Genomic DNA, 144,179 nt, shown 5'->3' with positions numbered 1-144,179 from the left:
ATTGCCCTGAGATCCTAGCTAATGTGAAAGCCAAGGAAAGCTAAGCCAAGCAAGAGAAACCAAGCCAAGCTAAGCAAAGAGAGGAAAAGAAAAAGAAAAGGCATTCTCGCATGCCATGCTGGAGACCCGGGTTGGATTCCTGGTCCATGCACTTCCCTTCCCAAAAAACAAATGAACAAGCAAAACAAACAAAAATTTCAAAAATGGTGCTGCAATAACGGGATACTCGCATGGAAAAATAATGAAATGTGACCCCTCCATACAGCACACAAAAAAAAAAAAGAAAGAAAGAAAAGGCAAAAGAATTATACAAATTACAAAGAAAGGAAAATAGTATTTGTTGACATGATTGTTTACATAGTTAATGCAAAGTAATCTACAAATTATTTAAATTAATAAGATTTATTGAGATGATTGAATAAAAAAATCGATATACAAAGGTTCAATTGTATTTCTGTATACCAATAATAGAAAAGTAGAATGTGAAAACATTTTAAATATATCATTTATGATAGCATTAAAAAATCAAATACCTTGAAATAGATATAGCGAAAGATGTGCAGGATCTTTACATTGAAAACTGCAGAACATTCTTGAGGCAAATTAAATTAAATTAAAGAAGAGCAACATAAAATGAGGGAGGTATCATCTCTATAAACTGGAAAACCCAATATTTTGCTGTCATTTTCTCAAATTGATCGACAGGTTGAATCCAAATCTAAGTAAAAATCCCACCATGTTTATTAGTGTGGAAATTGTCAAACTGGTTCTAAAATGTACATGGAAAGGAGATTTGAGAAGACAGTCAAGGCAATCTAGTATTAGATCAAAGTTAAAGGACTTCTGTTCCCAGAACTCCTCCTTCAGCTTTCCACGTGCTGGTAAGAGCTTTTTTGTTGGCATGGCTCTCGCAGATAGCACACACCTGTATTTTAAGTACCTTTCAGAAAGTTGTCTTTCATAGGAGAGTGTACTATAGCGTTTATGTTTTTTGTTCCAACTGATAATTTTTTTCATACTTCGATCATCTTGTTCTTTGGGTTTGTTTCCTACTTCCTTGTTTCTTCCCTCCTTTGAAAAAATTTTTTCAGGGGTTGGAGAGTATGTTTTATAATTTCTAGTCTTTTGAGGTTACATATCCTGACTTTTAATTCTGCAAATAGTTATATGGATGATTTTTAATATAGGTTTCTGAGCTAGAAACTTGCCTGGTTTCCCAATTCAAGGTTTAATTTTTGGATTTGCACTTCCTGCTCCGGCTCCTTCCTGCCCCACCCCCACCCCATGCACACCCGCACAGGTGCACGCACACGCACAGACCCATTTATTTGAAGCAAGTACTTTACAAATTTATTTTTCTTCTTTTAATTCTATCTCCTCCAACCCACTTTTCCGTTTTTTATGTAAGCTGGCACTTGATGTCCACCCATTTAATTTCACTGTTATTTTTACATTCTAAATCTTCTCTTTTGAAAATAATTTTGATATTTATATTTTTACGGTTTGGTGCTCACTGCCAGGCCTTTTTATAACTTTCTCATTCTCAGGCTCTGACTTTCGTTTTGTGTCGTAGCCAGTAGGAGCACATCTTCCTGTAACTCATTTCTATTGTCTCAGTCCAGAAAAAGTGAAGTATTTGCCATACATTTGCAAAGTATATTATTATACATGCATTCTTTTGACCACTTTCACTAGCTAAAAATTAAAATGGAATAAACTAAAAATGATATATTAAGTATATGAAAACATTTGAGAAAAGTTATAAAAATAAAAAAAGATTGGGGGGAAGTCATCATGCTTCCGGACATAAAAAATGACTTTACGAGAATAGCAATCAGTATCTAATAAATTAATAAACAAAAGAGGGTACCAAAACAAACCCATGTAGATGTGGTATCAGGTATACAAAAAGAGATGGTATTTCTAATACTTGAAAAAGAAGTGTTGGCTTTTCTTTAAGGAAAAATAGATACATACTTCTTACCATCCACAAGAAATTCCAGATGTATTATTCATCAAAATATTTTATAAATGTATAGACGTTTAGAGGTATAGGAGAGTATTTACTAGTTAGTATTTTTCTTTTTGACTTTAAATTTGAAGTGGGATTTAAAAAGACCTTTCATACCTGTAAGACATAAAACTAAACATTTTTCCTTAGGAAATGATACTATGAAAATGTTTTTAAAAAGGCAAAAACAAGCAGAAGAGAATTGCAATATGTCTGACAATATAAGTAAGGTGCTTAATATATAAAGATCTATGTCAAGTCAATGAGAACAAGGGATATGTATTTCCAGTAGAAAAAACAGATGTTGATGTCCATTATTTGTAAAGGTGGGGGATGTGGGGGGGGTTGACAATATCTATCAAATACTGGTATTGTTCTACCATAAGAATCTGTCCTACAGAAACACAAGTTACTAGTAGCCAAAGGGATACATGGCTGTATATCACAACATTGCTTCTTATGGTGAACTTGGAAAGAGACAAAAATATACATATGTTGAAAATAGATTAAATACAATACTATCGTCCAAACGAAGGAATACTGGGATAGCCTTTTTAAAAAGAATGAGATAGCTCTATAGGAACTGATATCACCAGTGTTGTAGTAACACACCAGAGATGGATTGGCTTTCAATAAAAAGGGATTTATTTACTTAATGTATAGTTCTTCAGAGGAAAGGCAGCTAACTTTCAACTGAGGTTCTTTCTTACATGGGAAGGCACAGGGTGATCTCTGCTGGCCTTCTCTCCAGGCCTCTAGTTTCCAACATCTTTCCCCAGAGGTGATTCCTTTCTGCATCTCCAAAGGCCTGGGCTGAGCTGCGAGTGCTGAGATGAGGTCTGCTGAGCTGCTTGGGCTGTGCTGCCTTGAGCTCTGTCATTTAAGCACCAGCCAATTAAATCAAACATCATTCATTGCAGCAGACACACCTCCTTGCCAACTGCAGATGTAATCAGCAACAGATGAAGTTCACATGCCATTGGCTCATGTCCACAGCAATAGAACTAGGCACCTTCACCTTCACCTGGCCAGAAGCACTATGCAGAAGATACAGTGTCATAGTTTCCCAGCTGCTAAGACAAGCACCACAGAGTTGGTTGGTTGAACAGGCTCAGGGGTTCAGAAGCCCAAAGGCTTGCTTCCCCCAGGGGTCAGTGGTGTTCTTGTGAGCCGGCCGTCTTTGGGGCTCCTTGGCTTTCCAGGCACATGCTGATGTCCTGTCCTTCCTCCTCCACGTTCCAGCTGACTTCCACCCTCCTGTTTCTCCACGTGGTAGTCTCCGCACGACGCTTCCAGGAGCAGGGTCAAGCCACGACCTCATTCAGTTGAACACGCCTTAACTAACAACAACATCTCAAAAAGTCCTATTTACGATGGTTTCACACCCATGGGAATGGATTAAGTTTAAGACCATTTTTTGTTTTAGTTTGTTTTTAGAATGTTTTAGTTTGCTAAAGCTGATAGAAATGCAATATACCAGAAATGGTTTGTCTCTTACAAAGGAGATTTATTAACTTGCAGTTTACAGTTGTGAGGTCATGAAAATGTCCAAATCAAGGTATCAATAGGTGAGGCTTTCTCCCCGAAGTCCAGCGACCAGTGATCTGGGACACATCTGTCATGTGGACAGGCACATGGCGGCATCTGCTGGGCCTTCTCTCCCACGTTTCACTGCTTTCGGCTTCTGGCTGCTTCTCTCTCGGCTATCCTGTGTGCGTCTCTGAATTTCATCTCTTACAAAGAACTCCGGTGAGTGGATCCAGACCTGGGCCAGGTCTCGGCTGAAATAACCTAATCAAGAGGTTCCCCAAGTAACAGGGCTACACCCCCAGGAATGGATTAGCTTTAAGAACATGATCTTTTCTAGGGTACATACAGCTTCAGTCCACCACAGGGTAGGTCAATCAACCTACCAAGCAAAGTAATCTACTTCGTATGATACCGCTTGGCAAGCAGACAGGAAAGAAGAAAGGAAGGAGGGAGGGAGGGAGGGAAGGAAGGAAGGAAGGAAGGAAGGAAGGAAGGAAGGAAGGAAGGAAGGAAGGAAGGAAAGAAAGAAGGAAGGAAGATAGAAAGAAAGAAAGAAAATGAGACAGAGGGAGGGTGAAGTTTAATATGATATGATATGACCTGACACGATATGATACAATACAATATAATATAATTCTATATAAAATATTGGAATATTAATTTCCTATTGCTTCCGTAATGAATTATCACAAACCTAGTGGCTTAAAACATGGCAAATTTATTGCCTGCAGTCTTGGAGGTGAAAGATCCAAAGTCAAGGTATCTGCAGGGCTGATTCCCTCGAGAGGCTCGAGGGGAGAGTCCATTCCCTTGCCTTTTCCAGCTTCTAGGGGCTGCCTGTGTTCCTGGGCTGTGGCCCCTTCCCCGGCTTCAGAGCACATCTCTCCTTCTCTGCCCCATCTTCATGCAGCCCCCCACCTCCTTCTCACAAGGACCCTTGTGATGTCCATCAAGCCCCCCACGGATAATCCGGGGTAACCCCCAATCCCAAGGCCTGAATTAATCACCACTGCAAAATTCAATTTGCCGGGTAAGGTGATAGTCGCAGGTGCAGGGCCTTTGGATGTGGTCGTATTTGGGGGGGGGGGCATCATTTGGGTGACCAGAGAGAACAAACCAGGGGTTGCCTCTGAGGGGTGGGGGATTTGGAGTTAGGGAGGTGATTGAAGCCCTCAGGATCTCCCTGTCTCGTTCTGTCTCTCTGACTCTGTCTCTGTGGGCACATATCACCGTTCTAATTAAAAAAAATACAAAACTCAAAAATACAAAAGGAATTCAAAAAGATAATAAAGTAGCCTAGAGATAGAAGTCTCCCTCAATTTTCTGAACTTCAATCTGACTGCTCTGTGTGTTTGGCCTCTGAGAGGTAGGAGAGTTGGAGTAGCCGCTGGTATTCATCTGAGTTCGTGTGCGTGTGTGTGGGTGTGTACATGGATAAGTGCATGTGAGAGCATGTGAGTGTGAGGGGAAGGGGGAAGGAAATAGTTCTGTTTAAGGTGCATCTTGTTGTTTTTAAATCCCGAGATAAATATAAAAAGCGATGGCATAACTTAAGTGTGTGTTCTTGGAGACACAGTGTCTGATCTTCCATAACTGCAAGATGGAATCATCCCCATTTTGCAGGTTCAGGGGCTTAAATAACCTCCCCCAGGCTTCACATTCTGGCAGTCTCGACCTGAAGCTGGTCTTCCTGCCTCCGGGTCCGCCGCTTGCTTTCCAGGCACCTCTGAGCTCCATCCCTTTGCCCCTTTGCCCCAGGTGCCTTTCTCCGGGCAGCTAGCCGGCCGGGGCCGGGGTGGTGCACAGGTGAAGCTGTTCACCAAGATGGGTATGTACGCTTCAATTCATCAGAGATGAATTACGCTTTCATTTCTTCCCTGAATCTCAGTCATTAGGCTGGGTGGTCTGCTTTGAAATATGTTCACCTATTGTAGCAATTCCATGAAATTTGGTGTTCAGAACGTGTCTTGCTGAAATGATCAGTAAAGTCTGCGATGCAGTTTTTGCTGGTTAAAACTCCTCCTGGTGGAACAACCCATGGCTCTGTCCATGGTGTTAAAACACCTCCTGGATATTTGGGAGTTCTTTTCAGAAATGGCCGAGTCGGAGCAGCATCAGGCAACATTCAATGTTGAACATTGGACTGGGCAACTTTGGGACCCACAGAGAAGAAAAGGAATGGACACTGACCCAGAAGAAATCTAGCCATTTGCTGGTCATACAATGTGGGTTGACCCAGATCTTCTCTCTGGATGCTCCAGGGCCAGGACGGGGCAGCTTAGGTGGACATGGGCAGAAAGGAAGGTTCACGTGGGCTCCTGCCCTCTATACAAATACTTAAAAATCTACAAGTGCTTCTGATATACTGAAAGCCATGGGATCTTAGGTCTCAGCTTTTCTCCTCTAAACCGATACAAGCTTGGATACACCATGACTGACGGAAAGAAACAGAAGTGTACAATATAACAATTTGACTTCATGCCTGTTTGAATCTGTTATGTGGCTGAGAAACCTATATTCTTTTAATCCAATCTTGCGGGGGGCAGACCAATTGTGGGTGGGACATTTGATTAGAGTGTTTCCATGGAGATATGACCCCCCCAATTCAAGTTGTAGCTTAATCTTGCACTAGCGCCCTTTATGAGAAAGAGCCCAGAGATGTCTGTAGACAAAGAATGAAACATCCTGGGAGAAATAAGCAAGGACCCACAGGAGCTTAGAGAGAAAATGCCCAGTGACATTGTGTAGAGAGACGTTGAAAACAGAACCTAGAGAGAAAGAGCCAGCAGATGCCGTCCTGTGCCTTCCCATGTGATAGAGGCACTCTGGATGCCATTAACCTTTCTTCAGAGTCAAGGTATCTTCCTCTGGATGCCTTAGTTTTGGACATTTCATGGCCTCAGAACAGTAAATTTGTTACATGATAAATTCCCTTTGTAAAAGTCAACCCATTTCTGGTATATTTCATTTTGGCAGCCTTAGCAAACTGAAGCAGCATGTGTTATAAAAGAGAAGAAAAATGGAATTCAATCCCAAATATACAACCTTTGTGTCTTTATATCAGGGTAAGAATTTGCAGAAAAGAGTGCGAAATTATAGTTCAAGCTAGTAATTTTTGTATTTCTGTGTTTCTATATTTTTGTGTCTGATTTTCTATTTGTATCTGTCCATTTGTTTGATGTATATTTTCCTACCTCCAGATGGTAATATCAAATTAGCAAATAAAAGTTCCCAAGAGAGTTCTATTTAAATGGCTTAAAGAAAAATAAGGGCTTATGTTTATAAAGTTTTACTCCTGGAGTCCCAGAAATTGTGGAAGCCGAACTTCTGGTATTCTTTGAAATCCTCCTACCTTCTCTCTGTCTGTGTCCTGACTTGACCTAACCCCCCTTCTATTTCCCCAGTTCTGGAGACTCAGTGGTTCTTGGCAATAATTCAGTCTTATCATTCAGATTTATAAGCCTAATTACTCAGACTTTTGCCTGTTAGTTTCCAGAACTGCTGGTGAAAAACACGCAAAAATCTATATAGACAAAACTGTTTAAAAAGAAAACTAACAGAAAAAATTCCTTTCGAGCTAAATAAGCCACAGTAAATCCTCTAGGCACCAGAGTTCAGGACACTTATACTTGTGATTACTATAAACAACCTGAACATTATAAAAGAAACTCCCTAAAACTGCCCCCAAAATAGCAGCACAAGCCCATCCCACCCCCATTCTCTTTGTCCTCCAGGAAAGCAAAGTACTTTTCAAAATACTGCATTCTGAGCATCTTGCAAATTCATTTAGGGATAAGCCTCTCTCCAAGCTTTAAATGAATTTAAAATATATGTATATCTAATTACAAAGGATGTAACAGAACTGAAGATAAAAAAATACCCTCATAGATTTCAAAATTCATATATATTAAACCACATACTTTTTTTTGTAGTACAATGTAATATCTACATGTGCCATTAATCCTTGTTAAAGGATTGTATATTACTCTTTCAAAAATATATCGACTGAAGTATTGTAAGTATTTAACATTATTACGACAAATGTGATTTTCATGGTAATTGTATGTTGTAAGATATTTGCTTGAAGACAGTTTCCAAAATTATTTTGGTAACTTTGTGAAAGATATGCAGTATATCTTTTTATTTAAAGAGTAGTTGTGTCCTAAAATAAAATGGGTGGTTGTTACAGAATGAGAAAGAAGAAAATGTAGGACAGATATAGAAAGTCTCAGAAAATTCACAGAAAAGGAAATTATGGTAAAAGTTGGGAAAGGTTTGATGGGTCTACCTATACATATTTTAAAGTTTTAGTATCAAATAATACATTCATGCAAAACTAAAATTTAGTTTTCTCTATTAAAGTAACAAAATTTTCTTGGATTATTGGTCTGTTTTAGTAGGAGGTTATACAGAGTTTTTTCCCCTGAATAATCAGTGTAAAAAACAGAAGGTCTGTGTTTTATCAAAATAACTTCCTGTGTTTTATGTTAACTTTATCATGTCCTGGTTCTTTAAGAAAATCAAGCCTTCTCACTTTTAAAAGAACCAAGTCTTTTCTTGAATTTATTTAAATAAAGAACTAATATTGTTTCACAATGTTCTGGTTTGAATCTGTTGTGTACCCCAGAAAAGCCAAATTCTTAAATCTTCATTCAATATTGCTGGGTGGGATCTTTTAGATTGTTTCCATGGAGATGTGATCCACCAATTGTGGGTAGTAAGTTTTGATTAGATGGTTTCCATGGAGATATGTCTCCAGCCATTCAAGGTGGGTTTGCTGACTGGAGCCCTTTAAGAGGGAACTGTTTTTGAAAAAGCTTAGAACCAACAGAGCCTACACAGCCAGAGACCTCTGATGCAAGTGGAAAACACAACTGGGGAAGCCTTATGAAATGAGGAAAGAAAGGTAACAGATGTCACCATGTGCCCTCCCAGCTGAGAGAGAAATCCTGAACTTCATCAGCCCTTTCTTTGGAGTTAAGGTCTTTCCCTAGATGTCTTAATCTGGACACTTTTTGAAGACTTACAACTGTAAACTTGGAACTTATCAAATTCCCCTGTTCCATTTCTGGTATAGTGCACTCCAGCAGCTTTCAAATGAATGGATGCAATAATCCATTTTCCTATTTAACATAATGTTCAAACCTGACAACTTTTGATATATTTCTTTCTCAAGTTCAAACCCTAAAGAATAGCTTTTTTTTTTGGGGGGGGGGGAGTGCCAGGAATCGAACCCAGGTCTCCCATATGAAAGGCAGGCATTCTAAAGAATAGCTTTTTATTTCAAACTGTGCCCAGAATTTGTTCTTTCACCTTGTGAAAAGTGAGGTGCTAAAAATAATTGTTTATTCAATATAATAAGAATTACATGGGAGGTGTTTAGAAAGTGTTAAAAAAATTAAAACAGGTTCTCTAACCTTCTGTTGGTTAAATTTACATGAATAGAATGTTCATATGAATATTTAAAGATTGTATGAAATTCCTAGAAGCCTAACAATGTTCTCACTGCCCATGTTATATCCTGATACTGATCTGCATGATATTAAACAACAGTATAGATCATTACTCATGGTTTTAGTTATTTTAAAGATGTTATATGTCACAGAAACAACTAAATTTCCTTATCAGTTACATTATTTTACCCTGATGCTACTCTAAAAGTGAATGCAAGTGATGATACAGGTCATACAGGTCATAGCTTCATCTTCAACAAAAAGGAACGTTAAAGAAGGAGTGAGGCAAGTCTTCTAAAAATTGTAATAGATAAATTGTAAAGGTGAAGCAGAATAAAGCTTCTGCTGTGGTCCGTAATTGATAACCTCAATATAAGTTAATTGTCAATGTTTTTATTTCTAAAAATAACTTCATTTAGAAAATGCTTATAAGGGAATTAGGACCCTAATTCTACCCTTGCAGCAGTCACGTTTGTTTGTGTGTAACCTATAGTTCCTGCAAACTTTAGGTGTCTGTGTGACATCTGAGATTAGGAGTTAAAATTCTCCAGCTCTGAAGGTGCTGAAAAAGTCGCATTAATTCTAAAAAGGCAACTCCATACAGCAACTGTTGAAGAAAGTAAAGAAGGAATCAGGCTTCAATTAAGAATATAAATAAGACTGATCCTATTAAAACTAAAAGAATCAGAATACAAGGTAAAGAATAATATTATCGGTATTTTAAGACTTTAATTTCTATGTAAGACCAAGGAGAAGAGACTTATTTTATTCAAAATCTAAATTTTCTAGGGCACACTGTCTGATATAACCTGATTATTCAGCTATTTGAACAACCAAACTACCTTTATTTAATATAGAACATGAAATTAGAAATGAGATCTTAGTATTCTGTACAGGTTGACGTAATACCTTGATGCATTTCAAAATGTTTTGTGCATGAAATGAAAAAGTATTTGTGAAGTTCCTTGAGGGACTAGGGAAGAAAAGCACAGAACTGTAAACTTCCTCACATAGGGAATTCCTGCTATCCTCTCAGGCTTACTGAAACTGTAATAAAAGATTTTTAAAAAACTTTACAAGGTCTAAATTTAAGACCCACTTCTGTTAGAAAGCAAATTATCCTCATTTAAACTTATTATAACAGGGAAACCTATGAAAATAAACTCTAAAATATATGAGTCTTGCCTCATCAAAGGGAAAAAGCTAATGAGCAAGCCTTCCATCTTGAACCTTGCCCTTGTGAACGTTATTTCTGTAATGACAAAATTAAACCTAATTATAACTAATGCCTGAGAGCATAAACCACCTGGGAAACTGCCTTACTACTCAGCGTGGTCTGTATGTTAGCCAAACGCTGTAAATAAACTCACTTCTTTCCCTCCTACATGGGACATGACTCCCAGGGATAAGCCTCCCTGACTGTGGGAACAGCAGTTCTCTCAGAAAGAGATCGTAATCAAAAGGGGCAATGGTAAAACAGATAAAATAGCATCTCTATGGCTCAGAGATTTCAAATAGAATCAGCAGTTTATTCTAGAGGTCAGTTTAATGCAGGTCTCAGCCAGATGCCACATAGTGCCATGGTATGCAAAGCCCTGAGCAAAAGTGCTCCTGAGAGCCCTGGGGATATCCAGACACTATCCACAAGTCATATGACTGCAAGGAATCAATACCCCTCAGTGGACTCTATCTGGAAAAATATGCATAGTCATATTCACCTTTAAATCCCCTAATCATAATCTTTTTACTCAATTTACTTAATAAGTTTGTTTCTCAGACACTTTAAGCCTCCAGATCATTCCTGTGCTAGTTGAACCCTGAAACCAAGGGTCCATGCCTCCAAGAACAACTACCTGGAATCAAGAAACTCCAATTTACAAGCAAAGCAGTTTCATTCCTCTACCCTGTTATAGCACTGCCCTTTCAGAATGAAGAAGTTAGAGCTGTGATCACCCAGATATACCTCAAGATTGAGGAAAGACCATATGAACCCCAAACTAAACATATCCTCTACTTATTTTTGGCCAAGTTCTTAAAATTCCTATAATCACTACATCACATTGCAAAGGGGATGTGGGAATAGGGAATGTTATAGTGGAAAGTGACAGCATTCTCTAATGCTCTGGCTAATTATCTATCTATCTATCTATCTATCTATCTATCTATCTATCTATCTATCTATCTATACGTATACTTATGTGAATGGGTTTGAGCAAATGAGTTACACTGAAGCTTAAACTTTATTACTTTCAAAGTAAATATGCCTCAGACCTTGCATTGGACATAAATGAATTCAATCATGTCTTAGTCAAAAAAAATTAAACAGACTAAAATGATAAAACTAAATAAAAAATCAACAACGAAAAGCATATCGTGCCATAATTTGTTTTCCTTAGTTGGCTGCACCAGTGCTACTCACCCGCATGCTATATTGCAATGTCACTTTGACATTGCTTTTGTTGATAAATGGGTCTATGTCTTACCTTCTTGCACCTGGGTGGACTTGTGACACACATTGGTGAACAGAATGCAGCAGAAGTGACCCTGCTAGGCCAGTTCAGAAAGCCAGGTGTTTCTACTTGACAAAGTCAGAAAGGCAGTACTATTTCCACCTTATGGGCTGAGACACTTATCATTGAAGCTTGTATTTTATAACTGTATAATCATTACCCTGTAACTGTACATAATGAGGTGAATTGTGACTGGCCCAGCATGCATCTGCTAGTCTTGTTTTGCAACCCTGAACGCTGATACTCCTACGCATAACCCCGCTCGATGTTTATTAATGAAGTAACCTGAGTCAACATAGAACTGACCAAGTCGGTTCTCATCAGAGTCTGCCTGTGTCTGACCTGCCCAACAGCCGAGACTTTAAACTTCAAGTGAGCTAAGCATGTGATAAATCTGCACAAACTCAGTGATTAGACTAACTCCAATGTCTTCATCTAAACCCGCCTGCCTTTGTTTGAGCACTATAAAACAATGAATGTCTTTCTACTTTGGGGGGACAGATTTCAGGCACTCTCCTCCTGTTTTTACGAGGCTAGCCTGTGCTAAATAAATGTTTTCTTTTCTCAAGATCCCAGTGTCATTTAATTGACTCTTGTGCTCATGGGGCAAGGACTCACTTTTAGAGGCAACAATTTGGTGACCCAGTTGGGACCAGAGTCCTAGAGACCCCTGCCTGAGGTTTCCTCAGCCCCACGAGACAGTGGGCACTGGCTGCCGATCCTCTACGGCCACCTAGACCTTTTTTTGTCTAGAGGTGGGTGGAGGCTGGGTGATTGGGACTTGTTCTCATGCTTGTTGGCATTGTCAACCTCTTTGGCACTTCCTTTTGAGCAGGGAAACAGTTTTGGGAACAGATTCTTGAGTGAGTAATTTTTCTATGTGCCTACTCTTTTGCCAAAGTGTGTTAAGCTTGCTTTAGGTTGTGGGTCAGAGGCCCACTTCGGTTATTGGCCACTGGCTGAGTAAGATGTGAGTGATTGCAGGCACAACTTAGCCTTGGGGCTCTAGGCTGTGGGGGCGGGAGAGGAGTCGAGGAAGACTTCTCCCAGGAGTGGCATTGGCGCTATTATGGGCAGCCCTCAGCAATTTTGTAAAGCTCAAACCACAAAACCTGAGAGGTTATTTGCTAAAGTTCAAAATATTGTTGGAAAGTGCCATGTCTCAGGAGAGGCGGATATGTTCCTTAAGTCTTTTCCTGTAGGTTAGGCTATATAAAGAGTTCTAGCTACAGATCACCAATTCCCAATCCCAGATACCATCCTCCTCCCCCTTCCCAAGTTTCAGATTAGTGTCATCATGAGTTATTTCCAGGGGTGTCACGCAAACCTCTTTAAACTTTAATGAGTTTACATTTACAATCAGTTATTATGTGTTATTATAAAGCAGTTTAAAGTTGAGTAGGTTGGGGGAAAATGATAAAAAAATCAGACATAAATTATGGCATTGAGCATCTCCAAAAATGCTGAAAATCACCATTATAGATGTAAAGCAGATTAGATGTCATGTAAATGATCCCGGTACCTTTGGAAAATCAATCAAGATATATTTGGAGCAGATAACTGATTAAACCAACAGGGAAATCTTTAGGTATGCATTTGCTGTTTGGTCCTCTATATTTGAAAGAAAATTAATTACCTCATGGTCATTGGATGGTCATTTACTGAGTGACTTCTTTGTTGAGCAGGCAGTGGGCATCCTGACCCACATTACCCACATGTACCTCTTGGGGGCAAGGGCCAAAAGCCAATAAGATATGATTAAAAATCCCACCCATACCTGGATGAGCTCATCGGGCATGCGGCAGGGAAAAACCGGGAGGAGACTCAGATGGGGAGGCTGGTGTTGTCACCATTCATGAGTATTTCCTTGTGATGAGCCCTAGAATCAATCAAGTGACACCAGGAATTTGAGAAGAGAAGTTATCAAGGCTAGCCTTGTGAAGACAGGAGGACAGTGCCTCATCTGGCCCCAGGACAAAAACCCCTAGATTGACCCCACTCCCAGGACTTGGTTGTAAATGCCGCTCCTGCTGGAGGAAACGTGCTTCCACACCCTTCCCCAGGCCTCCACTTGCCCACGGTATGAGAAACACTTACTATAAACCAACACTTAATTAAACCTTAGTGATTCTCCTGGTGACATGGCTGTGTTACCAAGTTCCAAATTTTTCTTACAAGTTAAGGACATTTACTTGTCAAGGTGGAGTGAATAAATGATGAGTAAAAGTGAGTTATGTTTGGGATGGAGCAGAGGGAAAGTGGGATCACATGAAACTGACCAGGCTAACTAGAGAATATTTCCAAACTGCAGTGTGATCAATGGTGAAGAAAGCTTTGGTTGGGCAAGATAAGAATATATATGTAGAAATAATGGGTTACAAAAGAAGTCCAAGAAGACAAAGTTGGCTTTGTGTGCAAAAAGGAGGGCCTTGCCTTCCTTGGGTAAGAGACATTCCTTCAACAATAACTGCTCTCCCCGATTCTTTTTGTTTCTCTCTTAAATTTTCAGTGTGGTAGCATATATACGAAAGAAAATTTTAACCATGTTCACGAGTACAAGTCAGTTATATTAAATACCTTTACAAAATTGTGCTACCATCACCACCATCTATTACCAAAATAGAAACTTTGTTTTGTTAAACAATAACACATCATCCCTTCCCCTAACTTCTATAATCTACTTTCTGTCTCTCTCTATCTGCTTACTCTGATATTTCATATCAGTGGAATCAAACAATATTTTGTGTCTGGTTTATTCTAATCAATGTGATCCCTTCAAGGTCCATCCATGTTGTAGGACACATAGAACTTCATTCCTTTTTATAGCTGAATAATATTCCATCATATGGATAGACTGCATTTTGTTTATCTATTCATCTGTTGATGGGTACTTGAGCTGTATCTTCCTTTGACCATTGTGAACAACGCGACTGTGAACTTTGGTGTACAAATATCTGTTCGAGTCCATGCTTTCCAGTCTTTTGAGTAGGTACCTACTAGCGGTTTTTTTTTTTTTTTTGAGTCTTGTCGTAATACGTTTAATTTTTTGAAAAACCTCAAAATCTTTTCCGTAGTTGCTGCACCATTTTACATTCTCACCAACAAGGTACAAGGGTTCCTATTTATCTGCATCCTTGCCAACACGTTACTTTTCATTTTTTTGAAGTACCAGTCATGCTAGTGGATGTGAAGTGGTATCACATTGTGGTTTTTATTTGCATTTCTCTAATGGCTAATGACATTGAGCATCTTTTCATGTCTTACTGGCCACAGAAGTGTCTATTCAAATTCTTTGCTCATTTTAAAAGTAGGTTGTTTGTCTTTTTGTGGTTGAGCTATAGTAGTTCTTTTTATATTCTGATACTAAACCCTTGTCAGATTTCCAAACATTTTCTCCCATTCTCCAAAGATAATTTTTTCAACTTTTTAAATAATCTCTGCTGATATACAAAAGTTTAAAATTTGATGAAGTTCAATTTATCTAGTTTTTCTTTTGTTGCTTGTGCTCCTGATGTCATCTAAGGACCCACAGCCTAAACACAAGGTTCTGTGTTTTCTTTTAAGAGTTTTATGGCTTTAGATCTTATATTTAGGAAGTTGATCCATTCTGAGCTAATTTTTGCAGCTGATGAGAGATAGGGGTTCAAATTCATTCTTGCATGTGGATCTTAACTTGTTCCAGCATCATTAGTTGTAGAGACTGTTCTTTCTCCGTTGACTGGACTTTGTACCCTGATTGAAAATCAATTGGTCGCATCTGTTTGGGTTTATTTTTGCACTTGGCAATTCTATGACATTGGTCTATAGGTCTAACCTATGCCAGAACCACACTATTTTGATCATCCTATTTGTTTCCTGGTTGCTAAAAGGAATGCCATACAATGGCATTTAGGTCAGGAAAATACATCTCCGGTCACTCTCTTGAAGCAATCACAAAACCCAGCTGGACTCCAAGTCAGAATGGAGTACAGCAATTTCCCCATTCCCCAACATTTCAGAGTGCCTTTCCCTCCTCGGTCAAATGAGACGAGTGTAAGGGTGCGGAGGGCCAGCTGGATGAGTGTTGGGGTTTAGACCCCCAACATGAGCTTGTCTCTGTGCGAGGTCAACACAAACTCCAAGGTTGGTGGTCAGGAGCTGTCCACAGCCCAAACCAGAACCCTTGTAACATTAGCCTTATGGCCACAAAGATGGCAGTCAAGGAGGGAAGACAGCATGCTAACACTGCTGGAATAAAAATAACAATTTATTGACAATGTCCAGTATGAAATGCTCAGCTCTCCTGTGCACGTTACCTTGGGAAACGTAGACTTCTCCAGCCCCACCCCTCAGGTCACTGAGCTGTTAGAGGGAGAACACAAATGAAGCAACCATCAAACAACCTGCTTGAATTAACCTGGTGCCAATACAAGTGTCATTTTAAAGGGTGGGCTAACGAGAGCTCAGGTTCATTGAAGAAATCTGCCTTAGTGTGTCAGCACTGCCGTGACAGTGACCGCACACCAACAGCAGGATTTATTGTCTCACAGTGTCAGAGAATGCAAGTCTGAAATCAAGGTCATGCCTTCTCCTGGCATCCAGAGCTTTCTGGTGCTGGCTTGCTGTGGTCCTTGGGGCTCCTTGGCCTGCGCCCCTGCCTCGCAGCACATGGCCACCTCTCTCTCTTTGTGTCTCCTCTTCTGGTTTCTGCTGACTTCTGGCCTTTTTCCTGTGGCCTTTCTGACTGTATCCAAATTCCTTCTGCCTAAAAAGGACTCCATTAATAGAATTAAGGGCCACGCTGACCCAGCTGGGTCACACCTAAACAGGATTTTGGGAGATCCTACACACAGATGAATCCACACCTTAACTGGCAGTATATCTTCAGAGGTCCTATTCGCAAGATGGGTTCACACCCACAGGAACACAAATTAAGATTAAAAACATGTCTTTTGTGGGGTGCATGATTCAATCTACCTCGAAGTCTCAATAAATGTAGAAGTAAACTCTGCCCCGGGCTAAGGGCCACCCTTACCTGCTGCTTGTTTTGCCTCAGGCAGGTGGGTGCTATTATCACATCCTAGTTCATTGATGCTCAAATACTGTCTCCTTGAATCTTCTCAATAACTCTGCAGAGCGTGCATTATTATTCCCCTGTGCAGATGAGGAGACCAAGACATAGAGCAGACACGAGACAACTCTGGGGTAAGAGGAGATGTAGGGGAGGGAAGGGGAGGGGTAAGTTCTAACTGTTTCCTTGCAGAGAAGATGCTGTAACAAGTGGACACCCCTCTCCAGGGTCTCTGATGGTTGCAATGTCCTCACCCAGGGCCAGGCATGTAGCCCAAGGTCAGCCCCAGGACAGAGGTGGCCAGTGGCCTCTAAAGTTGGTGCTACACTCACTACTGAGAGGCAGAGGCAACTGTGCTTTAGGGCCCCAATCCTTAAATGGAAACTCTCTCCCAGTTATTTACTAGTTCTGTCAAGCTGAGCCTGCTGATGGGTAAACACACACGCATGAACTCTTTCTCACACACACACAACAGCTCAGGGCCCAAATAAGTCCAGTGCTTCTGCTGACTGCTCCTCTTCCTTCAACATTTTGAAACAAATTAGCTGCAATGTTTCACCGGGTTAAAAATGTCCCCTACCTACCTATCACCTTTCCTTGAAATTATTGTTCCCTGGAGCCAACAGATTAAATTCAGCAAGGATTATAAATACTTAAAGAAATTAAGAACCAAATTATTTTTAAAAGCAAACTATTTTTTTGAGAGCAATTTACTGAGAGAAATCCCTGCTAGATTTTTTTGGGGAGCCCTGCATATTAGGTTATCTTATAATAAAATATGTTTAGAGTATTTCTTATATTAATTTAAAATTAAAAAAAAATTTTTATTAGAGAAGTTGTGGGTTTACAAAACAATCACGAATAAAATACAGGATTCCATACAGTGCCCTATTACTAACACCCTGCATTGGTGTGGAATGTTTGTTTAAAATGACGGAAGCACATTCTTATAATTGTCCTATTAACTCTAGAGTATTTTGAAAACAAAGAGCAAATTTTAGAAACAAAGAGCAAATTTGGAGTTTCTCTTTAAAAGTAAGGGTGAAATATTTCATAGCAAGTGAATGCCTCAGACATATCATCAGATCCCAAAGGTGGTATCTAATAATCTCAGAGAAGCGATAGAGATTCTCAGATTACCAGTGAGTCACCTTGTTCATCGTTAATTACAGGCTTTCTCCACATAGGTTGGGGTCCTGGTAGATTGAATTCATACCCAATTTAGATAAGTTCTTAATCCATATTCCTGTGGGTGTGAGCCCATTGTAAACAGGACCTTCTGAAAACATTATCTTTAGTCAAGGTTTGGACAAGTAAAGCAGGTTGGACCTTAATCTAATTACTGGGTGCTTTATAAAGAGGAGAAACCGGAAGTGAGGGTCAGGGAAGGTGCCAAGGAGAAGCCAGAAGTCAGCAGGACCTGGAAGAGAAAGGAGAGGACGTTACCACGTGACTTGACGCAGCGAGGTGAGCCAGCAACCCCAAACTCCACTGACCCTAGAAGGAATCAAAGCTGCAGCCTCCAATAGTGTGAGACAATCAGTTCCCGTTGGTTAAGCCTTCCCGTTGAGTGGTATGTGTCATGACAACCTGGGAAACTAAGACAAAGGGTTAAAAGCACATGTTCCGTGGGTCAGATCCAGAGACTGCCTCTTTTCATCAACAAAGTTTCACTGGAACCCAGCCGCAGTCATTCGTTTAAGAATTCCCGTGGGCTACTTATGCACCACCATGGAGTCCTGAGTTCTGTGACAGAGAACACATGTGCTGACCTGCCCTCTCGAAATATTTACTATCTGGCCAACACCTGCCACAAATGATGGGCCACACAGTTTTTTCACTTTTCGCTCATTCTCATCTTCCTCTTTCATTGTGATGACTTTTTTTTTTTAAGTCAAGAATACATTTTATTTAATGCAATATATCCAAAATAATATTTTAACATGTAATCATAACCATAATATATAAAATAAAAATAATAATATAAAACAATAAAAATTTATTAATGAGGTAATTTTTTTTAAACTAAGTTTTGGCCATCCAACATGTGTTTTATTTTATTTATTTATTTTTCTTTTTTTTATTAATTTTTTAATTTTTTAAAAATATAACACCAAACACAAACATTCTTAACTTATGATCATTCCCTTCTACATATATAATCAGTAATTCACAATATCATCACATAGTTGCATATTTATCATCATTATCATTTCTTAGAACATTTGCATCAATTCAGAAAAAGAAATAAAAAGACAATAGAAGAAAAATCATACATACCACGCCCCTAACCCCTTCCCTTTCATTGATCACTAGCATTTCAATCTAAATTTATTTTAACATTTGTTCCCCCTATTATTTATTTTTATTCCATATGTTTTACTCCTCTGTTGATAAGGTTGATAAAAGGACCATCAGACACAAGGTTTTCATTATGATGACTCTTAAACGCCCTTTTATTATCTTTTTAAAATCCACTTAGAAAATTTACTTCTGTTGTGAATTTCTGTGCCTAAGAGGGTCTTCCATTTTATGTAACATTTTAATTTTTAGCTATGCAACTAAAACACAAAGTTCTCATTTATTTAAATTATATTACTGAGTTTTGACCAGGAATGAACATTCTTCTTAAGACTTAGGATCTGGTCTTAAGAAGAACGGTTTCTATGGTGGTTTCTATGGGTGAAATGCAGAGGCATGACATTCGGGGAGGGGCTGCGGGTGTACTTCAGATACAGCCTTTACACAGCAAGTTACACAGCGCAGGACTGGAGCAAAGGGCCAAAGCCGAGAATCCCCCTTCTTTCCGGTGACTTCATCCTGCTATTTTGTCAGTGATGCTTTCATATTCCTTGGGTCCATAACCTTAGCTGTAAGAATCCACATTTCGTTCCAATGGAACTTAAACCTTTTCTCGTTATGCATAAAACCACATATTGCACAAACATTTGTATTTTTTTCTGAATCGGTCCTGCTGCAGCAAGGCAGAAGGAGACCTTTTTCATTGCTTTAAACAAATGTAAGTCACAGACTCAGTCTCCTCAAAAAATTAAAACCAAAACCCAAAACTTCATTCATCGTTTGGTTCTTCGGCCTGACAGTGTTCGTGTTTATTGACTGCTGAACAACGAAACCCCATCTGAATTAAAAATACATGCATAAATAAGCCATTGCTTTCAGAAAGCTTGCAGTAAAGAGTCGGAGATCCACTTAGCAGATGGAGAAAGGCAGAAAACAGGCCAGAGCCAGAGACGGGGTCCAACGCTGCAGACTCTGCAGCCACCTCCAGCGTTTGTTCCCCGTCGACCCAGATGCTCTAGGTGGGTTCCGTGCACGAGGCGAAGGCACCAGATGTCTCATCAACGAACTCTACCGTGACTTGTCACCCCCGAGTTTACAACATCCTGTCCCCAACCTCATTCTGTCCTCATAAGACGCCACCACGGCGGCTGGGGCCGGCCAGGCACTGGGCAGAGGCGGCGGGTCTCTGGCCTCCCACGGCCTTCTCTCTAGCCTTTCTGGCCCCTTGTCTTTGCACTTTTCTAATTCCTTAGCCCCACTGCTCAACCCCCGGCAGGCATCTGGGGCTGCTGTGCTACTGTGACAGATTTCAGCCAGCGCTGGACTTTCGTCCAATCCCGGCTGGCATTTAATTTTGGATTTCTCGTGTAATGAGCTAGAGAGGCTAATTCTCCTGCAGTGGACAGTAGCCAGCCTTTGACCACACACACACTCACAAACACACTCACACATGTATTATTGACGTATATATTTATGAAGTGCCTTAGATATGTGAGACATCTCTTATCATGGATACAGTAAGGGGAAACTGTTTCCTGGTGATAATAAAGGATATTCTACAGTAACCCCTACTTATCAGAATGTTTAGTCTCAGATATCTGAGCCTTAGGGTGAAGAAATCCACAAATTTATCCTTTTATCACCTTTATTTTTCTGACTGGGATGCTGGGAAGTTTGGGCACATGTCAGATGTCTAACACTTGATTTAGGGTTGTATTTTAAATATATTTTTTTGTGTGGCAACTTATATGCAATCTAAAGCTTCCCATTTTAACCAGTTTCACTTGACTCTGGTATGTTTCATTTTGCTTTTATAACTTGTATAATTTATGAATGTCCACAAATGAGATTATGCCTGGAGACACGCATATTTTTGGCCTGTGTGACATTTCTAAAATGTTTTGAAAATTTTGAGTTAGTTGCTCACACAACAATTCTGAGAGGGCCAGATTGAGCCACTTACTACTCAATCCCAGCTGCTTGCCACCAACCCACCCTCCAATCCTGGCCTAAAATGTCCCTGACCATCCAGCAGCTAATTTATCAGCCACTGTCCATAAATCACTGTTTATTTGCACTTCTGGTTATTTCTCAATCTAGGCAAAGTAGACAAACAAATGTACTGCTTGGTATTCTGCCCTGTCAGAAGATTTCTCTCTAGCACAGTGCTTCTGGAACTTTCCTGATTGGGTTGAAAAGCTGCAGGAGTCCACTTCCAGTTGGCTCCTGTATATTGTGCAGAACCACCTGTAAAGCAGGTGAGAGTATTTTAACTCCCAAGTTAACCAGGCATGAAGGCCTCCCCATAAGGCCATAGATCAAACAGGCTTTGTGGAAGGGACAGGCATCTGAGCTTCTGTTCTAGTTTGCTAGCTGCCGGAATGCAATACACCAGAAACGGAATGGCTTTTAAAAAGGGGGAATTTAATAAGTTGCTAGTTTATACTTCTAAGGCCGAGAAAATGTCCCAATTAAAACAAGTCTATAGAAATGTCCAATCAAAGGCATCCAGGGAAAGATACCTTGGTTCAAGAAGGCCGATGAAGTTCAGGGTTTCTCTCTCAAGTGAGAAGGCGCATGGCGAACACAGTCAGGGCTTCTCTCTTGGCTGGAAGGGCACATGGTGAACACGGCGTCGTCTGCCAGCTTACTCTCCTGGCTTCTGGTTTCATGAAGCTCCTCGGGAGGCATTCTCCTTCTTCATCTCCAAAGGTCAGTGGCTGGTGGACTCTCTGCTTCCTAATGTTGCTCTCTCTGAATCTCTCATTCTCCAAAATATTTCCTGTTTTACAGGACTCCAATAAACCAATCAAGACCCATCTAAATGGGTGGAGACATGTCGTCCCCTAATCCAGTTTAACAACCATTGTTGACTAAATCACATCATCCAGGGAGATGATCCGATCACAGTTTCAAACATACATATTGAACAGAGACCATTCTACCCTTATGAAATGGGATTTTCACCAAAACATGACTTTTCTAGGGGGCATACTTCCTTTCAACACAGCACAGCTACCTACTATGCAATTTAGCTGTGCCTTCTGGGCCAGCTGGAGGCCAATTGCATGGACACAGTCCCACTTAACAGGGAATTGCTGCTGCACATGCCTAAATATATTGCTTGGTAGCCAGATTTCATCTTGTGCATATGGCAAGTTCAGACCTCATGGTCACCAAAAAACCATGGTCAGGAGGTCAGTATCTCCTCATGGTCTAGTAACAACCAGGATCTTTTTTTCAAAAGAAGAATAGTTCTCTTGAGAACAGTTTTTTTCTCCAAAATCCAATGGATCTGCCTGTGATTCTTTTCTTGGCACCAGAGATGCCATCCACGGCATATTCATTTGATCTGCTGTGTCGTAAGGGCTAAGGGGTAGGGCAGCTTGGCTTGCAATCTGCACCTGCTACAGAACCTTCTCTTGCTCTGAATTCTACTTGAAACTGGTTGTCTTTCAGGTGACTCAATGTGTTGGTTTGAAAGGATTATGTATTTCAGAAAAGCCATGTTTTCATTTTGATTCAATCTTGTTGGGGCAACTATTTCTTTTAATCCTGATTCAATAATGTAGGCTGGAAAATTTTTATTAGATTAAATCCATGGAGATTTGGTTTCCCCATTTGCAGGTGGGGAAACATTTTGGACAGAGTTAGAAATGACAGAGCCGACAGAAATGACAGAAGGCTCAGAGCTGACAGAGAGCAGATGTAGATGCTTGGAGAACAGTTGCTTCAGAGCTTCGGATGTTTGGAGATGCTTGGAGCCCAGCAGACATCACCATGAGATGTTAAACAAGCCAGAACATAGAGAGTCAAGGGAAGCCAAGAGATGAAAACCAGCCCTGGAGAAGTAAAATGAGGAATCCCACAGGAACAGAGGCTGAAAGCAACAGAGCCCAGGAGCAAAGGACCAGCAGATGCCAGCCAAGTGACTGCCCAGCTGACAGAGGTGTTCCAGACCCATTGACCTTTCTTGAGTGAAAGAAACCTTTTACTGGTTTCTTTCACTTCCTCAGAACTGTTAACTTGTAACTTACTTAATTTCTCTCTTGAAAAGCCATTCCAATTCTGGCATATCACATTCCTACAGTTTGCAAACTAGCACACTCAGTAAATAGGTTGGAGAAGCACACTCAAATGTAATACATGTTGCCTCAAAAATCCAGAGTCCAGAGTTCCCCAAGTATTTAACACCATGCAGAAACTCTTCTTTATCCATGAAGGGAATGCCTGTTGTGCTCCAGATGCCCAGAAACTCTATCCATTGGCGTGGGAATTTTCTTAGATTTTACTAAGACATCTAAGGTACTTGCTATTTCCTGCTCTTTGAGTTCAAATAGCATAACTCCATCAAAGTAGGGGGAGGACCAGTGTAATATTCTGTAGAATGTCAAAATAATCAATGTCTCCACAGACCACACTTATGGCAGAGAGAAGGAAAGGTAACATGACTCTAAGGCAAGACTGTGGAGGTGTATGTTGGCTGTGACAAGTCAGCAAACATCGGACATTTTTAAATTGGAAAATAAAAGCATTTACTAGATCAGTGGCTGCATATCAGATGCCACGGGTGTGTTAATATTTTCCAATAAAGAACAATGGAAGTCCACATGGGTCATTAGTCGAAAGTAGTGATTGAATTTTACTGGGCAGGTAGGGTGATGTTTCCTGCTTGGCCACTGGGGAGCGCTGATGAGATTCTGCATTTCCTCTCTGGGACTGATTCTTGCAGCCCAGACCTGTCTCTATGGAGGTTCTTCCCAATTTATTATTATCCATAGCCACACCCATATGAATAGATGTTGGGCTATGTGTTCTCCTTGGGAGAGTTTAGCTTTGGAAGTTTCTCTTCTGATTTTGGAAAGATTGATTCAGGCTCATAGTAATTTTTACAATGCAATTGCCTCAAAAATTTAGTGACTTCTGATCTATTTGCTTCCAGTCAATTTCATGTCCCAGTAACCATGCCCAAACATCTTTCCTGGATATTGTTCTCTAGTCTCCTTGGATTTCCTGTCTACTCACCATTGCCCTCTCTCAACAAGACAGTAGCCTCTTTGAGGCTTTTGGGCTCAAGTAGAAACTTTAACACTGACTAACGTCTCTAACCTGAGTCACTCTCTTTAGCTCAGAAAGTTCACTAGGCTATTGTCAGCTCATATGGTTTTTATTCCCATATTTTATTGTTTGGGAACTAAAAAGCTACCTTTTTCAACTCTATAAGGCCTTGAATGTTTGGATTCTCTATCTCCTTTCATTTTATGCTTAAAACAGCCAATTTTTTTTTTCTGAGCTCATCTTTTTCTCATGATATCTTTTCAAATACAGCCAATTCCAATTAAAACACACCTCTAACATTCCACTCTCTGTGACTCCCTCTACAAATAGTCTTGGTGTCTACCTTCTAAGTCTCTTCAGGGGATGGTTTTTTCCAAATGACTTGTCACTATGTAACATAGATGCCTGTCACCCAACTGCTATGTTTCCTCGTCATATTTGCTTAACTATTAAGAAAATTGCCATACTTATTTTTCTTATAGTAGCAACCCACCTCAAGATAATTTGATAGTATTAAATAAATCATGCTAGCTGTTGTAGTAAACATTCCCCAAATGGTCAGTGGCTCAAGAAGATAAAGGTTCATTTCTCACCCACCCACTGTCCAAAGAGCTGGTTCTAGTTAGGTCACTCTCCTCCAAGCAGAGACTCAATGATCCAGCCTCAATGGAAGGCTGCCATTCCCAAGATGTGACTCTAAATTTGCCAGTGAAGAAGAGAAGAAAGGATCAGATGGTGGAAGTTTTCTTAAAAGGTAGCCTGGAAGCATCCTATAAAGGTTTGCCCACATGCCTTTGGTCAGATTGAATTTCATGGCTCCACTCAAACGCCGGGGGACTGATGAATGTCATTCTCCTGACCACCCAGGAAGAAAACTGAATGACTAGCAAAAATTAAATTTACTTCTGCCACAAAGACCCATCTGAAGTGTCTCTTGATGTGTTTGACAGCCCACTGCAGAATCAGACAATTTCCACTTGCATGTGTCTTGTGCATAACCAATATCATAGCACCTATGACATATTGACAGTTATGTTATTGTCTGTTACTCGTAAGGCAAAGAGTGGCTCAAAGTTAAGAGTGGTCCTGTGTTCATCTCCACAGCAGCAGGGCCCAGCACTCTGCCAGGCACCAGCAGGTGCTGAGTCATTAACTGCTTGCCAAGCACATGTTGAGATGGGAGTGAGACCAAGGCATCATCATAAAACATATTTTCTTAAAAAAAAAAAAAAAGCATCAGTGTGCTCTTTTTCATTGATCCAAGTAGAAAAACTGTTTTCCCCACTCATGCTCAACAACCACTTGCTAGTTTAGCACAGATTATTCTCAATATGATGAAAAATTCTTAATAAGGGGCTATTTTTCAAATATTTCTTTGAATACTACCCCTTGTCCTGAATAAAATGGTCATTTTTAATGGAAAAAAAGACCCATAAACTGGAAGTTCTCATCAACTCAAGTTGCCATTCAGTTTGGGGAGGGTGATATTGGAGGAAACCTTTCCCTGAAAATTTAGGGTTGTGCCACAAGGCCTCTGTATTCAAGGAACCCAAGATAGAAACCATTCCTGTTCAGCAGAACCATTTCTAATTAACTGATGGAAATATCTAGAAATGTGGAACAGCAGCCCATTTGTTTAGTATGAATCTAAGAAACAAAGGGCTCCTGACACAGCTGCAATGAGGGATTCTGAACATCCTCTGAGACATCTTCTGGTTCCTAGGTATGGTGGGTATGAGTGCAGAGAAGGAGGCTTCTCAGAGTCTTGCTCTGTCCTCTAGGGAAGACTGCTGGGCTGCTACAAGGACAGGGAGATGGCCACCAGGGACCTACGGGTGGGAGTACCGGCAGAATAAATGACTGCCCCCATATCCAGGAGGTCACATAGGATGCACATGCTGTAGGTTTTTATTTATCTCAGCAGTTCTCTAGCACAAGAAAGTGTCTTGTTCTAAAAAATTAGAACATTGTGACAATGTTCTGACATGAAGGTAGACATGAAGTAGCTATAATTTGTTCCAAAGTGCTACCTGCCTTGTTGGGGACCAGCCTCAACTCAGACAGTCTTTCGTTCCCCCCCTCATAGGGTCCAGTTTGGGGAGGGGATTAAATTGTGCTAAGGGGTGGACATGTGGAATGAAATTGGACTCCAAAGGAATTAGTGTCCTGTTGGAGTTTAAGCACCTGCCTTTTAGGTGCTCAGAAGCAACTTGTCTTAGTTTTTCAGAGCTGCTATAACAAATACCACACAATACATTGGCTTAAACCTCAGAGATTTGCTGTCTCCATGTTTTGAAGGCAAGATGTCCAGAATTAAAATAGTGATGAAACTCTTTCTTCCAGAGTTTACAGCACTCTTGCGAAGGCCATCCTCCATCACATGGCCACTCTCTCACCATGTGTCTACTCCTGATTTCTGACTTCTTTTGACTTCTGGCTTCTACTGGCTGCACCCAAGCTTCCTTTGCTTATAAGGATCCCAGTCATAGGATTAAGGCTCACCCTGATTCAGTTTTGCCTCATCTAAATAGAACCTTTGAAGAGCCTATTCATAAATGAGTCCACACCTTAACTAATAATAACATCTTCAAAGTCCTATTTACAAATGGGTTCATACCCATGGGACAAGGGTTAAGATTTAAAATGTCTTTGCTGGGAGCAGGACTCAATCCCCAGTGTAGCATATCAAGGTAAATGACCCTTTTCTCTGGCCACCTTTAACAGGAGTGGAGTGGAGTATAATCTCATGAAAATCAAAGCATCAGCACTGTGTGTAGATGCAACAAGCTCATGGCTGAGAATTGCAGAACACACTCTTGCTTCCTGCAGTTTTACACCCACAGGGCTGACTCTGAGGATGCAGATGAACACAGAGTCTGTCAAATGTGCAAAATGACCTGTGTTTCCACCTGATTGTTTTCCATGGGCCTCATGAAGGCATCTCTTATTCAAAGCCAAGAAAATCGGCTTATCATTACCTAAGAAACATGTTTCCAGACTGATTGGACCACTTGCCCTTAACACATCTTTCAAAAGTGATGAGGCATGATGCTAATGCTAAGTATCATTTCCTGTTTTAGATGCTTTGAAATTAGACAGCACCATCAGCACTAAGACAATAGGGAATAATTGACACCTTCGCAGGAGTGGGGAGCGGAGTTTTCTCAGTCAGGTGGAGCCTTTGGGACCTGAGTTCTGCTGCTTTGCGACAGAGGAAGCAACCAGCCCAGCCTGTTGAATACACTGCAAAGAGCTAGACACTAATTTAATTTGAGATGTTTCTTCAATCCTGCCTCCCACTTGTGAGTTCTAGACAGACCAGCTAGACAGAGAGAGACACCATTATTTCATTGAGATAACCAGCTTGTTTTGTCTTCTATCATGTCAAAGACATCGAATTTCATGTCTGCACTTGCTCCAAAAAATTCTCCACAAGCTGATATTTATTAAGATGTCAACATATATCTACCAGGGAGCACCAGGTCAGCCTCAGAGAGTGATGCAATGTGCGGTGGCTCTTTCCTCACTTTGAGGAATTTATGATGAAGTTGGGGAAGCAGGGTTGATCCATGGACAACAGTCAGGCTAGCCAGCAATAGTCAACATCTACAAGAAAACTACACAACAGCCAGGATTTTCATCACGCAGCTTGACAGTGACAACTAGAGCTGCTTCAATCTCTAGTTTGACATTGATGATGGGAACTGTCTGCTCTGAAGTGCATCCCGTTGGCAGCTCTGCATAAGCAGACCCTGATGGCTGTGCCCAGCTTCCCAACCAGGTCAGCTGGGAGGACAGATGGTCCCTGGAGTCCCTCTTGATTCAAAACCTTAAGGATGAGAAAATAGTGACCCTGTACTTCTCTCAAGTTTCTATTAATTTAGTGTTTTCAGGAATCCAGTCTAGACTCTTCCTTCCTAAATTCACCCAAACTTGTGAAGTTCAATGACAAGCTCTGTGGCTGCTCGTCCCAGTGCAGGCCAAGGCAGGATGGACATCACTTCAGGAAGTGAGATGGGAGTGTGTCCTGTTAGGTTGCCTGGAAGTTACCTTTGGCTCTGTGACCCTTCATGTCTTACAGTCTCCATTCAGTTGGGTGTAAAAGCTTTTCCAAATATTTCCCTCTAAATATGGAGTTTTAGCAACCTCTGTCATCTCTCCTAACTAGGCTTTTGTGTAGATTGAAGTGCCTGTTTTTCCAGTGTAATCTATAAAGCAATCCTCTTTCCAGAATCTTCTTAAAGGTAATGTAAAGCTCAGGGGTATGGGGCAAAGGGCTAAATGTGGGCAGGTTTGTTCTTCTGCCGGGAAGGCTGCCAAGACAAAGCCCTCGAGAGGTGGAGAATATCACCTCCCTGCCCACCTGCAGCAGAAATGGTGGCTCATAGGGGACTTCATAAGAGTGAGACAGCCACAAGCACTCAGCTTTATGCTCAAGACCTTCCTTCAACTGCTCCTTCTCCGGGCCAGCAAGACCAGCCTTCCTCCTTCCCACTTGGGATAACCTTGCCTTGGGATACCTTTGCCTTCCATTCCTGGCTGACAAGAGAGATTCGCCATCCTTCTAGAGTTCAGGTGAATGGTGATGAGCTCTTTCCATTCTGCCACTGGGGAAGACACCCGTCCACTCACCAACAGATGGGGGGCTCTCTCGACAGCACGCAGAGTGCTGAGTAATTTTTATACTGCGCTGTTAGGTAAATATTCATTTTAGGTAAAACCTGATGGCTTTAGGAGAATTAGGACTTAAAGAAGTAATATGATATTTCATTTGTATTGTGTTCAACAGAGATGAGGATTTGATAAACGAAAGGTGAATGTTCTGAAACATTACCCTTGAATTCTGCTGGTCAGCAGTGTTATAAATATCACTTTCTAACCCTGTTTTCTTCAGGGAAAATGTCATTTAAAAGAGAAAACCTGGAAAGTGATCCACTTTCAACAGTTTCTGAACTGGCTCACGGTTGACTGGTGGTGTTGATCAGGTTCCATCTGGCTGTAGGGAAAGTCCCAGGAGTTCAAGACAACTGTCTGGCTGACTTAACAATGTATTTTCCGACAAGTCGGGTTTGAAATGACCTAAAGGAGGTAGGATGGTGAAGGCAGAGCAGTACCCCACGGGACTGGGACAGACCATCCCACAAACAAAAGACAGTCTTGGGATAAAAGCTGTCCAGTTCTTTGAGAGGTAAAACTCACATCCTAACATGGGGATATTTGTCTTGGCTGCTTTGAAAAGCTGTCTATTCCCAGATAATTGTGGTTTTTAAGAAAATCGTGTGCTTTATAATTGTGTCTGTAATCTCCAGCTGCATAACAATGATTCGACAAACTGAGAGACACAACGCAACTTGCCTTTGTAACCTTGCAGTCCTGTGGGTCAGGCCTCTAAGCTGGGCTGAGCTGGGTCCTGCATTTGGGTTCTCGCTGGGCTGCAGTCAAGGTGTTGGTCTCACGGGGGCTGGACTGCGGAAGGGCCCAACTTCTCAATCTTGGGGTGGTGGCAGCATCTGCTTCTTGGTGGGTGCCCCAGTTCCTGCTGGCTGTCGGCTGGGGGCCACCCTTGGCTCTTTGCCATGTGGACCCCACACTGGGCAGTGCGCCATGGGACAGCTGGTTGTATCAAGGCCAGCAGGGGTGTGTCTCCTCCAAGGACAGTGCTTCAGTCCCACGGGCCATAATAACATACACCCATTGCCTTTGCTCCAAGAAGGGGGTCACCCGAGGCTGTGAGCACCACAAGCCATGGGTCCTGGGGCCACTGCATTCTCAGCCCCCCACAATGGTACATGAGATAAAGTCATCCAGACTTCACTTATTTATCTTTACTTTATGTTTTTTAATAATCGTAAATTCAATCATTGGGATGCATGGCACTATACAACCCCTTTCAATCATATTCACCTTCAATATGGCAATGCTACTTATAACTCCACTAATTAGTTACCATCACTTCTATCTGTAACCTTGCGTTTAAGTTCAACCTCTCCCCCGTCTGCAGTTTCTGTGTACCACTAGGTCTGCTATATTCTTCAGTGTAACCTCTGAGATTACCCTTACCACAGTCATAATAATGAAATCATACAGTATCTGTACTCTTTTGACTGACATATTTCACTCAGCATTATGTCACAAGGTTCATCCATGTTGTCATATGTCTTGGGATATCATTTTGTCTGACTGCTGCATAATATTCCATTGTTTACATATACCACATTTTGTTTATCCACTTGTCTGTTGATGGGCATTTGGATTCTTTCCATCCCTTGGCAATTTTAATAGTGCTGCTATGAACATTGGTTTATTTATTTGTAGAAGGATGTCATTTTGGAGCATGTGGAAAGGAGGTGACTTAGCTGGCCCAGGCTGTCATAGCAAAGCACCACAGATTGGTAGCCTTAAAAAACAGGAATTTACTGCTTCGCAGATTTGGAGACCAGAAACTCGAAATCAAGGTGTGGTCAGGACCCGGGAAATCCGTGGTGTGCTGGAGGTGGGCAGTAAGACGTACCTCTGTCTCTGCCTCTGCCTCTGTCACAGGGTTGTCTCTTTCCCCATCTCTCTTATCCTACTTGGCCCTAATATCCTCCCCTTATAGGGACACCATCCGATTAGATTAGGGCCCACCATAATTTGGTTTGGCCTCATCTTAACTAATGGCATCTTCCAGGGTCCTTTGTCCAAATGAGTCACACCCACAGGGCTAAGTGTTGGGATTTGAACACGTCTTTGAGGGGACATGATTCAATCCAAAACAGGAGTTGTAGGCACTTATGGACTTAGAAAGGAATCGATGAACTAAGGCGGTAGAGCCACAGAGTATCCTTCTCATAAATGACTGATTTCTGCAGCATCTGAGTGCAGAGTTAAATGCTCCACACTCATGCCCCCAAATAATGCAAATAATATATATTTTAAATATGTAGGTCCGTCCTGTGTCAGTCAACGTCTGAGCACTTTCTAAATGTTATTCCAATTAAAGCCCTTAATTGCCAGGTGTACTTATTATCCTTATTTTGCAAATGAGGAAACTTAGGCACAGAGCATTTAGGTGACTTCTGCAAGATTGCACAGACAAAAGGCTTTCTCTAAGTAATGGCTCACTTGTATCCCTGCAGCTGAGAATCCTGGGGACATCACAGAAGGACCTGCAGGGATGGGGAAGGAGCAGCCTGGCTTCCCATGCAGGGAGGGAGGCTGCTGAGCTACATGGAAGAAGGGGGAAGGTGTCCAGAGGGGCGGCGGAGTAAAGCTGGGGTGGCACCAGAGGCTCGGGTGACCAAATGACTCATGGGAAGGCAGAGAGTCTTGTAGGGGGCGCTGGCCAGGGGGTAGCAGAGGCGTGCGGAGCCAGAGTACTGCAGGACGAGTGGGTAGGTGGTGGGGAGCTGGTCTTGGTGGCTCTACAGGCGAGAAACCTGGCTGAAGGAGCAAAGAGGTGTGTCCTTGCAGAGCGAGCAGTCAGAAAGCCCCCCAACTCCTCCAGACACGAAGCAGGTTCTTACAAATTCATCTTTTTACTTGAATTCCTTCTGATGGTCTTCTTTTTCTCCCCAGTTGTCCTAAAATATGCTTGGATTTCTATCAACTCAATGGCTTTTAGAATCTACACTTTGTAAAGACTTGATGTAAGATTCCTCCAGGGGGAGTGTCACTTGCAATGCAGTCCAATCAGGGAGAGGTGTGGTAGTTTAAGCTGTTGTATACCCCAGAAAAAGCCATGTTCTTTTAAATCCATTCCTGTGGGTGTAGGCCTATTGTGGTGAGAGCTTTGATGAGGCTATTTCAATTGAGATGTGACCCTTACATCATTCAAGGTAGACTTCACCATCTTACTGGGGTCCTTTATAAGAGGATTAGAGACAAAGAAGCTAAGAGAAGGAAAAGCTCGTGGAAAACAGCTGTCATGGAACCAGCAGACATCGCCATGCGCCTTTCTATTTGACAGAGGAGCCCAAGCTCACCAGTAACTGGTCTTCAGAGAAGGCATCATCCTGTTGATGCCTTAATTGAGACATTTTCATGGCCTTAGAACTGTAAATTTGTAAGCTAATAAATTGCCATTGTTAAGAACCAGTCCATTTCTGGTATATTGCATTTTGTCAGCTTTATCAAACCAAAACAAGAAACTTTAGAACTGAGTCCAAGGGGGTTGAAGGGGGTTCTGGGTCAACAAAGGGAGGAACCATGGGGGCCTCATGGGGAATAACTTGTCTTAAAGGAAATAAGACAACTGCAACTGTGAACAAGATCACAATTTTGGGAAAAATGGTCTGATTTAGACCCCTTTGTGCTAAGCCAGCCCCACCTCCACACTCTGCCCAACATTATAGGTGAACCTCAAGAGTGAACCATGAGGCCCAGGTCATAAAGAAGTCAGAAGGAAGCCCCACGTGGGCAAGAGGGATGTACAAGATGACTCTGCCCCTTCCAACCGTGGGGCATGGTGGGAGGAAGGGAGGGGGACGGGCGATTTGGGTCCCAATCAGTCTCCCCAGACTCTGCCCCAAGAGGGGAGGAGGGCCAGGCAAGCCCAGTAGAGCACCGTGGGAGGAGGCTTTTGTGCCAGCCGATTTCCACCTGCAAGGGGAACCCCATGGGCTCCCCTGCACCCACCCCAGGCGGCCACATCATAGTAATATCATCACCCAGTGTGATGGCTAACTTTTTGGATCAACTTGGCAGAAAATATTCTGCCTCCAGATGCAACCTCAAATCCTCATTGAGTTTCCAGCCTGCTGTGTGCCCTATCGAGTTCAGACCTGCCAGCTCCACAACCAGGTGAGCTGATTCCTTAAAATAAATCTCTTTCTATTGGGAGGGTTCTCTGGGGGAACGCTGACTAATGCACGCCCAGCTGGGAGAGGCAAGGGCAGAGCTCAGCATGAGGATGCAGGAGGTTCATTTCCTCGCACACACATGGGTGCAGCTCAGAAGGAGACACGTTATGGGCAAGGAGACCTGGGCACTACCACGACCTCAGGGCATGGATGGGACTGCAGGCTGCAGGCCGGGCACATACAATCCCTGAGGATCTGGGGTCCCCAGGCAAGGAAAGACAGTGGAGGGCAGAGCAAGCCAGGAACCACAGCCCTGGCCAGCTGGAGAGAGGCCAGACCATGAGGCCACTCCTCCCCGCCCGGCAGAGACCTCGCCCCCTCGGTCAGCAGGGCAGTTCTGTGTCTAGCAGCCTCACGCCCTGCCCTGGTTCAGGAAGGCGGTGCTGGACAGCACCCAGGAGCCAGCACTGATTTCCTAAGCCCCAGTCACCTGCTAAGGGGTCCCTGTGCCCAGCGGGGAGAAACAACTACTCTGGGCTCTCACCAGGGGGCACAGGACCAGCACCAGGGGCCGGGAATAAGCTTCAGCTTCCAGAGTCATGCTTTTGTGGCGTTCCTCACAGAAATCTCAGCGCTGGTGCAGCTAACCAGGGTGGAGTCAGTCCTTCGAGACTAAGTATCAGAGCAGTGAGGCAGAGGGGCGTGGGGGACGCACAGGGCCAGGTGGGCTTCGGTTTCCGAACGTTGTCTCTGCCCAAGAGTTTCCCCCCAAGGGGATGCTCCCACAGGCCACCCCATGCACCCCGTAATTCACTTCCAAGTAGACAGGACGTGAAAATACACAGGTCAGTTGCTTTTTGGGGATATAGATTTGAAGGCGCTTTAAGCCAGAGACAATAATAGCAAAAATGCTTTCTGAGGCTTCCTTCCCGAAGACAAGCAGCTCCCTCCAGGACACTTGTTTCAGGACTCTTAATCCGACCCTCCAGCTGTGCTTCCCCTACAAGACTTTCCCTGAGCATGGAGCGCACGTCTGCCTTGGTTTTCTCCTCTTAGTGAGAAATGAGGTGTGAGTCCAGTTCCATCTGACAAGCGTGTGTGGAGCACTGCTGCCTCCCAGGGTGCCCCCGAGGTCTTCGGGTGGGCTGTGGTGACAGCCTGGCCTGCTGGCTGCACTCCAATGACCACGGTCTCGGGCCGTGCTGGGCAGGAGTAATGTGGTCCACAGAGGTATTTTCATGTCTCTGGTAGCCACCGACAGCTTCCCTAGCTATCACCCCCACTTCCAACTTACCATCCACCAGAGAAAACCAAGGACGTGCTCCTGACCGATCACGTGGGATGCCCCGCTTCTAGGTGACCCCCTCCAGATGCCCCAGGTCAACAGCCTCCAAGCAGGACACCCCTGAAGTCTCCCCTTTTTTCACTGTTAAGCTTTCTCACTCACCTGTCTGCCTTTGAGTCTCGGCCAAACACAAGTGACAATGGCTGGCTCCTTTGCTGGCCATGGCAAGCTCTGAATAAACAGCCTGTGTTTGTTAAAAAAAGAAGCTGGGTGGGCAATGTGGCACAGTGGCAGAGTTCTCACCTGCCATGCCAGAGACCTGGGTTCTAGTCCCGGTGCCTGCCCATGCAAAAAAAAAAAAGCAAGAGGAAAGAGGTTAATTTAAAAAGTAATCTATTTTATTTAACCCAATATTTCCAAAATAATTTCATTTTTGTGTATGATCAATGTACAATATTATTGAGATATTTTGCATTTATTAAATTGTACTAACTCTTTGAAATCTGGTGTGTATTTTTATTTTCCACTCACAGAATATCTGTCTCAAGCTAGCCATATTTCAAATGCTCGATAGCCACAGGTGGCGAGTGGTTAGCATACTGGACAGCTGGTATTTTGGGGTGAAGACCATCCAATGGCTGCTCTAACAAGTAACTACAAATTTAAAACCCTGCAAACTTATTCTCTTCCAGCTCTGGAGGTGAGGAGTTGAACATGGGTTGGCAGACCTGGTTCCTTCTTGAGGAAAGGGCAGGATCCAATTCCTAGCTTTTTCTAGGTATTAAATGTAGTCTGCATTCCTTGGCTGGTGACCGTCTAAGCCTAACTGCCACTTCAGTTATCACTTCTTATGGTAGTCTGAGGTTGTATGCACCCCAGAAAAGCCATGTTCTTTTAAACCATTCTTGTGAGCATAGACCTATTGTGGGTGGGAACTTTCGATTAGGTTATTCCGTTGAGATGTGGCCCACCTCATTCAAGGTTGGTCTTAATCCTCTTACTGGAGTCCTTTATAAAAGCACAAACAGATAAAAGAGAGAAAATACCCAGAGAAGTGGAGAGAAAAAACCACAGACAGAGAAGCCAGAAGTTGAAGCAATGAAACCCGGGAGAGAAGGACCAGTAGAGAAGGGCCAGTCACCATGTGCCTTGTTTGGAGAAGCCCAAGCTCACTGGTAGCTGGTCTTTAGACAAGGTATCATTCTGTTGATGCCTTAATTTGGACATTTCCACGGCCTTAGAACTGTAAATTTGTAAGCTAATAAATCCCCTCCTGTTAAAAACCAATCCATTTCTGGTATATTGCATTTCATCAGCTTTACCTCCTTCCCTCTTACAAAGGGAGCTTTGTAATTAACTTGGGTCCACCCTGATGCTCCAGTATAAGCTCCACATCTCAAGGTCCTTAACTTCATCACATCTGCAAAGCCCCATTTGCCATGCCACATAACAGTCACAGGTTCCAGGCCTAGGGTGTGGGCATCTTTGGGGAGCCATTGTCTTGCTGACCCCGTGCACACATTTTCTAGAACCCAGGCACATGTGTGTTCGAGAGAGGAAGCCAGGAGGCCATGAATGAAGGATTGTGCAGTGGGGAACGTGTCACCAACCTGGAAGCCTGGGACCCAGTGGAGAGTGACGTCTGGGCTGGCCCCAGTGTTGGAACAGTTCACTGGGGATTCTGGCCTCGTCAAGTGGACTCATAAGACTAGCCATCAGAAACCCGCCATCACAAACCCCAAATCACAGGGGATGGGACAACCAACCATGTGCTATCGGCATCTGGGCAACAGGAGGGATTTGGCAGTATCTGGGCATTTGTTGGACCAAGGAACAGAAGAGCTCAAGCTGCGAGCTGAATCTGGGAGCACTGACCCACAGGAGCTCCCTCCCAGGACAGGGTCCCAGGTGGAGGAGAAGCTGCCACGAGGGAAATATAATATACAAATATAACCAGGGAGGGACAGCAGGGCCTGTCCCACTCCAGACCTGAAGTTAACCATTTTCCCCAAACACCCTGGATCTGTTCCTGGAAAATGGGTTTTCAAGACCACAAATTAATATAGTACTAGGGTTGCTTGTTACTGCTGGGTTGGTTACTTTTTTTCTAGGTCTTTCAGTAGAGAATACATAGACACATATTTATATATAAACTATTTTATACTTCTTGTGTACTGTTCACATATTATATATCTTACACTCTTTATGGGTACTATGTAAGATTTTTACACACACACACACACACACACACACACACACACACACACACACGCATACATCCTCGAGGGTTGATTGATACTTCCAGTTCAGGACTGCATGTTCTTGGTTTAGCCTCTTCTCTAGTACATCTGTGTTTCTCCCACTCCAACCCCCCTGATTCTCAAGGACCCTGGGGGTGACGGCCATAGGCGATCTCATAGTTACTCAATTGTTTCCCTCATTACTCACAGCAGTTTCATAAGAACCAACCCTAACAACGCACCTCAGTTATGACTGCAGGAAACAGGTGAAGTTTTTCTGCCCATGCCAGTTCTGTTCTCCATTCACCTCCTCACCCCACCTCATTTTTTCTGGTCATTCAGTTTCTGCACTGTCAGCTCATGAAGTCATGAGGCACTGCAAGCTCTCACTTGTAACCTCGTTTAGTCCTGCCCACGCCATCCCTTCAGTTGACAGCTTTCCAGTCGTTCTGGTTGCCCAAGCTTGCTCTCTAGCAGATTAACATGCGAGCTCCAGCGAGCAATGTTCCCCCATTCTCTGCATGTTGATAATAGCTTTCCTGTGTCCTTCAAAAATTGGTATAATGCTCCAAGAAAAAAAAATACAGAAAAATGAAAGGACCAAAACTAATGATTAAGTTTGACATATTTCAATAAGGGATGGTCAGTTACAACTTCCCTGGGAGGTGTGATGGCACATCTGGAGGCCCATATCTGCCCCTCGAATTCCCCAGGGACGTGGCAGCGTCACATGCTGGACCCACACAGGGGTGTGGTCTGTGGCCCACAGATGTGAGAGGCTTTGCCAACAGGCAAAGGGTTTTCTGCTGTGGCGAACAACTCTCATTAAAGTTCCAAACAAAATAAAGAACTCCCCTTTATGTGCACAATGACACGTACCCAAGAAATTCTGATAGAATAAAACATTGCAAAATTAACTTGCGCTTAGACATGAAATAAATTAGGTTCATCCAAGAAGCATCAATGGGTGCTAAAGTGTGGGTGACAGGTAGATGCAGAATGGGACATTTACATAGCCCTGGAGTACAGACCTTCAAAAATATGTATTAATTACAAGGCGGGAAATAGTAACTTTACAGGAAAAAAGAAAACCTGGCAAAAACCTCTTTAATCAACTGAACAAGGTTAATACCACCAGGTAATAGGACTAATCAAATTGCATGCCACCTGATAGGCTGTAAAGAGAAGGACACAGCTTCCCTTGGGTGATCTTCCTGTAAAAACGTGCAGCTTAAATCTAATTAAGAGGAAACATCAGACAGACTCAGGTTGAGAATAAAGACCTGTACTCTTCAAAAGTGTCAAGTTCATGCAAATGAAAGAGAAGGCTGTGCCAGATTGAAGGAGACTAAAGAGACAAGCAATTAAATGCAATGTATAATTCTCAAGTGGACCCTTTCGTGCTAGGGATGGAATTGTGCGCATTGAGGAACCTTGAGTAGAGTCGGCGGATAAGATGGAACTGATGAATCCATACTCATTTCTTGATGTTATGGCTGCCTGTGAAGAAAAATGTCCTCGCTTTTAGCATGTAACATCTTAAAGTATTCAGTCATAATGGGCATCAAGTCAATAACGTAGATGCCATGACTTTATTATTCTTGAAAGTTTTCGGTGAAATTGAAGTTATTTCAATAGAAAAAGAAAAAAAAAGTACTGGCCACCCATGATTGCAGGGGATCTAGTCTTTTTGGCCCAACCACTAGATGCATAAAATTAATGACACAGGGACACTTAAGACACTGATTCTATGAAACAGCTTTCAAAGTGTTAAAAGGATGAGTTGCTTCAGAAGTGATGCCTGTGCTCCTTAGTTATGCATTAACAATAGGATCTAGCAGTGAGCCTGATGTGGGTCATAATCCGAAGTAGTAATGGGTGTTTTGAGGTCCCTTCAGCAACTGTAATTCAATAGCAAACATCTGTGATTTCTACCAGCCGCAAAGTTACAAGTTCTAGGAACCTACTGGGGCATATTGTTTTCATTTGTGATTGAAGGACAAGCTAAATTTCATTAGAGGTGAGTGAACAGAAATATGTGAAAATTTTTTCTTATCCAACATCATAGAACTCCTGAGTTCTCTTCCCAGACAGAACCTTTGGAGATTGGGAAAATGCAGGTAAGGACTCTGGAGTATAAAGCTGATGTTCGCATTGAGATAAATATTCCTCGTTAACTCCAGAAACCATAATGAAGTAAATACAGGCTCACTGCCACATTTGCCCTATATCTCTGGGAATCCTTGTTCCTTAATGCCATGACTTTGCTCAATACTCTTTTCATTGAGGTATAATGTATATGCAATAAAATACGCAGATCTTTAGCGCATGATTCAGTAACGTTTGAAAAATGTAACCATCCCTCAGTCAAACATGGAGTAGCTCTTTTGTCCTGGAAAGTCCCTCCATGCTCCTGTCAAGAGCCAGTCACTCTCAGATTTTTATTACTGTAACTTTGTTTTGCTTCTTGATAAAAGAGGGATCATACAGAATGTACTCTTGGGTCTGACTTTTTCACTTGGCACTGTGCTTGTGTATAAGGGGTCTGTTCCTTTTTCATTGCTGAATAATATTCCACTGTAGGAACAGTCATTTTAAACGAATGAGAAAGCAGGGGGCATTGGGTTGTCGCAACTTTGGGAATGTTTGTGATGAAGCTGCTATGAACATTCTACCAGCATTTTGTGTGGACAGTGGTTTCATTTCTCTTGGCTAAATACCTAGGAGTGGAATTGCTGAGCATTGAGTAAGTGGATGTTTGCATGTGAAGACTAGAACCTGCCTTTGTGGCTGGGAGGTAGACATCTCATTCTGCCATTTCTAATTCTCAGAAACAGCTCACTTGCATCCTGCTGCTTACAAGGACCTGCACTCATGTCCAATCCTTGGCCCCCAGCCTCCTGGACCAAAATAAGCCTGGGGAATGGAGAGTCTGAAGCAGCAGCCAATGGCTTGGCAGCAGCTGTTAGCATGCTGCTCAGACAGGAACTTGGAAAAATGCCAGAGTTTAATTGCCATCTGATTTCTCTATATAAAAGGACTTGCTTGCAGAAACAGTGGAAAGAATGGTTAATCCTATTGCTTCTGAACATTCAACTCTTTACTTTTTGTTAGTAAATCCATATTCTATGTAAATAATTAAGATGTATCTATTTAATATCAAAACAATTTAATCTGTTGACGATCTGCCTCCCAGTCTCGTCCAACATGTATCTGAAAATCAGCCCCCTGCTTTGCAAAGGCTGCTTTGGGGTATTAAAGACTCTACTATTTGAAGGCAAATAGTAGAAAATGAAATTGAAAATTACTGAAATTCCTTTCACTGTGATTTGGGAAAAATACATCTTTGTAGAAGGAGAACTGCTTTGGGAGGGGCTAGTGCATTCTTTTAAATTAAAAAAATTAAGGTATAATTTTATTAATTATAATTGTTAATTATATTAATTAATTAATAATATTTGCTTTTCCTCCAAACAAACCAGCTGGAACATTACCCAGAGTAAAATATTACTCCACACTTAGCACACCTGTAAATGTTTAGGCGTGGTAAAGTGATTTGAAATAGAAACAACAGCATTTAATGGTAAGAATTCATATAAATTGGGCTTAGTGTTATCAGGAAAATGTTCATATTTGGGGGGACTGTTACATTTAGAAACAATTTCTATAAATTTCAACATTTTAATATAATGAGAAAGGTGTGAACAGGATGATTGATGTTGAACCTCTGAAATCTCAGGTCATTAGTCATTAAATGTTTTAATTACAATTTGACCAGCTGCCAGTCTCTAGAGAAAGAAAAATAAGACAAGTGTGCAGTAATGATTCCTGCGTGTGCTTTCCATTTGCTTCTGGTGCCAAGCATTTATTGTCCAAATTGCAAATTGCTTTTATCTCTAAATAAAGCATGCTGGTTCTAAATTATCTTTTGCTCATTAACTTGAACTGGACTCTCTGATGGTGTTGTGGTCTGTACTTAGTGTGTAATAAACTGTTTTTAAATCCTCTAACATCTTATTCCTTATTCAGTGTGCCATGCCATTCTGAGCTTGGGCAATGAAAAGTTTTCAATGATTTTAGGGCTACACAAAATAAATACTAGGAATGTAATTTTTAAATTTTTTCAATGGGGCATTTACTAAATGTACATAGTGAATTGTCTTCAAAGAGCAAATAAAATAATATTGAGTGGGCTTTGCAATGTAAGGGGCTGATTGTCATACATGTTGGACAAGATTAAGAGGCAGATGGTCAATGGGTTAAATTGTTGCAATACTAATAGTTACATCTTGATCATTTACCCAGAATACTGATTCACTAACAAAAAGCAAAGAATTTAATTTAGGGGACAATTTTATGTTCCAAAAGAAATTCAGCTATATTTTTAATGGCCAGATTGAGACTAGGAAAATGTTATGACTTCCTTGCATATAGATGGATGATATGTTGTAGACCAACAATGTTTGCTGTTCATGATCAAATGGTGGTAAAATGTAAAGTCATGAGTTATCTGATGTTTAATTAGCATTAGATATTTGATGATTCAAAAAAGAAAGGAAACGATTGAAGAATGAATGAATGAACAAATGAATGAAAGGAAAAAGAAAAGAAGAGAAAGAAAGAAAGAGAGAGAGAGAAAGAGAGAAAGAGAGAAACTGCTAGTTTCCCACCAGTGAGAATTCCCATTCAGTTGCTCTGTCTCCTCACCAACACTTACTATAGTCAGGCTTTTTAATTTTAGCTACTCTAGCACATGTTCAGTAGTATCTTGATGGTGGTTTTAATTTGTATATTCCTAATGATTAAAAATGATAAACATCTTTTTGCGTGCTCATTTACCACCAGTAAATCTTCTTTGGGAAGGTATCTGTGTCCATGTAAAAGTCTTGCCTTCAGATTCCACTCTTACACACACATCACGTTCACCGCCTCCTCCCCACACTACTTCTCTCATTCAGAGCCTCTTTCCTCAGCTCTGATGACAGGAAACGTCTCCTTAGCAGTCTCCCAGCCTCTCATCCTGTCACCTTCATTCATCTTCCACATTGCAGCCAGAAAAATCTTTGTGATGCCTAGATCTGACATGGCCAATCTCTTGCTCAAAATTCTCCCACAGGTCTTGAAAGACAGGATCGTCTATCCTTCGGCTCGCACATGGGTCCCTTCATTACCTGCTTCCAGCCTGTTTGTCTCATCACCGTCTCTCCCATCCCCTTTTCTCACTTTATTTCCAACAGCATCATACTTGATGCAGTTGCAGGGCCACTTGTTCTTTCCTTACTCTGATCTGTACACGTTATGCCTCTGCCCAGGATGTTTCTCCCCAGATCTTTCTCACTCCAGTGCTGTGAGCCCATTGGTAAACCAGACCTCTGAAGAGGTTATGATTAAGGTACCCAAACTGAGTGGGGGGCCCTTCATCCAATATGGCTGACATCTTTATAAGCAAAAGAAATTGGACTCAGAAGCAGCTAGAAGTGAGAAGTCAACGCAACTGGGAAGAGAAAGAAGATGCTCCCAAGGCAACAGAAAAAGCCAAGGAACCCCAAAGATGGCTGGCCAGGTGGAAACCCCCAACCCTGGGAGGAAGCAAGCCTTTCAGCCTTTGAACCCTTTAGTCAGTGGGTTATTAAGCCAGCCCACGGCATGGTATTTGCTTTAGCAGATGGGAGACTAAAATAAGTATACACCTAATTCCTGGGTTTTGTGTGTTCATTGCGGGGAGAGGAACAGAGGGAACATGGCTGTCTGCTCTGTGTGAGTCTTCCAAGTACCCTTCCCGTGAGGTACATGTCCGCTTCCATCCACCACCAGCCGGGGGTCTGAGACCCGGCGAACTGCTGGCTCTACCTGCTCGGCTCCCCCCACCCCACCCCCACCCTGCTCTCAGCCCCCACGCTTCTGCTGCTGTGGGTAATCTGCACTGAGGATCTTATTCTCTCCGCGAAGACTTCTCCCCCCACCACCACTTAATTCCTTTACAGGAATTTTAATAAGGATCAGGACAGGGGTGGGGAGAAGTAAAAGCTTATGTTCAGTTCATCACTTAACTGAAAGCTCTCAAATGTAAGTCTAAAACCAATAAAAGCAATTACTAATAAGTTTTTTTTTTAAGGAAGACTCCTTTCCAAATCACTGTAGATAGTAAACAAAGCAAGCCGCAAAAAAATAAAACATTTCAATGTACCAATTGGTAGAAGACCTTGAGCTAGCTTAAATATCCATGACATTGTTTAAAGATAACTAAAACAAATGGCATTTAAAGACTTTAACTTAACAGGATGGGCAAAGAAACAGCAGATGGTTTTATCAACAAAAAAGCAGTGTGGTAACATTCTTACCAAAGTAGAATGCAAGGCAAAAATTCAGGGGAAAGATCATTTCCTACTATCGGTGAAAGGTATAAATTACAACTAAGGTGGAGATGTTGCTGAACAAAAAGCAATAACTACATTAGAATGCAAAGCAAAGGAATTTCCTCAACATGATAAAGGGGATATATGAAAAACCTACAGCTAACATCATCCTCTGTAGGGAAAAACTGAAAACTTTCCCCCTAAGGTCAGGGACAAGACAAGGATGTCCACTATCATCATTGTTATTTCAACATTGTGTTGGAAGTTTTAGCCAGAGCAATTAGAAAAGAAAAAGAAAAACAAGGCATCAAAATTGGAAAGGAAGAAGTAAAACTCTCACTGTTTGCAGATGATAAGATACTAGATGTCGAAAACCCTAAAAAATACACAGCAAAACAACTAAAGCTAATAAAGGAGTACAGCAAAGTGGCAGGTTAAAAGAGCAACACTCAAAAATCTGTAGTGTGAGGCAGGGCCAAGATGGCGGCTTAGTAAGGTACGTGCGTCTTAGGTCCTCCTCCAGAGCAACTACTAGGTGAACAGAAACAGTGCAGAACAACTCCCAGGGCCACGGCAGGGAATGGACACACAGCGTACCCCAGTCTGAACTGGCTAGACTGACTGCGAGACTCTGCTGCGGTGAGATCCCCGAGCGGCGCGCACTTCCCCGAGCCGCGGCAGCTGGTGGCCGGAGCTCCTCCCTCCCTCCTTCCTGGGCTGGTTGAGAGTCTCGAAGAGGCAAGTTTCCCAAGCCGCGGCAGCCGGCGCCCCTCTTTTCCGGGCGGCTTCCTGGACCGGCTACGAGTCTCGGATCAGAGGGCTACCCAAGATGCGGTGGCCGGCAACTGGCGCCCCTCCCCCGTGGGCAGCTTCCTGGTCCGGTGGCGAGCTCCCCAGGCCGCGGCGCCGGCGACCGGTGCCCCTCCCCCACTGGCGGCTTCCTGGTCTGGTGGCGAGTTCCCCAGGCTGCGGCGGCCGGCAACCGGCACCCCTCCAGGGAAAGGAGGGAATTTCCGACAGTGGCAGGGACTGGGTCCAAATAAACACCAATAGGGGCATTAATAAAGGAGCCACAGGGTCCCCTCAAGCTGTGGCGGCTGGCGCCCCCACCACGCGTGGCCCCCCGGACCAACTGAGAGAATTGGATCGGAAATTCCCAGGCCGTGGAGAACGGTGACTGGGGGGATCCCTTCCAAACACGTGAGACAAATGTGTGCCACGAGCGCCACCTACTGGGCAGGATAAGGAAAACAGAACCCAGAGATTTCACAGAAAAATCTTCCAACCTGTTGGGTCCAACACCCAGGGAAATCTGACTAAATGCCCAGACACCAGCAGAAGATAACGGACCACGCTCAGAAGATTGAAAATATGGCCCAGTCAAAGGAACAAACCAATGAGATACAGGAGCTGAGACAACTAATGCTGAATATACGAACAGAAATGGAAAACCTCTTCAAAAACAAAATCGATAAATTGAGGGAGGACATGAAGAAGACATGGGCTGAACAAAAAGAAGAAATAGAAAAACTGAAAAAACAAATCACAGAACTTATGGAAGTGAAGGATAAAGTAGAAAAGATGGAAAAAACAATGGATACCTACAATAATAGATTTAAAGAGACAGAAGATAGAATTAGTGATTTGGAGGATGGAACATCTGAATTCCAAAAAAAAACAGAAACTATCCGGAAAGAATGGAAAAATTTGAACAGGGTATCAGGGAACTCAAGGACAATATGAACTGCACAAATATATGTGTTGCGGGTGTCCCAGAAGGAGAAGAGAAGGGAAAAGGAGGAGAAAAACTAATGGAAGAAATTATCACTGAAAATTTCCCAACTCTTATGAAAGACCTAAAATTGCAGATCCAAGAAGTGCAGCACACCCCAAAGAGATTAGACCCAAATAGGCATTCTCCAAGACACTTACTAGTTAGAATGTCAGAGGTCAAAGAGAAAGACAGGATCTTGAAAGCAGCAAGAGAAAAATAATCCATCACATACAAGGGAAACCCAACAAGACTATGTGTAGATTTCTCAGCAGAAACCATGGAAGCTAGAAGACAGTGGGATGATATATTTAAATTACTAAAAGAGAAAAACTGCCAACCAAGACTCCTATATCCAGCAAAATTGTCTTTCAAAAATGAGGGAGAAATTAAAAAATTCTCAGACAAAAAGTCACTGAGAGAATTTGTGACCAAGAGACCAGCTCTGCAAGAAATCCTAAAGGGAGCACTAGAGTCAGATACGAAAAGACAGAAGAGAGAGGTATGGAAAAGAGTGTAGAAAGAAGGAAAATCAGATATGATATACATAATACAAAAGGAAAAATGGTAGAGGAAAATATTATCCAAACAGTAATAACACTAAATGTTAATGGACTGAATTCCCCAATCAAAAGACATAGACTGGCAGAATGGATTAAAAAACAGGATCCTTCCATATGCTGTCTACAGGAAACACATCTTAGACCCAAAGATAAACATAGGTTGAAAGTGAAAGGTTGGGAAAAGATATTTCATGCAAATAACAACAAGAAAAGAGCAGGAGTGGCTATACTAATATCCAACAAATTAGACTTCAAATGTAAAACAGTTAAAAGAGACAAAGAAGGACACTATATACTAATAAAAGGAACAATTAAACAAGAAGATATAACAATCATAAATATTTATGCACCGAACCAGAATGCCCCAAAATACGTGAGGAATACACTGCAATCACTGAAAAGGGAAATAGACTCATATACCATAATAGTTGGAGACTTCAGTTCACCACTCTCATCAATGCACAGAACATCTAGACAGAGGATCAATAAAGAAATAGAGAATCTGAATATTACTATAACTGAGCTAGACTTAACAGACATTTATAGGATATTACATCCCACAACAGCAGGATACACCTTTTTCTCAAGTGCTCATGGATCATTCTCAAAGATAGACCATATGCTGGGTCACAAAGCAAGTCTTAACAAATTTAAAAAGATTGAAATCATACACAACACTTTCTCGGATCATAAAGGAATGAAGTTGGAAATCAATAATAGGCCAAGTGCCAGAAAATTCACAAATACATGGAGGCTCAACAACACACTCTTAAACAACGAGTGCGTCAAAGAAGAAATTGCAAGAGAAATAAAAAAATACCTCGAGGCGAATGAAAATGAAAACACAACATAGCAAAACTTATGGGACGCAGCAAAGTTAGTGCTAAGAGGGAAATTTATTGCCCTAAATGCCTATATCAGAAAAGAAGAAAAGGCAAAAATGCAGGAATTAACTGTCCACTTGGAAGAACTGGAGAAAGAACAGCAAACTAATCCCAAAGCAGGCAAAAGGAAAGAAATAACAAAGATTAGAGCAGAAATAAATGAAATTGAAAACATGAAAACAATAGAGAAAATCAATAAGACCAGAAGTTGGTTCTATGAGAAAATCAATAAGATTGATGGGCCCTTAGCAAGACTGACAAAAAGAAGAAGAGAGAGGATGCAAATAAATAAGATCAGAAATGGAAGAGGAGACATAACTACTGACCTCACAGAAATAAAGGAGGTAATAGCAGGATACTATGAACAACTTTATGCTAATAAATACAACAATTTAGATGAAATGGATGGGTTCCTGGAAAGACATGAACAACCAACTTTGACTCAAGAAGACATAGATGACCTCAACAAACCAATCACAAGTAAAGAAATTGAATTAGTCATTCAAAAGCTTCCTAAAAAGAAAAGTCCAGGACCAGATGGCTTCACATGTTAATTCTATCAAACATTCCAGAAAGAATTAGTACCAACTCTCGTCAAACTCTTCAAAAAAATCGAAGTGGAGGGAAAACTACCTAATTCATTCTATGAAGCCAACATCACCCTCATACCCAAACCAGGCAAGGATATTACAAAAAAAGAAATCTACAGACCAATCTCTCTAATGAATATAGATGCAAAAATCCTCAATAAAATTTTAGCAAATCGTATCCAACCACATATTAAAAGAATTATACATCATGACCAAGTAGGATTCATCCCAGGTATGCAAGGATGGTTCAACATAAGAAAATCAATTAATGTAATACACCATATCAACAAATCAAAGCAGAAAAACCACATGATCATCTCGATTGATGCAGAAAAGGCATTTCACAAAATTGAACATCCTTTCCTCTTGAAAACACTTTAAAGGATAGGAATAGAAGGGAACTTCCTTAAAATGATAAAGAGAAGATATGAAAAACCCATAGCTAATATCATCCTCAATGGGGAAAAATTGAAAACTTTCCCCCTAAGATCAGGAACAAGACAAGGATGTCCACTATCACCACTATTATTCAACATTGTGTTGGAGGTTCTAGCCAGAGCAATTAGACAAGAAAAAGAAATACAAGGCATCAAAATTGGAAAGGAAGAAGTAAAACTATCACTGTTTGCAGACGATATGATACTATACGTCGAAAACCCGGAAAAATCCACAACAAAACTACTAGAGCTAATAAATGAGTACAGCAAAGTAGCAGGTTCCAAGATCAACATTCAAAAATCTGTAGCATTCCTATACACTAGTAATGAACAAGCTGAGGGGGAAATCAAGAAACGAATCCCATTTACAATTGCAACTAAAAGAATGAAATACCTAGGAATAAATTTAACTAAAGAGACAAAAAACCTATATAAAGAAAACTACAAAAAACTGTTAAAAGAAATCACAGAAGACCTAAATAGATGGAAGGGCATACCATGTTCATGGATTGGAAGACTAAATATAGTTAAGATTTCAATCCTACCTAAATTGATTTACAGATTCAATGCAATACCAATCAAAATCCCAACAACTTATTTTTCAGAAATAGAAAAACCAATAAGCAAATTTATCTGGAAGGGCAGAGTGCCCAGAATTGCTAAAAACATCTTGAGGAAAAAAAACGAAGCTGGAGGTCTCGCGCTGCCTGACTTTAAGGCATATTATGAAGCCACAGTGGTCAAAACAGCATGGTATTGGCATAAAGATAGATATATCGACCAATGGAATCAAATAGAGTCTCAGATATAGACCCTCTCATCTATGGACATTTGATCTTTGATAAGGCAGTCAAGCCAACTCACCTGGGACAGAACAGTCTCTTCAATAAATGGTGCCTAGAGAACTGGATATCCATATGCAAAAGAATGAAAGAAGACCCATATCGCACACCCTATACAAAAGTTAACTCAAAATGGATCAAAGATCTAAACATTAGGTCTAAGACCATAAAACAGTTAGAGGAAAATGTAGGGAGATATCTTATGAAACTTACAATTGGAGGCGGTTTTATGGACCTTAAACCTAAGGCAAGAGCACTGAAGAAGGAAATAAATAAATGGGAACTCCTCAAAATTAAACACTTTTGTGCATCAAAGAACTTCATCAAGAAAGTAGAAAGACAGCCTACAGAATGGGAGACAATATTTGGAAATGACATATCAGATAAAGGTCTAGTATCCAGAATTTATAAAGAGATTGTTCAACTCAACAACAAAGAGACAGCCAATCCAATTACAAAATGGGAAAAAGACTTGAACAGACACTTCTCAGAAGAGGAAATACAAATGGCCAAAAGGCACATGAAGAGATGCTCAACTTCCCTGGCCATTAGAGAAATGCAAATCAAAACCACAATGAGATATCATCTCACACCCACCAGAATGGCCATTATCAACAAAACGGAAAATGACAAGTGCTGGAGAGGATGTGGAGAAAGAGGCACACTTATTCACTGTTGGTGGGAATGTCAAATGGTGCAACCACTGTGGAAGGCAGTTTGGCGGTTCCTCAAAAAGCTGAATATAGAATTGCCATATGACCAACAGTACCATTGTTGGGAATCTACTCAAAGTACTTAACGGCAAAGACACAAACAGACATTTGCACACCAATGTTTATAGCAGCGTTATTTACAATTGCAAAGAGATGGAAACAGCCAAAATGTCCATCAACAGATGAGTGGCTAAACAAACTGTAGTATATACATACGATGGAATATTATGCAGCTTTAAGACAGGATAAACTTATGAAGCATGTAATAACATGGATGGACCTAGAGAACATTATGCTGAGTGAGTCTAGCCAAAAACTAAAAGACAAATACTGTATGGTCCCACTGATGTGAACTGACATTCGAGAATAAACTTGGAATATGTCATTGCTAACAGAGTCCAGCAGGAGTTAGAAACAGGGTAAGATAATGGGTAATTGGAGCTGAAGGGATACAGACTGTGCAACAAGACTAGATACAAAAACTCAAAAATGGACAGCACAATAATACCTAATTGTAAAGTAATCATGTTAAAACACTGAACGAAGCTGCATCTGAGCTATAGGTTTTTGTTTTGTTTTGTTTTGTTTTGTTTTACTATTATTATTACTTTTATTTTTTTCTCTATATTAACATTCTATATCTTTTTTTGTTGTGTTGCTAGTTCTTCTAAACCGATGCAAATGTACTAAGAAACAATGATCATGCATCTATGTGATGATGTTAAGAATTATTGATTGCATATGTAGAATGGTATGATTTCTAAATGTTGGGTTAATTTCTTTTTTTTCTGTTAATTAATAAAAAAAATCTGTAGTGTTTCTTTACACCAGTAATAAACAATCTGAAGGGGAAATCATGACAAAATTCCATTTACAAGTGCAACCAAAAGAGTAAAATATTTAGGAATAAATTTAACTAAAGAGACAATAGACCTATACAAAGAAAACTACAAGAAATTGTCAAAAGAAATCACAGAAGACCTAAATAAATGGAAAGGTATACCGTGTTCATGGATTGGAAGACTAAATATAGTTAAGATGTCAATTCTACCTAAACTGATTTACAGATTTAATGCAATACCAATGAAAATCCCCAAAACTTACCTTTCAGAAATAGAAAAACCAATAACCAAATTTATCTGGAAGGGCAGGGTGCCCTGAATAGTTAAAAATAACCTGAGAAAGAAAAATGAAGTTGGAGGTTGACACTACCTGATTTTAAGGCATATTATGAAGCTACAGTGGTCAAAACATTATGGTACTGGCATAAAGATAGATTTACTGACCAACGGAATTGAATAGAGTGTTCAGATATAGACCCTCTCATCTATGGACAATGGATCTTTGATAAGACAGTCAAGCCAACTCACCTGGGCCAGAACAGTCTCTTCAATAAATGATACCTAAAGAACTGGATATCCACATGCAAAAGAATGAAAGAGGATCCATATCTCATACCCTATACAAAAATTACCTCAAAGTGGATCAAAGACCTAAACATTAGATCTAAGACCATAAGACTTTTAGAAGAAAATGTAGGGAAATATCTTATCAATCTTAATAGGAGGTGGTTTCCTAGACCTTACACCCAAAGCACAAGTGTAGAAGAAATAAATAAATGAATGGGAACTCCTTAAAATCAAACACTTTTGTGCATCAAAGATCTTTGTCAAGAAAGCAAAAAGACAGCTTATGCAATGGGAGACAATATTTGGAGATGATATATCAGATAAGGGTCTAGTATTCAGAATATATAAAGAGATTGTTCAACTCAACAACAAAAAGACAGACAACCCAATTACAAAATTGGCAAAAGACATGAACAGACTCTTCTCAGAAGAGGAAATACAAATGGCCAAAAGGCACATGAAAAGACGCTCAACTTCCCTGGCTATTAGGGAAATGCAAATCAAAACCACAATGAGATATCATCTCACACCCACCAGAATGGCCGTTATCAATAAAACAGAAAACGACTAGTACTGGAGAGGATGTGGAGAAAGAGGCACACTTATCCACTGTTGGTGGGAACGTCAAATGGTACAACCGCTGTGGAAGGCAGTGTGGCAGTTCCTCAGGAAGTTAAGTATATTGTTATATGACCCGGCAATACCACTCAGAGGACATGAGGGCAAGGACACAAACGGACATTTGCACACCAATGTTTATAGTAGTGTTATTTACAATTACCAAGAGATGGAAACAGCCCAAATGTCCAGCAACAGACGAGTGGCTAAACAAGCTGTGGTATATACATACAATGGAATATTATGCAGCTGTAAGACAAAATAAAGTTATGAAGTGTGTAACAACATGGATGGACCTTAAGGATATTATGCTGAGTGAGATTAGCCAGAAACAAAAAGACAAAAACCATATGGTCTCACTAATATAAACTGACATTAGCGAATGGACTTGGAGAATTTCTGTTGGTAATAGAGACCATTAGGAGATAGAAATACGGTAGATATTGTGTAATTGGAGCTGAAGAGATACAGGTTGTGCAACAGGACTGATTGTAAAAATTTAGAAATGAATAGCACAATAGTACCTAACTGTAACATAATAATGTTAGAACACTGAATGAAGCAGAATGTGAGAATGATAGAGGAGAAGGCCTGGGGGCACAAATGAAATCAGAAGGAAATACAGATGATAAAGACTGAGATGGTATAATCTAGGGATGCCTAGAGTGTATAATGATAGTGACTAAATGTACAAATTTAAAAATGTTTTGAATGAGGAAGAACAAAGGAATGCCAATAATGCAGGGTGTTGAGAATAGATGGCAATTAACATTTTAAAACTTTAACTTACCTGTGAGACTAAAGCAAAAAATGTTTATTTGGTACAAAATTTATATTTTGACTAGCGCATTTCCTAACATAACTTATGTGGACAGCTTAACTGAATACCATAGTACTTGGAACCTTGAGTACAGCATGGGATTTTGTAGGTTTGTCCAGAGTGATGCCCTGATAAACCCCAGAGTGAGTTAACAGTGAATAAGAAAGTATTTGCAAAGTCCCCTTGGGGGAATGGTGAAAAAGGGGGAAAATTCGACTTCCCCAAGTGGAGAATTCTTGATATTCTCACAAGCAGTGGGGACAACCAAAGCAATAGGCTGAGTCCCCAATCTTGGGGTTTGTTCATATGAAACTGAACCCCACAAGGGATAGGCTAAGTCTATTTAAAATTAGGCCTAAGAGTCACCCCCAAGGGAGCCTCTTTTGTTGCTCAGATGTGGCCTCTCTCTCTCAGCCAACATGACAAGCAAACTCACTGCCCTCCCCCTTGCTACATGGGACATGATTCCCAGGGGGTGTGGGCCTTTCGGGCAACATGGGACAGAAATCCTAGAATGAGCTGGGACTCAGCATCAAGGGACTGAGAAAACCTTCTTGAACAAAAACGGGAAGAGAGAAATGAGCAAAATAAAGTGTTAATGGCCAAGAGATTCCAAATAAGAGTCGAGAGGTTATCCTGGAAGTTATTCTTACACATTAAATAGATATCACCTGTTTAGTTAAGGTGTACTGGAGAGGCTGGAGGGAACTGCCTGAAAATGTAGAGCTGTGCTCCAGTAGCCATGTTTCTTGAAGATGATTTGGCAATGTGACTGTGTGATTGTGAAAACCTTGTGTCTGATGCTCCTTTTATCTACCTTGTCAACAGTTGAGTAAAACATGTGGATTAAAAATAAATAAATAATTGGGGGAACAAATGTTAAAATAAATTTAGTAGATTGAAATGCTAGTGATCAGTGAAAGGGAGGGGCAAGGGGTATGGTATATATGAATTTTTTTCTGTTGTCTGTTACTTCTTTTTCTGAATTGATGCAAATGTTCTAAGAAATGATCATGATGATGAATGTACAACTATGTGATGATACTATGAGTTGTTGATTATATAATACGAATGGAATGATCATATGGTAAGAATGTTTGTGTTTGCATGTGGTTATGTATCATAAAAAAACACAAAGCAAGAACAATTACAGATACAAGGAAAATTAGATATGGAAGAAAAATGAGGTTGCAGAGAATTTTAACAGAATAATTAATAAACTTGAACTAACAAACAGTAGAACAAAAAAGATCAACCTTTTCAATTATCTTATTATTATTATAAAAATAAGCTCCAAAGGAGAAATTTCACAGAAATTACAGTATTCGCATGTGAAAAAGAACAACAAAAAAGCCTTTAAATATGATTGTCTAAATGTATAAAAAGTTAAAAGTATCATGCCGAATACAAATTACTTTCCTAAATTACCTTTGAATCAAAGGAAACCAAAGAAGTACAACTGGAGACTATTTGGAAAAATAAACACTGGAATATTATTAAACTTCAGATGTTTTCAAAGTGTTAGAAGTAAAACAGAGCCTTAAAAGCTTACAACCATGTTTGCTAAGAAAATAAATGAAGTATTTCACTTAAGCTGTTAAAAGCATAACAAAATTTCCCTCCAAAATTTGAGTAATGAGAATAATAAAGACAAAAGCAGAAATTAAAAAATTAGGATGTAAAGAAGAAATTACTCTGTCTTCAAGAAAAGCAGAGAAGATAAACTCGGAGAAAATCTAATGTAGAAAATAGCCCATGGGATGAGAAATGTCAAAGTGATGTAATTGTAACCAAAAAATCAGGATTTAAGGGATGATTTTGATTAGTAAATTCCTTTCGTGTTCTGGAACACTGGAGGATCCTGCGCCATTGTGATTGTGAGAGCTGCTCACTCTCCTGTGGAGAAAAGGCCCTAATGCTAACGAATGGGGCCATTCACTACTTCTTCCTTTTGGTTTCCACCTCTAGTACTGAAGGCATAGCTCTGCCCCCCTCCTTTCAGCTTAGGTTCTGCTATTGAAATGATAATAATAACACTTGTCTCTCTTTTTGCTTTGAATTTTTGGAAATGACGTCATCTCCCCTTGGTAAAATCCTCAAAAACCTGAATCCCCTAACCTGGGGGAGACAGACTTTGGGCCCGTAGCCTGTCTGTTCTCCTGCTACACGTGCAGTAATAAACTCTTTCTCTCTTTGAAACCCCAGTGTCTCAGGAATTGGTTATTGACTGCTTTGGGCGGAAGAATCCACGGCCTTTGTCCTGTAACATATTCTTATAATTTGCAATCTCTTCTACATCTGTTGTTAAATCCACTTTCTCGTTTCTAATCTGTATGGTAGCACATTTGAAAAAAAAGAAAAAACTTGCAGTGCAGAAGTTATTTACTTACACTTAGTTCCAATACAATTTTCTAATGAAACAGACAAAAACATCACAAACAAGAACTCTGACACTCACATCTGTTATTATTCTATATTGTCCTTGAAGTTAGTGCTAATATAAGAAGCCAACAACAAAACAAAATAAAACAAGCTTCAAAAATTTAAAACATGATTTGTGTTGGTGAGCTGTACTCAAAGTTTGGGATATTTAATGTGGGAAAAGGGAAAGGGGGTTGATCAAAGGACAGATGCAGAAATCGCCACACAGCATCAAAGGCAGGTTGTGAGTATGCACGAGTATGCAGTGCAACCCGTGGATGTGAGGAGATATTCTCCATCACTGCTAAATATTAAATGGAATGTTAAAGGAATCTTTGAGGTGTAGGGTTGAGTAGGCAGGTGTGGCATGAAGTGGTTTGATCTTAAAAGTCTCATTTATGCCCAAGAGTGTGCGGCTGTAACTCAATATATTCTCTTAGTGTTCTAGTCTGCTAGCTTCTGGAATGCACTATACCAGAAACAGAACGGCTTTTAAAAAGGAGAATTTAATAAATTGCTAGTTTACAGTTATAAGGCCAAGAAAATGTCCTGATTAAAACAAGTCTACAGAAGTGTCCAATCTAAGGCATCCAGGGAGAGATACCTTGGTTCAAGAAGCCCGATGAAGTTCAGGGTTTCTCTCTCAAGTGGAAGGGCACATGGTGACACAGTCAGGATTCCTCTCTCATCTGGAAAGGCACATGGTGAACATGGTCAGGGTTTCTCTTTCATCTGAAAAGGCATGTAGCGAACACAGTGTCATCTGCTAGCTTTCTCTCCTGGCTTCCTTTCATGAAGCTCCCTGGGAGGCATTTTCCTTCTTCATCTCCAAAGGTTTCTGGCTGGTGGACTCTGCTTCTCATGGCTATGTCATTCTGCTCTCTCAGAATCTCTCACATTCTCCAAAATGTTTCCTCTTTTATAGGGTTCCAGTAAACTAATCAAGACCCACCTGAATGGGTGGAGACACATCTCCACCTAATCCAGTTTAACAACAGTCTTGATTGAGTCACATCTCCAGGGAGATGATCTAATGACAGTTTCAAATATACAGTATTGAATAGGGATTAGAAGAAATAGCTGCCTTTACAAAATGGGATTAGGATTAAAACATGGCTTTTCTAGGATATGTACATCATTTCAAACCAGCATACCTAGTTTCTTCTCTGCCTGTGTAATGAGTGTTTTGATCTTTTAAAGTGACACAATAAAGAGCAGTGCCTCAATGCAACCTGAATGATGGACACAACCTTTGTCCCCATGTTAGGGATTGAAGCGTGTGCCTCTGTGATGGTTTTACAGTTGTTATGGACCCCATAAAATCATGTTCTTACATCTTATCCATTCCTGTGGGTGAGGACCCATTCTGGTGGGTAGAATCTTAAGATGAGAGCCCCCTCATTCGGGGTGGGTTTTAATTCTCCTACTGGAGTCCTTTAAGAGAGGAGCTCAGAGAGAAAAAGACACACAAGCTCAGAAAGAGAGCCATGGACGGGACAGCCAGAAGCCGAAAGCAACAACACCCGGGAGAGAAGGACCAGCAGATTCAGCCATGTGCCCAGCCACGTGACACAGGAGTCCACTGTTGCCTGCTGATGCTTCAGTGTGGGCATTTTCATGGCCTCAGAACTGTAAATTGTAAGTTAATAAACCCCCATTGAAAAAGCCAACCCATTTCTGGTATGTTGCATCCTGGCAGCTTTACCAAGCCAGAATGAGCCACGAAGTGCACGGTCTTAATCTTCATCCACGCCCCCGTGGCACAAAGCATTTGTAAATGGGACCGTCTGAAGACGCTGCACTGATCCTATGCCTGGAGGCCCTGGGAAGATGGGGCATTCGGGGGCCGTCGTGCAGCCATTGGAGGGGAGGTGGTGCGGACCACAGGAGGTAGGGGTGGGGGCCACCATCACGGGACCACTGCCGAGCCTGGAGAGCCATGGCAGGGGACTTGTGGCCGCCAAGATTCCGGCCATGCGCAGTCGTGGCATGAGCCCACCCACCACGTGGGCTGCATTGTGGCAGCCGCAGCAGACTGAGCCCTTGTGGGAAAGAAAGAATCTCAGTGACATGAAGGCAAAGGTAGAAAACCCAAGGACAGAAGAAAGAATTGCCTTCGAGAAATGGTCTCAGGGGTGTGGCTGGCTTAATTCATCTTCATCAAAGACAGTCCGCAGGCTTAATTCATCTTCATCAAAACATTCCCGAAGGGACAGATTCTCGTTCACAATAAACCAAAGTGTCAAATATCTAAAATGAGCCTTCTCAAAAATGTACAAAATATACATGAAGACCGTGACACAGCTCTCGAGACGGCCAGAAGACTGGAGCCCATGACGCCACGAGAGCGGGCTGGCAGATGCCAGGGCCGGCGAGCAGCTTATCGTCTGAACTCGGAGTGAGGAGGCGCTGGCAGAATGGAGGAACAAAGAGGACCAACACAAATGACTGCGCTTTTAACAGTAATTTTATTAATCTCCTTAACTGTCATTAACACAGCATCACTAAAAGGTAGTAGATTAGTTTTTAGAAAGTGGAGGTCAGTGAGTCAAGACAGCCCAGAAATCAATCCTTCCCGCGTTAATTCTTCACCCAGTATGAACTGGGAAGGCCCAGCAGCACCTGAGGTCTTATTTTGAGTTAACTCAACCCTTTGTACAAATGGGTCACTGGAATCAAACAGAAACACCAACGAAGCTGACCCCACAGGGGTTTCTCGGGGTCTGAGCCAAGCTCGAGCCCTGGCAGCTGGACGTCCCTGACCTGGGGCCACTCAGCCAAGGCTGGCTCAAACTTCTGAGTCTTCCTTAGAAAATCGATCCAAAATATGTGTAGTGTCTAGCCATTGTTTGGACATGAAAAGGGGTGACCCGAGTTCATTTATTAGCCTACACAAAAATGGCCTTTCAAGTTTTGGGAAGGGTTTTCTGTGCTCATTCTAAAGCCTTAAGAGACTCTAATTGCACGCAAGCAGAGTCTGGTTTGCAGAGTCCAGGCTGGGGGTGCCCCAGGACCCCGTGGGGACCCACAGGCAGGTCCTCAGGGAAATACCAAGTCTCTTCCTTTCCAGCTCTCTCTGTCCTGGCTCCTGTGGCAGGTGGGAAGAAGCCACGGAGGCTGGGCATGCCAGTGCAGGGAACAGCATCGTTCTTCCGCCTACCGTCTGGCAGGAATGGTAAATTTTCCTACTACCATTTGACTCCATGGGTCTTCTGGGTGCACCTTAAGAAATACCGTTCAAGCTATCTTTTCGCCACACAGAAGAGTGCTTCAGAAATTGCTGCTTAGATATTGGAAATATAGGAATTGAGGTTTGCCTGAGAAAATTCCAGTGTCACAGAGACTAAGGGGAGAAGGGAAACCATCTGTGATTGGAGAAGACCAAGGGGCCCCAGGCCCCAGACTCTGCCCTGGTCCCCTTTGGAGCCCCCACCCCACAGGTATCGAAGTGGGGCCCTTCCCCTGAGGGCCCAGGAAGCAGGCTGGCTCCTTCTGAATTGTCTTCCCCCATGGAATCGTCCAGCAAACCACTGGACCAAGCAAATGGGTGCCCGTCTCTGCCCCCTTTCCCCGAGAGCCCTGGGAGATGCAGCCCACCCTGCAAGGCTGCGATTTGCCCCTGCACAGGGGGAGCGGGAGGGAGGACCTGGCTCGCACCTCGGGCCAGCTAGCCAGGAGGCAAGAGTGTAGATCCGCAGAGGCTGTCATAGACACCTGGCAGTTCTGTCCAGTGGACATGGAGCCATTTGGGGTGGAACGAAGAGGTGAATTCAAACTCAGAGCAAACGACAGTGGTGAGCGCCCCAAGTTCCAGGTTCCTGGCCCTGAGTGCACCCCAACACTGCTACCGCACGGCCATCGGGTTAGTCTGTTGCGGGACGCCTTACACATTTACCCAGAAAAAAAAGTCATCAAGCATTTCTCGGAAAAGATAAGGTACCAGGAAAACGACATAGAGGTAATTCATTTACAATATTCCTTAGAGAGAAATCATCGGAAATCTTCAAGTTTATCATTTCACGGACAATATACTCAAACCAAAAATGGAATTAAAATTTTTCTGCACTTTGGATAATCTTCAAACTTCTCAAGGTACCACCTAAAAGAAGGAAAAAAAAAAGAAATTAATAAAGGAAACAGTTTTGTCAGCTAAACATTTACAGAGGCTACCAAAATTCCCAACTTTTGAGAGCTTCCTGTAACCTTTAGTTTCCTCGAACACGATTTATCTGCTTCACATTTGGTGTAATTGGAATCCCGACAATATTTTTCATTATAAAAGACTAAGTTTTTAGAAATCAAAATCTTATCATTTCAGACAGTTTAATTTTGTCCATGTCACGATTAATTAAATGTATCTAATTATAAAGGGTGATTCAGAAGTAACCCATATAATTCTGGGAGACACCCTTCGGACCCCAGGGGAGGCTGGCAGAGCTGGGAGAAGGGAGGGTCCAAGCAGACTGCCTGGAGTATCTTCTGGTCACTGAAGGTTCCCCAGGTCCCAGCAGAGAACCAGGAGTGTAGACGGGGCTCAGGGAAAAGGCGCCGGGCCAAGGGCCAGGCGGCTGGAAGAAGCTTCAAACACGCGCACGTTCCGCAGAGCCTGGAGCCTGGCCACCAGTCACAGTCCAGCCCCACCTCCCCCTCAGCGGGTACTTTCAGGGTTCACACAGAGTCAGCTGGTGAGAGCAGCAACTCACTTTTGGGATAACAGCCAGCTGGGAAGGGTGACAGCTCAGTGGATGATGAAAATTCAAAATAAGTTGACAAGATGGAGAAATGGCATGCAAAAAAACAAAAACGAAAACCAAAGACTAAAAGTCATGATGGAAAGCAATAGCTATTTGTTAATATGATACAAAGGCATAAGGACATGACAAACTGAAAGTGAATCAGCAAAATTCCCCTCCTCTTCTTTATTTCAGGTAAATTTAACACCATTTTATTCATTGTGCACCCAGCTTGGGCTGGCACATTCCCTTTTACATGCTGCTCTGAATTTCAGAAGACAATGCAGGAGAAGTGGCCCTTGGGCCTTTGGAGCAGGCAGCATGGACCTGGGGCTCAGGCTGGCACCAGGAGGTGGGAACGCCCATCCCCTCACCTGCCCGGGACCCCAGCCCAAGCTGGGTGCACAATGAATGCATTTATTTACCTATTAGTTATGGGAATTGTCATAGGCTGCCAGGCCCCCAGACCTTCCCTACCACTCCAGAGAGCCAGACACTCGTCTAGGGGGCGAGGTTCTCCCTCCAGAAACTTTCCACCTAACAGGGGCATGCTGGCTCTAAGAAAGAGAGGGTGGAGGACAGGAGCATTCCTTCACATGTGGCCCTTAAAACAGAGCATCTGCTAGCCACCCAATGCAGTGACCTAGTGCTTCTGGTCTGTAGCTTAATCATGGATATAATCATTTAAGAACTGAAATACTTTAGGTCTAGTTGCTATGGAAGGAATTTCAGTTCAATAAAATATTGTTTTCAGAGCATTGTAATAAATCAAATATAGCCCGAGGAATAGCTCTATGGATTGTTTTCTTTCGGCATCGATTTATCTGATGGCTTCACTAGTTGTGTGTACTGTATTATTGTGGGGAAAAGGATAAGATTTTATTTCGTCCTTTGCTTGTAAATTCAACATTCCTGGACATACTTCCATGCACCTGAATGGTTTCACGTGGACACCGATTTGAACAGCAGATTAATGACAATGGGCACTTTCAACTCTCAAGTACTTCTATAGGCAATTATCTTTGGGTTTTCATTAACACAGTTGTCCGCATGAACCTAGCTTTGTTTAATTCACTTTCTAGGACCTTGTCATGCATATTTAGTCTATGTGAGCACGTACTACTTCAACCAAGCCAATTCTGAGTCTGTATCTTTCTGGTTCTGAAAAAGCATTTTGTGGAAACACAACTTGTCTGGGGAAATTTCTAGAATGACAGTGTCCTCCAGGAGAGGAAAACCCTGAGGGTTTCATACGTGACCCTTACTGCCTTTATTTTTTTACTGCTCAACCCATGTAAAATGGCTTCCCAACACCCTCAGCTCTGGAAACCAAAGCCCTTCTGGAACTGTAACCATTCTCCTGAAGTCCTCCTTGCCCTTGTCCCTTACCTGACTTTCTTCTCACCTCTCTGTTTTTTTTTCAGCTCTGGACTCAAGCTCTGTCCTGGGGCTGTTGAAGAGACATTTTCTCCCCATCGCATGTACTTACTATCCTTGTCAAAAATGAATTGGCCTGAGATGTGTGGATCTATTTCTGGATGGTCAATTCTGTTTCGCTGATCTGTTTGCGTGTTCTAGTGATAGCACAATACTGTGTGATATCCTGTGGCTTTGTCATACAATTGGAAATTGGGGAGGGTATGTCCCCCAAGCTTGGTCTTTATTTTTATTTTTTTCATGATTGTTTTGCTTTTCAGGAGTACCTTGAAGCTCCATATGAAACTGAGGATTGGTTTTCCCATTTCTGCAAAGAAGGCTGCTGGAATTTTGAGTAGAATTACACTCAATGTGAATATCGCTTTGGATAACTATGACATAGCAACACATAAAAAAGCTGAGCTCTCGGCAGCTTCTCACTACCCCTGACCCTCCTGTAGCTGTTCTCCATGTCCATTCTTGTTCCAGGGCTACCACCTAATTCCAATCTCTTTTTCCAGCTCATTCAGTTTCCTAGTGATGTACAAGCTTCCTACTCGACCATTTTGCCCCTTTCCCAGGCGGTTTTAATCAGTCTATTCTTTTAGCTTTGTATCTCTGTGGTTATTCCCAAAGGAGAAGATAAACTCTGAGAAGTAGGGTGATTTTACACACTTCTGTATTGTTTGCTGTAGCAGCATTGGAGATTTAGATAGAAACATTGTGAGTGGATGATGCCAGAGAGGCAGGAGCCCTCTCTAGTTTGGAGGGCTTGAGAGATAAATGTGAATGCCGAGCTAGCCCTTTGGCCAAGCCAAACTTCCATTATCAGCTGCTGTTGGCAGCTTCGGCATTGCAGGCACATCCGGATTTTGACAACAGCTGAAGGCTCTGCTAAGACTTCTCAGCTCCTACACAGGAGACAAGGTTCCTTATCAGTCTCTGAGCAGCCCCTGCGCCCTGATCTATAAGATCATTTCAGCCTAGACATGTTTTGATTATTTTTATGGGTTGAATGCCCAGAGGGATCCCTTTTGGAAAGTAGTGCAATTTTGGGGGTACAGCGATTCCCTGCAGCTCCCCAGGGGCCCCAAGGCCAGGACTACAGGCTGAGCTGCTAAAAGATAATGAGCTTGGCTGGAGCTGTGATTCATCTACAGCTTCTAATTTTAGGATTCTCTGATAGTGTTCTTGCTCAGTCCTTATTTTCAATTTTACTCTATACATTTCAATTAAGACTCCTGAATCCCCTGCTGGATGGATAGCTTGACCATTGAGCTCAGCACACACTCAAAGTGGCTAACTATATGCAGAGAAGACAGATGATTCCAGATTGCTGGGTTAGTCTGCAGATGTTTGCTTGGCTTGGGACTTGTTTAGGTAAAGCATGGCATAAGCTAGGATTCAACAATTCAAATTAATATGAACATTTCAAAATCCTAACCTGAAAATTATTAAAATAAAGTCAGAAAACAAATTAAAGTTCTTGAAAGCATTTTATAAAAACAAAAACCACTTACTGGTGATGCTGCTTTGCTCTGCCTAATAAAAAACTAAATGTGAAGACAGCAAAAGCCATGCCTTGAATGGACCAGCTGGCAATCGCAAAGCCAAACCACTCGATTACTTCTCCAAAATAATTGGCTGCAGTTACATATTCAAATAAGCCTCCTAGAAGAGAGCATAGACCACAGAAGTGCATTTACTGCAAAATGAAACCTAATGAAATACTGAATTAAGAGACGTTCCTGAATATCTACAGAGAGAACACAAGTCTAACCATGGGAAGAATACCATGTAACCTTTACAGAATTTTAATCAATAAGAATCATCAAACATTACAAGTTTTACTGTTTCATATCATGACCGCTGAGAGTCAATTGTATGTTGTTTTAGTTTGCTAGCTGCTGGAATGCAATATACCAGAAACGGAATGGCTTTTAACAAGGGGAATTTAATAAGTTGCAAGTTTACAGTTCTAAGGCCTAGAAAATGTCCCGATTTAAACAAGTCTAAAGAAATGTCCAATCAAAGGCATCTAGGGAAAGATACCTTGGTTCAAGAAGGCCGATGAAGTTCAGGGTTTCTCTCTCAAGTGAGAAGGCACGTGGCGAACACAGTCAGGGCTTCTCTCTCAGCTGGAAGGGCACATGGTGAACACGGCGTCATCTGCTAGATTTCTCTCCTGGCTTCCTGTTTCATGAAGCTCCCCAGGAGGCATCTTCCTTTTTCATCTCCAAAGATCGCTGGCTGAAGGACTCTCTGCTTCGTAGTGTCACTCTCTCTGAATCTCTCTGAATCTCTCATTCTCCTCTTTTATAGGACTCCAGTAAACCAATCAATACCCACCCAAATGGGTGGAGACATGTTGTCCCTTAATCCAATTTAACAACCACTCTTGACTAAACCACATCAACCAGGGAGATGATCTCATTACGGTTTCAAATATACAGTATTGAATAGGGATGATTCTACCTTTTAGAAATGGGGTTTATATCAAAACATGGCTTTTCTTAGGGGGCATACTTCCTTTCAAACCAGCACATATGTCTACATCAATACCTATAGATCTATCTGCATAGAAAAACCTGCAATTAGAGTGGAAGCCTTTAATGTACTACTTCACTAGTTAATAGAGCAAGTAACAAAACCTAAGCAAGGACGAAGGGTAATCAATAAGTTAACTATTGCTATTCATTTTAACTTCCTAAAATGCAACCATATATAAAACCCTAGAATGCCAATTAAAAATATATTCATTTTCGTGTCAATGGCTGAGAGATTCCAAACAGAGTCAAGAGGTTATCCTGGAGGTTGTTCTTACGCATTAAATAGATGTCACTTTGTTCATCAAGATGTAATGGAGAGGCTGGAGGGAACTGCCTGAAAATGTAGAGCTGTATTCCAGTAGCCATGTTTCTTGATGATGATGGTATAATGATATAGCTTTCACAGTGTGACTGTGTGATTGTGAAAACCTTGTGTCTGATGCTCCTTTTATTTACCTTATCAACAGACAAGTAAAACATATGGAATAAAAATAAATAATAGGGGGAACAAATGTTAAAATAAATTTAGATTGAAATGCTAGTGATCAGTGAAAGGGAGGGTTAAGGGGTATGGTATGTATGATTTGTTTTCTGTTTTCTTTTTATTTCTTTTTCTGAATAGATGCAAATGTTCTAAGAAATGATCATGATAATGAATATGTAACTATGTGATGATATTGTGAATTACTGATTATATATGCAGAATGGAAAGATCAAGAGTTAAGAACATTTGTGTTTGTTTGGTGTTATAGTTTTTAAAAAAATAAAAAAAATAAATTAAAAAAATCACCAACTCAAGGCCTTAAATTTAGTCACATGAACATAATTTATTTTGCATGTAAGGTAACATATTCATATATTTCAATGATCAGGATGTAAACATCTTTATGGACCTTTAGTCTACACACCACAAAACCAATCCTGCACTAGAATCATCAGGGTTACTCAGCTATGTATTGAATGTGTAAGTGATTTTTTCTTGCAAAGGCAACCACTTTCTGGACTGCTGGTGCTGAAATTAAGCCTAGTGGGGATTTTTGTTGAAATTCCAATTACCTTCATTCTAATCCTGATTTACTGAATCAGTATCTGATGGTTGGATCTCAAGGTTTGGAAAATTTACCATGTCCACCATATCCAGGAATTGAGTTCCTGGATAAATTCTGAGATCTGAAAATAAAAAATATTTTTCACCAAAAAAAAAACATTCATTTTCAACTGCAAACCCATCCATCCATCTATCCATCCATCCATCCATCCATCTGATTAACTGAATGTTAAAAAATGCATCGCGTCTGTATTACGTCACGCCAGGGCATGACTGTGGCACTTGGGAGGGATCTGTACCAAATAGGCCCCTCACACACACACCTAGAACAATAAATTAAAGTGTAATAAATAAGGCAAATACATTATATAATAGAGGGTGTGAGCAGATTGCAGGGCATGCAAGCACTGGGGCTCACTGAGAAGGTGGGAGCAGGCGAGGGTTGGGCCAGCAGTGGGGGTAGAGGCTCCTGGCAGAAGGGGCTGCAGTGAAGGCCCTCAGGCTGGAGAGCAGTGGCTGGCATACCCCAAGGACCAGAGGATAGGTGCTTGGCTGGGTGAATGCCCAGGCTGCAAGGGAGGACAAGAAGCCCATCCTTGGGGGTGCTTCAGGGACAATGGCTTTGCTGCTGGGTGAAAGGGGGGTGTCTTAGTTTTCCTGGCTGCTGAAAGCAAATGCCATGCAATGGGTCAGCTTAAACAGTGGGAATTCACTGGCTCATGGTGTTGAGGCCAGGAGAAGTCCAAGCCAAGATGCTACCAAGGTGGAGTTTCTTCCCAAAGATGGGCGTTCTGGGGCTGGCTCCTGGTGATTCCCGGTCCTTGGCTTTTCTGTCTTGTGGCATGCACATGGCAGCTGCTCCTGGCATTTCCCTTCTTTTCCTGGTTCCACTGACCTTCAGTTATTTGCTTCCCATGCCTTCCCCTCTCTCTCTGAATTTCATTCTTTTTATAAAGGACTCCACCAAGAGGATTAAGACTCATTCTGATCGAGGTGGGTCACACCTTCACTGAAGTAACCGCCTCCAAAGGTCCTACACTTACAACAGGTTCACACCCACAGGAATGGATTACATTTAAGAACATGTTTTTCCTGGGGTACATAGCTCCAAGCCACCAACCTCTCAAGGGGGTTAAGCTGAGGCCAGCGTGATGTGCTCCAGGTTCTAATGGACCACTCTGCCTGCTAAGTTAGGAATGTTCTGAAGGGGTGGAAGCATAGAACACTGAAAAAAAAAGTGATCATAGCCTAAGTAGCAAAATTAATTTCAACAAATACCATAAAACTGTACACAACATCTCAGTGCACAGCAATTGAATTATTTGAGGGCTTCGGCTGGAGTTGAAAGGCTTTCTTTCTCAAAAAGAAAGAAATGATCTGAGCTCAAGGCAGAAAAGTACTGAGGAAGCTAGGGGTGGAGATAGAGGGAAGTGCATGCATGGGCATTTGTAATATCAACTTTCCTATAACCTTGAAATAATTCATAATTATAATTCATAAGTACAATATTCACTGACTAGTAAACTCTTTATGATAATGCACAATGTAAATGTATCAAATACAATGTGTCATGGGATGTCATGCATATAAAACGCGTGTGTGGTGTGATGTTTGTCTGTGTGAAGAAGTGTCTGCAAGGATGTTTAATACCAAAGCCTTTCAAATGGTGTTACTGCTGAGTGGTAGAATTTCAGGTCAGACAGACTTTCCTATTCGCATACCTCTGTAACTGCCTCAAATCCTCACACACTGACATCACATTATCTCCAGTGCATCCGTTTGCCATTTGAGAGCAAACCCCAAGCCTCAGAGGCTGGCTAGACTGGAAGCAAGGAGCTGAGCCTTGGAGGTGGAAGGAACCGCCTCGGTCAAGGTCATATTCATCTGAAGTGCAGACAGCCTCAGGCCAGGGTCCGAAATGGAGGGTTGGGCAAATAACTCTTTTTCGTCTGCATCCTAATCAATGAACTTGCCCTTCAAGTCTCCAGGGTAGGTGAACACATTGATTGAATCGCTCAGGTGGGGAGTGAGCACGTACTTAGAGAGAAAAGCCTGAAGAGGAGTGTGAGCTACAAGACATCCTGTTTAGATACTTAATGCTTAAGAACAGCATGTCACAAAACACACAGTATATTTATTAGAGATTGCAGCACACAATCGTTCCTCTGATTTAACCTGTGTGTCGTAACCATCAGGACACCTCATCTGCATATTTATCCTTGTTTTCCTGGCAATGTATTTTGTAATTTCATTCCTGTGACCTGAGCAATGGCTACCAGTTTTATTAAGAGTTCTGGGAAGTGTTTCTGAAGGAGAGACCTATCATTGAATGTAGTTGCCACAATTGTGGACTGGGAAATGTGCAAATGTCAGCGGTAGAAGGGACCAAGAGAGTTGTGTAAGCTGGTCGGTTACAAAATGGACCGAAGATCTTCGAGTATGGGGCACTGAGACACCTTCCCTGAGCTGTCATTTCTATAGATGAGGACCTACCTCTTACTATCTTTGGCACAGAGGGCTGCCATCAAGAACTCTGATGAACTTCCCTTAATGAACCACTTGCCACATAAAGGTGGTGACCATTTTTTTTGTGTGTGTGTGTGTGTCAATTTCCCTTGATATATGTGCTCTCAGAAGGGAGGAGATTTGAGTCTTATTTTACTTCACAAGATTTTTCTTGAATTAATTTTTAAAACATTTGCTCTGTTGCATTGTTTTGGACCGCTCCTTCATGGACTTCAATCTATACACAGTGACACAATATGGTTGCAATGTGTGTGTGGTGTATATAACAGATCTTCTCCCCTCTCTTTTTGTTGCAATCACTTAGTAAAAAATATATTTTTTATGCTTTTTTCTTTGTCTTTGTTTCTATCTTCTCTGGGGCTTTCCATGGCGTCTTCCCCCCCTCCCCACCCTGGCTAGTGTACCTTTTAGTTTAATGACTAAAAGTAAATACTTTCAGAAATCATTTCTTTGCTGAGTTACACAAGTTCCTGCCTCACTTCACAGTGGCCTGGCATCATCTGGGATTCCCATCTTAAGTTCCCTGTTTGTGCTTGGCCCCTCTGCGCCCACCAGGGACTCAGCGACAGACCACTGAGTTAGCCAACTACGTTACTCTCTGCAGCTGCCTACCCGGGGAAGCGCTGGGAGCCCAGGGCAGGGGTGGGGAGCAGGGCAGGAGGCGGGGGGTGTCTCCTTTCCTGCAGCAAGTAAGAAACTAGTTTGTGGCATACAGTTTCCCACCCCACCCCGCATTATTATTTCCCTAATGGGCATTGATAGTGCAATTGCAATTAAAAAAATTCATTTTGGAATTCTGATGATGGTTTTCCTCTGCCTGGTGAAACATGCTCTCTTTGCCTCCCGGCAAGCTTTGCTGCTCTCGTTTTCTTCCCCTCATAGTATGTTTGTATCGATGGAATTATGCCATTTTTTTATTTTCATGTTTGAATATGTTGGTTTAGAGTATGGTTCAGCCATTCACAATCAGAAATGGAGGGAAAACGCTGAAAGGGCCAGAGAAGGTGGCATATCAGCTCCACGCTGTGCCCCCCTTTGCTGGTGCCTGTGCTGGAGCCCTTACCTGCTGGGGGCCTGCCTTCTCCTGGTACACCCACTGGGGGCCTGCCTTCTCCTGGTACACCCTCTCTTTCAGAAGGGGTGCTGTGCCAGTTTAAATCTGTGGTGGACCCCAGAAAAGCCATGTCCTTGAATCCTCATTCAATATTGCTGGCTGGGAGCATTTTGATTGTTCCCATGGAGATGTGACCCACCCAACTGTGGGTGGCAAGTTTTGATCAGATGGCTTCCATGGAGTTGTGAGTCTACCCATTAATCCTTTAAAAGAGGAAGCATTTTGGAGAGTCTCTTTTTAGAGCCACAAGAAAGCCACTGCAGAGCTGAACAGAACCACGAGGCCGAGAGAACCATGGAGTCTGCCAGCCAGTGACCTTTGGAGGTGAAGAAGGAGAATGCCCCCATGGGAGCTTCATGAAACAAGAAGCCAGGGGAGAAGCCTAGCAGACTGTCGCCAAGCCACCATGTGGCTTCCCAGTTGAGTGAGAAACACTGAAGCTATCTTCTTTCTTGAGTGAATTAACCTCTTCTTGTTGCCTTAATTTGGACATTTTTATAGCCTTGCCTTAATTTGGGCTATTTCACTGCTTTATAACTGTAAACTAGCAACTTTTTAAATTCCCCTTTTTAAAAACCACTCCGTTTCTGGTATATTGCATTCCAGCAGCTAGCAAACTCGAACAGGTGTTTTCTCCAATGGGCCACTTTGGGGGCCAGGCATTTCCTGCATCTTTTCATTCTGCCTTCCCCAGCTGTGGACCTCCTTCCCAGTCCTATTCAAACAGCCCATCCTGGGGCTAAGCATCTCAGCTTAAGACATGCCTCTCAGGCTGCCAGGTAAGGGGAGCGAGTGGGAGTCACTGGCTAGCTCCCTCCTGTCCACCCTCTGACAACCATGCCAAGCTCCTTTGGCTCATGGGGGCTGGTGGGTTGCAGCAGTCTGCCTAGGACTCTTATATTTTGTCTTCTTCCCCCACCACATTTATTGTTCTAGTCTAACTTCCAGAGGTTGGTTCTGCTCATTTCGTGTTTTCCAGGCTATGGTCTAAGTAATCTCGGATTTGTAGGCTTTGTGTTTGTACGTTTTGTTTTTGTTGTTATTCCTGTACAGTTTTCAGGGACCTAAGTGGGAGGATTCCTAGCTAAGTGACAGCATACTTTTACCAGCTCCATTCAATGTTTAGATTTACCTAAGTATTTTTCATTTTTAGATACTCTATTGGTTCTATTTCATACCTGGTTAGGCCTTTACACAGTCTTTCACTCCTTTTCTCATATTTTCAGTCCTTTTTCATTAAACAGCTTGAAAAGCCTTTCCAATCTTTCAGATATGAGATTCCAATTCTCATATCTGAAATCTTTCAAGTTTAGTTATGGTCTTACTCTTATTCACATGGTGTCTTATTTCCTTGTGGGTTTTCTAACTTTTGAGTGTGTCCTCTCATTCCATAGAACTTGATCTGTTAGAAATCCTGGAGGCCTTCACTGAAGGCAGGTGCCCTTCGGGGACCTGGGCTTGGTCTGGCAGGTGTGTGAATGCATGGCTGCGCCAGGACCACATGGAACTCAGTCTGGAGCTGGAGATTTTTCTGACCATCCAGGTGGTATGAATTTGGGCTCCAGACAACACGAGGGTCAGCTAGGGGTCATAAATATTCTCAGGGAGCAATCTGGGTTCTAGCATTCAGTTAGAATTCAGCCTCTCACTATTACTTCCCTTCTTAGAGGTATACTGTTGCATTTTGAAGAGACTTTAAAAATTTATCAACCAATCTATCATAGTTTGCCAACCCCCAAACAAAACCATTCCTGCCAATCCTAAAGAACACCTAGGGCAATATATAAGATTTTACAAAGGTTCCATGCACTGGGGTAACTTTCCAGAAAACTACAACCTCCAGATGGGTCCCTGGACCAGGTAAGTCCTGAAATGCAGAGGGGCCAGCCTCTCCAGAACATCAGCTAGTTCCATCCCCCTGTTCCAGATTATCAACAGTCTCTACCAACATGAAGAAGTTAGAATGGGTACAACCAAAATACCCTTAAAGATTGGGAGAAAGACCAAAGGAGAAGGTGGAGTTATAACAGAGGGACAGGATTTAATAAATGAGTATGACTGCTGAATCAATATATTGATATTTTTTTTAGTCTCCAGTGTCTTGGAGCAGCTAGAAGGAAAAAACTAAAATTGTGTAACTTTAATCCATACCAAACTCTGAAATCTGTCCTAAAACTAATTGTTGCAGTGTGCTTTGAATTTTGTTCCTTTTTTGTATATATTTTATTTTTCACAAAAATGAAAAAAAAAGTTGATTGTGATGATAAATGCACAGCTATATGATGCTACTTTATGAACCACTGATTGTACACTTTGGATAATTACATGGTGTTATGGTCAGGTTCCTGTGTCAACTTGGCCAAGTGGTACCTGGTTGTCTGGTCAGGCAAGCATTGTCTGTTGCAATGAGGACATTTCATGGACTTAAATCATGACCATGCTGTCTGCATCCACAGCTGATTGCATTTGTAATCAGCTAAGGGGAATGTCTTCTGCAATGAATAATGCTTAATCTAATCACTACAGGTTTCAGAAGAGATAGTCACTCTTTCTGCTTCACCCGGCAAGCCTCTACTGTGGAGTTCACCCAGACCCTTCATTGGAGCTGCCAGCTCACGGTCTGCCCTACATATCTTGGACTCTTACATCCCCATGGTTGCCTAGCCAGCCTCTCCTGAGAGTTCACTGAGGAACCTCATTGGAGTTGCCAGCTTGCAGCCTGCCCAAAAGACCTTGGACTCTACATTCTCAAGGTTACGTGAGACATTTTTATAGATTATATCTAAGGATATATCCCACTGATTCTGTTTCTCTAGAGAACCCTAGCTAATACATATGGTATGTGAATATATATTATATATCAATAAAAAATATATCAGCCAATATTTTTAATTGTTTTCAAAGTGTGAGTCAAGGTACTTAATCCATTATCTTTCCCCAAACAGAAGTCTCAGACACTCCTTGCCAATCTTAAATTTTTCCTCACTTTCTCCCCCCAAATGCAGATATAACTGGAGTGGCCTTTTTACTTGATAACCATTCTGTTAGCCAGAGTGGGACTCCTTCACTGTTTGGGTAAAACACTAATACCAGTGACATCTATTAATCATGACTCACACTGAAGAGGCGTAGCTAATAAATAAAGTATATTTTTACTTAGGAGGTCTGGTAAAACTAAAAAAGCAAGCCAGCATGCACTGAAATTTTAAAACAAAGTCTTCTTTTCCTGTACGTACCCCTTGGTATTTTATATCCAGTCTCGCCTGGTTTTCTGAGATTCCTTAAGGTATGGTCTGAATGGATGTTTATCAGCATGCCCATTAGCCACAAGATGAAACCTTAAGAAAAAAAAAAACACCACAAGGCTATTCTGGTTAATGAACTACAACTACAAACTTTAAGCTCCCACATGTGATTGAATAGTATTACTGTAATCCTTCATCTGGTAATCATTGATACAACATATTAGCCATAACTTGTAGTAAAAACCACTATAATAAACTTGGTCCTTCATTTGGAAAGATAGATTATAAGCATGGCTGGCAGGGATTTGCCTTTCTAATGATATTTACAGATTATTAAATCCATTCATGATAGTTTGACTTGATGGCACAGTATTTGGTTTTAGGGAAACTGGTGTAATAACAAATATGGTTTAGGATTTGGCACAAGGCTTCTTTCTAGGAAAAGGTGTTACCACCTGCCAGTAAGCCCACAGGACTGACTTATATTAAAACGTGGTGAGGCAGGTGCGATGCTGGCTCCCATCTTTCAGGTAAGGAGGGCTGACACGTGCTCTTTTCTTCCTGGTTGTCCTGAGCCCTAGGGGAGGCCCTTCCTAGGAGTCCCTCTTTGGTCCCCTCTCCTGTTAACACATCTATCCTGGGTCCCTGCCTCTTCCCTGGCTCCTGACAAAGCAGCGTCAATTGTCACCGCACAGTTCTCCCCGGATGCCCGCAGAATCCTGGATTTACCCGTTCTCCCATGCTTGCCCATCTTCACAGGTGAGACTCAGTCGTCAATTAACTCCAACGTGAAAAGGCTCTGTGCTGGTTTGAAGCTATTATGTACCCCAGAAAAGCCATGTCCTTCAATCCTCACTCAATATTGCAGGCTGGGACCATTTTGCTTATTTCCATGGAGGTGTCACTCACCCAACTGTGAGTGACACCTCCATGGACCATTAGATGGTTTCCATGGAGATGTGTCTCCACCCATTCAAGGTGGGGTTACTTACTGGAGCCCTTTAAGAGGGAACTGTTTTTGGAAAAAGCTTTAGAGCCACCTGAACCAACAGAGCGCCCATACCCAGAGACCTCTGGAGATGAAGAAGGAAAACGCCCCTGAGGTAGCTTCATGAAAGAAGAAGCCAGGAGAGGATGTTAGCAGACATTGCCGTGTGCCCTCCCAGCTGAGAGAGAAACCCAACTTCACTGGCCTTTCTTAAGTGAAGGTAACCTCTTTTTGGTGCCTTAGTTTGGACATTTTCACAACCTCAGAACTGTAAACTTGCAACTTAATAAATTCCTCTTTTTAAAAGCCACTCCATTTCTGGCATATCGCATTCCAACAGCCTTCAAACTAGAACAGGCTCAAAGGCCAACATAGGGCATTATGTCATTTAATGATAGCTCCCTTTGATGATAAGACGTTAATCTGATTGTTCCAAGAACTCAACAAGTATGAAAGGTAGATAGGTTAGGGTGGAATTCAACTCAATATCAAAGAAATGGTAACAATTATTTATCAGTGTTCCCAGCAGCATTAAAGCAGTGTTCATATTCAGAACAAAGACATTGGAAGTCTTAAGGTCCATAGTAGTTCTGCCGCCTCATTTCACCACTGTGACTTTCTTTTTGAAGAAGGTCAGACCACATTTTGCAGTGCTTTATGGATGACTTCTTTGACCCATGCATTTCTAGTTGATTAGAACTAGAAATGCCGCTTCTGGATTTCAATATGTCATTCCTAGGTGATTTGGCTTCCAATTTGAGGTTCCAGAAAGAATAAAAATTCCACGCCTATTTTAGTTCAGTTCTAGGAGACAGTTCTCGTATTGTTTAAATTGTTAAGGAAAATTAGTATTTGTGCTCATCTAAACTAAACACTTAATTCCATTTTTAAGGACCCTAAAATTTTTGCATACAATGTTTTAAATACTTTATTTTTGAAAAAAATTCGTAAATATTTTAATATTCTTATTTGCTTAGCTCATGATACATATCATAAATGCAATTAATTACATAATTTAACGATTATCTCTTCAGAGAAACTAAATTCTGTGAAAGAAATGTAATAAATGAATATTATTTTGTTTCCCAATTTGGTATATCTTTAAAATTATTTTCTCATTTTCCAAACCTTCTGTTTAATTGCTTATATACAATTTATTGAAGCCTTAAACTAGGCCAGGTTTCAGATGCATCTCATCTCTAGATGATGAGATTTATCTGTATAGCTACTTTAAATGAAATCTAAATCCACAACCAAAAGGATTTTTTGTTATTGGTGTTCATCAAAAGTATCCAAACAATTCATTTTAGAAATGATTCCTATGAGAATCTCAAATAAACACTGAAATCTTAACATCTTTTGGCTGAAAAGAAAAATCCTCGCTCTGTATTCTTTGTTGCCAACTTTTGGTGAGTCAGCCTGGTGAGCTGGTGTAAACCCCGATTTCTGCTGCTTGCTCAATTTAGACCTGGGGTGAGCTGTTTAACTTTTCTGATCTTTCATTTCTCATTTGAAAAGGGCCTAATTTCTGCCTCAGAGAGCTGTTGCAAGGCATTCATTTTTTGTGTGTAATTCCCGGCAGAGCCCAAAGCGTTCGCTTTCTCCTTCTGATAGTTGGCTTGGAAGAACAATAGTCCAGAAGCAGATAAATTGTTCTTGTACAAAACAGTACAAGAAGATTTCTGGGTACTGTTCAAACTACATAATTTAGTTGAGTTTTTCATGGTGCACAGATTTATGGAACTAGAAAAGTTTCTCAGACTTTCTCATCCAAGCCTCATTTTACAAAGGAAATCTTTCTCTAATTATAACGCTTCTCAGGTCTGATGATGGCACCATCCTTGGAAAGGTGGGAAAAAAATATGACCAAGAAAAGTGAATGTGCTTCCTCAACAACGAAGTCCTATTTGAATGTTAGTTTTTGCTCAATTCATATACACAGAGAAAAGGGGAATGAAATGTAAGGTTACTTTATGTGTCTTAAGGTAGAGAGCTGCAGAGTAGTTTGGAGATTTGATGGATCCATGTCAGAATCTGCATACAGATCAGAATGTGCTAAAAGGAGAAACTAAAAAAATATAGAAAAAAGCTTCACGTTTAAGGGGTCTGAGATCACATATTTTGAATGCCCTTGTAGATGAAATGTTTTATTTTCATTTTGTTCAGAATTTATAAGGCTTTACTTGGAACTTGAAAATGTACCTTAATTTATATTAATTGATAAAAAATAGTTCAAGGACTTCATACATGTAGAAGCTGAAAGTTATCCTGTGATCACAAAAGACTAAAGGCATAGTTGGAAATTAACCCAGTCCAACCTTTGCTTAAATTACAGAAGAACCTACTGAAGCTTTAATGATTGCCGCAGATTACATGGCTAATAAATCCCCAAATCTCCTCAATCTTTGTCCACTGCTCATTCTGTGATCACCTGCTGCTATTTTTAGGTGCATGCCATGAACAAGCAGTGGCCATCTGGGCGTCTGACCTGGCCAAGGCGCTTGGCACCTGTGCCATCTGCCCACCCCTGTGATGCCCGGGGATGGGTGACTGCCCTCCGCTTGTTCCCGGGGGCCTCTGTGGACACTCCCCCTCGGCCAGCTCACTGAGCATTACAGACTCTTTGTTCTCTCAGCAAGCGTGGGCTCCTAAGGGACACTACTGACCAGGGAACTAAAAGCTCCAGAGCCGTTAGAGCAGGTGGAGCTGCTGCCATAGATGCTCACCTGCTAGAAACCGGGGACCGGTGACCCAGCCTTCGTCGTACGCTGCGTACCGGCTCAGGTAGGTGCCTTGCAAGTAGCCGTTGAAGGCACAGAATACAAAGGCCAAAGACCACGTGAAGAACGGTGTGGGTTTTCCTCCACGAATCAGGAACGGGAAAATCAAGGCCCTTGAGAAAGCAAGAAAGGGAAACACATTTCAAAAAAATTAAGAATGTCACTTGTCCCATTTCCTTTTAAATGTCTTAGGTTTCTAATCTTGCCATGCGCTGCTGCTCGGTGCACGACAAATTGCAGGGAGGCGGGTATAACTGGACAGTGCTGCCGGTGCCATGCCTGTCACTGGACCGCGACCTCACGCTTTCAAGACACTGTGGAGTGTGGGTGGTTCGGTCATCAAACCGATATGCAGTGAATGGCCCTGCAGCTAGGACAGACTATGGGAGTCTACCCGGCCACTTGTCTCGCTCTTCCCAACTCACAGGGAAGTAACGGACAAAAAAAGCACAAAAGTTAAAACAGAAGCTCATCACAGAAGAGTTTCTTCACACACACAAAATGGAAAAGCCTCCCCCCTACGTGGGACATGACTCCCAGGGGTGTAACTCTCCCTGGTAACGTGGGGCAGGACTCCCAGAATTAGCCAGGATCTGGCATCATGGGATTGAGAAAGCTTTCTTGACCAAAAGGGGGAAGAAGAAAATGAGACAAAATAAAGTCTCAGGGGCTGAGAGATCTCAAATAGGGTTGAGAGATCATTCTGGAGGTATTTTTATGCAATATATAGATAACTCTTTTCAGTTTTGGGGTTTTGGAGTAGCTAGAGGGCAATTCCTGAAACTGATGCACTGTAATCCAATAGCCTTGATTCCTGAAGATGACTGAATGACTATAGCACTCTTAAGGTGTGACCCTGGGAGTGTGAAAACCTTGTGACTGACACTCCCTTTATCCAGTATAGGGGCAAGTGAGTGAGAAAAAAAAAGGACAAAAAAAAAATCATAAGAGGAGGGGGTATGGGATGTTTTGGGTGTTCTTTTTCACTTTTCTTCTTACTTTTTTCATTTGGAGTGATGAAAATGTTCAAAAATTGATTGTGATGATTGTGAACAGCTGTATGATGATGTTGTAAACCACTACATGTACAATTTGGTATATGTAATTAGAAAATTATTGCTTTTTTTTTGGTTTATATGCTACATCTCATAATAAAAAAACCTGCTTTTAAAAAAGGTGAAAAAATTGCATTAACAAAACAATGCAAAGAAGACCACAACCAAAGGGAGTGACCTTTGCTAAAGGGAGTTCATTTGTTAACTTAATTAGGAGTGCTGTTTTCCAGTGGTGAGTTATTGGAGCCAAAGGAAGGTGTCCTGGAGTACAAACTTGGTTTGTTTGTTTTTTTTGCTTTTTTTAATTAAAATTTAAATTAAAAAAAACAACAAACAAACACAAACATTCTTAACATATGATCATTCCGTTCTACATATATAATCAGTAATTCACAATATCATCACATAATTGTATATTCATCATCATGATCATTTCTTAGGATATTTACATCAATTCAGGAAAAGAAAAAGACAACAGAAAAAAATTCATACATACTATACCCCATACCCTTCCCTTTCATTGATCACTAGCATTTCAATCTACTAACTTCATTTTAACATTTGTTCCCCCTATTATTTATTTTTGTTCCATATGTTTTACTCATCTGTCGATAAGGTAGACAGAAGAAGCATCAGACACAAGGTTTTCACAATCACACAGTCACACTGTGAAAGCTATATCATTATATCATCATCATCAAGAAACGTGGCTAGGGCGGGCCGCGGTGGCTCAGCGGGCAAAGTGCTTGCCTGCTATGCCGGAGGACCTCGGTTCGATTCCCGGCCCCAGCCCATGTAACAAATACGGAGAAACAGAATACAAGAAAATGTTTAAAAAAGATGTTTCCCTTTCTTCTATCCTTCCTTCCTTCTCTCTGTCTTTCCTTTAAAAAAAAAAAAAAAAAGAAACGTGGCTACTGGAACACAGCTCCATATTTTCAGGCAGTTCCCTCCAGCTTCTTCTCTGTTACACTTTAACTAAAAAGGTGATATGTATTTAATGTGTAAGAATAACCTCCAGGATAACCTCTTGACTCTTGTTTGGAAGCTCTCAGCCATTGACACTTTTTTTTGTCTCATTTTTCTCTTCCCCCTTTTGGTCGAGAAGGTTTTCTCAATCCCTTGGTGCTGAGACCCAGCTCATTCTAGGATTTCTGTCCCATGTTGCCAGGAAGGTCCATAGCCCTGGGAGTCACGTCCCATGTAGAGTGGGGGAGGGCAGTGAGCTTGCTTGTTGTGTTGGCAGGAGAGAGAGGCCACCTCTGAGCAACAGAAGAGGTTCTCTTGGGGGTGACTCTTAGGCCTAATTTTAAGTAGGCTTGACCTATCCTTTGTGGGGTTAAGTTTCATATGAACAAACCCCAGGATTGGGGGCTCAGCCTATTGCTTTGGTTGCCCACTGCACAAACTTGTTTAAGGCGACTAGCCTTGGGGTGAGAACAGTTGTTTGAAGCCTGGAGGATGCTGAGAGTGAGTCGCTCAAAATACAAGGTGAATGAATGCTCAAGGGGTCTTCCTTGGCTCCAGGTGAGTCCACAGGTGGGCCAGGTGCTGCTCGGTCAGTATCTGTTTATGCAGGGAATCAACTTCCCATTCTGAAGGGAGATAGACCTGGCTTAATAATCCACGAGGAATAAGCTACAGCGAAAGTACTTTCAAAAATGTTGAAAAAACACTATCTCAGTACAACCCAAGTTGGAATTTGCTAACATGCATCACAAGGGAGATTGGTAAAAACGTGTGGCACAGAAAAACAGAGAAATTACAAATCACATGAAGTTCGTGAAAACGGCCTATTCTTTGTGCCAGCACATAAGTCTAGAGAAAATCTACTCTGTGGCTGAACAGGTCATGCCGGCGTGCAGTGCCTTCCCTTGCGTGGACCTAGCCAACGTCAGGTCTGTGATTTCCTCTCAGAAATAAGAAGGATATCATTTCTTGCCCGACCACACAGTAATTTGATGGCTTAGTAAAGTTTTGTTGCAGCTTCTAGAACTAGAGACAAGGGAGAAATTCCCCTGAATGAGGACTGCCCTCAGCCACTATTGCTGAATACTAAATGGCTTTGGAAATTAGCTATTGCTATAGATTTGGAAATGTTTTTTTGTTGCAGTTGTTTCATTTTGTTTTTTAACGAATTCAGCCTAAAATTTCTAGGCAAAACAGCACTGACAAACACGTCTACTGTGGAAAAGTCATTTCAACAACTACTGCCCTTTGAATCACAAATAATATCCAGCTGCTTTATAGATTTTCCATGCTGTTTAAGTTAAAAGTGAGATCTCCAATCTTACATAAGTTTACAGTGGATATAATTTCCAGCTTCAAAGTACAATTCCAGCAGTGTTTTATGGATCTTGATTTCTGTATTTCAAAATCCACTTAACTGTGTCATTGCAGGGTTGCTACCTAACCTTCAAAAGAAAGACATTAATCGACAATGTATTGGCATGCAAAAAGGCAAATATCAAGAAAAGAATCTAACAGAATTCCATAGATGGCTTTCAAATGATGAGTACACTCAAAATCATATTTTTGTGGACTGCTATCAGTATTTGGTAGTATTTAGCTGTGTGAAAAGACATTTTCAAAGATAAAAAGCATAAAATCTTATTACAAAGTGACACTAAGAGATGAGCATTTGCAATAGGTTTTGATAACTGGGGACACTAATATAGAATGCCAGTTAAGTGAATTTTACCCCCCACCAAAAAAGTAACATTTTTTCCTCATTAGAGTTGTATTACAAAAATTGCACTAAATCATTATCTATTTTTATAATGAATTATTGTGGTAAAATATACATAACTTAAAAATCATTCTATTTATCTTAAGTGGATAATTTTTGACATTAAGTACATTTATAATACTATAAGTTTCACAGCTGCCTATTTCCAGACTATTTTCATCAACCCAAACTAAAATTCATACTCATTTGGTAATAACTAACCATCCTCCTTTCCCCCACCACTAATAACCACTGTTCTCTTATCTTTATGAATTTCCTTATTCTAATTATTTCACATAAGAGAAACCAAACAATCAATGTCCTTATGTATCTGGCTTATTTCACTCAAAATGCTGTCTTCAAGCTTCATCCTTGTTGTAGCATGAACCAGAACATCATTTTTTATGGGTGAATAATATTCCATTGGGTGGGTATAGCCAAATTTGTTTATCCATTTATCTTTTGAAGCAACTTGGGTTGTTGCCATCTTTTGGCCGTTGTGAATAATGCTTCAAAGAATACTGGTGTACCCTGCTTTAAATTCTTTTGGGTATATATCTGGAAGTGGGATTGCTGAGCCTTATGGTAATTTTATACTTAGCCTTCAGAGGAACCACCAACTGTTTTTGATAGTGGCTTTGCTATTTTACAATCCCACCAACAATATACAGGGGTTCCTCTTTCTCTGCAACCTCACCAGTACTTGTTATTTTCTGTTTTTTAAAAAATAGCCATCCTAGTGGGTGTGAAGTGGCATCTTATTTTAGTTTTAATTTGCATTTCTTTAATTATAATAACATTGAGCATCTTTTCACAGATTTATTGGCCATTTGGCTATCGAACTTGGAGAACTGCCTATTCAAATCCTTAAATTTCGGTTGCCATTTTGTTGTTGAGCTGTCAGAGTTAATTACATATTCTGGATATTAAACCTTTATGGCATATATAATTTCCAAATATCTTCTCTTATATTCTCCTGTATTATTCTGTAGGTTTCTATCACTTTCATGATAATGTCCTTTGATGCACATAAGTTCTTAAGTTTGATGAAATCCATTTTATCTTTTCCCCTTCTTTTTAGTTGATTGTGCTTTTGGGTATAATTTGAAAATCCATTGCCTGTCACAAGGTCCTGTAGTTTCCTGTAAGAATTTTCTAGTTATAGCTCATATTTAGCTCGTGGATCCAGTTGGAATGAATATTTTAATATGGTAAGAGGTAGAGGTCCACATTCATTTTTTTGCATTTCGATTTCCAGTTGTCCCAGCACCATTTACTGAAGAAACTATTCTCTCCCCACTGAATCACTTGGCACCCTTGTCAAAAATCAACTGGCAACAAATACTGGGACCTGTTCTATAGCTGCTTGTTGAAATGAGCTTTGAAAATTATTGCTTTTTTCTTTCTTACATATACATGATATTTTATGACAACAATGACAAAAAAAGCTACAGGGGTACACAGGTGGTTCAGTGGTAGAATGCTCGCCTTCCATGCGGGAGACCCGGGTTTGATTCCAGGACTGTGCACCCCCTCCAAACACAAACAAACAAACTATAGGCAGCTACAGTAATATCAGATAAATTCCTGAAATCAAAAACTTGAAAATGTGTAGTAACATAGACCACAATGACAGCAAAATTAATATTTGTAATAACTTTCTACTTGATATTTTGAGAACACACACAGCCTAGTTAATCAAATAGTATCTAAGGTAGTGCTTAATATTTAGAATTTAAGAAACTCTGATATCTGTATCTGTAGATTTTTTTCCTTCCTTGTTTTAATTTCAAATGAGTTTATGAAACATATTGCACAAACAGGCTTTACAATGATTATTTAGGTACTTTATTTAAATATGCCTATGGATAAGCTAACTGAGCTATCCATTTTAGGTGGTTACGATTTTCAAATGTTAATTGTAAAAACATTTGTATCTTTATATTTTCCTGAAATCAGGTAAATGTTTAATAACATAGGTCATCACTATAGCAATGTTGATATTTGTAATAACTTTCTACTTGATATTTTGAGAACATTCACAGTTTTATCAGCTGATCAAATGGTATTAAGTTAGTGCTTGATATTTAGAATTTAAGAAACTCTGCTATGTGAAAAAATAAAAATTAAAAAAAAAATTTAAAAAACAAACAATTTACTGATGGTTTATGACACTGCTGAATCCTGAAACTGGCACAGGATGACTATTTTGAGAAAAGTAAATATTTCTTGCATTTTTACCTGACATTCATGAATTGTAATAGGTTAACAATTATTTATATAATAATCAAAAGGTTCCATCCAGAGGACTGTTTAATGTAGGTATTTCCAGGAAAAAGGAATATCGCTATTAAGTTACAAAATAACCTTGCATGGTATAAATAGCTGCTCTGCAACTTTTCTGCATATTTGTGCATATTTTGGGATGAGATGTGTCCCTCTCCTGAACTTGTACACAATTAAAAACACTTGAATCTTCCAAAGCTGATTATGTATAACTAGTGGTCATGTTCTAATTTTGAAATTTAAATACAATTTTCAATGTACATTAAAAATCATTTACATGTATTTTACTATATTTCATTAACTATATCATGTTTGTACTTTATATATAAAGATTTAATAGTTATATAATTTTATATCACCAACCAGATTATAATGCACACATTAATATTTTCAAGTATAAAAATAATGGTATAAAGATAAATAATGGAAATAAACTTTATATAAATCTGAAAAAATCAATTGGTCACATCTCTCACTAAGCCAATTCCACAATTGAACTCACTGCCCTCTCCCCTACGTAGGCCATGACTCCGAGGGATGTAAATCTCCGTAGCAACGTGGGACAGGACTCCTGAGATAAGCTGGGACCCGGCATCAAGGAATTGAGAAAGCCTTCTTGACCAACAGGGGGAAGAGAGAAATGAGTTAAAAAACTTTCAGTGGCTGAGAGATTTCAGAGTCAAGAGGTTATCCTGGAGGTTATTCTTATGCATTATATAGATATTCCCTTCTTAGTTTTGGTGTATTGGAGTGGCTAGAGGGAAGTACCTGAAACTGCTAAGCTGTGTTTCAGTAGCCTTGATTTTAAAGATGATTATATAACTATATAGCTTTTACAATGTGACTGTGTGACTGTGAAAACCTTGTGTATGATGCCCCTTTTATACAGGGTATTGACAGATGAATAAAAAAATAAGAATAAAAAATAAATAATAGAGGGGATAAAGGGTAAAAATTGGAACGATGGAAATACTAGTGGTCAATGAGAAGGAGGGGAAAGTGGTATGGGATGTATGAGTTTTTTCTTTCTTGTTTTTATTTCTTTTTCTGGAAGGATGCAAATTTTCTTAAAATAATCATGGTGATGAACACACAACTATGTGATGATATTGTGAGCCATTGACTGTATATCACATCTGGATGGTATGTGTGTGAATATTTCTCAATAAAAAAAAAATTCCTATGGATTGGGAGAAGGACCAAAGGAGAAGGAAGAGGTATAACAGAGAAAACAGGATTTAACAAATGAGTATGACTGCTGAATCACTTTATTAATGTTCCTTCTAGCCTCCAGTGTTTTGGGGCAGCTGGAAGGAAAAATCAAAGATGGTGGAATGGTAGCCCATGATGAACTCTGGGATCTGTTCTATAATTATTTGTTGAAGCATGCTTTGAAAATTCTTGCTTTTTCTTTCTTTGTTTTGTACGTATATATATATTTTTCCCAATGCTTTTTAAAAATTTATTTATTAATTAAAAAAATTTAATAAATGAACTAAAACATCAACATATATAATCAGTAATTCACAATATCATCACTTAGTTGCATATTCATCATTTCTTAGAACATTTGCATCAATTCAGAAAAGGAAATAAAAAGACAACAGAAAAAGAAATAAAACGAAAACAGAAAAAAAAGATTATACATACCAACCCCTTACCCCTCGCTTTCATTAGCATTTCATACTAAATTTATTTTAACATTTGTTAAAATTTAACATTTGTTCCCCCTATTATTTTTATTCCATGTGTTATACACGTCTGTTGACAAGGTAGATAAAAGGAGCATCAGACACAAGGTTTTCACAATCACACAGTCACGTTGTGAAAGCTATATCATTATTCAGTCATCCTCAAGAAACATGGCTACTGGAACACAGCTCTACATTTTCAGGCAGTTCCCTCCAGCCTCTCCATTACATCTTGAATAACAAGGTGCTATCTACTTAATGCGTAAGAATAACCTCCAGGATAACCTCTCGACTCTATTTGTAATCTCTTGGCCATTGCCACTTTGTCTCATTTCACTCTTCCCCCTTTTGGTCGAGAAGGTTTTCTCAATCCCTTGATGCTGAGTCTCAGCTCATTCTAGGGTTTTTCTCAATCCCTTGATGCTGAGTCTCAGCTCATTCTAGGATTTCTTTCCCACGTTGCCAGAAAGGTCCACACCCCTGGGAGTCATGTCCCATGTAGACAGGGGGAGGGTGGTGAGATTGCTTGTTGTGTTGGCTGGAGACAGAGGCCAGATCTGAGCAACAAAAGAGGCTCTCTTGGGGGTGACTCTTAGGCCTAAATTTTAAGTAGACTTGACCTATCCTTTGTGGGGTTAAGTTTCATATGAATGAACCCCAAGACTGGGGGCTCAGCCTATAGCTTTGGTTGTCCACACTGCTTGTGAGAATATCAAGAATTCAACTTGGGGAAGTTGAATTTCTCTCCATTCTCCCCATTCCCCAAAGGGGACTTTGCAAATACTTTTCCACTCACTGATTGAATCACTCTGGGATTCACTGGGGCATCACTCTGTTACAAACCAACAAAATTTCATGTCCTACCTCTAAGTACTTAAGGTGTTCAATCAAACTATCTACATAAGTTATATTAGGAAATGCACTAGTCAAAATATAAATTTTGTACCAAATAAACATTTTTTTGCTTTAGTCTCACACATAAGGTGAGATTTTAAATTATTAATTACCATCTATTTTCAGCACCCTGCAGTAATGACATTACTTTGTTCTTCCTCATGCAAAAACATTTTAAAAATTTGTACATTTAGTCACTATTATTATACACTCTAGGCATTCCTAGATTATACCATCTCAATCTTTAACATCTATCTTTCTTTCTGATTTCATTTATGCCCCCAGCACTCCTCCCTCTATCATTCTCACATGCAGCTTCATTCAGTGTTTTAACATAATTGTATTACAGTTAGGTAGTATTGTGCTGTCCATTTCTGAGTTTTTATATTCAGTACTATTGCACAATCTGTATCCCTTCAGCTCCAATTACCCAACATCTTACCCTACTTCTATCTCCTGGTGGTCTCTGATACCAACGAAATACTCGAAGTTTATTCACTAATGTCAGTTCATATCAGTCATACCATACAGTATTTGTCCTTTTGTTTTTGGCTAATCTCACTCAGCATAATGTCCTCAAAGTCCATCCATGTTGTTATATACTTCATAACTTTATTCTGTCTTAAAGCTGCATAATATTCCATCATATGTATATACCACAGTTTGTTTAGCCACTCGTCTGCTGATGGACATTTTGGCTGTTTCCATCTCTTTGCAATTGTAAATAATGCTGCTATAAACATTGGTGTGCAAATGTCTGTTTGTGTCTTTGCCCTTATGTCCTTTGAGAAGATACCTAGCAATGGTATTGCCGCGTCATATGGCAATTCTACATTCAGCTTTTTGAGGAACCGCCAAACTGCCTTTCACAGTGGTTGCACCATTTGACATTCCCACCAACAGTGAATAAGTGTGCCTCTTTCTCCATATCCTCTCCAGCACTTGTCATTTTCCGTTTTGTTGATAATGGCCATTCTGGTGGGTGTGAGATGATATCTCATTGTGGTTTTGATTTGCATTTCTCTAATGGCCAGGGAAGTTGAGCATCTCTTCATGTGCCTTTTGGCCATTTGTATTTCCTCTTCTGAGAAGTGTCTGTTCAAGTCTTTTTCCCATTTTGTAACTGGATTGGCTGTTTCTTTGTTGTTGAGTTGAACAATCTCTTTATAAATTCTGGATACTAGACCTTTATCTGATATGTCGTTTCCAAATATTGTCTCCCATTGTTTAGGCTGTCTTTTTACTTTCTTGATGAAGTTCTTTGATGAGCAAAAGTGTTTAATTTTGAGGAGTTCCCATTTCTTTCTTTCTTTCTTCAGTGCTCTTGCTTTGGGTGTAAGGTGTATAAAACCATCTCCAAGTATAAGATTTATAAGATATTTCCCTACATTTTCTTCTAACTGTTTTATGGTCTTTGACCTAATGTTTAGGTCTTTGATCCATTTTGAGTTAACTTATGTATAGGGTGTGATATATGGGTCCTCTTTCATTCTTTTGCATATGGTTATCCAGTTCTCTAGGCACCATTTACTGAAGAGACTGTTCTGTCCCAGGTGAGTTGGCTTGACTGCCTTTTCAAAGATAAATTGTCCATAGATGAGAGGGTCTATATCTGAACACTCTATTTGAGTCCATTGGTCAATATATCTATCTTTGTGCCAGTACCATGCTGTTTAGACCACTGTAGCTTCATAATATACCTTCAAGTCAGGCAGCGTGAGACCTCCGACTTCATTTTTTTTCCTCAGGATACTTTCAACTATTTGATGCACCCTGCCCTTCCAGATAAATTTGGTTATTGGTTTTTCTATTTCTGAAAAGTAAGTTTTTGGGATTTTCATTGGTATTGCATTGAATCTGTAAATCAATTTAGGAAGAATTGACATCTTAACTATATTTAGTCTTCCAATCCATGAACACGGTATGCCCTTCCATCTATTTAGGTCTTCTGTGATTTCTTTTAACAATTTCTTGCAGTTTTCTTTGTATAGGTCTTTTATCTCTTTAGTTAAATTTATTCCTAAATATTTTATTCTTTTGGTTGCAATTGTAAATGGAATTCGTTTCTTGATTTCCCCCTCAGCTTGTTCATTGGTAGTGTATAGAAACACTACAGATTTTTGAGTGTTGATCTTGTACCCTGCCACTTTGCTGTACTCGTTTATTAGCTCTAGTAGTTTTGCTGTGGATTTTTCAGGGTTTTTGACATATAGTATCATATCATCTGCAAACACTGAGAGTTTTACTTCTTCCTTTCCAATTCTGATGCCTTGTATTTCTTTTTCTTGTCTAATTGCTCTGGCTAGAACCTCCAACACAATGTTGAACAACAGTGGTGATAATGGACATCCTTGTCTTGTTCCTGATCTTAGGGGGAACGTTTTCAGTTTTTCCCCATTGAGGATGATATTAGCTGTGGGTTTTTCATATCTTTTCTTTATTATTTAAAGGAAGTTCCCTTCTATTCCTATCCTTTAAAGTGTTTTCAAGAGGAAAGGATGTTCAATTTTGTGAAATGCCTTTTCTGCATCAATCGAGATGATCATGTGGTTTTTCTGCTTTGATTTGTTGATATGGTGTATTACATTAATTGATTTTCTTATGTTGAACCATCCTTGCATACCTGGGATGAATCCTATTTGGTTATGATGTATAATTCTTTTAATGTGTTGCTGGATTCGATTTGCTAGAATTTTGTTGAGGATTTTTGCATCTATGTTCATTAGAGAGATTGGTCTGTAGTTTTCTTTTTTTGTAATATCTTTGTCTGGCTTTGGAATGAGGGTGATGTTGGCTTCATAGAATCAATTAGGTAGCTTTCCCTCTTCTTCAATTTTTTTTTAAGAGTTTGAGCATGATTGGTACTAATTCTTTCTGGAGTGTTTGGTAGAATTCACATGTGAAGCCATCTGGTCCTGGACTTTTCTTTTTGGGGAGCTTCTTAATGACTGATTCAATTTCTTTACTTGTGATTGGTTTGTTGAGGTCATGTATTTCTTCTCGAGTCAAAGTTGGTTGTTCATGCCTTTCTAGGAAGTTGTCCATTTTATTTACATTATTGTATTTATTAGCATAAAGTTGTTCATAGTATCCTGTCATTACTTCCTCTATTTCTGTGGGGTCAGTGGTTATGTCTCCTCTTCTATTTCTGATCTTATTTATTTGCATCCTCTCTCTTCTTCTTTTTGTCAGTTTTGCTAAGGGTCCATCAATCTTATTGATTTTCTCATAGAATTAGCTTCTAGTTTTATTGATTTTCTCAATTGTTTTCATGTTCTCAATTTCATTTATTTCTGCTCTAATCTTTGCTATTTCTTTTCTTTTGCTTGCTTTGGAGTTAGTTTGCTATTCTTTCTCTAGTTATTCCAAGTGGACAGTTAATTCCTCGATTTTTGCCCTTTCTTCTTTTTTGATATAGGCATTTAGGGCAATAAATTTCCCTCAGCACTGCCTTTGCTGCATCCCATAAGTTTTGGTATGTTGTGTTTTCATTTTCATTTGCCTCAAGATATTTACTGATTTCTCTTGTAATTTCTTCCTTGACCCACTGGTTGTTTAAGAGTGTGTTGTTAAGCCTCCACATATTTGTGAATTTTCTGGCACTCTGCCTATTATTGATTTCCAACTTCATTCCTTTATGATCTGAGAAAGTGTTTTGTATGATTTCCATCTTTTTAAATTTCTTGAGACTTGTTTTGTGACCCAGAATATGGTCTATCCTCGAGAACGATCCATGAGTCCTTGAGAAAAACGTGTATCCTGCTGTTGTGGGGTGTAATGTTCTATAAATGTCTGTTAAGTCTAGCTCATTTATTGTATTATCCAACTTCTCTGTTTCTTTATTGATCCTTGGTCTAGATGTTCTGTCTAATGATGAGAGTGGGGAATGGAAGTCTCCAAATATTATGGTAGATGTGTCTATTTCTCTTTTCAGTGTTTGTCACATGTATTTTGGAGCATTCTGGTTCAGTGCATAGTTATTTATGATTGTTATGTCTTCGTGCTGAATTGTTCCTTTTATTAATACATAATGTCCTTCTTTGTCTCTTTTAACCGTTTTACATTTGAAGTCTAATTTGTTGGCTATTAATATAGCTACTCCTGCTGTTTTCTGATTGTTATTTGCATGAAATATTGTTTCCCAACCTTTCACTTTCAACCTATGTTTATCCTTGGGTCTAAGATGTGTTTCCTGTAGACAGAATATAGATGGGTCCTGTCTGTTAATCCATTCTGCCAGTCTATGTCTGTTGATTGGGGAGTTTAATCCATTAACATTTAGTGTTATTACTGTACGGGTAGTACTTTCTTCTACTATTTTGCTTTCTGGAGTTCATATGTCATATTTAATTTTCCTTCGTTTTACCTTTACTCATAGTCTTCCTTTCTACACTCTTCTCCACACCTCTCTCTTCTGTCTTTTCTCATCTGTCTCTACTGCTCCCTTTAGTATTTCTTGCAGAGTTGGTCTCTTGGTCACAAATTCTCTCAGTGGTTTTTTGTCTGAGGATGTTTTAATTTCTGTCTCATCTTTGAAGGACAATTTTGCTGGATATAGAATTCTTGGTTGGCAGTTTTTCTCTTTTAGTAACTTAAATATATCATCCCACTGTCTTCTGGCCTCCATGGTTTCTGCTGAGAAATCTACACACAGTCTTATTGGGTTTCCCTTGTATGTGATGAATTGCTTTTCTCTTGCTGCTTTCAAGATTCTCTCTTTCTCTTTGACCTCTCTTTCTCTTTGACCATCTGATTAGTAAGTGTCTTGGGGTATGTCTATTTTGATCTATTTTCTTTGGGGTACGTTGCACTTCTTGGATCTGTAATTTTAAGTCTTTCATAAGAGTTGGGAAATTTTCAGTGATAATTTCCTCCATTAGTTTTTCTCCTCCTTTTCCCTTCTCTTCTTCTGGGATACCCACAACATGTATATTCGTGTGCTTCATATTGTCTTTCAATTCCCTGAGTCCCTGCTCATATTTTTCTATTTTTTCCCCTATATATATTTTTTCTTGCCGGATTTCAGATGTTCCATCCTCCAGTTCACTAATCCTATCTTCTGTCTCTTCTACTATGCCTTTCATTCCCATAAGTTCTGTGATTTGTTTTTTCAGACTTCCCATTTCTTCTTTTTGTTCATTCCTTGCCTTCTTTATATCCTCCCTCAATTCATTGATTTGGTTTTTGATGAGGTTCTCCATATCTGTTTGTATATTCTGAATTAATTGTTTCAGCTCCTGTATGTCATTTGAATTGTTGGTTTGTTCCTTTGACTGGGCCATATCTTCAATTTTCCTAGTGTGATTTGTTATTTTTTTGCTGGCGTCTAGGCATTTAATTACCTTAACTAGTTTATTCTGGAGATTGCTTTCACTTCCTTTACCTAGGGTTTTCTTGCTGGATGGATTTGTTGTCTATCTGTTCTTTGACACTCAGTTCAGCTTATTTTGGACCTCTAGCTTAGGTTTTGTTTAACAGAGGATAATTTTTCAGTTCTTGTTTTCTTGTTTCTTTCCCTGCTTGTATGGTGCCTTCCCCCCCACCCCTCTACCCCCACCCCCACACCCCTCCACCCCCACCCCCCCACCCCTCCACCCCCACTGCCCCCACCCCCGCTTAGGAGGGTCTGCTTAGGTATTATAGACCCCAGCTGGATTTTCCTAGGCCAAACTGGCCTCCTACCAGGAGGAAAGAGTCACCTGCATCAGTTTTCCCTGAGGGGGAGACCCAGCAGGTAGAAAGACTTTCCTGTGAAATCTCTGGACTCTGTTTTTCTTATCCTGTCCAGTTTGTGGCGCTTATCTGCCTGCAGGTCCCACCAGCATAAGATGATGTGGTACCTTTAAGTCTGGCAGACTCTCTCTGCTGGGGGCGTGGTGGAGATGGAGGAGAGGTTGTAGGCTGGTTTTAATGGCTTCAAATTACCAAGCCCTGGTGTCTGAGCTCCTTAAGGGAGGGATTCCACCTGAGTTGGGCTTCACCTCTCCCCTGGGGGAGGCAGAGGCTCCAGACAAGCCGTCAAATGAGTTTGTTGCTGCCTATGCCTGGGGCAGTTGCAGCCTGAGAAGTCCTGCTACTGTATCCAAAGGCAGTCAAGCCTTTGTAGAAACACAGCCACAAAAACCTGTTCCCTTTTTTTTTTTTTCTTTTTCCGCCAGCCCTGTCCGCTTGGCGCTGGGGCAAAAATGAGCGACCTTTGCTTTGACCAGGTTCACCTGAGCTGGGGGCCTATTTTTAGTAGTCAGAATTTGTTAATTAATTTCACGATTGGTGTTTGGTTGGACTCAGCCCCTGCTGCTGGTAAAGTCTCTTTCCTTTCCCCTTTGGGAAGTAGCCTGTGGGGCAGGGGCTCTGGCCACAGCGGCTTGGGGAACTCACAGTTCTGGGGGGGGGGGCTCGCAGCCAGTCCAGCTGGTCCAGACTGGGGTACGCTGTGTGTCTGGTCACTGATGTGGCCCCAGGAGTTGTTCTGTACTGTTTCAGGTTATTTAGTTGTTGTTCTGGAGGACGAACTAAATTGCGCACATTGCTAAGCTGCCACCTTGGCCTGGAATCTCAATTGCATATATATTTTTCAATTAAAAATGTTTTAAAAAAATAAATAAATGTAGGTAGTGGCTATTCCTACCAATACAGAGACCCTATCCCATTAGGAAGTGACAAGGCTTACAAACTAACTACATTTACAAAATTGTTGTGTGCAAAAACACCACGCACTGTTTTACATTTTATCCCTCCTTTTATAAATTCCTTTCAGAATTAAGAAAAAAAAATCACCTGGCCATGGATGTGAGGATTTATCTCTAGGCTCTCAATCCTATTCCATTAGTGTATATATCTACCCTTATGCCAGTTCTACAGTATTTTAAATTACTGTAGCTTTTTAGTAATCCAGAAGTGAAATCCTCCAACTTTGTTCTTTTTTCAAGATTTCTTGGCTAGTTACAGCCCCATGCAATTCTATGTGAATTTATTAGCTTTGCCATTTCTGAAAAAAAAAAGAAGCTGCTGGAATCTGATAGGAATTGCATTGAATTTATAAATCACTTAAGGCAGTACTAACATCTTAATATCAGTCTTCCAATCCATGTGCGTAGGATGTCTTTCCATTTATTTAGAATTTTAATTTCTTTCAGCCATGTTTTATAGTTTACAGTGTGCAAGTCTTTCACTTCTTTGGCTAAATTTATTCCTAGGTATTTTATTCTTTAAGATGCTATTGTAATTGTAATTGCATCTTGATTTTCTTTCCAGACTGTTAGAGTTGTATAGAAACCCAACTAACTTCTTTGTGCTTACCTCATATCCCTGCATTTTCTTGAATTTATTAGTTCTATCAGCTTTGTGGATTCCTTGGATTTTCTATATGCAGGATCATGTCATCTGCAAAAAAGAAAATATGACTTCCAATGTGCATGCCTTTTATTTCTTTCTCATCCGTAACTGCTCTGACTAGAACTTCCAGTACAATGTTGGATAACAGCAGTTACAGAGGGTATCCTTGTCTTGTTCCTGATCTTATGGGGAAAGTTTTGCTCTTTCACCACTGAGTATGATATTTATTGTGCGTTTTTCATTTAACCCCTTTATTACATTAACAAAGTTCCCTTTCAGTCTTAGTTATCTGAGTGTTTTTATCACAAAAGATGTTTTATTTTGTCAAATGCCTCTTCTGCATCAATTGAGATGATCAGGTGTTTTTGCTTTCATTTTATTAATGTGCTATACCACGTTGATTGGTTTTCTTATGTTGGCCATCCTTGCATTTCTTGAAGTAATCCCACTTGGTCATGGTGTACAATTCTTTTAATATACCATTGGATTAGATTTGCCAGTATTTTCTTGAAGATTTTTGCGTTTCTACTCATTAGTGATGATGGTCTGTAATTTTATTTTGTTGTGTGGCCTTTATATGGCTTTGGAATCAGGTTAATGCTGGCCTTACAGAAGGAGTTATAAAGTAACCACTCCTCTTGTATTTCTGAAAAGTTTGAGAAGAATTGGTGTTAAATCTTTAAATGTTTGGTAGAATTCAGCAGTGAAACCATCTGGTCCTAGACTTTTCTTTGTTGGAAAGTTCTAAATTACTGACTCAATTTCATTACTCCATATAGGTCTTTTGAGATTTTTTATTTTTCCTTGTGTCAGATGAGGTAATTTGTATGTTTTAAAAATTTGTCCATTATATCCAGGTTTTCTAATTTGTTGGCATATAATTGTTTACAATACCCTCTTGTAAAATCCTTTCTATTTCTGAATGGTCAGTAGTAATGTTCTCACTTCCAGTTTTAATTTTAGTTATTTGTGTCCTCTTTCTTTGTCAGTGTAGCTAAAAGACTGTTAATTGTATTGCTCTTTTCAATAACCCAACTTTAGGTTTCATTGATTCTCTCTATTGTTTTTCTATCTTCTACTTCATTTATATCTGCTCTAATCATTATTCCCTTCCTTCAACGAACTTTGTCCTTAATGTGCTCTTTTTGTTCTAGTTTCTTAAGGTGTAAAGTTAGATTTATGGTTTGTGATCTTCCTTCTTTTTTAATATACACATTTAGAATTACCCTTTCAGCGCTATCTTTGCTGCATCCCATAAGTTTTGGTATATTTTGTTTTCACTTGTGTTTGTCTCAAGATATTTCCTAATTTTGTGATTTCTTCATTGATCCATTGGTTGTTTAATAGTGTGTTGTTTAATTTTCACATACTTGTACACTTACCTGTTTCCTTATTTATCTAGCTTTATTCCAATGTGGTCTGTGAAGGTACTTTGATTTCAATATTTTTACATAGACTAAGATCTGATTTGTGGTCCAAATGTTTTACGTGCACTTGAGAAGGACGGGTTTTCTGCTGTCACTGCCTGGAGTGTTCCATATATGTCCATTAGGTCTAATTAATTAATTTAATGTTGCTCAGGTCCTCTATTTCTTTATTGATCTTCTTGTTCAGATGTTTCACCAACTATTGAAAATGTTATACTGAAATCTCCAACTATTATTGTAGAACTATTTCTTTCTCCCTTCAATTCTGTCTTTTTTTTTTTTTTTTTGCATGGGCAGGCACCAGGACTCAAACCTGGGTCTCCAGCATGGCAGGTGAGAATTCATCACTCCGTATAGGTCTTTTGAGATTTTTCCATTTTTTGTGTCAGATTAGGTAATCGGTATGCTCTAAAAATTTGTCCATTATATCCAGGTTTTCTAATTTGTTGGCATATAATTGTTCACAGTACCCTCTCATAAAATCCTTTCTATTTCTGATGGTGGCACTGAGCCACAGTAACACAGCTCTAATTCTGTCAATTTTTGCTTTATATTTTGGGAGTCTGTTGTGAGGTGTATATGTGTTTATAATCATCATGTCTTCTTGCTGAGTGAAACTTTTATTGATATATAATACCCTCTTGACACTGTCTCTTGAAATGTTTTTTTGATAGTCTATTTTGTCTGGCAATACTGGAATCACTTTAGCTCTCCTTTGATTACTGTTTTTGCACTTAAAGTGAGTTTTTGGTAGACAGCATATAGCCAGATCGTGCTCTTATCATCCAATCTACCAACCTGCCTTTTAATAAGGGAGTTCAATCCATTGACACAAGGTAATAATTGAGAAGGAAGGATTTACCTTTCTCATTTAGCCATTTGGTTTGTTTTCTAGTATGTTTTTTATTCCTCATTTACTCCATTATTGCTTTTTTTCTTTTTGTGTTTTGTTGCTTTACTATAGTGTACCCTGTTGAATTCCATCTCCCCTTTCCTCTTTATCTTTCAGTTATTTTCTTTGTGGTTACCTTTGTAAATCAATTAACAGCTTAAATACTAGTAAACTAGTTTGAATAGTTATAACCTAGTTTCAGCAATACACAAAATCTCTATATACCTCCACCCCCCTGCTTTATGTTGTTATCGTCTCTAATTACATTTTTATATACTTTATACCTAGTAACATAGATTTAAAATGTGATCTTCCATATTTGCCTGCTAAGTCCAATAGGGGGCTAAAAACAAAACAAAACAAAATGCAATAAATAATATATGACTTTGTATTTATTTATGTAGTTACCTTTGCCAATGTTCTTTATCTCTTCTAATGATTTCAAATTACTGTCTTGTGTCCTTTTACTCAGCCTGAAGGACTTCATTTAGTATTTCTTGTAGAGCATGTCTTCTCTAACGACTCTTTCAGTTTTTTATTTTTTGAAAAGATATCTGTAAATACCTTAATTTCTTCTTCTTCTTCCTTTTTTTTAAAAGTGCATGGTCTGGGAATTGAACCCAGGTCTCCGGCAAAGCAGGCAAGAACTCTGCCACGGAGCCACCAGTGCACTGTCCCTCCTTCATTTTTGAAGGCTAATTTCTCTGGATATAGAATTCTTGGTTAATACGTCATCCTCCTCTGTTACCTGGCCTCCATGATTTCTGATAAGAAATGCACTGTTAATTTTACTGGGGATACACTGCTCTCTTACTGCTTATAAAATTCTCTGTCTTTGGATTTTGACCATCTCACTATAATTTATCTTCATGTAGATCTCTCAGAGTCTATCCCACTTGCAGTTTGTTGAACTTTCTGGGTGTGTATGTTCATGTCTTTCAACAGATTTGGGAAATGTTCAGCTATCCTTTCTTCAAATATTTTTTATGCCTCTTCCTCTCTCGTCCTTCAGGGTCTCTAATAATGCATAGACTGGTATGCTCACGGTGTCCCAGAGGTCCCTCGGGCTCTGTTCACTTTTCTACATTTTTTTTTCTGCTCCTCACATTGCATAATTTCAATATTCTTCAAGTTCACCAATGCTTTTTTTCTGCCTGTTCAAATCTGCTGTTGAGTGCGTCTAATGAGGTTTCCATTTCAATTAAGGCAGCTTGCTGCTCCAACATTTGTTTGCCTCTTTTTATAATTTCCATATCTTTATTTTGTTCAGACAATGATTTCCTAATTCCCCTTAGTTCCTTGTATTTGGGTTTAACTCTTTGAACATATTAAAGACAGTTGATTTACAGCCATTGACTTATAGTTCCAATGTGTGTTCTGCTTCAAGGATGGTTACAGATAATTCTTTTTCTTCCTGTGAAAGGCAGCATTTTCCTATTTCTCTTTATCTTTGGTAATTTTTTGAGGGAAGTGGACATTCCGAGTACAAGGTTGTTATAACTCTGGAAATCTAGTTCTCCCCTCCTCGGGGTTGCCAGCTTTTTGCTGTTTGTCACTGTTGCAGAGGACCAGAGCTGTCATCTGTGACTTTTCAGGAAGGGTGACTGCCCTCGGAGACGGCCCCCAGTGAGCTGAAGTAGCTGATCAAAACCTGTATCAGTGATTAGATCAATGTCCCCAGAATTTGGAGGACTAGGACTTTGGCTGCAGCTCCCACTACTCCTGCCATGTGGCCTAGGGAGGTAGGTTAAACCTAGCAGTGGATTTAACCCACTGCTGCTGGATAGTTAAATTCACTGCTGCTTACTGCAGTTTACCAGCCTCTACCTCCAGCCTTTCTCTGGAAGCTTCAAAGTGTCCAAAGTCACAGAATGGTTGATTCAGACTGTTCCTAAAACTCTGATTCGAGAGTGCCACAGTTGTTTTGCTGGAGGGACTGATTTCCAGAGCATCCAACTCTACCATTTTCCCACAGTAGTCCCCCACATAATTATATTTTAAATTTTGCCAATGAAAATGTTGTGGAATTTGTTTTCTCTCTCATAAAAGAGAAAGATGCTTATGGTGTCCCAGAGGTCCCTCGGGCTCTGTTCACTTTTCTACATTTTTTTTTCTGCTCCTTACACTGCATAATTTCAATATCCTTCAGGTTCACTAATGCTTTCTTCCGCCTGTTCAAATCTACTGTTGAGTGCATCTAACGAGGTTCCCATTTCAATTAAGGCAGTTTGCTGCTCCAACATTTGTTTGCCTCCTTTTTATAATTTCCATATCTTTATTTTGTCTGTGTCTCCTTAACTGACACAGCAAACTATAAGACCCATCTCTTAAAAATATTTTCCCAAAAAAGTGGAATTAATGCCAATTTCCCTGTAATGATAAATTAGCATTCAGGAAACGATATGACTCTCGAAATAAAAAAATATTGGGCGGAATCACTCAGGCCAACCTATAACATTGCACCTCCAAGTTTGAGAACAATGAATGATCTATTTTGGTGATTTGGAAGTAGTTCAGACAATGGGAGATTTAATCACTTTTGAATGTTTAAAACTAAGAGTGATTGTTAATTTTCATAATCGGCTTGATTATTTTTTTCTCAGCCATTTGAGATCACTGAAATCTATAGCTCTTCCTAGCTTTGGGTTCCTTCCTTTTTCTGCAAAAGACTCTTGCATCCATGACTGAATTGCACAGAGCTCAACAAAGAAACAGTATGCACTTCTCTGTTTCTAGGCAAAGTTACAGTCAAAATCAGTATTTCCCTTTCCTTCATTCTATACCTTTGCACAAATTATTTTCTTTTCTCAAGTTACTAAAATCCACAAGGCCCACGGATCGGTACATCCTCTCCCTTCTCCAGCCCCTTCTGGAGGAGGGAGGTTGGTGGTCATTACTTTTCAGAGTGTGGCTGAAACCAGGTTCTCTCTAAGAGGCCAGGGAAGGAAGCGAACAGAAAATACAATAGAAATAGGTACAATTCTTTGAGGAACTGCAATCAAGGATAATGACAGAATCTAAATTCTGCACGGTGGGTGTTGGAAGAGGAAGTACTTGGGGGGGGGGGGCTTTTCCACAACCTCCTGGGCTCCTGGGGCTCAAGCTACATTTGGGAGCCATTTGCTACATGGACTCACAGGTGAAGAAATAATCGGAAGAGTGTAAGTTAGAAGAAAAAACCCACAAGCAAAGACAGGCTGGGTTTGGGTGATACTGAAAAAGCCTGCTGGATTGGAGAGAAACAGCAGGGTAACAGTGGTTTAGGGAGCTGAAGCAAGGGCAGCTCTGAGTTGATGGGGGTGAGGCCAGGACACCACTGTAGAGAAGGATGTAAAGACAAGAGAAGGAAGAGACTGGGGCCAGGAAGTCCAGCAGGGAGCCCAAATGGGTGACAAGGACCTGGCTAGCATGCTGGCCCTGAGAGGAGAAATAATGGGGAGACAGAAAGATGGTTGGGACACAAAAATGAAGAGCTGGTACTAGGCTGGGCACTGAGGGAGGGAAAGAGGGGATGGTACACTGACCACCAAGTGCAGCTGGGAGGGTGGCAAGGGGAGGCAGAAAGAGAATAAAAATAGAGGCTTGGGAGCCTCGGTGAGAAGAGGGGTCCCAGTGAGAGGCTGTGAGAAGTTGGTGGTCGCAGGTCTGTCATCACACCATCCCAGGCACAGGCAGCCCTGCCTCTGCCTTCCAAGAACCCACCAGCACTGGTGTCAGCGAGGAGACCCCAGTGCACACAGGATGCCAGGAACATGTCGCCAATCAGGGCCACGGGACAAGTAGGCTGTCCCCATCACAGCTGCCCCCAGCCTGTCTTCCAGACAGTGTTACCCTCCTTCCCTAGCTGCTTTACCAGAAAGCTCCTGTGCTGGTTTGAAATGATGTATGTACTCTAGAAAAGCCATGTTTTAATCCTAATTTCATTTTGTAAAGGCAGCTGTTTCTTCTAATCCCTGTTCAGTGGTGTATGTTTGAAACTGTAATTAGATCATCCCCCTGGAGATGTGATTTAATCAAGAGTGGTTGTTAAGCTGGATTAGGTGGAGACATGTCTCCACCCTTTTGGGTGGGTTTTGATTAGTTTACTGGAATCCTATAAAAGAGGAAACACTTTGGAGAATGAGAGTGATTCAGAGAGAGCAGAGTAGAATGACATAGCCATGAGAAGCAGAGTCCACCAGCCAATGACCTTTGGAGATGAAGAAGGAAAATGCCTCCTGGGGAGCTTCATGAAACAGGAACCAGGAGAGAAAGCTAGCAGATAATGCCGTGTTCACTATGTGCCCTTCCAGATCAGAGAGAAACTCTGTGTTCACCATGTGCCTTTCCACTTGAGAGAGAAACCCTGAACTTCATCAGCCTTCTTGAACCAAGGTATCTTTCCCTGGTGCCTTAGATTGGATATTTCTATAGACTTGTTTTAATTGGGACATTTTCTTGGCCTTAGAACTGTAAACTACTAATTTATTAAATTTCCCTTTATAAAAGTCACTTCGTTTCTGGTATATTGTATTCTGGCAGCTAGTAAACCAGAACAGCTCCCATAGATCCCCCGGAATTTGTCCTCTGGTCCTTGATTCCTTACAGGAATACCCCCATCTCTATCCCAATAATTACAGGGGTTTATTGGTACCTAAATCAACCCTCAGTAACTGCTCCGCTGAATGGAGAAAAATGTTCAGGTTTCCCCCATCCAAGGAGCAAACATGTTCTTTGCCCTTCACTTTCCCTCCCTGTCCCCGAAGTACCTTTCCTGTTCCCATGCTTCCTTTTATTGCTACACTTTTCTGAGGAGTCTCATGCATTCTTACCTCCCTCGTGCCCCATTTGCAGCTGAAACACCTCCACCTGGCTTCTGTTATCACCTCTCCCTCAAGAAGGCAAACACTCCTGTGCTCCCTCAGGGCAGAGCCTTGCCCTTTTCCTGCCTTACTCACGCACCTGAACTTGCCCAGGTGTGCAGGTCACTGCCCCGCCCCCACGCCACCCTGATCAGTGTTTTCCAGTGTACAATGGCTGCTGTCCTGGAGCCATCCTTGGCCAGAGCCAATATATGGCTCAATAAACATTCACAGGATTAGGTAGGTTGTCTATAAGATGCACTGTTCTCTCCCAAGTGCTCACTGAGTGAGGTCGAATGACTGTTGAATAAATTAGTTGCTTGGGTAGAATGGAAAATGTTTATGTTTCCTATTTGGAAAAAGTACATGTCCCCAAACCACACTGACTATGTGTATAGTCTATGTACAGCTTACAACAACCACAACAAAAGTAGCCCTGTGGCTTAAAATACTACACCTGACCCAGAAGCTTTTGAGCCACTGGTCTAGAAATGAAGAACTCCGGCCCCGGCACTCTGTTGTCCAACAACCCTGGGTGCTGCAGGGACCTTGTCTGTATAAAATAACCTAGGCAAATTGCCACTCTACAAGTGGCAGTGGCCCTTTGGGGGAGCAGAGAGGCCTAGGTGCAAGGAAAGTGGTCCCTCGTGCCCACCATTACATCTGCAGATATTCTGGGCTGGTGCTGGGCGGCAGGGCAGATGCACGAGTGACATGCAGCACGTGTGCAGACATGCCACACACTGGGCCACAGGAACTTGACTGAGCCTTTTATGGAGCCACCTTTGCTTAATGCACGTGGCAACTCCCCAAGCTGGTACCTTTCCTATTCCCACTTCACTCACAAACAGACCAACTAATTCCAGCGGTGCCTTTTAGCCACCAGAGAAGCAGACGGGCAGACAGAGGTCTTGGCATACTAATGGGGAAAAACTGATAATCCAATGGCAATTGGATTATCCAATCCTCCCTCTCTCTCTTTCCAGGGACCGGAGCTTAGAAAGCCTGAGGACCTGGCCATGCTCACACAGCAAGGAAACCCTATCCCTCAGATGCTTCCTCTTTCATGCTGCAGCTTTTTGGAGTTTGAACGAGTCTTTTATATTTTGATTTTGAACTCCTGTTCCTTTAGGCATGGAAGAGCCAACGGACACTGGCTGAGAGTCCCAGGCAGTTCTGGAGAGTCCCAACTTCTCAGAAGGCCTGCAGATTTCAGACAGCCATTTGATTTGGAAGTCATCTTTAGCACCTTACCTATGTCTCAGGCATGGTCCAGAAGGTTCCCATCAACATGTAAGACCCTGCAGCTCTTTGTGTAACGTGGAGGTGACATCTCTGAAAGTGCACTATTCAAGCCCATCCTGCCAAGGGCTGTCGAGGGGAAATTACAATGCAGCCAGGAAACCAGGTTTCAGTATTGCAGCTACCTGCCTCGGCAAGGATAAAACAGTTCCAATCCAAGGATATGGATGGGCTAAATGTGGAAAGGAATGCCCACACAAGAACAGCCTGACCCTTCCAGCTGCTGGATTGTACCCAAAAGATCTAAAGGACAAAAGGCCAGGCTTATTGGACAGATAACACTTTCCAGGTTACTTTGGATCCACCCCAAAACCTCTTCTTACTTCCTTTTAATCATTTCTAACCTTCTCCCCCTTTGTTGTTCCCAAGTGTGTGTGTGTGTGTGTGTGTGTGTGTGTATATATATGTGAGGGTGCAGGTAAAGGAGGTCTGGGGTCTGCAGGGAGGGCAGGACTGTGGGGACAGACACAGGAGACAGTGCCAGAGGACAAGGGGAAGGGGGAGGGGCTAGCAGGATTTGGGAAGTGAGGGCAGGACACAGGGAAAGGACATCAGAGGTAGCAGGCAGGCAAAGAGGGAGAGGAGGGTCCAGGAGCCAGTGGGGGGGGGGGGTGGGAGGACTGCTGAGAGAGAGAGGGCCAGGAGAGCTCCCTGGGATGGGGGTCAACAGGGAGAGGGTGAAGGAGGGGAGTAACTGCAGGGGGGAGTACCTGGGTGGCATAGGTAGGTAATTGCACAGAGAGTCCCTGGGGGTGGGCGGGTAGGTAATTGAATGGAAGGGGGTCACTGGCAGCAGTAGAAAGTGCTGGTCGGTAGGAGATTGGAGGGGTAACTGCAGAGAAAGGGCTCGGAGCTCCGGGATCTAAGTGAGAGGGTGCCGAGGCGGGGTGGGTGGAGCGCTAACAGGGCTCTGTCGTCCGGGATTGCAGGCAAAGGGCACCCTGGGTGGGGTAGGGAGACTGCAGGCCGAGGGCTCCGGGGTCCCGGATCGCAGGGAGACGGCGCGGGGGGCAGAGTGGGTAACCGCTGCGAGAGGGCGCGGGTCCCGAGCGGTCGCTACCTGTGCACGTAGTGGACGAGGAACATGGCCAGGAGGACCCTGTTGGGCCAGCGCTGGAGGCGCTCGGCGGGCGCGCGGGCGCACACGAGCAGGGGCACCGCGAGCGAGGGTAGCTCCTGCAGCGCCCAGGCGGAGCGCGCAGGCACCCGCCAGGAGAGGCTCGGCGAGAAGTAGCGGCCGTAGGACGTGCCAAAGTGGCCGACGAGCGGCAGGCACAGGATGCCCAGCCCGCTCTGCAGGTAGGCGAGGGCGTCCAGCAGCCGTTGCTCCATCAGCATCACTGTCGCGAGGCAAGCGGCGCGCGGCCAGCGGGTGGTACCGGCGGCCTCCGCGCGCTCCATGGCCCGACCCGGCGCGGCGGGGGCATTTAGAGCAGCGGCGGGGGGCGGAGGCGCCGTCACCTGAGCCGCGTGCCGGCGCGGATGCGGGAGGCACAGCCGTCGGACTGAGCCTCCAGTGCCAGCCGCGGGGAGGGGCTCCGGGTAGGGGGCGGGGATTCGGGGCGGGGCTTGCCAGCCAATCCCGTCCCCGCCCGAGTGCGCGCCCCACCCCCCACTCCGGCTCCGCGCACGCGCCGATACCCAGGCTGTCCGCAGCGCTGCCTGAACCCGCGTGAAGAAACCTTCGGGACCTGTCTGTGGGATCGCTTCCCTCCTTAGAGCTGCCGGTGGTGCCCTCTCGTTCTTTTTCGGGACGACGGGCTGAGGTGCCCTTTACTTATTATTATTTTTTAGGACCCCTGCAGGCGCATCGGAGGACGAGTCTCGGACGCGTGGGGCCTTGTCTTCTAGCCCGGAAGTGGCGTGCGGTCGGTGTCGGCTGTGGCGGGCAGCTGTTTGCGGACAGCGTGGGCAGCGGCGTGTGCAATGGGGCGGCGGTCGCGGATCCGGTGGCTCCAGCAGCAGCATCAGCAGCGGCGGCCCGAGGGCGCAGAGGACGCCACCGAGGGTGGCGGGAAGCGCAATAGTGCGGTAGGACTCGAGGTGCGGCGGGCGGGCCCTGGAGCTCCGCGTGGGGCATCCTCGACCCTCGCGGCGGCAGCTAGGGCTGCTCCTCGGAGGCTTGGGGGTTGACGCTCTTTTCTTTCCTCAGGGCTGGGAAGACGGATACCCCGAGATCGTCAAGGAAAATAAGCTGTTTGAGCACTACTACCAGGAGCTGAAGATCGTCCCCGAGGGCGAGTGGGACCAGTTCATGAAAGCGCTTAGGGAACCCCTCCCGGCCACTTTCCGGATTACCGGTTACAAGAGGTGGGGAGTTTGACTATTTCTTCCGAAGTTGGGGCTAACTAGGGTGACCAGGTTAAGAAAATTGTATGTGTGTGCCGTTTTCCCCGAGACGCGCTACAGAATCTCTTCACTTCAGCGGTATGCATTCTATGGATTCTAAATTACGGAAGCGTTGAGGAGGGAACACAGCCCAATGGAGTAGGTCAGGGAAGTACTTTTCTACTTAAAGTTGCAAGTGAGAGACTAGAGGAAGAAGAAAAATCCAAACTGGGAAAGGTTCGGCTCCTGGGGATTGGTGAGCTGAGGATGATTAGCCCTTTGGAACTTAGGGGAGTTTGTGACCTTATATCCGTACTTTAAGATCTTTGTAATCACATCTATTCAAGGTAAGTTGCCAGTACAAATGAAATAGTTGGTATATTTAGGCAGGAAGGAAAGGATAGTTTTGTATTTAGCTTATTACAGTTTGGCAAGCAAAGATGAGGATTGTTACAATTTTGAAGGGCTACTCTTAAATGGCCAAAGAATATCTTTTTTTCGTGCTAAATTGGTCTTTAAAAGCACTTATGATCTGAAGAAAATATAATGTGTTAAATTAGTTTTACAGGTCATTTTGAAATATGCTTGTTTTTCAATAGTCATGCGAAAGAAGTTCTCCATTGCTTAAAGAACAAGTATTTCAAGGAACTGGAGGACCTGGAGGTGGATGGTCAGAAAGTTGAAGTTCCTCAACCGCTAAGTTGGTAGGTAAAACAAGTCTTGGTTATGTCTGATCTCTTTGGGATTTGAATTTTTGCCCACTTAAGTATATTTATTGGTAATGCATTTGCTAATAGCTTGAAAGAACCTGCATCTACTGTCCAGACATTCTAATGTCCTTTTACCCAGTGCTTTCATTGACATTTACATCATTGTAGAAGTTCTTATACATGATGTGCAGCTTTCTGTATTTGAGCGTGAGTGGAATGACACTCTCCTACCCAAAAGAAGATTTCTGAAGACAAGAGGTTAAATCAGCGACAGCCACTGTTTTATTCTTTCTCGTGAGAAAGGGCATCCACCAAACAAACAGAAGCAGCAATTGCGTTGGCTTTGCCCAGTAACATGGATTATATAGGCCCCCTGACACAATTGTCCCCGCCCCCTGCTCACCGGTTCCCCATTGGCTGGGAGTTGTGGGTTTACAGTCCTGAGTGCGAAAGCTAATCCAATTAGGAAGAGACAATGACCCTCCCTTAGGAAGATCTAAGGTTACAGTTATAGCCCCCTTATAGACATGGATTCGGGAAAATGGACTGGCCTAGAGGGATGCGAATCTTAGCCTGTGCTTATTGGGATTTAAACAAGGAACCAGGATGTGGGAAGTTGGGCAAGCAGATCTGATCCATTTTGTTTCTTGAGAAGAGGCCATTTTCTCTATTTCCCTCAAGTCCTTCAGTTTGGTTGGTTCTTCTTAGTAGATCCAGCCCCTTTCCTTCATTTATGACACCACTTCCATCATTTCCATTTAAAGCTTTTACATCAAAACTATTTCACGTGGCTTCTTTCTATAGGGAAAGGACAAACCTAGACTCACAAAGGGTTGCCACAATATGTTATCTTCCTATATTCCCCAACACAGACTTCCCCAGCTGATTACATCTTCTTACAGCCTCAAGCGCACAGTCATATTCCTGCTTGAGTCATTTTCTGAGCCAGTCCTTTTATTCACCTGTCCTGGAGACCACCTGTTTTTAATGGCCTGGGTCGTCTCATTTGTGTGAAGGTGATCCCTTGTTCCCATCCTGGCCAAGCCTGTCTTGTGCAGCCCTGGAGAACTCAGAGGTACCAAGCCCTCGGTTTGTTTATGAATGTGAAAGTTGCTGAGACAAATTATTGTGGTTTCACACTTAAGCTGATCTACTTGAAGGCACTGAGAGTTCTCAAAAATGGAAAAAAAGGCTTACGTTTTTCACTGATTGCTATAAAAATATATACTTGACAAGCATTTTCTGAGTTTTTGACTGTTGAGGTATACAGTTTTCTCTCCTATTTAGATATCTTTCAGTGAACACCAACTAAGACCAGGTTTTCAGTACTCCCGGGCTCTTGATTTGCTTTTCTCTTTTTAGATGTGCATTTGGATTTTCAATGTCTATATCACAGACATCCACAGAATATACCTTCTGAATGAATGCTGAATAGCCAAATACTAAAATCAGTACTCTACCAATTTAAAAACCAGACATCACTACCATAGAATGCATTTCTGGGATACAAGGATAAATCTGCAATTTCATGCAAAAAATTAAATTGTAGTTTTTCTTTTAACTAAGCATTTTCATTTGATTTTAAAAGCTTGAGCATTATAGTACAGTATACAAGTCAGGTGCTGGATATCTGTTGGTTTTCATTAATTGCATGTGCCCTGTACTGAGGTCTGGAGAAGGATGATACTTTTTCGGTGCTCTCTGGTGATATGTGGCATTGCACTGGTGAGGTCACATCACATGACTAAGCTTTTCTCCTCGTAAACTCAGTTATAGACTTTTTTCCTTTTGGTGCCTTGGTTGGAAGGTTTGACTGAAAACACTGAAACTGTTCATGAGTAGTCTCATAAACTGAAGCTTATGCCCAACTTGAAGTAGAGGTCATATGGTATTTTCAGAAGCAGGTTTAATGAAATTTTTGTTGTGTTCATTCTTATTTCTCATAATTTTGCATATATTTGCTGCTTTGTGTAATCACTGGAAAACGTCAGTTCCTTAAATCTTGAGTCCAGAGATGAGATGATGGGGTAATTGGCTTTTTAGTAGGAATCCTATATGAAAGGGTTGCATTCTCAGGGCACATCATATTCGTGGTAGTTGTTTTTTTTTTTGGAGGTTCCAACAAACTGAGAAATCATGGGTAGTTAATAATTCTTGCTGTTATTATCCCTATATTCTGGTTAAAACTATTTTTTAATCAGCCCTGTTAATATTTAACAGTTACTTTTCCATTGTGTTTGTTTGTACATGATGAGACAATTCCCGAAATCTCCTTAAAAGCCCTGTAGGTTGCCTTTGGTTGAAGAATGAAGATAAATCACTCTGCCAAAAAGCCAGTAGTTCTCATTTGTTATATTTATGAACACAGAGCTGAAGGGTGTGAACAAAACATTGTTCCTTTTTCTCATAGCATTTCCCATTATGACAATTACATGACAGCTTTATTCTGTAAACATTTTTTCAATCCAGTTCACTTGTTGTATGTGAAATCTCTCAGCAAGCAAGTAAAGCAGAAACTTATCAAGACTTCTAGTTGTTTGGCATTGTCTAAATTGTCTGATCAGCTTGATATGGCTGGAAATAGGTCATATATTTTTCTTAACTGTTTTGGACACTGGAATATAATTTAGGAAAATGTTTTGATTTGGAGCCTGGCAGTGAACTGTTGTGGCCAGTTTAAATCTCTATTCTTTGGTAGAAAATATTTTCATGCATATCGTGACTAGTAAACAATGTTTTAAAATCTTAAATGCTTAATCAAGTTTGCTTCTGTCAAGTAATCACACAGTTTCAAAGCAGTCAAATGCATTATGTTTTCCAGAAGTTCTGGTTTCTTTTTCAATGACGTCACCTTAGCTGCAGTTGGAAACATGGAAATATTGTGAACGTATAATGCTAAATTGAGTTCCCTATTGCACTCAAGACTTAACAAGAAGTGCTGAAACTGTGGGACGCTTTCTCACTTGTGATAGGCTGTGCTCAGGCTGGCACTGAAGTAGTGGAGCCTGGGGTGCGTTGGGTCACATTGGCCTGTGCATTTGTGCGGTTACAGATCAGCAGATAGGTGCAGCTGTGTTTAAGAACAACCTTCTCCGTCAGTGACATCTTCAGCCAAAGAATGTTCAAGGGCAGTCACAGAAAGGGCAGATAGTGCTTCAGTCTTCAGTCTGTGTAAATAATGAGTAACCTAGGAACTCAAATTCATGCTTTAATGGAATTTTTTTAAATATGTAAAACTTTTCAGTACTTTATTGAATTAGTTTGTTTTAGAAATAGTGAGGAATATATATATTTTTAAAATTTGAATCACATGTTTGTCAAAGACCTAAAAGACTGGGAACCCTCTTTGAAACCTCGTCACGTGAGGAGACGTTTGCGCTTAGCCAGGGTTGTAGCCTAGCGTTTGGATGCACTCCAGCAGGAAGCGAGCAGGGTAGAAAGTCAGGGCTCCTTACCAGATATGCCCCCAGCATTTCTTGGCTCCTCTTGTCTACCCTCACTTCTGATCTGAGGGGACTCTTTATCATTCTCGAAGGGGTCTGTGACCCGGAAGTTTAAAAAAAACCTGCCTTCCTGCATTAGTTTGATTTGATGTGATCTGCACCTCAAGTTTAGATGGTTGGTCACGTGGTTGGTTTTCCTCTCATGACCTCTATGCCGTTGTGACCTAGTGAGAGCACAGGAGTCCTCACCTTGCCATCTGATTGGGAGCCTTTCGTCACAGAATTTACAGTAGTTTTGTAGGTAGCACTCATGACCCCCCACCTCCTGACCCCGAGCTCTCCTGCTTTTGACTGGTTTCGGCGTAGTTGTGTCTTTGCTCCTTATGTCCCTGTAACACGGTTGTGGCTGCCTGTGCTTTCAGTTCCTATTCTGGCCTAATGAGGGTGAGCACACTGGATCTCATCTGGTATATGATTTGTAAGAACAGCAGGTTGTAAAGAGGGCACTTATATATACGTAGAACACTTAGAGGTCCTGCTTTCTTTTTTGTCAGGTATCCCGAAGAACTTGCCTGGCACACAAACTTAAGTCGGAAAATCTTGAGAAAGTCTCCACAGTTGGAAAAGTTTCACCAGTTTCTGGTTAGCGAAACTGAATCTGTAAGTAAGGTTTCTTTCGATGTGTCTGTTCCCTGAATGCTGTAACTGGGTGGGTGTTTCCTGGTGAATCTGTAACCATCCCTGTCTGCGCAGGCCTTTGGGGTGAGGCATGTGGCCATCACCCGTGTGTGTGCTGACTGGAACTTCTGATTAGTTACATGTTTGATATTTTGATCAGTTTGTCTGACCATGAAGTTTAATAATAACAGCCACAGTTGTCAATTTAATGTACTTTTTAAATTTTTCATAACTTACTCTTAGTAACTTCAGTGTCCTGTTATATGTATTTGGGGAGTTGTTGCAATGGGGTGAGCAGGGTGTTATTCAAGAGATGACTACTTTGTTTGACAGGATGTTGGTTATTCAAGAGACAACTACTCAATCCACTATTGTTTCTTTTTCTTATAATAAGCTTATAAGGCCAAGTTAGTGGGATAGAGGTTTTAAAATGAAATCAAGCAGGTACAAATACAAATCTGTTTTATTAGAAGTAAGACTTTTAATGCCACTGTTTATCATCTTTATTATTCCGTGCACATGTTGCTCCTATACCCTGCTGGCTTTATTTCAGGCAACCTGGGGAGCACCCAGCCAGCATTTATGCTGGCCCCTCGGCCAAGCCTGTCCCTGCTGGTCCATTCCTGGCACTGGTCCCGACCCCCAGAGGGGCAAGTAGCTGTGCATTCTTGGAAGCCCAGGGGTGGGCCACACATGGCAGAGGGGTTTGGGGCTTAGAGGAGGGAACTGGGTGGGTGCAGAGCCCATGCTCTCAGCCTGGTTCCTCTATACCTCGTGGCCTGCCAGGTGGCTCTGGTTTGCCTGTGTTCCTGGGCTCGGTAGAGACCGCAGGTCCCTCCGTGCTGTAGTAATCAGCACATGGCTAGTGGCTACAGAGCAGCCGGGCCGGCATATGCCCCATGGCCACTGCAAGCAGGGCCTGTTCTCAGCACCTCATTTCTCCTTCCCTCTTGAGTAAACAAGACCCCCAATAACTGGCACCTAGGAGACGCCCAGTGACTCTTTGATCCCCTCGCGCTGCTTCTCCAGAGCAGATTCAAAGCGATAGCTCCAGCCTGTCCTTTTACAGCCCTAGCCCTGAGCAGTTTTGAATACCCCCCTCACCTGCTCCCCACCTCCCGCTCACTAACACCTTGGAGCAAACAACAAATAAAAGCCCATACCTGCACCAAAGAAGAAGCAGATGGTCCCGCATCTATACTAAAATGTGGAAGCAAAGAAAAGAGCCTGATTGGGTCTTCAAGGCCATCATCACCAGTGAAGTTGAATATAGCAAAACATCACAATTAAAATACACACTAAGATTTTCTTAATAATTCTTGTGGTTTATCCTTCCACCTATCTATTTTTCTGGATCTTTTTCTGAATGTCAGTCCAAGATCCTTTACATCATTAGGCTTCAGGACTATCGGAGTCTGTCCCTGAATGTTTCCTTCCTTGGCCCTTCAACTTTTACAGGTAAGCAGAGGGAGTTTTGTTTAAGTTCATTCCTTTAAAAAAAAAATGTAACACCCAACAAGATTTTGCTGGAAAAGGTGCATCTTTAGTTTAACCAAGAATCCCTTATGTCTCTTTAATCTTTCAACCTCTCCTTGGTTCTGCTATTTGTGTAAATAAATCAGAAAGCAGGCATCTTTTCTGCCATCTCAAATAATGCCAACATTATTGCTCAGAAGTAGTTGGCAGGTCCTATCAGGAGACTCCATAATCCTCCTAGGAGTCCAGTTCCTGAATTCCTACAGGAAAATGCTCCCACATCATAATAATTTTATTTACAAGTTGCTTTACTCTTACTAGTATTAAGTCTGCAATTCCTGCATCTGGCAAAGGATCTATTATAGAGAAACCCAGGCTTTGCATATCAGGTGGTCATATACCACTTTGAAATAGTTCTATTGAACCAGAGACAAAACTAGAAAATTACCAGATTATCAGTAATTCTGGGTAGCTTATTCGAGTCCCTTTTAAGGACTAAAAATTAGTGGATAGTTATAAGCTGTCTTTTCCTTGACCCACCTCAAAAGCTATATTTAAGTCCTGAGATTTGGGTTCATCCAGTTTCATCCCCTGTATAGTGAGGTCTTAAAGATCTCACACAAAGCCAATCCTCATCTGCCCTGTATTTTGGCCAGAATACATCGGGCAGCACAGTGCTTACTTTTGTCCACAGGTACGTTTTTCTTTCCCTTGGTCTGCCAATGTTCCACCAGTCTCCCTCTGGACTCTCCAGGGGAATGTTCTTGGGGAGGGACTTTACGGGTACTCGCTCCCTTTTTCCCCAGCCAGCCCACTGCTTCTACCCTCTCTGAGTCTTGCCTGGGTTCTGTTGTTTTGGCACCGTCTCGCTTCATCCAACTCCAGCCCTTCCCCTTGTGGGAAAAGGGAACCAAGGATTGGAATGTCATGCTTGCTTACCACCAGGCTCGTCAGGATTAATCCCCACCACCAAGGTAGTACTTTAGCCTTTAAAAAAAATTTTTTTTGTCTTTTAATTATTTTATTTTTTTAAATACCAAAAAACACCAAACGCAAACATTCCTATTTTGATCATTCTGTTCTACGTATATAATCAATAATTCACAATATCATCACATAGTTGCATATTCATCATCATGATAATTTCTTAGGACATTTGTATCAATTCAAAAAAAGAAATAAAAAGAAAAAGCAAGGTGATATCTACTTAATAACCTCTAGGATAACCTCTCAACTCTGTTTGGAATCTCTCAGCTGTTGATACTTTATTTTGTCTCATTTCACTCTTCCCCCTTTTGGTCGAGAAGGTTTTCTCAATCCCTTGATGCTGAGTCTCAGCTCAATCTAGGATTTCTGTCCCATGTTGCCAGGAAGGTCCATAGCCCTGGGAGTCAAGTCCCACGTAGAGTGGGGGAGGGCAGTGAGTTTGCTTGTTGTGTTGGCTGGAGAGAGAGGCCACCTCTGAGCAACAGAAGAGGTTCTCTTGGGGGTGACTCTTAGGCCTAATTTTAAATAGGCTTGACCTGTCCTTTGTGGGGTTGAGTTTCGTATGAACAAACCCCAAGACTAGGGGCTCAGCCGATAGCTTTGGTTGTCCACACTGTTTAGCCTTTTTCTTACCTTTGTCAGTGCGCAGAGTTGCCTGGTCACTGTGAGTCAGATTTCCCCTTTCCTCCTTCACAATCAGTGGATCTAAGCACCTGGTTTCGGGTCCTTCTGGCTGCAGGAGGTGGGCCCGCAGTGGTGGAGTTTGAGACTGCTTAATCAGCGTAGCATGCCTTGCTTTCGTGCTCCCCTGGGGTTCCCCTCTAAAGCCTCAGATCCTGGACGAGCCCCCATATTGTTAGAAAGAACGCTGTACCTGAAGGAGAACAAACACTTATGGGAATGTGGAGAAGAAAAGAATTCATTCATGATCTTGCAAGAATGGGTGCCTAACTGAAAAATGGTGCCAGCGTGCCAAACAGTAGAATGCAGAAACTTGTATCTGTACCTAGCCCACATGCCCAGCCCTGTTTCTCCGCTGATTGGATACTCCAAAAGTTACAGCCTGTCTGGATAATCTAACTAATTTGAACTTCCCACCAGAGGTTCCCCTTTTGATGATGTTTTATATTTTAATGACCCTGGCCATTAAGGATATGGTGCCAACTCATAGCTTGCGTCAGAGGCCCTCCCCTTCCCTGCCTGCGTCAGCTTGTGTGAAAGCTAAACTTAGCTTGATTCTTAAATCTAAGAGGAAAAAACTTCCTGGTAATAACTTTCTGTCCTATGCTAGATTCGAGTGCTCATTATTGTTTAAAGCATTTAAATAAATAGCATTGTCCATTTTTGAGAAATGGTCATTTCATTTATAAACTTTCATAAGATGGGAGGTGGGACTGTGGAAGCTTTAAATTCTTTTTTTTTCCTTTACAATTTTAATAATACCTACAATGTAATATAAAATGTTATCATACCTGAATTTCTGATATTCTAACAGTAAGCTTAGTATAGTAGTAATATCCTTAATCATAGCTGCTAGTTTAAAAATCTGTCATGCTTAGTGTGCTGTTTGATAAAACTAATTCATTTATTCTGTGGAAGAGTATATGGTCTGCTTTTCTATTGTATTTGAAAGAATACGCGATACTGACATTTTAATATAGTTGCTGGGTTTTTTTTCTTTTTTTTTTTTAATTTTCTAAGGGAAATGTCAGTCGTCAAGAGGCGGTTAGCATGATCCCCCCGCTGCTGCTCGGTGTTCAGCCTCATCACAAGGTATTGTGTACTGAACAGGAAAATTGGATGGACAGGTTGTTTCCAATAGTGTACCTATTTGTTTCATTTTATTGAAACATTTTTGTCTTGATGTAATTGGTTTTCTTTTCACATTGGCTGAAACAGACTGAGAGCTATATTTTGTTTTATTCTGTTCACCTCTCCTGCGGAGACAACTGTGTTTATCATTTTGTAATTTGGCAGGGAATTATATATATGAGATCCCGCAAAGTGAAATAGATTATGCTGTAGATTCATTCTATTAAGAAATGTATTTAGATCTTGGAATACAAATCAAAATACTAGAATGACTCAACATTTTTTAAATTAAATGTAGAACATTTGATTTCTTAACGTAAAAACATCAAGCATTTTCTTGCTTTATTAATAGATTTTAGATATGTGTGCAGCCCCTGGATCAAAGACTACACAATTAATTGAAATGCTACATGCGGACATGAATGTCCCTTTTCCAGGTATGCACTGAACTTGGTTTTGGAAGGGTAGGAATGCTACTTTGCTGGGTTGTAGAAGAGGAAAAAGATGCAACATTGCCTGAAGTCTCCTATGACATGCAGGTGGGTGTTTGTCAACTGAAGGAAGACTCGGGCATTTTTGTACATATCGTTGGTGGTTCTCAGGCCAGCACATTCATGCCTGTGGAGGCCTGTGGTTTAGAACTCCATATGTGTTATATAGAAGCAGCTGGCATTTTCTTTATTAGGCCTCAGTGGATAGATGTCACAGTTTGAATTTTCAGTTGTAACAATTTCACCTGGTTTTGGACCCCTTGCACCTTGTGTGAAAGACAGCAGTGGAGTGTGGTTGCTTGGGCTGCTGCCATCAGACATCTAGGGACTCAAGTCCTGCCACCATTTGCTAGGCCAGTTAGGTGACATTTAGATGGTCAGGTATGAGATGGGATATCAGTGATTAATTCACAAAAATGTTCAAAGAAGGCAGTGATTGCAGAGGGCTCAGAAAATGCCAGCTATTAGCATAGTATCACAGATGCTACGGGTGCTTCTTTATAGGCATTTTTTAAGAAACGAAAAAAAATATATGTTGGCTACATATTATTCGTTAGTGTCTTTTAATATTTTTATCAACCTTTATCTTGTCCTACTTCCTTTTATGTAAGATAGTTACTCTAGTCCTGTTCTAATGAACTTGCTGATTAGCAGTGGATTTTTAAAGTCCTTTTTTGTGTTATGATATCTTTGCTAAAAAGACTTCCCTGTCTTTATTTTCTCTGAATTTGTTGTAAACAGCCTTCTTATCCAGCAAGAGTGAACTCTCCTTGTATAATTGATCTCTTGTATTATTTTTTGTTTCAAAGAGCAGTATTGAACATTAGGTGTCATTGGAGTGTTGCTTTTTTTTAGAGGTGAGAGGGGAGCCAGTCATGAAAAGTGGTAGTTAGTGCCCAGTAAACTTTCCAGTAGTAGGTCTTACCCAGGTGTACAGGCTCCCAGGTATAAAGATGCAGTTTATGGTTAATAATAGAAAATACATTTTTTTGCACAATAGTACACAAAGAATAATTGTTCAACAAAAGACTCTTTTTTTTTTTTTTTTTTTTTTTTTAAGGAAAGACAGAGAAGGAAGGAAGGATGGAAGGAAGGAAGGAAGAAAGGGAAACATTTTTAAACATTTTCTTGTTTTTATTATATTTTGTTTGTTTGTTTGTTTTTTACATGGGCTGGGGCCGGGAATCGAACCGGGGTCCTCCGGCACGGCAGGCAAGCACTCTTGCCCGCTGAGCCACCGCGGCCCGCCCAACAAAAGACTCTTGAAGGCTTGAAATTGCAAATGTCCATAATATCCATTCACCAAAAATCCCTGGTTCCTTTTCTTGGACCACTTACGTATTTCTAGTGAATTGTGAGCTCAAATCTTGTTTGGTTGACTGCTGCTTCTCACCCACCAACCTATAGGGGATTTATTTCAGGGCGTTATTTGGCATATGCTCCATTTCCCCTGACACTACAATATTTGCCTCAGAGGGGTTTGTCATCGCGAATGATGTGGACAACAAGCGCTGCTACCTTCTGGTGCACCAGGCCAAGAGGCTGAGCAGCCCCTGCATCATGGTGGTGAACCACGACGCTGCCAGCATCCCCAGGCTCCAGGTCGACGTGGGTGGGAAGAAAGAGGTTCTCTTCTATGATCGGGTTCTGTGTGATGTCCCCTGCAGGTATCTATGTCATCAAAAGGCCAGAAAGCCTAAAATCTGCTAGGGAGGTCATCAGATTCAGACCAAAATGAAGCTGCATGTGAAAACATAGATAATTGTATATAACATGGGTCTGGTGGCAGAGGGTATGAAGGGAGAATGAGAACGTGAGCATGTAACCCAAGAGGTTGATGCTCAGAATCACAGTGTGAAAACACAGTGGTGGAATCCAGCCAAAGGGACACAAAAGAGAGATGCCAAAAGGGCTGTGTTTTGGGTATTAGCCTTGGAGGGATAGGAAGAAAGCATGTGAGGGGAGAGAGTTGCAAAATCTCATTGGGACACGTTTCACAGTTTTCTTATTTGGAATGATTTGCACATTTGTAGTGCTTATATTTGTATTTCCGATGAATATGTAAAAGCCTTTGTCATAAGGTAATACGTAATCGCATCAGGGTTTTATAATAAATCTCATGGTTTTAGCACAGTAAAACAAATTTAGAACTTCAAGCCCTGGAGACACTCATTTTGCCTGCATTTTTATAGGCCTTTCACCACATTTTACATGTTAAATTTAAATTTTAGTTTTTATGCACAAAAGAATTCCGTGACATAACAGTAACTGAGTTTTTAGAAAAAGTAAAAAAAAAGAGTCTATTAAATTCCCAGAGATAGTGACACTGACAATAATTATAGGTGTTTAATACTTTCTGAAGAAATATCTAAGACTGGAGTATCAGAAGACTGCCATAAAACTTTAATGTTAGCACTAAGCATGAGACAGTATATCATGAGAAATTCCAGTTTCACTTAAGCAAGGGTCACATTTAGTGCTGGTGGCAGAATTTAGTTGTGAATTTGTACCTGGTATCACTGGGTATTAGAATACCTAAAGGAATTCCTCTTTAAATAGGTTTTTGACTAGATTCCTTCTTTTCCTTGACTGTAGTTTTCTAATTTACCTATGGGTCAGATGTTTTCCCACCCCTACTTTTCTTTTGATAAGGCATATATAACTCATTTCTTGTATCATATTTTGAGAATGAAGTGACCTTATGAACAATAAATTAATAACCTGAGAAAATTCCTAAAATTACTACCATATAAACCGGAGAAGTCCTTTCATCCTTTAAAAGTGAGGATTAGATCACCTAGGACATTTCTCTCCTGTCCAACTTTCAGCTTAGGGACGTTGTGTCTAGACTACCTAGGAAACTCAAAACTACTGAGAAAATCAGTGGAGGCAGTAGTTACACGTGGAAGACCTTCTCTGATCAAATTTGATAAATGACACAATGATCAATGAAGCAAGTTTATTATAAAATTTACATGGAAATGATTTCTATTAATTAAAATGGAAAATAATTTCCATGAAATATAGTAGAAAATTAAAGAGGTTTAAACTGATGTATGGAAAAAACTTGGTAAAGAAATTGTTGCTTAATGGGATTTGCTGTGGAAATTTCTCTATGAATATAAATTTATCTCTTCATCTAATTCTGATTAAAATGTCATTGTGGGCTAACTGAGTTTCAAAGTAGCAGGACCAAAACATCGTAGACTCTGTGTTCCGGTTCTGGAAATTAGTTTTGCTAATACTTTTCTCAAATGGAAACACATAAATCTCTCTCAAAGTTTCAGACGAGGTTTCCTGTTGAAATCTGTTATTTCTGCATCAACTTGAAAAACTGAAGGACATTTAAAAAGTGTAATGTATTAGAGTATTCCTAAAACAGAAATAAAATGTTCGTTTCTGGATGTGAGAATTGATTTTTTTCTAGTTGATACTTATAATGATAGCTTGAAAATATGGCACATCTGTTAAATTACCTGTAGAGTTTCAAATTGTTAAATACATTTCTTTCCAGTGGTGATGGCACTATGAGAAAGAACATCGATGTTTGGAAAAAGTGGAATACCTTAAATAGTTTGCAGCTACATGGGTAAGTAAACTTTAACTGGCAGTACTGTTTGATAAAGTAGATTCATCAAGACTTAGTGTTAAATGCAGAAGTATCCACATCTCTTTTATAAAAATTTCCTGTAACATTTGAACATGTATTTTTCCATGAAATGACCATTTATCTCTTAACATCTTTGTAATTTCTTCTTTCCAATTTTTATTCCTTTGTGCTATCATTTTGTTTAATGTTTTGCGCTTTTAGATAAATGTTTTTGACTTCTTTATAATGGGGATAAAAAATGCCCTTTAAGCAGAATTTGAAATATTCCTAAAAGTAGAAAAAGACAATGTTATAACTCAAAGATAGCTGCTCTTCACATCTGGGGTATTCTAGTCTTGGCCTATGCATGGGAAATCATTAAAATGACTGTTTCCAAAAGTTGTGATTGTACTGTCAGAGAGCTCTGTGTTCTTTTCTTATTTAACATTAAAGACAAAACATTCTTAGATGTTCAGCTGTGGATGATCTAAAGTGTTCAGGCTAATAAAAACAAATGAACATCTAATTATATAGGTAATGACTTTATTCTGTTAGCCTTTCCTAACGTGTGCTGGCAAGTGAAACCTAAAGTTGTTTAATGGAAGAATTCAATATAATAAATAAGTTTTCCTATTAAATGAACTGGGATGAAAAGCTTCCATACTTGTAAAAATAGGTAATCCTGGGTAGATTACAGTGGCTCAGTGGCGGAGTTCTTTTTTGCCATGCCAGAGACCTGGGTTCAATTCCCAGTGCCTGCCTATGTAAAAAAAAAAAAAGATAGGTAGTCCTTTGTATATAGGTTTACAGTAACTTGATGAAGGAGTTACTTATTTTATCTAGAGCACCCTGTATGTTGTTTTAAGCCTCTGCCATACAAACTTCTAATCTGTGCAGTTTTGAAAGGAAGTGCTGTCATAAATGTGCTGTCCATGGCTGTGTTTGTTGTGTGGTGACGGAGCATCTGGTCCTTAGCTTACAGCTCAGGATTGCCACGCGAGGTGCCGAACAGCTGGCAGAAGGGGGTAGGATGGTGTATTCCACATGTTCACTGAACCCCGTTGAGGACGAAGCTGTCATAGCATCTTTACTGGAGAAAAGCGAAGGTAAGCAGCATTGCTTAGAATCTTTTAATAAGTCTACCTACTTTTAAGAAATGTTGTAAATTACTATAAACACTGTGATGTGTATTCCTCCAGACCTTTTCTGGGCATTTCTTTGTTTATAGGTGGAAACCTAAAAGGAAATTTGCCTAATTAAAAATATACTTTTATGATGAAGTTATCTTAGTTTGTGAATTATTAGGGTTTTTTTGTTTGTTTGAAAACAAAAGGAGCTTTGCCAATCTCCATTTCTCTGAAGTTTGAATGATTATGCCAGCTTCTTCTTGTCCTGATTTGTCCTGAGTGATGGCACAGTTTAATAATACGTTTGGAAACAGCAGTCTCTGCAGTGTTTGATGTGAAATACTATTTCCCCCTTTATGCAGTGCTATAATGTTTCCCTTTCTCCTTAAAGCCAAGTTATGAGAAATTTCAAACTTTGTGCTTTCTAGAGTAGAGTGGGAGCAGAATGGATGACACACGTGCGTATGAAGCAGGCTGTAGTGTGCATTGAAATCTGTGTGCTCTCGAGGGGCATTTTCTGCACCCTGGTGTCTTTCCGGTGCCGAGTCCCTACCCGATGGTGCCTCACGAGTCCTTTAGTCTTGGATTCAGCGAGTTTTGTTTGTTATATGTTACTGTACTTACATGACAGGATTTCTCGGTGATTATTTGGTGGCCATCATCTTCATGGTTTTGGTGGTATTTTATTTCAAAAGGTGAGTGAATAGAAGGAATATGAAGGATATCATTTAATAGTAGATTGAACCATAATAAAGTGTAAAGTTGTATTTGGGGTCAGATGTTAGAACTATTTAATCCTGTAGTAACTAGTTCAAATTTCTGTCTGCAATAGCTAGGAGTTTCAGACAAATCTGAATTCTCATTTCTTGAATAACACAAACACCTCTTCTGTCCCTTCCCATAGTCTGGTCGCCCTTCTCTGAGAAACAGAAAATCACCTCTGCATTTATGTAAATTTTCATTCCTGACCGCTATGTACTCCTCAGACTTGAGGGGCCAGTTCCAGTATTTGTAAATATTAAAACTGCTTTCTTCACCAGTGTCCTTTGTCTTTTTCTGAAACCTTTCCTTGTGGTTTTTTTGGTGAGAAGTTTTCTTCACCTGGCTTGGGTAGTTAAGTTCCCACGTTGGGCTGCTTAGCTTCATGCTGTAACTTCTTTAGACCTTGATAAGTCTCAGTTGCATAACTAAGTACTCTATAATTTTTCTGGCTCCTCCTTTTGTTTTAATATGAGCTTTCTACTCACAGGTAGCCTTAAAATTATTTTCTAAGAATCAAAATTTTAGAGCTAGAAGGGCTTCTGCAATGAATTCTAGCCCATGGATTTTGTGTCTTTGGTAGTCTTGTCGCCCTTTAAATGACACAACTTGAGGGGTCACAGATCCCCTACAGCATTCCATTCTCTTAATGAACGCAGGCATTGTGACTCCCCAGAGACGGTAGCTGTGCAGTTCCAGGTCTTTGGGTCTGCTGATCTTTAGTAGGAAAAAGCTCTTAGCACTACGGTGTCGAGGGCATTATGTATACACGTTACTTACTGTCCTCCCTCCTGTCTATCTGGCTCTTTCCATTAATGTTTCCATCCTCTTCCCTCTTTGCTTTTAGCCGGGAGTCTCCTCCTAACACGGCCATGAGCTCTCGTCTCTGCAATGTCTGCACCCACCTACCCTGTAACCATGACTGCCTCTGCTCAGCAGAGCGCCTACTGCCTGCCTGCCTGCTCCTGCTCCTGGCCATTTTGCAGGGGCAGGTTGCTCACCTGTAGGCTTTGACAGTTTCATCCTTAAAAGTTCCCTGTGCCTTCTGGATGTCATTTTCCCCCCTGGATGTCCCAGCTGTTGATGGAATAGCTAGATAGACGGTGTCACCTAAGTGTGGGTGGGCTCTCCGGCTACCCCTGCCTGTGGCTCAGTGCTGCCGCAGAGAAAGCATCATTCTTCTGACCCCACTGGCACCTGCTGGCTGAGTGGGCAGAGCCCCCAGTGTCCCCAAGATGAGAGTAAGTAAGAACGACCCAGGGCAGAGTGGCGGGGAACAGCTAGAGGAAGAAAAGAAAAATCCTAGAGGAAAGGGCTTGTGTGGAGGGAAGCGCAAACGTGAAGTCTTGCTCTGAGGCCCTGCTCTGTATATGCTTGTCCATCTGTTTATATGGATGAGCTTCATCTTTTGCTTTAACTGGGTTTTACTTGATCTCTCTTGATCCTCAGACTGGCTGACCCCTCTTCATGTTTAGGGTCTTCTTATGGCTGGAGACTCTTTCCATGCACCTCCAGGTGATACCTGGCATCATTTCCTGTGCATCCGTTGGAGTAGGGAGCAGGAGTCTTTTCTGAGAATCCTGGTTTTAGCTCCTATGTTTAGGGCAATCAATCATTTCGAGTTAAGCTTTATATATGGTGTAAGTTAGGGTTCCACATTGTTTCTTTTGTGTGTGGATATCCAACATCCCAACACCATTTGTTGAAGACTTCTTTTCTTCATTGAGTGAACGTGGCCTTCTTGTTGAAAGTCACTTGGCTATTCCCGTGCAGGAATTTTTTTTTTTTTTTAATTTTTAAATTTTTTAAAAAATACAACAAACAAGCACAAACATTCTTAACTTATCATTCCATTCTACATATATAATTAGGAATTCACAGTATCGTCACATAGTTGCATGTTCGTCATCATGATCATTTCTTAGAACATTTGCATCAATTCAGAAAAAGAAATAAGACAACAAAAAAATTCATACATACCATACACCTTACCCCTCCCTTTCACTGAACACTAGCATTTCAATCTACTAAATTTATTTTAACATTTGTTCCCCCATTGTTTACTTTTATTCCATATGTTTTACTCATCTGTTGATAAGGAAGATAAAAGGAGCATCAGACACAAGGTTTTCACAATCACACAGTCACATTGTGAAAGCTCTATCATTATACAGTAATCTTCCAGAAACATGGCTACTGGAGCACAGCTCTACATTTTCAGGCAGTTCCCTCCAACCTCTCCATTACATCTTCACTAACAAGGTGATATCTACTTAATGCATAAGAATAACCTCCAGGATAACCTCTCAACTCTGTTTGGAATCTCAGCCATTGACAGTTTATTTTGTCTCATTTCACTCTACCCCCTTTTGGTTGAGAAGGTTTTCTCAATCCCTTGATGCTGAGTCTCAGCTCATTCAGGATTTCTGTCCCATGTTGCTGGGAAGGTCCACATCCTTGGGAGTCATGTCCCACGTAGACAGGGGAAGGGCAGTGAGTTTGCTTGTTGTGTTGACTGAGAGAGAGAGACCACATTGAGCAACAAAAGAGGTTCTCTTGGGGGTGACTCTTAGGCCTAATTTTAAATAGTTTTGACCTATTCTTTGCGGGGTTAAGTTTCATAAGAACAAACCCCAAGGTTGGGTGCTCCATCTATTGCTTTGGTTATCCCCACTGCTTGTGAGAGTATCAAGAATTCAACTTGGGAAAGTTGAATTTTCCCTCTTTCTTACCATTCCCCAATGGGGAATTTGCATATACTTTTATATTCACTATTCAAATCACTCTGGGATTCATCAGGGCATCACTCTGAACAAATCAACAAAGTCTCATGCCCTACTCAAGGTTCCATGTATTTATAGTGTTCAATTAAGCTATCCACATAAGTTATATTAGGAAATTATGCAGAGATTTTGACCCGAGGGAGAATAGTCTCCAATTGAGAGTACTTCAAAACTTAGTTGGAGGAAGAGTGTGTGATAATACTTAGTCAGCAAAACATAGGATCAGCGCTGGCAGTTTCTAGCCCAAATGCTGGCAGTACATGGCCAGTTATACTCATGTGTGATGCTTCTGGACAGTGTTGGAGAAAACTAATTTCTGTGTCCAATTGTATTAGTGTTTAGTATGAACTTTTAAAAGTTAAGACTGGTCAGAGGCGAATAAACGCTCTTGTGACGGCTTCTTACTGTGGCGTGCTCCGTTGTTACAGCTGTCCATGTTTCATAGCTTTTCCTTGGAGCTTTGTTAGATTTTCTCCTTCCTTGAGGCTGTTAAGTGTGTACCTGGGATGGTAGCTAGTTTAAAAGGTTTCTTGTGTTGGCCCCATCTCCTGGCTTGTTGTAATACTGCCATTGTAGACATTCAAGACACAGTGTATTTAAAATTGGACTGGTTGTGTTCTGATAGAAAATTTTTAGAAAAGATCCTCGGGTCTAGAACTGAAGGTTTAAAATATCCATTTCATTTGAAATGTTGCCTTTGGTTCCGGTGATGTTTGTTAGACATAAGGCGTGTTGTCCCAAACTGTCTGACTAGTGTGTGTCTAGAAACGAGGAGATGGACCAGGTCTGCTGAAGTGTGGACAGTGATGCTTTTTTAGTGGAGTTAGTCTTGGATTCAGTGTGGTTTTCCGTTTGTGTAATTACTCCTTTTTAATGGTTTATTGAACTGTTACTTACCATAACATTCTCTTATTTTAAGGTATCATGCAGTGATTTTAATAAATTTATCAAATTGTACACCCCTTTGCCCCAGTCTAACCTTGGCCCATTTCCATCACCCCGAGAAGACCCCACAGGCATGTTTGCTTTCCCTGTCCCTCCCCCTGGACATCCACTCCTTACCTTTCTTCTCTGTGGATTTGTCTTCTCTGGACATCTCATAGAGATGGAATCAGACAGTTTATGGTCTTTCGGGTCTGGCTTCTTTCACTTAACATAATGTGCAGTGCATTTTTGAATTTTTTTATCTTCATTTGATGCATAGGTGCTTTGGAGCTTGCTGATGTTTCTTCTGAATTGCCAGGATTGAAGTGGATGCCTGGAATCACAGAGTGGAAGGTACTATTTCTGTGAGGTCTTTAATTAAAAAATCAGAGATGCAGCCAAACAGACTTACCTCATAAGTATAGCTTTGCTCTGTTTTTGCATTGGCTGGGATTCAAGCTTCAATTCGAGTATGAAATAAATCGCTTTTCAGTTTTAAGCCAGAAGCAGTCTCAACCTTGTTGATAAAAAAGAAAAAAAACCCTACATAGAAAATACTCTTTTATAATGGTTCTCCTGGTTTGGGGAGTAAAAGGATTAAAGAATTTCATCCTTATTTTTAACAGATTATATGTAATTTGGGGGAGCATCTGGAGAAGTTAACTCATTATTTTGATATTTGCCACGTCTTCTAGCTTCAGGGAGATGGTGTTTGAGAGCATTTCCACTGCTTGCTGCTGCGGTTTTTCTAATTCTCTTCTCATCACCTGGGGCTGTGCCCGTTCATGTTGCAGGTAATGACAAAAGATGGGCAGTGGTTTGTCAGTTGGGACGATGTTCCTCACAGCAGACATACCCAAATTCGACCCACCATGTTCCCGCCAAAGGACCCGGCAAAGTTGCAGGCGCTGAACCTGGCCCGGTGGTATGTGTGTGGGGCTTGGGAATCGGGGGCGATTTGCCTTGTTGTTGAGGAGCAGTTAGCAGTGTGGGGGGCCCTGCTCTGGAGTCTGGGGCAGCCAGCCTCAGGGTGTTTGAACCCACCAACAAGGAGGAAGTTCTCCGTGGATGTTAGCTGCTGGCACAAAGCATTTATCTATGGTGAAATTGGTTAGAACATAAATAATTATAGGTCAGGTACTACATGAATTTTTTAAATATTACCTATTAGCATGAATATTTAGTATCAGACATGACTTCTATCTCAGATAATCTTTGTAATATTTATCTTAATACTGAAACACTACATTTTGGATCAATAAAAATGAATTTTATTTTTCTTTTAGTCTTAGAATATTACCACATCATCAAAATACTGGAGGGTTCTTTGTGGCAGTATTAGTGAAGAAATCTTCCATGCCATGGAATAAACGTCAACCAAAGGTAAATTTTATTTTCCAAAATAACAGGATTCTATTTGAGCTCTTTATAAATTTGAAGCAGAGACTTACTGGAGTTCAGTGTAAGAAGCACAAGGGCAAAGAGCAGAATTTTGGGACATTGAAGAAGGGCTGAGCCTGAGTGAATAGGAATTCATTTGAGTTTTTTGAAAAAAGCAGGAATTTCTTGGAGGCCAGCACTCCTTCTGCGTCTTAGGTCCAAATTGAATAAAAATAATGAGACCTGAAAGCGGCTCTGTGGCTCAGAATCACAAGCCCTGCCCTGCTGACTTTGGGGCTTCGGTGGCTCTTTGGGTTGATTCATTTTAGCCAGTTGCAGATCTTCAGAACTCGGCTAACACCAGGCCAGCCTTTCTGCATCTTGTCTCGCAGAAAGAATGGAAGGCTTTGTCCAGTGACTCTACTGTTCCTCGTTCCTTGGGTCTGCGAGGCCGTGGAGCAGAGAGGTTGGGAAGGAGCGCAGCCTCCCGCACTGGACATATTGTAGCTGTTGGACAGATGCTTTCCTCGTCTTCATCAGGCATCTGTCATTACAGAACATTGCCTGGAATCAAAGTCTGAAGGTCTATTTCTTTATGATGCATGTTTGATAATTAAACAAATACTGCCAAGCCTTTGCAGAAACCAAAAGGGAACAATTCCTCCCAGAGCTCTAACACTTCTCTGGAGTTTAGCTAATCAAGATTCACATCTGAATTTACAGCCTCAAAATTGTAAAGGAGTGGAATCATGTTTCTGTGCGAAATCCTTATGGGTTCACTTTGAATCTAAAAATCTCTTGACACTCAGTTTCAAAAGTAGAGCTGTGTATGGTTAGAGCAGCACTGCCCAAGAGAAACAACGTGAAACACACACATGCAACTTTAAATTTTCTGGTAGCCTCATTAAAAAAAGAAAAGGTGAAATTTATTTATCCTTGTGTATCCAAAATGTTATTTCTGTGTAATCGCCATAAAAATTGTTAAGGACATACTATTTTGCATACTTTTCTTTTCCATACTAAGTTTTCAAAATAGTGTTTCTTTTGCCCTTTATGATAACGTCTTAATTTGGATTGCTGCATTTTAAGTGTGCATTAAGCTCCGGTGGCTGTTGGCTCTCATGCTGCACTACGCAGCTTTACAGCTGATCATGTATCTGTGTGCTTTATTTTCCCTAAATACGTCTCTTTACTGGCATTTGAGGTGCAAGTCATTTGCATTTTTGTTGTATTACTACCTATGCAAATGGCTTTTGAACTTTTTTTCAGTCTTCTCTGATGTGGCATTGCCCTTTTTTAGGCATCTTGCTGCTATGGGCTCACTTAGAACTTAATCTTCACCTCCCTCTGTTTTGGTTTGGTATCTCCTTGCTCATTTTGTTCCACTTGTTTTGGCCTCAGGCATGTGTGCTGCTCTGCTTGGTGCTGCAGTGAAGGTGACCCTTAGGATGCGTTCTTAACCCTCTGGAAGCCATAGTCTAGTGGAGGCGTGGGGACACAGCTTGGAGTCCAGCCAGCAGGACCCTAACTGACAGGTCATTCAGCCTGAGACCAGGAGCAGCCTGGAGTACAGCAGCCTTTCTAGAAGCCATGATTGGGTTAGAAAGAATGTGCGTCATCACTAGCCTTGGCAGGGTGTCTTCCTGTTTGTTCTTTGGATTTTGGTGCTTTTGTGTTTAAATAAAACGTGTTCCCTGGGGAGGCAATGGTGGGTGCAGTAGAATCTCAGACTGGCTTCAGTTTTCCACTCCCCCAGTGAATCGCTTTGCAAACTTGGGCAAATGTTTGGCTTTTCAGTGCTGAAGTATCCTAATTTGTAAACTTATTTCAGAGGGATATAGAAAGGACCTGTATTTTGAAAAGTTTTTTAATATAAGTGAACTATTTTGCCCATTCTCAGAGTCAGCTTTAAATTCTCTGCTTCCCCCACTTCAGAAATTCTTTCATTATTCACCATCTTTGCTGGGTCCCTGCAGTGGTACTAAGGAGGTGGACTGTCTCTTCCAGGGACACATCTTAGAACAGCTCCCACTATCCTCTCTTACCTTACAGTCCTTTATTTATGTGTGTGTGTTTTCCCTCCCACATAATTTTTAGGGATAGTGCTTGCCTCCTTGTCTATATCCTCAGTGTGCCCTTGGGAAGTGGTTTTAAGTGGAAACCAGCTGATCTTGAAGGCCTTTACCATGAAACAGGCTCCCCAGGCTCTGAATCAGATTACAGTAGAATCGGCTTAAATCCTGAAGAAGCATACCTTCGGGGTCTGTTTATAGCACATAGATTTCAAATGATAGGTCTTCTTTTTTTGGATTCTCTTCTCTTTATTATTTATTTACTTATATTGCATGGACAGGCATTGGGTATCAAACCCGGGTCGTTGGTGTCGCAGGCAAGAATTCTGACAGTGAGCCAATATTGTACCACCCTCTCTTTATTTTATATACAGTGCTATAGAGAAATAAAACTGAAGATTGACCTTGCAAATAGGATATTCTTAACTTTCTTGTAACAGGCACAGTAGGTTGCTCTTTTAATGTAAATGACCTTATTCTCTTGTTACAGCTGCAGAACAAATCTGTAGAGATAGGAGAAACTGTAATATCCAGCCCTGTGGATCCCACAGAAGAGAAAGCTGTGGAAAATAAACCTGACACGGGTAACACAGAAATCATGGAAAGAACTGAGAGTTTAGAGAATGACGGAAATAAGAAAGATGGCGTGTGTGGGTAAGAGGAAGGGTTGCATCTTGCTCCTGATGTTCTGCTGTCTTCATGGTGCTCTCAAGAGTAAATGGGTCCCAGGGCTGGCCTTCAGTGGTCCTGCCTTCTTGTTTTCCGTGGCTGAGTTTGGTGACATTCATATTGACACAGGCCTGGCTCCCATTTGAGAATGTATATGTACAGAGTGAGTGCTACTCCGTGTTGTATATGAAGTGTAAAAGATTTTAACATCTGCTTTCCAGAACATACTTGTCTAAATCCCAGCTATTATTGCCCAGATGGGGATTGGGAGTTGGGTGGGAAGGAAGAGGGACCTTTGATATTTAACATTCCTAAACAGATTATAGTTTAATTTATCTCATAATTCTTTTGTCAGTCCTCCGCCATCAAAGAAAATGAAGTTATTTGGATTTAAGGAAGATCCATTTGTGTTTATTCCTGAAGATGACCCATTATTCCCATCTATCCAGTAAGTACTAATTCAACCTTTATATTCTTCATTTAAAGAAATTTAACATAGAGCAATAAAATGTGCAGCTGGGCACGTTTCCCCATTCTTTTATATTTAGCTCTGTATACTCTGTTGAATTGCATGTTAGGGCTGGATGGAACTTAAGGGGTTGTTTACTCAACTCTTCAGTGTAAGGTGAGCAAAGCAAACCGCACAAGGTAAAGACAGTGGAGAGATGAAAAAATTCTGAACTGAAGTGAAGCAACTGAGATTAGAGCTTGATAGTCGAGGCTGCCCGATTCTGTTCCTCTTGAAGAAATATAAATAGTGGGACAAGGCAAAGGTGGAGGGTCCCAGTTAGGAATTTCATAGGGAGAGAAGGTGCTTGGGTTAGCAGACTCAGAGTCCTCTGTTCCTTTGTCATTTTAAATTCATTAAATGATCACTTCTGTTGTTCTTTGCTAAGCAGTCCTTTGTATAAGTTTGTAAAAATCGGTCTTAAAGGTCTGAGTCCTATAGGCACCCTCTGGCCAGGTGTCACTGGCGCAGTGGTGGAGGAATAGAGGCCTGTGCACCTGGCAAAGGTCCCTGATCTTGGTGCACCTCAAATCAGAGTTGCTGGGAGCCGTTAGATGACGGTATGTGACACTTGGAAGACGGGAGCCCAGGGCAAAGCTTGATGCCCAGTAAAGCTACACTGCAGCTGGAAAGTGGAATTCTGTCAGGGAGAGCAAGATGTTTAGGGACGGTCTGCCAAATTTTGAACTGAACTTGTATAAACAGCACTGATTTGTTTACAGGAAATTTTATGCTTTGGATCCTTCATTCCCAAAGATGAATTTGTTAACACGAACTAAAGAAGGGAAGAAAAGACAGCTCTACATGGTTTCTAAGGAGCTGAGAAATGTGCTGCTGAATAATAGTGAACGGATGAAGGTATCACTCACACAGACATGTATTGAGCATGCAGTTAAGGATGTGTGTCTTTTCATCTCCTCTTAGGCTTTAATTTGGGAGGGCAAATCCCAGCTCTCCCCACAGACAGTATTGGCTGAGAGGACCTGAGTGGGTGTGTTGTTTTCGGGGCCATCAGCACCCTTCCCTCAGCAGGGCTGAGCGTCTGTCCAGAGTTCTCCTTTAATCTGGGGGTCCCTGGCCTTTCTTTGGTGCCTCCTGCTTAGCCAGGCAAGTGTTGCAAGAATTACCCTCAAGCTTTGCTGCTCTTCTGGTCCCCTTGTTAGCTATCCTGACCATTTTTCTTACCTGCTTTCATTTTCAGGCCCGTTTTCCATTTGCTTTATCACTTGGCCAGTGCAGTAGCGCATTTGCCTATCTCTTTAATGCCACAGATTTGATGCCTGGGACCCCGAAGGTCTTTTCGGGACCCACAAGTTCAGTGTTAATTTCATAAAACTACCAAGGAGCTTTTGCCTTCCCTTCTCTCCTCCTGAGTGTCCACTGGGGTTTCCCAAGGTCCCCTGGGCCTGTGATGACCTTGCTCTCGGCAGCCAGTGATATGTCCTAATAAAAGACCTCAGCTCGGTTCTGTTAAGATGGGCCCCACCAGCGAGAGCCATTTGGCAGGAGTGGGTGGTCCTGAGCCAGAAAGTTTGAGAACTCCTGTTTTAGTCAGACTTGAAGAGGTTTTCCATTTCTCCTTCCCCCATCCTTTTCAGCAGCCATAGACAGCTCTTCCTCCTCAGGGTGAAAGGGATTATTTTAATTGAAGATCCCAACTTTTTACCTACATCTGTTTGTCATCTCATTTTCTCATTTCAGGTTATTAACACAGGGATAAAAGTCTGGTGTCGAAATAACAGTGGTGAAGAGTTTGACTGTGCTTTCCGGTTGGCCCAGGAGGTAAAATTTTTGGAAATGGACTTTGATAGCCCTGGCCATGAATAAATATTAAACGTGGAATGAAAAGCTAATATTTTAGAAAGTATATACTTTTTTTTGCTTGCTTTGCTATTGAGTTTTTGGGCAAACTTCTATTTTTATGTAAGTCATACTTAAAAGTTGCAAAAGTATAAACAACTTCTGTGCCTTTTACCAGGTTTGCCAGTTGTTTATACTTTGCCCCTTTGGCTCTTGTTTGTCCTCTCTGTGTCTTGGAACTTTTGACACTTAATCGCAGGTATACCACCTTTTACATTTTATTGGTTTTTTTGCAGTTATCAAGATTGGAAAATTTGACATAGATATAATAGTATTACCTAATCTATTAAGTAATAATAAATAACCTAAAAATTTTTTTTTTGGCTTTTATCAAGGGGAATTTAATGAGTTGCTAGTTTACAGTTCTAAGGCCGAGAAATGTTCCAATTAAAACAAGTCTACAGACATGTCCAAATTAAGGCATCTGGTGTTCAGTGTTTTTCTCTCTCAGCTGGAAGGGCACATGGCGAACATGGTGGCATCTGCTGGCTTTCACGTGGCTCTACGAAAAAGGGACTCTCTCCCTCTTTGGGTCTTTATTCAGGATCTCATCAGTTATTCAGATAATATCGTTTTTAAATGTCATGTCTGTTTAGTCTCCTCTTACCTGGAGGAGTTCCTCAGCCTGATTGTTTTTGAAAAGTGCTGTGATACTTTGTAGATTACCCTTCAGTTTGGTTTTGTTGTTTCCTATTTTGATGCGGTCAGGGTTTTTGTTTTTTTCACAGCCGCCCAGTGGAGCTTGTGGTGTGTTCTCTCCCTCTCAGGAGGCGGGATGGGCTTGCTGGTCCACCCTTGCTGCAGGTGGCAGTCACTTCAGTTGTTTGGTTAAGTTGGTGCCTGCCTGCTTTCTCTTAGTACTTAATGAGTGTTATGTAAGTGGTTCTTTGCCCCATGCCAGGATCCCTTCCTCCTTACCCACTGGATGCAGCCTCTGGTGATGAGTCTTCCCTTAATTCATCCTCATCGTGCTAGGTGTGAAGTGATGATTTTTCTACCTCTTTTTTTTCTCCCTGTGTTAGTTGGCTGTCTACTGCAAGGAAGAATTTAAAATCCTTAATTCCATCCCCAGTTGATTATTTTCATCTGTATGTCAGTGTGGACTTGTGGGTTCCTGCATAGTTGGTGGACTATGATCCATTACAGTTGTGTTACTAGCCTGGGTGCTCCGTGCCCCTTTGATATGGCCCCAGCCTTCTTTGGGCTCTGCCTTCCCTTTGCCACCACTTGTGCTTTCCCTGTCCCAGCCCTAGAGCCAGTTGTTATCGTTAAAGAGCTCTGGCTCCTTTCAAGTGGAGAATATTTAGAAGCCAAGATGTACAAAAAGTACAAGAATTTTGCTGTACTTATTCCTGGGAGGTCACTGCTTCTGGAACTCTTGGTGGCAGAGGTGGATTCCAGCTCTGGGAGGGGTAGAGCTTGCTGCACCTGTCCAGGTGGCTGGGGCATGGGCCAGACACCTGTACGTAAAGCTCCCAGTGGCTGCAGGCACCCATGTCGTGCTGGGCACGGGTGATTATCATCGTTAGCATGTTAAAAATAGTACTATAGTGATCTCTTTTTATTCCCACAGGGAATATACACATTGTATCCATTTATTAATTCAAGAATTATTACTGTACCGATGGAAGATGTTAAAATACTGCTAACCCAGGAAAATCCATTTTTTAGAAAACTAAGCAGTGAGACGTACAATCAAGCCAAGGACCTGGGTAAGACATAACTTATAAAGACAATGAGGATGTCAGTGTTTCTGCCTAGAGCCATCTTTCTCAATCATGTATTTTAATATATTTTGCTGTTTTTCCTCCCACATCAATTTAAAGAGGACTTTGTAGAAACACAATTTATGTAGCATCTGAACATACAAAGGATCCACAGTCTGTTTGGGGGTTTCCCTGGTTCCCTAGTGAGTCTTTGCTGGAGCTTGTGGACCTGGCCTTCTCTTCTGAGCTTGGCTGGAGATCTCCAGGTGGATGGACTGGGCCCTGAGAGCTGGGCCGGCTGTGGAAATAGCCACAGCTGTCTGCCTCTGAGCAAACCCAGGGTGTGGGTTCTTCTGTGTTACAAGGTCCATGAGGCCAACTAAGTTTCTTTTTTATTTGGCTTTTTGATCAGTTCCTTTCAAGCTGAATAATAAAGTCTTGCCAGAAGCTCAAACAGTTGTGCTAGCCAGCCTAAAGCAGTTGGTGATAGGCTATACTGCTGCTTCTGTATTGCATAAATTTCCACTTGAGATCGCTCTAGTAGCCAGGCTATTCTGAATTTTTTTGTTTGTTTCATTCTTGTTTGTTCTTCCATAACCTGTTGTTCAGTGGTGTTCGCTCAATTTGAGTACTCCCCAACTCAGTTATTGCAGTTATATAATCGACTACATTACTCATTGTTTTAATTTCCTTGGCTGCTCAAGCAAATACCATGCAATGGGTTGACTTAAACAACAGAAATTTATTAGCGCTTGGTTTTGAGGCTAGGAGAATTCCAAAATCAAGGCATCATCAAGGTGATGCTTTCTTCCTAAAGGCTGGCGTGGTGTGGCTGGCTGCCAGTGATCCTTGGTCCGGGGCAGTGCACGTAGTGGCCTGGCCTGTCTTGGCCTCTCCCTTCTCTTAGGGTCTTCTGGCCGGTGCCTCTGTGGCTTTTTTCTTTCTTAATTTTATTCAGTTTACACGTAATAGGATTAAGACCCATCCTGGTTGAGGTGGGCCACACCTTAACTGAAGTCACCTCATCGAAAGGTCCTACTTACAATGGATTCACCCACAGGAATGGATTAAATTTAAGAATATCTTTTTCTGAGGCACATAGCTCCAGACCCCACACTTAGGTTTAAAGCTAAAAGCCTACAAGGATATAAAACGAATGCTAAGTTGAGTATGTCTCCTGGCAAAAAAGCAAGATTTAAAGGAGAGATTATTTTAAAGGACAAGGAAACTGTTTGTACTTGTTTTCTTTTAATTCTACATTTATGTGGCTACAGTATAATTTTTGACAATTTCTTTATGTTTTGCTTCATGCTGTTTTTGGGAGTTGAAGCCATTACCTAATCTTGAATTTTAAGAATTAACCAATAGTTTAATCCCCAGTGTCCCTGTTTGTGGTCATGACTTGCTAAGTAGTAGCTTTATTTGGAATCCTTAAATGGTCTTTGGTTCATTCCTCTTGTAAGTGGTTCCTACTGCCCGAGGTGGCCCTTTGCTGGCTGGTGGCTCGTATACTTCAGGGACCCCTTTGCTCCGTCCAGATCCTGAGGTGTGAGGCAGAGTGTGGATTGTTTGTCATTCTCTTTCCTCAAAATACTTAGCCCGTTGCTGGGTATACCACCATTCTCAAAGAAACACAGCCGGTCGCTGGAGGCTTGGCTAACGCGAGGCTCTTTCTCTTCCAGAGAAGGGCAGCATCATCCTGAAGTATGAGCCAGACCCCACGTAAGTACACACATGTCCTGGGCCTGGGTGTGGGGCGACTTGGCATCTGGGTCCCTGTTGGGGTGGAGGTGTTGCATGAGGTGCAGGCTCCTGGTCTAGACGCTTTCTGTGTGCGTGATCCCAAGTCTGTATTGTGAACATTTTAAATTTGTACATTTAGTCACTGTCATACACTCTAGGCATTCCTAGATTATACCATCTCAGTCTTTATCATCTATCTTTCGTTCTGATTTTATTTGTGTCCCCAGCCCTCCTCCCGCCATCTGTATTGTGAACATTTTAGAGCTGACTTATTGTTCTGGCATATCATCATCATCATCATCATGCATGCTTTTTTTTTCCCTCTTCATTATTCTTGAGGTATAGTCGCATACCACACAAACCATCTAAAGTATACAGTCCTGGGCTCACAGTAGCATCACATAGTTGTGCATACATCCCCATGATCAATTTTAGAATGCTTTCATTACTTCAGAGCAAAAATAAGAATAAAAAATAAAACCCAAATCTTCCCATACCCCTTAACCCCAGTTGTTTACCCATAGTATTGATGTAGTAAATTTGTTACTGTTGATGCAAGAATATTAAAGTATAAAATATCCTATGTCACTATTATAATCCCAATAGCAAGCTACCATCACCTCTGTCCATTCAACCTCTTAACAGTTCTGTATATATTAGGTAAAATGCTCACGCTTCTCTGCTTCTGTCTCTAGGTATCCTATATTTTACATTTTAAGACTGTGAGTTTGCATATTCTAATTAATTCATATTAGTGAAATCATACAATATCTGTTCTTTTGTGTCTCTGGCTTATTTCACTCAGCATTATTGTCCTCAGGGTTCATACATGTTGTCACATGCTTCAGGACCTCATTCCTTCTGCATAATATTCCATTGTGTGTGTATATCATATTTTTTTAATTCACTCATCAGTTGATGGACTCTTGGATTATTTCCATCTTGTAGGATTTCTTGATATATATTGGATACCAAACCCTTATGAGAAGTATGGTTACTAAATTATTCTCTCCCATTGAGTTGGCTGCGTCTTCACTTTTTTGTCAGGGTCCTTTGAAGCACAGAAGTGTTCAGTCTTGAGAAATTCCCATTTATCTATTTTTCCTATCATTGCTTGTTCTTTGGGTGTAAGGTCTTAGAAGCTACCTCTTGAAGGTGTTTTCCTTGAAGATGTTTCCCTTTATTTTCTTCTAGGAGTTGTATAGCATTGGCTCTTTATTAATTTTTGTATAGGGTATGAGGTAGAGGTCCTCTTTGATTCCTTTGGATATGGATGTCCAGTTTACCCAGCCTCATTTATTGAGAATATTCTTTCCCAGTTCAGTGTATTTAGGGGCCTTGTCAAAACTCAGCTGTTCTAGATCTGAGGGTCTATTTTTGAACTCTCAGTTCGATTCCATTGATCAATATATCTGTTTTTGTGCCATTACCCTGCTGTTTTGACCACTGTGGTTTTATAATAAGCTTCAAAGTCAGGTAGTGTAAATCCTCCCCTTTGTTCTTCTTTTTTAGGATGTTTTTTGGCTATTTGAGGCCCCTATCCCTTCCAAATGAATGTAATAACTAACTTTTTAAGTCCATGCATAGTCTTTTTATTGGACACTAAGCTCAGCCCAAGTACATTTGTATTTCTTTAGAGAATGGATGCATATTCTTAATTTGAGTGCTTTAGAAGTCTAATTCAGGTTTTGTACAGTACCGAATAAATGTAGAGATTGAATAGTTAGTAGAGGCTGGTGTTCTTTCCATTTATCTCACTGATCCTGCAAGTGTACGCTAATTACCTATTTCACATCAGACTTTTTAGGAGCTGGGGATGGGGTCCCATCTCCCCTCCAGCTCAGATTTATGGTGAGCACAGAGCACTCCTGCTTTGAGTGCTGTTCTGGGTGTTTCTGTTTGTTCACTCTGGATCCTCATAGAGTCCTTTGGGCAGGGGGCTCCAGCACTGTCTGCACTTGTGGAGGAGGAAACCTGGATAAGGAAGAACAGGTAGCTTGCCTAGTGTCCCCCAGCCAGTGAGTGGCAGAATCAAGATCTGAACCCAGAAGGCTGGTTTCACGTAGCACAGCTCCACTTTGTGAAATAAAATGCAACTTCAGATAGGAGGATACAAGGCAGGGAGAAGGGCTCAGAGGTGTTGGGGATCGATGGGACGCTCATTCCAGAGGAGCATCTGCTCTGCTCCTCCAGCATGTTTTTTCCTAGGGGAACAGTGAATGGGCTGTCTGGGTAAGGGTGTCTCAGTGGAGAGAAAGCGTGCAATGGGAACGTGTTAGGGCATGTGCCTGACTTCTAAGAATGCCTGGAAGCCACCCGAGGCCTGCCAGTGCATGATGAGTGAGGTGATTGGACAAAGAACCAGAACTGTTTTTTTTTAAACAATGGCACCATGTGATACATATAGAAAACTAGAATATTTTTTAATATGGATTCATTTTTCCATATATAAAAACTAGTTTCTTCTAGTTGATATATACAAATGAAAAGATTCCCCCCCCCCTTTTTTTTAAGGAAGATGAGACTCTAGGAGTTTCCTTTTTCTTTTTTTTAATTTTCATTCCTTTTTATCCATTTATTATTTACGCTTTGCCCTAGGAGAAGTGGACAAGGGTCCTAATCGGTTTCCCTCAGTTTTAGTGATTGAATTTCTCACTTCCTGATTTGGGCCTTTCTCTTTTTCATTTGGTTTGTTTTTAATGATCTAATTGAACCCCCCCCCCCCCCAGTGTCCCCTTCCTCAGTCCATTGTCACTGGTGCCTGGCATAAAGTGGGCTTTCCACGTACATTTAATTAAACAGGGACTTTATGAGCCACAAAGCTAAGCCAGAGTCACATTTGAAAGAAATTAAATGGTGATATGCATAGAACTTGGTACAGGGTAGAATGACTAATATAGAGAGTGAATACTGCCGCAGTTTAGAAAGGGAGGGCTGGAGGAATGCAGCCAGGGGAGTGAACCCGAGAGTCAACCAAAATGGCAAGTCCTGCTGGCTGAGGAGTGGGCATGAAGGAACTGGGTGGCTTTGCATGCCAGGCACAGAGGGAGCCCAGGGCCTGGAGCTCGTGTGCTTGGGTAACTGGAGAAGAGGGTCCATCTTGCCAAATTACATGCAAGACCAAAAGGACAGGTTGTCCTGGTCTGCGGTCTGCCAGTGTGACTGCTTGGGGCACAGTCATCCAACCTGTGGGCAGCTCAGGTTTTCATCTATAAAAATGTGAGCTGTGAGAGGCAAAGTGACATTTGAAGGAAATCCCTGTGGGTTAGTAGCACCAGCTGTTAGAGGGAGGAGGAGGATGTGGACATGACACTGAAAGTGCCTGTGAAATCTGCAGATCTAGGGCTTATTGCATCATGTCGTGAACTTTTAGAAGGAAAAATCGGATAATCTCAGAGTGTTGCTGTCATTCAAAAATAAGGCCATGAAAGAAGCTGACTTTCCTTTTAGAAAACCTACCCTAGGATCATACAGAAATGTGGTGCTGTTTTTTTAAGTTGTACGTTAATAACTCTTAAGGTGCAATTATGAAGATGTTCCTGCTCACAGGGGCTCACTTTCCTTGCAGGAAGCCGGATGCCCTTCAGTATCCCATTGTGCTCTGCGGATGGCGGGGAAAGGCCTCAATTCGTGTTTTTGTGCCCAAGAATGAGCGATTTCATTATCTCCGGATGATGGGGCTGGAGGTGTTGAGTGAGAAGAAGAAAGAAGGGATTATTCTGACAGACGAGAGTGTAGCCAGCTCCGAGCAGCCGGAGGATGAGGCGGACGAGGCCTGTGGGGCAGATGATGTGCACGGGGCACTGCCAGCAGGGCCCCAGGGCGTGGCCGGGTCAGGCCTGCCCCCCGAGGATGGGCGCAGTGTGGAGCCTGCCTCCTCTTGAGGGACGTCTGCCAGCGTCCTGCACCAACCAGGACTCCCTCTGGCCTGGAAAGTAGGCATTTTTTAAGGCAAAAAACTGATGGAATGGCATGAGCAGTCTATGAGTGGACTCACCGCTTTTTTAATGGAGCATATGAAATTCAACTATTTTTTTAGCTTCTTAAGAGTTGCTCATTTTACCTTTTTTTTTTTTTTGCAAAGCTGGATTGAGTGAGTCTGATGCTGGTAGTCAGTTGGCTTTCACCTGTAAAGTCTTACTTCTATCAAGAAATACAATGAAATTGTCCTTACAGAAATTATCAGGTCCCTTCTGCTATGCCTGTATGGTCTTAGGGTCCAGTTATTTTTTTAAATTATTATTTATAGAAAGAATCTCTATCTCTGTATGGACCACGGAAGATTGTTCTCCAGGCTTTATCAGTGGGGTACATGGCACAGTAGCCAGGTGACAAGGCGATGCCGGAGGTTTATCCTCTTGAGTCCCCAGGGACTTCTGTGCCTTTTGTAATAAAGGATAAAGTAAAGTCTCTGAGTGACACCATATTCGGCACTGCACTGCCGACTGTGAGAGGTTTTTATGTGCTCTTGAGTGGAGTGCTTTGTAATTTTGGTTTTTAAGATGGGTTTGAAATCCTTGGATGGTTAAATAAATAGTTAATGATGTGTACATATGCCTTGGACTCTTGCTCTTACAGACTTAGTTTTTGATAAAATGAAAACGTTAGAATGAAAATATTCTTACCTTAGTTAGTAAATTTAATTTTAATGGAAAGGCTGCTATTTAAAAGGGAAGTATAGTGTAACAGTACTGGAAGGATTTTCCTGTGATTTATTCTGTTTTGCCCCAGAGGGCAGAGTTGAGACTGGCTGCTCCCGTGGGACAGATGTGGGTAAATAGATGAAAGGTTCATTTCACCGTCTGAGCACAGCCACGTGGGAGGGGCCCCTGCAGGAGTGCACAGGTGATGCTGATGTGTGGGGGCCGAGAAACTACCGGGCCCATCACGTGCATTGAGGAAGTTCCGGCTGCGCCCATGCAGGGGTCTGGCTGTGGCCGCACTGCTGACTGAGACAATCCCTTGCCCTGTTATTCTGCACACAGATTCCTCGGACCAGGTCCCCTGACTGGCTCTGTGGGGTGAGCTTGGAGATGGGGCAGTGGCACAGCCTGGGTACCCCCTCGTTCCTGTCACCTGGGTCAGCTGCTGCCAACACAGTTGCACTTTGAGAACCTGACTTGTCTCTCCACCTCCCTTGGAGCTTTGGGAAGCAAATCCCAGCATCTTAGCCCCTAGCATTTCATCTATCAACATTTCAAAAGATAAGGCCCCCTTTTTCTCTTTAAAAACTAAACTCAATAACTTGACACCAAAATCAGTAACCATTCCTCACTATCAAATAACTTAAGTGTTGAGGTTTCCCTTGTGGTCTCAATTTTTACACGGAATTTTCCAAAGAGACCACACATTGCATTTGGTTGACTTGTCTCAAGTCTCTATTTTGAAATAATTTCAAATTCAATAATGTTACAATCCCCTGTTTACCCTTCACCTAAATTCTATGGTTTTTAGCACTTTTCCTCGTTGGCATTAGCACTTTTCTTTGTTGCGTGTGTGTGATTTTTTTCTGAACCATTTGAGGGTAAGTTGCAGACTTTCTATTCCAGTACCTTTTAAGAGTTCAGTGTATCTTCCCTAAAAAGACACTCCCTATGTAATTGGCACAAACATTGACATGACCATCAATGAGAGATGATGGTCTCATCTGCAGATACCAGGTTATGCCAGTTGGCTGGGCAGTGTTGTGTGTGGGTCAGTGATGTGAAATTGGTCTCCAGCTGCTGACTTCACTGGATCAGTCCCCGGCCTGCCTGATTTGATCCTGACAGTTTTGAAGAGTACAGGTCAATGACTTTGTAGAACATTCTTTAGATTTATTTGTTTGGAGTTTCTTTGTGGTTTATGCATTGTTGACAAGAACACAGAAGTTCTCAGTACAACCTGTCAGGAGGCACACAGTATTTAGTGAGGCTTAGTTTTATTTGAGTAGGATGAGTTTGACTTGTCAAAATTCAACCTACCATTTTTAGCATGTACTAATAATTTTTGCCTTAACCAGTTTTTACCATGTTAGCTACAAAATGGTGATTTTCTGTTTTCATCATTCCTTCTACATTATTAGTTTGCATTCTACATTGAGAGCTTTTTCTCTCATTTACTTGTTTATTCATTTATATCAGTATGGACTAAAGAACTCCTCGTTTATGCAGCAGTTATAATGTTATAATCATCATTTATTCTGATTCTCTGCTTGTCCTGGACATGTCCAGCAGGAACTGCTTCGAACTGGCACATTCCTGCTGTTGTTTCTGGCAGGATGAGGCGCTCCAGCCCCACGCAGCCCTGGCTCCTTTCAGTGGAGTGTGGTATTTAGAAGTCAGAATTGAACTGGGTATGCTTGGTGCTACTGGGCATCATTTCTCGTGTATCCTCCCAGCAGACAGAATTAGGAAATAAATGGGTATGTGTGACACACACACACATCGATCTATATGTTATGTAGAAGTTGCTTGTACCAGTATTTCCAGTTGCAACTCAACACCAGGTTTGCTTATAGCCTCCCCCCTTTCCATCTTTAGAATTCTCTGATTGCAGCGTGGTTCCACATTGCCTCATGTACTAACTTACTAGTTTAACCATGGTATGTAACTGACCTCCCCCTTTTGCTGGGTCTGAAACCTCAGACCCTGCTCTCCTGAGCCCACTGGCTGTGCCAGGGCCCAAACTTCACCCACCCTTCCTTCAGTCCCTGCCTTCATGAACCCTGCTGGCCAGTGCCAACACAAACTTCACCAAACAAAGGGAAGGGGAAGCACTTAGTTTTCTTAGTTTTTCCTCTTCCAGGAGCATCTTAAAAATGGAGCCTTGTGGCTCTGCTTAGAGAGTCTCTGTAGTGTGGCTGGGTGGAGTACTCTTCAGTTCTGTTGCCTCCTCCAGACCTCCTCTCCTGTCTTTTTTATTTAAGGTAGCAGAACTTTTAGTATTTCTTGTAGGGCCAGTCTCTCCTTGACAAATTCTTTCAGGACGTATTTGTCTGTGAAAACTTTAATCTCCCTCAATTTTGAAAGGCAGTTTGGCTTGGTACAGAATTCTTGGCTGGAAGTTTTTCTCTTTCAGTATCTTGAATTTATCATACCACTGCCTTCTTGCCTCCAGGGTGCTAGTAGTAGTCTGAACTCAGTCTTATTTGGTTTCCCTTGTATGTAGTAGTTTGTTTTTCTCTTGCCACTTTCAAGATTTTCTGCTTCTCTTCAACATTTGACAGACTGATTAGCATGTGCCCTCGGGAAGGCCTGTTTAGATTTATTCCATTTGGAGGTCTTTGGGCTTCTTTGAATTGTATCTTCATGTCCTTTAGGGGGGTTGGGAAGTTTTTCTCCATTATATCTTCAACTACTCTTCCCAGCCCTTTACTCCTCTCTTCTGGAGTACCAGTGATTCTTATATTAGTGCGCTTTGATTTCCCTGAGTTCCCATTCAGTTCCATCTTTTTCCCATTTGCTGTTTTGAATGTTTGAGACCAATTATCCTGTCCTCTTTAGCACTTATTCTTCTGTCCCTTCAAATCTGGTGTTGTGTGTCTCTAGTATGTTTTTTATTTGGTCAACAGTCTTTAATCTCTGTGTTATCTGGTATTTTATTATTTTTTTCAAATTCCTCTTTATACTCTTCTATCTTCTTGATCTCCTTTATGCCATTTGGTATACCACTTATTTTATTAAGTAGAGTTGTGTGAACATCTTTTATTAGTTGATCCAACATCTGTGCCACCTCTGGTGTTTTAATTTGGTCATATCACGTCTGCATTGTGATATGCTTAGTGCTGTTCTGCTGTCTTTGTGGCATGTAATATCTTTATTGATTTACTTTAGGTGTTGATTTCTTTCAGTAGTCTAAGGCCTTCTATTTGTGGGATGGTTGTACAGCAGAGAGCAGGGCATGGGGTGGGGCACTCAGTGAGGTGATTTGTTTCAGGACAGATATAGGTACTGGTTGGGGATGTTAACGCTAACACTTGTGAACGTGGGTGCCCAGTGGCCAGGGAGGATGTGGCTGTGTGGGTGCACTGGTCTGGGGTGTAACCCTGGTGTGTCCTGGTCTAAGGCATGGGGCCCTTTCTGCACGAGTGTAGAGCTGTGGCAGCAGGTCGGCAGTATGCCTTCGTGGATTGGGGGCAGATGTAACCCCATTGTGCAGGTCGACACCTTCTCAGAACTGGGAAGTGAGGCTGAGGGCTGTGCGCACGCATGATTGCAGGACTGCTGTAACCTGTGGTTCCCAGAGCTGAATGACATGGCTGGGGGCCTTTGCACATGCGTGGGCCTGGGAGTGCCATAAATGGATGCGCAGAGCTCAGGGAGGGTGGCCTGAGGCTGTGCGGCACTATGGGGGTGGGTGGGTTAACCTAGGTTTGGAGGTTAGTGTCTGCAACCTTTATGCACTGGCAACAGCCTACAGGGAACAGGGAGGGGGAAGGTAGTGCTCGGGACGGGTGCAGGAGAAGTGGTTGGGCTGCACTGGGGGTGGGGGCGGGGGTGGGGGCAGGTATGTGCACTGGGGGTGGGGTGGAGGCATGGGAATGGGAGCGGGTGACAGGGTTCAGGTGCATGGGGTGTGGGGTGAGCTGCTGGTCATAGGGTTGCGCTGGTAAGGGTGGTGTGCCCGAGGAGTGTGGTCTGGCTTACTTCCTAGTCCCCAGCGCCTCCTCTCCAGGCCCCAGCCCTTTGCCTCAGTTCCTCAGCCTTTGCCACCTGGGCTGCCCCATGAGTTGCTGAAGACTCTCCCAGGTCAGCCCGCTCCCAGATCACCACCTCAGGCGCCCTCCTGTCCCTTCTTAGCAGGACCAATCTTGAGCCACTCTGTTTGGCCATCTTCCTGGAAATCTATACCTATGTTTTAAATGATCACAGTTTTTTTTTATTTTTAACACCTCTTCAAAGTTGACAGAAATGAGTCTGAACCTCCAAAGGTGGTATATACGCCTTTCAACTTGGCACAGATGGTTATGCTGAAGGTTTTTTTTTCTCATTTTAACTTTTGTTAAAAACGTTTTGCGAGGGGCCTCTGATCCCCACAGAGGGCACTGCGGGAGAAGAGGGTTTTCCGTCCGTGCACAGAAACACTGTACAGACAGAGAATCTGAAGTAGATTGTGGATTGAGAAGTAGTGTTTGCGTCCGGGGTGGGTGGTGTTGAAGAGAGAGACACATTTCCACTTTAAATCCTTGAAACTCGTATTGAAAAATGAATAAGATGAAACATTTTCCCTGAAAAAGCACGGACATGTCCATAGTTATTTGCTTCAACATTGTTTAAATAGCGGAAAATTGCAGAGACCCTCAGGGCCCGTCACTAGGGGCTCCGTGAAATAAATGGTGACTGTCTCCTCGCTGGGACCCTGCAGCCTTACCAAAGGCCTAGGAAGCTCAGTGTGCATCAAATCCAGTGAGTTCCAGAAATCCATGCGGTTTGCACAGTAACTGTGGTTCAGGCAGTTTGTGGGGTGGAACTGTCCCCAGATCCAAGCCTGTAGGCAGCAACCCAGGGCCAGCCTAGCGAGCAGTCTAAGGAGGGCAAGCCCACACTTGTCTTCTCAGCTCATATGCTCTGATGCTGGGACGTGCCATGTCAGAGAAGCCAGCCACCCAGCCCTTGGCCCATCTGTGCACTTGAACTTGAATCCTGCTGACAAGCAGGTAAGTGAGGTTAGAAGAGGTTCCTTCCCTTGTGGGGTCTCCAGGTGACTGCAGCCATGACACCTGAATGGAAGGAATGAGAGATAAGGAATGCTCTTTCAAGTTGCTAAATTCTGGGATAATTTGTTACACAGTAATAGATAACTGATACAGTTGCTTTCTGACTGTGTGGCCCCGGACGAGTTCCTTAACATCTCTGGGCCTCCATTTCCTTGTCTTTAAAATAGGGATAATGACAGAGCTCAGTCATGGGATGTGAGGTTTGAATTAGTAAATATATGCAGGGCACTGACAATAGCACCTGGCCACAGGGGTTTCAAGGCAGAGGTGGATTATTTTTAGGCCGATAATTTGTTTCTTTTTTTTTTTTTTTTTTTTTTTTTTTTTTTTTTTTTAAAGACAGAGAGAAGGAAGGAAGGAAGGAAGAAAGGGAAACATTTTTAAACATTTTCTTGTTTTATTGTATTCTGTTTCTCCGTTTTTTGTTACATGGGCTGGGGCCGGGAATCGAACCGAGGTCCTCCGGCATAGCAGGCAAGCACTTTGCCCGCTGAGCCACCGCGGCCCGCCCCAATTTGTTTCTTTTTGCTCTTGAATAAAACCTTTGGATCATGGGAGCCAGAGATGAAATTGGTGAAGTATACACAATTTATTTAGTTTTGCTCATGTTTGCCACCGCATTGGTCCTTGATACTAGTAATGGCTGATGCTGCCACCGTGGAAGCAAAGTCCTTCATACTGAAGAGCATTGCAGGGGAGCTGAGATTCTTGTTCTCCTTTCCTTTTCTTGGCTTGCGGAGGAGATGTCACCTAGCAGCAACGCTGAGCCATAGGTGCAGAGCAGCACAGGAACTGGTTGTAGCCAGGTGTTATATAATTAATTGTATTGTTGACAATGCACTTTGATCACAAAACACGAATTTCCACCACTCATGCCCTCATCCTCAAAGCCAAACTTTGGCATTGAACATAACATTGAATGAACAACTGAATTGATGCAAATTTGCATTCTAATTAGGTTATGTGTAAGATTTTCATTGGTGTCAGGAGAACTACTGCACATTTTTTTTAAAGGAAAATAAACACCTTTACTTTGCTTCTTCAGGTCAGTTTTGCTTTATTTCCCAATAACAAGTTTCTAAATTCCTTCGATCACTGTTACACAATGACAACCAGAAACAACGAGAAGTGCGGAGAAAGGGAACTAAGGGGTTAGGCCAGTGCTGTCCCTCCATCTGTCTCTCTCAACAACACGCGTCTTCAGGCTGCTCAGTGTGCCCATTTGCATCATGGGGTTTGCATCTTTGGGAGATGGTTCCAAAGGAAGAAGGCATAAAATAAAATATATATTTAATGCCCATTTAATGCCATATTTGGAATTTTTAATTCCAAATGTGTATTAGTTAGGGTTCTCTAGAGAAACAGAATCAACAGGGAACACTTGCAAATATAAAATTTATAAAAGTGTCTCACGTGACCACGGGAATGCAGAGTCCAAAATCTGCAGGGCAGGATGTGAAGCCGATGATTCTGATGGAAGGTCTGGATGAACTCCACGAGAGAAGCTCGCCAGCTGAAGTAGGAAGAGCCTGTCTCTTCTGAATCCTCTCTAAAAGGCTTCAGTGATCAGATTAAGCATTATTTATTGCAGAAGACACTCCCCTTTGGCTGATTACAATGGAATCAGCTGTGGATGCAGCTGACATGATCATGATTTAATCCTATGAAATGTCCTCATTGCAACAGACAGGCCAGCACTTACCCAACCAGACAAACAGGTACCACCACTTGGCCAAGTGGACACATGAACCTGACCATGACAAAATGGTTTCAGCAAGTTGTGACAGGATGGAGAGGGGAGCGGAGAGCGCGCTGAGGTCTTGCTTGAGAGGGAGGGGACCGTCTGGGCTAATTCTCCGGGTTGAGCCAATGCTGCTAGTTTTTGTGGCTCTGGGGGAGATGGCCCCTGGGCTGGGATCCACCTGCAGGAATAGGGAACCATGACTGGGGCACGAGAGTGGAAGCAGAATTGGCTGACTGCACCCAGCGAGAAGCCGGTGGGGTTGGGGCATGGGGTCCCGACTGTCCTGTCCCCTCCACCCCAGCCAGTCATTAGATGCTGGTAGCTCCCCAGTGGCACCAAGCTGAGAGACAGGGTCACACAGCCCTCCCAGCACGCGGAGGGGATGGGACCTGCAGGCGCAGCTGCCTGGCAAGCCCAGCCACACCCTATCAGCACCTTTGCAAATGGCAGCATAATGGCTAGAAAAGCAAAATTGGGAAGAATAACTTATGAACCACCTGAGGGGGAAAAAGTAACACTAAAATGTCATCATTTAATGAGGAAAGCGAGAAGGGGCCAAAAAAAGGAGAGGAATAATAAAACACAGAAAACCAAACACTCAAAAGGGTTCGAAAAATTTAAACAGTGGGGATGCAGGCAAATGCCAAGGAAAGAGTGCAGGTGTGGGAGTTTTTTGTTTGTTTGATTTATTTTTAATCCGTATGTTTTACTCATCTGTCAATAATGTAGATAAAAGAGGCATCAGACACAAGGTTTTCACAATCACACAGTCACATTGCTAAAGCTATATCATTATACAATCATCTTCAAGAAACATGGCTACCAGCACAGCTCTACATTTTCAGGCAGTTCCCTACAGCTCTCTGTTGTGCCTTAACTTTAAAGGTGATATCTATTTAATGTGTTAAGAATAACCTCCAGGATAACCTCTTGACTATGTTTGGAATCTCTCAGCCACTGACACTTCATTTTGTCTCATTTCACTCTTCCCCCTTTCAGTCGAGAAGTTTTTCTCAGTCCCTTGGTGTGAGTCCCAGCTCATTCTATGATTTCTGTCCCACGTTGCCAGGAAGGTCCACACCCCTGGGAGTCATGTCCCATGTAGAGGGTGGGGAGGGCAGTGAGTTTGCTTGTCATGCTGGCTGAGAGAGAGGCCACATATGAGCAACAGAAGAGGTTCTCTTGGGAGTGACTCTTAGGCCTAATTTTAAGTAGGCGTAGCCTATTCTTTGAGGGGTTAAGTTTCATAAGAACAAACCCCAAGATTGGGGGCTCAGTCTATTGCTTTGGTTGTCCCCATTGCTTGTGAGAATATCAAGAATTCTCCACTTGGGGAAGTTGAATTTTCCCCCTTACTTACCATTCCCCAAGGGGACTTTGCAAATACTTCTATATTCACTGTTCAAATCCTGGGATTTATCGAGGCATCACTCTGCACAAACCTATAAAATCTCATACCCTACTCAAGGTTCCATGTACTTATGATGTTCAATTAAGCTGTCCACATAAATTATATTAGGAAATGCACTAATCGAAATATAAATTTTGTACCAAATGAACATTTTTTGCTTTAGTCTCACACATAAGTTAAAGTTTTCAAATATTAATTACCATCTATTTTCAACACCCTGCATTATTGACATCCCTTTGTTCCTCCTCATGCAAAACATTTTTAGATTTGTACATTTAGTCACTATCATTATACACTCTAGGTATTCCTAGATTATACAATCTCAGTCCTTATTGTTTATCTTTCCTTCTGATTTCATTTGTGGAGAGGGAGTTTTTATTTGAATGATGTTTTGAACAGTTCAATGCTGGCCGAGTTCAATGATTGAGGGGTTCGAATCAGCACAAAAAGACCTACCCAATCCTTTTACCCCGGTCTCCCTGGAGACAACCAGCCTTAACAAGTTCTTGTTTTTCTCCCAGCATATTCTATGCAGAAACAGAAATGGGAAGATATTACCCCCTCCCCAACTTTTAGAGAAATAATGCCATTTTTACGAACTGCTCTGCTCCTAGCATTTGTTTTTATTTACCAATTGATCCTGGCAACCATATGCCAGTATATAATGAGCTTCATTCTTTCTTGAGGCAGAGGCTTCCCAGACTCCCAGGAACAGACACTTAAGTTGTTTCCAACCCTTTGTTACTATCCAGAAATTCTTTTATTTCCGGCACTGCGTGCATACTTATCTGTAGGATGAATATCTGGAAGTCATGTATTGGGTAAGGAGTCTGTGCACGTAAAGTAACAATAGGTGCTGGGCATGGCACTATTAATATAAAATAAAATAGAATTCATGGGAAGATGTATTAAATGGAAACAAAGATACTTCATATATTATTAATTCATAAAAGAAATAATCCGCCACTGGCACGAGATTAAAACTGTCTTTAACCTTTATCACTTTATGGCAAAATGCTGGAAGAAGCAAAAATATAGAGACAGGGAAAAATCCACAATTATGTTATGAAATTTTAACAATAGCATCTATTGGAAATGGACAAATAATGTAAAATATAGGGGTTTGAGTATCAATGAAGAAGTTGAGTAAACACAGAGTAATAAAAGAGAACATTTCCTTGGTAGCGGTGGTGGCTCAAAAACTTATTCTTCTGAAAAGACTGATAAAACAGACGAGTCACTGGCAACTGCTCAAGTTTAAAAAGATAAAGAGAGGTAACCATTACACTACTGTGGGACTCCTAAGTCTGGAAAAAAATAGTAAATCTACTTTCATACTGATAGATTTAGTGATAGTCATGAAATAAAAATAGCCGGGAAAACAACTTGCCAGCAGTGGCCCAAGAACAAGGAGGCAAACCTCATAACAGGAATAATAATTACAGAAAAAGAGGAAAAGGTGGTTGGAGAACTACCCACTTCTACCTCCCACCAAAAGAGTTTCAAGCAGATTTTATCAAATATTCAAGAAACACCTATTTCCTGTGTTAAACTCATATTTAGAAAAAATTGGAAAATGTCCCCAGTCATTCTCTGAGGCTTGCATATCCAGGAGTTCCAAGAGGACAAGTATATGCACAAAATGGAAATGCTGCTACTAAACCTCTCACTACCACTGATGTGAAATGTCCTAAATAAATTATTAGTGAAACAAATCGAGCAGTGAATTTTTAAAAAAAATGAACACGTCATATATTCATGGCATGTAAGGAAATAATGAGAGGCTAAAG

The 144,179-nt window shown here is 41.5% G+C and overlaps 2 protein-coding genes across 4 annotated transcripts; one reads left to right on the top strand and one right to left on the bottom strand.

Annotated features, from left to right (window-relative positions):
* Positions 1 to 57,632: 57,632 nt before the first annotated feature.
* SRD5A1 (steroid 5 alpha-reductase 1) lies at positions 57,633 to 100,003 on the bottom strand. Of its 2 annotated transcripts, XM_077116819.1 has the most exons (5): positions 99,553 to 100,003; positions 73,988 to 74,154; positions 70,265 to 70,366; positions 61,312 to 61,462; positions 57,633 to 57,741 (listed from the first exon to the last, which is right to left on the bottom strand). In XM_077116819.1, the coding sequence occupies exons 1-5, from the start codon at positions 99,891 to 99,893 to the stop codon at positions 57,675 to 57,677; spliced, it is 828 nt and encodes a 275-aa protein (XP_076972934.1). In that variant the 5' UTR covers positions 99,894 to 100,003; the 3' UTR covers positions 57,633 to 57,674. The 2 variants fall into 2 exon arrangements, with proteins under 2 accessions (XP_076972934.1, XP_076972935.1); XM_077116820.1 differs by lacking the exon at positions 70,265 to 70,366.
* Positions 100,004 to 100,334: 331 nt separating this feature from the next.
* Positions 100,335 to 134,087, top strand: NSUN2 (NOP2/Sun RNA methyltransferase 2). 2 transcript variants are annotated; one of them, XM_077116816.1, is made up of 19 exons: positions 100,335 to 100,535; positions 100,645 to 100,802; positions 101,420 to 101,524; positions 105,528 to 105,633; positions 109,816 to 109,887; positions 110,279 to 110,363; positions 111,892 to 112,084; positions 113,932 to 114,006; positions 114,982 to 115,112; positions 119,880 to 119,953; positions 120,394 to 120,524; positions 120,886 to 120,982; positions 123,542 to 123,705; positions 124,076 to 124,168; positions 124,951 to 125,086; positions 125,930 to 126,010; positions 127,662 to 127,800; positions 129,477 to 129,516; positions 133,106 to 134,087. In XM_077116816.1, the coding sequence occupies exons 1-19, from the start codon at positions 100,419 to 100,421 to the stop codon at positions 133,419 to 133,421; spliced, it is 2,313 nt and encodes a 770-aa protein (XP_076972931.1). In that variant the 5' UTR covers positions 100,335 to 100,418; the 3' UTR covers positions 133,422 to 134,087. The 2 variants fall into 2 exon arrangements, with proteins under 2 accessions (XP_076972931.1, XP_076972933.1); XM_077116818.1 differs by having other exon boundaries at positions 100,336 to 100,523.
* Positions 134,088 to 144,179: the final 10,092 nt, after the last annotated feature.

The sequence above is a fragment of the Tamandua tetradactyla genome, chromosome 9 (genome assembly GCF_023851605.1).
Source record: "Tamandua tetradactyla isolate mTamTet1 chromosome 9, mTamTet1.pri, whole genome shotgun sequence".
Lineage (NCBI taxonomy): Eukaryota > Metazoa > Chordata > Mammalia > Pilosa > Myrmecophagidae > Tamandua > Tamandua tetradactyla.
The sequence above is the reverse complement of the archived record's forward strand: the minus strand, read 5'-3'. Positions and strand labels throughout refer to the sequence as shown.

What these genes read in the sequence shown, in the direction of transcription:
- SRD5A1 (XM_077116819.1), bottom strand. Translation starts at nt 99,893, where the DNA reads ATGGAGCGCGCGGAGGCCGCCGGTACCACCCGCTGGCCGCGCGCCGCT. An exon ending in CTCGTCCACTACGTGCACAG is followed by an intron (nt 74,155 to 99,552) that starts GTAGCGACCGCT and finishes TGCTTTCTCAAG; the next exon opens with GGCCTTGATTTTCCCGTTCC. An exon ending in TGGATATAAAATACCAAGGG is followed by an intron (nt 61,463 to 70,264) that starts GTACGTACAGGA and finishes GCTCTCTTCTAG; the next exon opens with GAGGCTTATTTGAATATGTA.
- NSUN2 (XM_077116816.1), top strand. Translation starts at nt 100,419, where the DNA reads ATGGGGCGGCGGTCGCGGATCCGGTGGCTCCAGCAGCAGCATCAGCAG. An exon ending in ATAGTGCGGTAGGACTCGAG is followed by an intron (nt 100,536 to 100,644) that starts GTGCGGCGGGCG and finishes TTCTTTCCTCAG; the next exon opens with GGCTGGGAAGACGGATACCC. An exon ending in AAGAAAGATGGCGTGTGTGG is followed by an intron (nt 123,706 to 124,075) that starts GTAAGAGGAAGG and finishes TTCTTTTGTCAG; the next exon opens with TCCTCCGCCATCAAAGAAAA.